The sequence below is a fragment of the Giraffa tippelskirchi genome, chromosome 8, assembly GCF_054371585.1.
Source record: "Giraffa tippelskirchi isolate mGirTip1 chromosome 8, T2T-mGirTip1v1.2.pri, whole genome shotgun sequence".
NCBI lineage: Eukaryota > Metazoa > Chordata > Mammalia > Artiodactyla > Giraffidae > Giraffa > Giraffa tippelskirchi.
This window is the reverse complement of record NC_137282.1, coordinates 88,101,695-88,245,873: the sequence shown is the minus strand read 5'-3', so window position 1 is coordinate 88,245,873 and position 144,179 is coordinate 88,101,695. Positions and strand designations below refer to the sequence as shown.

At 39.4% G+C, this 144,179-nt stretch overlaps 1 protein-coding gene across 31 annotated transcripts; it reads right to left on the bottom strand.

Annotated features, from left to right (window-relative positions):
* Window positions 1-44,837: 44,837 nt before the first annotated feature.
* On the bottom strand, window positions 44,838-136,068 carry NNT (nicotinamide nucleotide transhydrogenase). 31 transcript variants are annotated; one of them, XM_081517670.1, is made up of 23 exons: window positions 135,503-135,777; window positions 132,550-132,752; window positions 131,369-131,573; window positions 125,421-125,650; window positions 122,326-122,543; window positions 118,262-118,349; window positions 113,705-113,793; window positions 110,821-111,008; window positions 93,474-93,607; window positions 93,010-93,201; window positions 92,100-92,253; window positions 88,887-89,048; window positions 87,339-87,449; window positions 85,982-86,127; window positions 84,549-84,747; window positions 80,792-81,025; window positions 79,378-79,538; window positions 77,631-77,810; window positions 69,506-69,665; window positions 67,138-67,219; window positions 49,648-49,766; window positions 47,784-47,899; window positions 44,838-46,059 (listed from the first exon to the last, which is right to left on the bottom strand). In XM_081517670.1, the coding sequence occupies exons 3-23, from the start codon at window positions 131,517-131,519 to the stop codon at window positions 45,910-45,912; spliced, it is 3,264 nt and encodes a 1,087-aa protein (XP_081373796.1). In that variant the 5' UTR covers window positions 131,520-131,573; window positions 132,550-132,752; window positions 135,503-135,777; the 3' UTR covers window positions 44,838-45,909. The 31 variants fall into 31 exon arrangements, 29 of the variants coding, with proteins under 29 accessions (XP_081373796.1, XP_081373803.1, XP_081373816.1 ...); XM_081517677.1 differs by having other exon boundaries at window positions 84,549-84,744; XM_081517690.1 differs by having other exon boundaries at window positions 77,634-77,810; window positions 84,549-84,744.
* Window positions 136,069-144,179: the final 8,111 nt, after the last annotated feature.

The following is a 144,179-nucleotide window of genomic DNA, read 5'->3' as shown; positions in this document are numbered from 1 at the left end:
TTCTTTGTCCCTGTTAACCCCATATCACCACATAAACTGTGCAGTAGTTCCAGCTGGTGTCTCTGTTTCCACTCTTGTGCTTATACATTCCAGTCTTCACACAGCAGTGGATGAACTGTGAAAATAACAAATTATCTCCTTGCTCAGGACCTTCCATTCACACAAAGACCGGAATCCACAGCCAACCAAGTCCTATGTGGTCTGGTCCTTGGCCACCCTCCCCACTTCATCACTTGACACCCTCTCCACACTCACCCCACTAACCAAATTTCCTTTCTTGTTGTTCTTTAACTGCACCAAGAACCTTCTAACTACCCATCTTTGCACCTGCTGTTCAATATGCCTGAAACCTCTTCCCCAGAAACCCTTCACTTTATTCATCCTCTGCTTAAATATCCTCTTGTCATAGAAGCCTTCCCTAATTACCTTATTTTAAATAACCACTTACTTTGCTATTTTTGTCTTTGAATCTCTGATCACTTCCTGACATTACATGCCGTAATTCTATAATTATTTCTTTTTTCTCCATTAGAATGTAAGTTCCATGCCTTGTCCTCTACAGTATCCCCAAACCTTAAAACACTGCACAGCATGTAGTGGGTGCAAAGTTATTTCTGTTACATAAATGAATGAACATATCAGTGAATGAAAAGAGCTAAAAAGCTAACAGAAAGTGATAGATACAACACATGTAGACTTGAGTCTTTTAGGAGAGTCATACTTGGAGGAACTTTGCCTGAATTGGCTCCAGCATATGCTTCATCTTGCATTAGTACTTTATGTTACTAAATCTTTTCCACAAACCTAGACAGTTAAAATTTTCTGTGAAAGTAGGCAATTATGTAATGGCCCTAAGGATTCATTATGTCATTTGTACTATTGCACACAGTTGCCTGAGTTTCCATTTAATTTCATTCTTTGTGGTCTCCCTAAGCATGAATGAATTGCGGAGTTCTTTGTGGAAACAAATGACAACGCTGGAGAGAAAATATCCCTACACATGAGGGGTGTTCTGTTTCACTTTGGGGAGTTATATGTTAAGGAATAATGGGAAATGCTGTACTGTATTATTCCTTATTTTCCTTTGAGTCCAATATAATTCAAAAGACAGGCATTCTCATTATCTCCTATTTCAAACATTCATAATTCAAGTCATTGTATATGGATTTGAATTTCAGTAAAAAGAGCACCTTAACTAGTATGGGACAAGCATCCTGTGAAAGTGGAAGAGATTGAGGATTTTATTAAGCAGAATATGAGTAGACAGGGTTTAGTTCTATTTTTAATGGAACGGTCTATCTGCTGACTTGTCATGATTTTACCATTGTTTCTGCTCCCAGGGCTTTCCTTCAGAGGCAGCAAATTTAGCTGATTGCCTCCACCACAAACTTTGTGAGATCCTATTTCTTAAACTGGACAGACTAAGGAAAATTTCCCAATGGATGGAAGGAGGTAGATTTACCAGATGGTGGAGAGACACAGAATTCACACAAAAACAATCAGTCTGTGAATTCCTCCACCATTATTATCATGGCAAGTGGAGCAGAGTCATGCCTTTCCTGGTTTAGGCTTTCTCATTTTGTCCATACCCCTACTTGAAGGCATCTTTGATGCTGATTTTGACTTCACCTGAAACAAAATTTCCCCGGTGTCTCAGTGGTAAAGAATCTGCCTGCAGTGCAGGAGACCTGAGTTTGATCCTTGGGTTGGGAATATCCCCTGGAGAAGGGACAGCAACCCACTCCAGTATTCTTGCCTAGAGTATTCTATGGACAGAGGAGCCTGGTGGGCTGCAGTCCCTGGGGTCGCAAAGAGTCAAACACGACCAAGCGACTAATACTCACCCGAGTACCATACAAATGTTAATTTTGAGCTTTCCCGGTGGCTCAGCTAGTAAAGAATCTGCCTGCAATGTGGGAGACCTGGGTTCAATCTCTGGATTGGGAAAATCCCCTGGAGAAGGAAACGACTACCCACTCCAGTATTCTGGCCTGGAGAATTCCATGGACTGTATAGCCCATGGGGTCGCAGAGTCAGACATGACTCCCTTTGGGGAGACACAAATTCAGTTATTCAGCTGAAACAAGATGCTAAAAAGACAGTGGAGTGGAGTACATTCTTTTCGGTTTTAATTCTTCGAAGAGTTATATAGCTTACTATCTGTCAGACATTGCTCTAAGAGTTTAAACTATTTTCTGATTTCATCTTCAAGTCAACACTGTTAGGTCAGAGCTACTTAATGATTAATTTGTTAATTGATTTGTCCATGTCACATAGCCAGAGACCAGCTGACCCAGGATTTGACCCTTTCAGAGTGACTCCAAAGTCCACGCTTATAACCACAAAGTATGCTGCCCTTATGCCGCTTCCCTCTGACAGTGTGGGGAGAGCAAAATCTTATCACAACCTTTCTTTTTAATTAAAAAAGTTATTTGTAAACTGTCCATTTAAAATAGAACAGCAACAAAATGGAACTACTATTTCTGTTTTAAAGCATATCTACTGCTTTAGCAAAACCTAGCTTGAGGGGGAACCTTTTTACTTGAAGAAAAAACAAGTAAAATATGCTTAATGTCCTGGATTTAGGTTACACCACAACTACTTGCCAATAATAATTGCACTTGAATTGATAATTTAAAAACCTGTTCCAGAAAGCGGTTCTCTTTCACAGGAACATCCATTTATAAGTCTTGTCATCTGTGGTTAATTCCTATAGGATTTCATTTATCCCAATTTGTACAAACAAAATTAGGCTAGGTTTGTGTTGTATATATACTTGATTGTATGTAATTAAGAATATATGAGCTCAGTAGTCCTACTATATCTAATATTATTTTATAGCAAATTTTCAGAGTGTTCTGTACTGTGGGGAATTTGTCTCATGCAATATAAGACGAGGGAGTAATTGAAAATGAGATTATGTGCTTTGAGAGAGGAAAATGTTAAGGAGAAACTGATTATAAAATAGATAAACTAACAATGATGAGTTAAAGAATATCTTACCATTAGCTTGCATTTTATAGTTCCTCTCATCCCACAATCTGAGATCTCAAATAAGGCCTGCTCCATTTATTACAAAAAAGAAAATTTGGTTACAGATTAATTGGTGGATGGTTTAGAGTGTCGTAGCTAATTTAGTAAGGAATAAGGACTCAGATTTTCCACTGATATAAAAAATCAATAGGAAGTAGTTTCTGTCTTATCAAAACAGCAATAATCCAAAGCATACTTATTAGAAGAATTATTCAAAATCTATTGGAGAAAAATTATAAAATTCTTTGAAACAAAAGCAGAACAAATGGAAAGATATATCATGTTCTTGATATTCTTTATATATCATATAAATATCATCTCTCCTTACATTTAAAGTGTGTGTTAGTCACTCAGTCATGTCTGACTGTTGTGACCCCATGGACTATAGCCTGCCAGGCTCCTCTGTCCATGGAATTCTCCAGGTAAGAATACTGGAGTGGGTAGCCATTCCCTTCTCCAGGGCATCTTCCTGACTCAGGGATAGAACCTGGGTCTCCTGCATTGCAGGCAGATTCTTCACCATCTGAGCCACCAGGGAAGCCTCATTTATAAGTTAACAAAATCTAAATAAAAATAGCTCTCGGAATTTTTTTCAAAAACTAGACATTTTGGTTATAAAGTCTGGAAAAAGAGATAAGCAATAAGAGTAAGCAAAAGTCTTAAACAGAGAAATGTGAAGGAGTGGTCTTACAGATATTTAATATATTTTAAAGCCTCTATAATTAAAATTGTATGATACTGACTCATTAATAGACAAATCAATGAAACAGAAAATCTAGAAATAAACCAAAGTACATACAGAAACTTAATATGTGATAAACACAGCACCACAAACAATTAGGGGAAATGAGTTCTTAACAAGTGGTTTTGAGACAACTAGAGAGTCGTATGGTGGAAAGGGAGGAGAAAAAAAACATACCCAGCTTTCATACCAAGTGAATTAGTGATCTAAATGTAAAAAACACACAAAGCTACTAGACACAAGCATCACCAAATTTCTGAATGACCTATGAGTAAGAAAAACTTTCCTAACCAGGACTCAAAACTCAAAAACTTTGTAAATCAAAGCTACAATACACCATTTACCACTCATAAGATTGGATAAAGTCTAAAAGTTCACCAACATCACCTCTTTGCAAAGATACACGGGAAATCTCAAAATGCTTTAAATGGAAAATACAAGGTACAAAAAATTGTTTAGAGTATGCCACTTTTTACCCATTATTAACCACTGTTAATCATTATAAAAGAAGGGAATACAAGTGTCTATTTGTATTTATTAAATTTTTGAAAAGAAACTACAAAGAACAAACTAGACTAAAAATATGTTTACCTATAGGTGAAGGGAGGAAACGGGACAAGGGAACAGGCATGAAAGCCAGACAACTAAACATTCCTTGTTTTGCAGTTTTGATTTTGTACATATTGTGCATAACCTATAAAAAAATTTAAGCAATTTCCCAAATTTAAAAATAAATAAGTGTAATAATATAAAGTTGATGGCATAATCACATAGAGAAGAATTATTTCAAATATTTTAAAGCATAGCATGTGTATGTCAATAATGAATTGTATTCTAAGTCACAAAGAATCCCAAGAAAATCTTAAGTTACATTTAAATGTCTTATTGTTAGTAGTGATAATATCACTGTTATTTTGAAATTGTGTATAACTCCAATATTATATCTATTTGGATAAAGAAAATAAATAATATCATTAGAAATCAAGATTCAAAATGTAAAAGGAAAGTGGTTTAAAATCAAAATGATGAACTCATGGTTTACTTTTCTTTTCTAAAAAAATACATATTTAATAGGTAGCTCTGACTATGGAAAGAGTCTGGGAACAATGACAGCTCAGTAGGAATAAGCACACCTAACAACCACTTTTTTCAGTCATCTCTAAACACCATTTTCTAGCTGGGCAGGTAATATATTGTGTTGGCCAAAAAATTCATTCGGGTTTTTCATACCATCTCATGGAAAAATCCAAACAAACTTTTTGGCCAACTCAATGTAAAATGAGCCTGAGAACTTGTTATGCCAGAAATCAACAAAGCTGTCAGAGACCACCAGAGCCATGCCATGAGGATATAGAAACTGACGTGAATGAGCCCACTGGCTAAAAAGGGCTGTTACAGAGCCAAGAAAACTTTAGCATCAAAGAAAGTAAAACATCAAATTTATAAAAATCTATTAATTTATCAATACTGGAAAAAATAAACCTATAACAACCACCTCCTTGGTCACCATTGACCTAGGATATCAACTTGTTATTCTGAAATAATAAACTGGTAGTAAAGGGAAATAATTATTTCCCTGTCTGTTCTGCACACTCTTCTTGAAGGCAACCAAATTATTGATGAGGGAAAGAATTCAACCCTAATGTGGAAGGAATAACAGAGCTGTGCAATCATTGTTAATGGCTTCTAGAACCGTGAGGTTGTTGGAAACCTTTCAAATAGGAATCAGGCTGAAAACACCTGGACTGACTAACCAGGTTTAACACCATTAAGTGTGAGACAACTTACTTTATATGCCTCCTGATATAAGGCACAGCACCTCCTTTGAAATACTCTCAAAAAAAATTTAATGGAATATAATTGCCTCTAAATGTAACAACAAATTTACAGGCAGTATGTGAGATAAACGAACAAACTGATATCACAAAGATGCAATCAGTCAAGTTCAGAGTGAGAGACATTCCACAGCACCAATGATGGTTTCTTTAACAAATTAATGACATTAAGGAAAAGGGGGATGGAGGGACAGAGAACCTATTACAGACAGAAGTTTTAAGAACTATTTCAACTAAATATAAATGTAGGCTTTATTTAAGTCTTGCTTCCTAAGCCAACCAGAAAAGGCACTTCTGAAAAAAAAAGCACTTCTAAAAAAAATTTTTTAATGGCCTTAACCTTTAGGTTACACAAAAGAATCGGTGTTATTTTTTATTAGGTATAACAATAGTATTGTAATTACATCTTTAAGCCCTTATCTTTTAGCAATACCTACTGAAGTATTTATAGATAAAATAATATAAAGTCTGGGATTTACTTCCTGTCGATGATTAAAAAAAAAAAGGAAAGCAAGTCATGGCATGGGGACAAAGATAAAACTGGTAAATGGTTGACAATTGATGAACCTAGGTGATAGATCTATTGGAGTTCAATATACTAATTATCTTTGCTTTTAAGAATGTTTGAAAAGTTCCATAATAGAGAGATTTTTAAAGCTCTTGGAAAGTGCGGGTGTGACTCTGTCAACCATTGACAGCTCTACCCAGAACCTAACTGATCTTCCCTGATACAGCTATGGAGCATAGATCTCATGTACTTGACAATACACACACCATATTTTGTTTATCTTCCAGCCTCCTTACTCATTGCATATCCCAATTCTACATGACCCCAGGACAAGGAAATAAGGGATTGAACATAGCCCAGAAAAATAATAGACAATGTGCGTCAGCTGGTTTCACATCATAAAAACATTTGATTGAGGGTCAGCTTGATTTAGGGTACTACTGGACTTACTTATGCTGGATGAGAAGTGTCTTTATCAGGACCCCTGATGTGGACTCTGCACAACAGTGACAATATTTAGATATCAAAGCTCAATGAAAAATGACACATTCCCAAAATTCATAAATGTGCCCCTTTCTGGCACCACTTGTTTCTCTACAGACCACAACACAGAAGGAGCTCATTAGAAATGAAATACACAGGGTATGTGACAACTTTACAACCCACTGAAGCTTCAGGGCTAGTGGGCTAGACATGCAAACAACAACACAATAAAATCATCCCAAACAGCATTGTATTCCTTTATGAAATATTTGTTGCTATTGAAAAAAAGGAAATTGTGACACAGAGATCAGCTGGAAGAACAGTTATGCCACTGTATTACTTAAAGCCAGTAGACTTCTGTTCATTTATTTATATGTTTGTTTATTTGTTTGTTTATTGCCACACCTCGCAGCATGTAGATCTCGATTCCCTGACCAAGGGTTGAACCTGTGCCCCCTGCAGTGGAAGCACGAGGTCTTAACTACCGGACCCCCAGAAAGGACCCCAGTTATGCCATTTTAAATGATAAAAATTAGACTTTTGAAAAAATTACTTCTGAGTCACAGGAAGCACACAGGTTTTAGAGTCAGTCAAGTCTATGTTCAAATCCTACTTTCCTATTACTTACCCAAGTGTTATTTCACGTGCAGGCTGTTCAACATCTCTAAGCCTCATTTGGTTTGTCAAGTAGATATGAAAATACTTGTTTAACAAGGCATAAGGTTTAAAGAAAATCTTACACACACACACAAGTGCTTAGTAGAACATGTGTGTGTTTGTGTGTCTGCACATGCATGCACTCAGTTATGTCCGACTCTGCGACCCCCAGACTGTAGCCCACAAGGCTCCCTTGTCCATGGAATTTTCCAGGCAAGAACACTAGAGTGGGTTGCCATTTTCTTCTCCAGGGGATCTTCCCAACCCAGGGACTGAACTTGTGTCTCTTGCAACTCTTACATTGGTAGGTGGGTTCTTTACCAGCTAAACCACCAAGGAGGCCCATAATGAGAATTAAATAAATAGTAGTTATTACAGTTACATAAGCTAAACTGATGAAATTTTCTAGCCATTTAAGATGGGAGATTCTGAAATGATTTTGCTGCAAAACCAGAAAAAAGGAATTCAACAAACCATTTTAAAGACTATTTCCAATGCATAACAAAACATGAACACTTTATGGATCACTTATCAGTGTTGAATACAAGTCTCCTCTGATGCGGTAGGAACAGATATCTAATTCTACATATAGAAGCCAAAGTTACATTACTGAGAATGCCTTGGGTGAAGAAAATTGCTGGTCAGTGGAAATTTCAGTACAGTTTCCTACTACCAAGCATGAAATTTCCATCAGTCCATTTACCACATCACTTTAATTGCTTCTTATTGATTCCTGCCCAGTCTTATGTGCAGTTCCCACGGCTATGCCCACTTTGTATGCTTATCCATTATCTCGCCTCTAATGCTTTTACCTTTTTCACTGTCCTGTCAATAGAGTCTTTCTTCAGGGTCAAAAGGGTACTGGGTCAGGACCCTCGTGGATGCCAAAACTCCAAGGATGCTCAAGTGCTTTATATAAAATGGTACAGTGTTGGCATATAACCTTTGCACATCCTTCCATGTACTTTAAAGCATACATAGATTACTTATAGTATCTAATATAATGTAAATACTTTGTAAATAGTTTCCAGCATGAGGCAAATTCAAGTTTTGCTTTTTGGAACTTTCTGGAGTTTTTTTCCAAATATTTTTAGAAAAAAAATATTTTCCCAAATATTTTTGGAGACATGGAGAACTGGCTGTACTTGATTATCCACTTCTTATAGCCTAACTTCATAAATTTATTAGGAAGGTCATTTCTAGTGTATGATAATTTAGGTAGACTAACTCTTACCTATTGCTTTGCAAACACCATTTATAGAACAAAGTATTAGTGCAAACAAACATGCCTTAGTCAGCTGCTCATTCTTTGGCATTTGCAAAACACTTTGTATATGTTTGTGTTAATAATAATAATATTATTGACCACTCATCATGTATCTGAAATGTACTGAATAGCGTAATCCTAATAACAATCCAGCAAAGAAGGTACTATTGTTATCTCCATTGTAAAACATAGAAACTTGAGCTTAGAAAAGTTAATTAGTTTCTGAAATTCACACAGCAAGTCCATAGAAGAATCAGAATAAGAGCTCAGTATATCAGATTCTAGAACTCTTCCCTTTGTTCCTATCATCTATTATTATTTAAGATTCTGTTTTGTAATTATAATATAATATCTCAATATTATTTATCAAATAATAAAAATATAAGCTCCAAGCCAATAAACACTATGTGTCATTCATCTGTGTGTCCCCCCTGCTTTAAACTGGACCCTGGTACATACACAGTCTTTGATGAATGAATAACCCAACTGATATCAAACAAAACTGTAAAATCTTCAGTAAAGTTGTTAGATTTTGCTTATTTTGTTTAACCAGCTGAAGAATTTAGTATGGCCCATTAACCAACAGACTAACAGTAATTTTTAAAAACATTTTCATTTATTAATTTAACACAAAACACCTGAGAACTTTACATGAGCAAAAAAAAAAATACTAAAGTAATCTAGTATTTTTGAGGTACTTCAAAGTAAACTCCCTTGCCCTGTTCATAAATTCCTACATGTACTAAAATCCAATTCTCTGCCAACTCTGTACATAGCCTGAGAAACTCAATGTGGCTACTAGTCACTCGGTCATGTCTGACTCTTTGATACTCCATGGACTGTAGTCCACCAGGCTCCTCTGTCCATGGAATTCTCCAGCAAGAATACTGGAGTGGGTTGCCATTCTCTTCTCCAGGGGATCTCCTGACCCAGGGATCAAAACCAGATCTCCCACAATGTGACTAGAGAAAAGCAAACCACCACACAATGGATGTCACTCTACACTTATTTCCAGCTATTAGGAGATGCAGAAGACATGAGTTCAATCCCTGGGTCAGGAAAAACCCCTGGAGGAGGAAATCGCAACCCACTCCAGTATGCTTGCCTGGAAAATTCTATGGACAGAGGAGCCTGGCAGGCTACAGTCCATGGTGTTGCAAAGAGTCAGACACGACTGAACACACATGCACACCAGTTATGTCAAAAGGGCTCTAGATACATCCTGGCAATTCTCACTTCCCTGGTCCATTCACTGTCCTACTTGCCCAGAAATCTATTTTACACTTCTCTTTTCAAACTGCAAATGCCTCCTCTGCCTCCTACCCCAGGTGAAGCCATCAGAAGAATAACTTCCACGTGTTCCCTCATCACACCTAATACACTGTATACCCTGCCTCACTGGCAGTTAGACGTGGTGAACTGTCCATTCTCCTAGCAAGCACCAGCTTGCCCAAGTTTCCATGGTTCTCTGTGGAAGAAGTGGAAGTGAAAGTTGCTCAGTCGTGTCTGACTCTGCAACTCCATAGACTATACAGTCCATGGAATTCTCCAGGCCAGAATGCTGGAGTGGGTAGCTGTTCCCTTCTCCGGGGGATCTTCCCAACCAGGGATTGAACCCAGGTCTCCAGCATTGCAGGTGGATTCTTTACCAGCTGAGCCACCAGGAAAGCCCAAGTTCCTAGCAAGGAACAGCTTACCCACGTTTCAATGGTTCTTGTCTGCTCTCACTTAATCAAGGTCATGGCTTCTGCAGTTGATCTTCCTCTCCTCTGCATCACCAGTTTTCCTCTCTGCTGGATCAGCAGTGTTATTTTATTCTTTTGAAACACTTCTTTCTCTTGGCTTGAGACATCACTCCCTCTTGGATCTTTTTCTACTTGGACAACTGCTCTTACTCAGTCCCTTTTGCTGCTTTTTCCTCATCTTCAAAAACTTTAAATGTTAGAGTACCAAGACCTCTTCTGTTCTCTATACTCACTTGTAGGTGAGCTCAGGTCTATAAATTCCATCTACACACTATGACCCACAATCTCAATTTCTCCCAAAACTCCTGCCTCTTATATACAGCATTTCCATTTAGATGATTAAAGGCATCCAAAACTGAACTTTAGGTTTCCAACCCCAAACCTTACTCCTCTCCAAATTTTTCCCATTCCAATAAATGGCAACAACATCCTTTTTCTTGTTCAGGCCAAAAGCTTTACAGTAATCATTAACTCTTTCCAGTCTATCAGCAAATGTTGGTGGCGCTATCTTAAGAATAAGTATAGAATCTAACCACTGCTCACTGCCCCTGTTAACATACTAACTGAAATCATCAGAGAGACAATTAGCCTCCCAACTGGGACCCCTGCTTCTATCCTTGCCCCCTGCAGTCTGCTGAAGAAGATGAGAGTGATCGTCTTAAAAACACAAGTCAGCTCATCCTGTTTCCCTTTTCTTTCCTTCTTTATCTTCCCATCCCTAGAAACTGAGTCTTAAGGCCATTAGGAAAAGCAAAGCAAGGTAAGCTCCCTCCGGTTGGTGGCTCAGGATAGTGTCATAGCCTGAGTGGAGTAAGTAGTGTCCACATAGGAGGGCTTCCTGCGGTGGGAAGTCAAAGCTTTGCTGAGGGGAGGACTGAAGTCAGAAGAGCCTCCATAGACAGGGATGACCCGGGACAGGGAATCACAGGCCAAGCAGAGTAAAGAGAGGGTCAGTGTGCGAGAGCAGAGTGACCTCAAACAGAGTAAGAAGGACATCCATGCAAGAGTGTGGTCTGATGTCCAACAGAGAGGTGGTCCTATGCAAGAGGAGGAAGGCGTCCACATGGGTGGGGAGGGAATGGCCAGGGATAAGACATTAGGTTCGAGAGCCCAACCAGGGAGAGGAAGACCTTCACAAGAGAATGTGGCCAGGGAGTATCAGAGCCCCTGAGGCAAGAAGGATATCCGTACTACTTCTACTACCACCTAGATGCCACAGTGTGTCCATACAGGTGAGTGACGAACGGCAGAGGTCAAGACCTAAGCAAGGTGGGGAGGAGGTCCACACAAAGGGGCAGCCCAGCAGGGGGAAACAAGAATCTGAACATAAGAGGGTTTACACAGGCAGGCAGCTAGTTGTGCCTGTTAAAGCCCAAGCAGGGCAAGGAGAGCACCCACATAAGAGGAGCAGGCACACATGACCTCTTAGAGCACCAGTGTGGTAACAACAGCATCCCTTGGAAGGTGACCAACAACATTAAGAATCCGTATACCTACAAAGGGATTGGTCAGATCAGTAAATACATTTAGGACAAAGTGAGCAAGTTTCTCACTGTTGAGTTACACCTATGGAAAGAGAGAAAAAATAGAATTCCACGAGAATGTGGATGGAATATTTGTGTGACCTCATAGTTTTAAATTTATAGAGAAAGGGAAATAAATATCAACATGTATGTGATTGTGTGTATGTAAATGGCTGAATTTTTAACAATTAAATCAAGCTACAAACTAAGAAAACTAAGATCATGGCATCTGGTCCCACCAGTTCGGTTCAGTTCAGTTCAGTCGCTCAGTCATGTCCGACTCTTTGCAACCCCATGGACTGCAGCATGCCAGGCCTCCCTCTCCAACACCAACTCCCAGAGTTTACTCAAACTCATGTCCATTGAGTCAGTGATGCCATCCAACCATCGCATCCTCTGTCGTCCCCTTCTCCTCCTGCCTTCATTCTTTCCCAGCATCAGGGTCTTTCCAAATGAGTCAGCTCTTTGCATCAGGTGGCCAAAGTATTGGAGTCTCAGCTTCAACATCAGTCTTTCCAATGAACACTCAATGATCTCCTTTAGGATGGACTGGTTGGATCTCCTTGCAGACCTAGGGACTCTCAAGAGTCTTCTCCAACACCACAGTTCAAAAGCATCAATTCTTCAGCCCTCAACTTTCTTTATACTCCAACTCTCATATCCATACGTGACTACAGGAAAACCATAGCCTTGACTACATGGACCTTTGATGGCAAAGCAATGTCTCTGCTCTTTAACATGCTGTCTAGGTTGGTCATAACTTTTCTTCCAAGAAGTAAGCATCTTTTAATTTCAAGGCTGCAGTCACCATCTGCAGTGATTTTGGAGACCCCAAAATAAAGTCTGACACTGTTTCCACTATTTCCCCATCTATTTGCCATGAAGTGATGGGACCGGATGCCATACACTTGGTTTGCTGAATGTTGAGCTTGAAGTCAACTTTTTCACTCTACTCTTTCACTTTCACCAAGAGGCTCTTTAGTTCTTCTTCACTTTCTGCCATAAGGGTGGTGTCATCTGCATATATGAGGTTATTGATATTTCTCCCACCAATCTTGATTCTAGCTTGTGTTTCATGCAGCCCAGCGTTTTTCATGATGTACTCTGCATTTAAGTTAAATAAGCAGGGTGACAATATACAGCCTTGACGTACTCTTTTTTCTATTTGGAACCAGTCTGTTGTTCCATGTCCAGTTCTAACTGTTACTTCTTGACCTGCATACAGATTTCTCAAGAGGCAGGTCAGGTGGTCTGGAATTCCCATCTCTTTTACAATTTTCCACAGTTTATTGTGATCCACACAGTCAAAGGCTTTGGCATAGTCAATAAAGCAGAAATAGATGTTTTTCTGGAACTCTCTTTTTTGATGATCCAGCAGATGTTGGCAATTTGAACTCTGGTTCCTCTGCCTTTTCTAAAACCAGCTTTAACAGCTGGAAGTTCATGGTTCACATATTTCTGAAGCCTGGCTTGGAGAACTTTGAGCATTTTTCACTAGCAATGTGCTGCTACTGCTGCTGCTAAGTTGCTTCAGTCGTGTCCAACTCTGTGTGACCCCATAGATGGCAGCCCACCAGGCTCCGCCATCCCTGGGATTCTCTAGGCAAGAATACGGGAGTGGGTTGCCATTTCCTTCTCCAGTGCACGAAAGTGAAAAGTGAAAGTGAAGTTGCTCAGTCGTGTCCGACTCTTAGCGACCTCATGGACTGTAGCCTACCAGGCTCCTCCATCCATGGGATTTTCCAGGCAAGAGTACTGGAGTGGGGTGCCATTGCCTTCTCCGCTAGCAATGTGAGATGAGTGCAATTGTGCGGTAATTTGAGCATTCTTTGGCATTGCTTTTCTTAGGTATTGGAATGAAAACTGACCTTTTCCAGTCCTGTGGCCACTGCTGAGTTTTCCAAATTTGCTGGCATATCGAGTGCAGCACTTTCACAGCATCATCTCTTAGGATTTGAAATAGCTCAACTGGAATTCCATCACTTCCACTAGCTTTGTTCATAGTGATGCTTTCTAAGACCCACTTGACTTCACATTCCAAGATGTCTGGTTCTAGGTGAGTGACCACACCATCGTGATTATCTGGGTCATGAAGATCTTTATCGCACAATTCTTCTGTGTATTCTTGCCACCTCTTCTTAATATCTTCTGCTTCTGTTAGGTTCATACCATTTCTTTCCTTTATTGAGCCCATCTTTGCATGAAATGTTCCCTTTGTATCTCTAATTCTCTTGAAGAGCTCTCTAGTCTTTCCCATTCTATTGTTTTCCTCTATTTCTTTGCACTGATCACTGAGGAAGACTTTATTATCTCCCCTTGCTATTCTTTGGAACTCTGCATTCAAATGGGTATATCTTTCCTTTTCTCCTTTGCTTTTCACTTCTCTTCTTTTCACAGCTCTTTGTAAGGCCTCCTCAGACAGCCATTTTGCTTTTTTGCATTCCTTTTCCTTGAGGATGGTCTTGATCTCCGTCTCCTGTATGATGTCACAAACCTCAGTCTATAGTTCATCAGGCACATTGCCTATCAGATCTAGTCCCTTAAATCTATTTCTCACTTCCACTGTATAATCAGAAGGGATTTGATTTAGGTCATACCTGAATAGTCTAGTGGTTTTCCCTACTTTTTCAATTTAAGTCTGAATTTGGCAATAAGGAGTTCATGATCTGAGCCACAATCAGCTCCCAGTCTTGTTTTTGCTGACTGTATAGAGCTTCTCCATCTTTGACTGCAAAGAATATAATCAATCTGATTTCAGTGTTGACCATCTGGTGATGTCCATGTGTAGAGTCTTCTCTTGTGTTGTTGGAGGAGGGTGTTTGCTATGACCAGTGTGTTCCCTTGGCAAAACTCTATTAGCCTTTGCCCTGCTTCATTCTGTACTCCAAGGCCAAATTTGCCTGTTATGCTAGGTGTTTCTTGACTTCCTACTTTTGCATTCCAGCCCCTATAATGAAAAGGACATCTTTTTTGGGTGTTAGTTCTAAAAGGTCTTGTAGGTCTTCAAAGACTCATTCAACTTCAGCCTCTTCAGCATTAGTGGTTGGGGCATAGACTTGGAATACTGTGATATTGAATGGTCTGCCTTAGAAACGAACAGAAATCATTCTGCCATTTTTGAGATGGCATCCAAGTACTGTATTTTGGACTCTTTTGTTGACTATGATGGCTACTCCATTTCTTCTAAGCGATTCTTGCCCTCAGTAGCAGATATAATGGTCATCTGAGTTAAATTCACCCATCCCAGTCCATTTTAGTTCGCTGATTCCTAAAATGTCAGTGTTCACTCTTGCCATCTCGGGTTTGACCACTTCCAATTTGCTTTGATTCGTGGACCTAACATTCCAGGTTTCTATGCAATATTGCTCTTTACAGTGTCGGGCCTTGCTTCCATCACCAGTCACATTCACAACTAGGTGTTGTTTTTGCTGTGCCTCCATCCTTTCATTTGTTCTGGAGTTATTTCTCCACTGATCTCCAGTAGCATACTGGGCACCTACCGACCTGGGGAGTTCATCTTTCAGTGTCCTATCTTTTTGCCTTTTCATACTGTTCATGAGGTTCTCAAGGCAAGAATACTGAAGTGGTTTGCCATTCCCTTCTCCAGTGGACCACATTTTGTCAGAACTCTCCACCATGACCCGTCTGTCTTGGGTGGCCCTACACAGCATGGCTCATAGTTTCATTGAGTTAGACAAAGCTGTGGTCCATGTGATTAGATTGGTTAGTTTTCTGTGACTGTGGTTTTCAATCTGTCTTCCCTCTGAAGGAGAATGATAAGAGGCTTATGGAAGCTTCCTGATGGGAGAGACTGACTGAGGGAAAACTGGGTCTTGTTCTGATGGGTCAGGCCATGCTCAGTAAATCTTTAATCCAAATTTCTGTTGATGGGTGGAGCTATGTTCCCTCCCTGCTATTTACCTGGGGCCAAACTATGGTGGAGGTAATGAAGATAATGGTGACCTCCTTCAAAAGATCCCTTGCATGTACTGCTACACTCAGTGCCCCCAACCCTGCAGCAGGCCAACACCAACCCTCGCCTCCCCTGGAGACTCCTGGACACTCACGGACAAGTCTGGGTAAGTCTCTTGGGGAGGGAGGGGATCACTGCTTCTTTCTCCTGGGTCCTGGTGTACAGGGTTCTGTTGTGCCCTCCAAGAGTCTATTTTCCAGTCCTATGTAAGTTCTGGCAGCTCTATGTGGGGTTAATGGCAACATCCTCTAAGAGAACTTATGCCATACCAAGTCTGCTGCCCCCAGAGACCCTGTCCCTGTGGCAGTTCACTGCTGACCTATACCTCCACAGGAGACGCTCAAACACACAGCTCTGTCTCGGTCTCTGTGGGGTCCCTGGCTCCTATGCACACAAAGTTTGTTTGAGCCCTCTTAGCGTCTCTGGTGGGAATGGGGTTTGATTCTAAACGCAAATTTGTCCCTCCTACCATCTTGCTGGGGCTTCTCCTTTGCCCTTGGACGTGGGGTATCTCCTCACAGCCGCTCAAGCGCCTACCGTGTTACTGGGGTTTCTCTGACCTTGGACTTGGGGTATCTCCGACCTTGGACGTGGGGTATCTCCTCTCAGCCACTGGCCGCTCCAGTGCAGTGCAGCTGCCACATGCCGCTCCCATCTCTTGCCCATCATTTCATAGCAAATAGATGGGGAGACAGTAGAAACAGTGACAGACTTTACTTTGGGGGGCTCCAAAATCACTGTGTATGGTGACTGCAGCCATGAAATAAAAGACACTTGCTCTTGGAAGAAAACCTAGACAGCATATTAAAAAGCAGAGACATTACTTTGCCAACAAAGGTCTGTCTAGTCAAAGCTATAGTTTTTCCAATAGTCATGTATGGATGTTTGAGTTGGAGTATAAAGAAAGTTGAGCACTGAAGAATTGATGCTTTTTGAACTGTGGTGAGAGAAGAATCTTGAGGGTCCCTTGGACTGCAAGGAGATCCAACCAGTCCATCCTAAAGGAAATCAGTCCTGAATATTCATTGGAAGGATTGATGCTGAAGCTGAAACTTCAATACTTTGGCCACCTGGTGCGAAGAACTGACTCCTTGGAAAAGACCCTGATGCTGGGAAAAATTGAAGGCAGGAAAAGGGAACGACAGAGGATGAGATGGTTGGATGGCATAACTGACTCAATGGACGTGAGCTTGAATAAGCTCCGGGAGTTGGTGATGGACAGGGAAGCCTGTTGTGCTGCAGTCCATGGGGTTGCAAAGAGTCAGACATGACTGAGCAACTGAACCGAACTGAACAAACTGTTTACAAGTAACATATTGAAAACTGAAAGGCATAGAAAAGTTGAAAGTAAAATGGTGAAAAAAGATACACTATGCAAAAACTAAAGAGGAAATCAAGGGCCAAATTTCAAAGAACTTTACATGACACACTAAGGACTCTGGATTTAACCACTGTGATGGGTTGGTAGTAAGCGGTACAGTCTAGTTCTTGAGCAAGCAGTTGATGGGTGAGAAGTGCAGTCAGGGTGACTGCTGGATAACAAAGAGTACTCAAATTGAGATAATAACTGAAAAAATTAATGAAAGGAATACAGCCCATTCAACTGTGAGGTGGCTGGAGTTTATTTTTTTCTGTTCGAGTGAAGCTCATTGATCACTCACACAACCTAGCTAACACAAGGCGGTATTGTATTAATTCACTTGGCGGCAATCCACCAAGTCCAGGATCTTTTTGTTTGTCCAGAACACTCTCCCAACAGTATTCCAGAGTTTATCAGACTCAGTGAAATTTACTCTGACAAAGCGTACCAAATCTTGCTTTATAAAACCAACATGCTGATTCATTAATATTTAATGAAGGAAAAAAAAACTTATGGGTCAGGCTGACCAGCCTATTCTCTTCCTGTATTTACATCAGAAGCTGTACCAGAAGATGACCTCATGAACATGAAATTTATATGGTTTTTCTCTGCTCCCTTTCCTCACTCCAGATCCATTTTCTGCCCTTCTGTCCTTGGCACTATATCCAGAGAGGCTAGCCTCTATAGCCTGCCACACACACCCCTACCCTCCTAGACAGAAGCTTGCATTTGGATTCTGCTATTTAAGCACCTTAAAACTCAACATTCAAAAAACTAAGATCATGGCATCTGATTCCATCACTTCATGGCAAATATATGGGGAAACAATGGAAACAGTGACAGACTTTATTTTCTTGGGCTCCGAAATCACTGCAAATGGTGACTGCAGCCATGAAATTAAAAGAGAGTTGCTCCTTGGAAAAAAAGCCATGACCAAGCTAGGCAGCATATTAAAAAGCAGAGACATTATTTTGCTGACAAAGGTCCATCTAGTCAAAGCTATGGTTTTTCCAGTAGTCATGTATAGATGTGAGTTGGACTGTAAAGAAAGCTGAGCGTCAAAGAATTGATGGTTTTGAACTGTGGCATTGGAGAAGACTCTTGAGAGTCCCTTGGACTGCAAGGAGATCAAACCAGTCAATCCTAAAGGAAATCAGTCCTGAATATCCATTTGAAGGACTGAAGCTGAAGCTCCAATACGTTGGCCACCTGATGCAAAGAACTGACTCACTGGAAAAGACTCTGATTCTGGGAAAGATTTAAGGCAGGAGGAGAAGGGGATAACAGAGAATGAGATCGTTGGATGGCATCACTGACTTGATGGACATGAGTTTGAGCAAGCTTCGGGAGTTGGTGATGGACAGGGAAGTCTGGCGTGCTGCACTCCAGGGGTTGCAAAGAGTCAGACACAACTGAGTGACTGAACTGAACTGATTAAAGCACCAGCAGGAAATTCAAGAGAGAGAAAAGAGACAGTTAGGATGTTTTTTCCTCACTCCCTCCTTGCCCGGTTCCATTTCTCTGGCAGGAGCCTCATCCCTTGAGACCACAGCTGCCACTGGGAATCTCATCATCTGTGCTCCAGCTCTACTCTCACCAGGCTCTGACCTGAAAACACCACCTCCTCCACCAGGAAGATAATAATTTCCAGTTGTTCGAGTCTCTGTGGGCCACCTCAGTATCCAAGGTCTGTTCTCTCAAACTGCCCACACCTCTGTAAGTGTCTTCATCAGAATTATCTGGGCTGAATTGCACTTCCTGTCATTGGAATGATTATTTCAGATGGAATAGTGTTTCAGAAACACCAAGCATTTTCATATTCTACTTGGGGTGGCCTATGATCTCAATTTAAGCAGAACTGAGGTGGGATTCAGAACTTTCTGTTTTCTGGTCAGAGTGAGAAACCCTAATCCTACCCGACTTCACTATTTCTGCTTACCTATATGATGATTTATTTAATGTTTTCTTGAAATAGGTTCATTTTGTTTTCTTGTTACTTTTAAAAGAAATTTTCAATCTCTGCCTAAAATGGAAAACTAACATCATTTGCCTTTGATTAATTCAAGAAAATATAGAAATAAAAGTAAATGGAAACTAAGCGGTAATATTAAATTTAACTAGAACCTATTACTACTTGCGAAGGGATCTGAGCCTGAGGCCTGCTCTGTCTAGACTTAAAAGGAAGATTAGTGAGTATCAGGCATTAAAGACATACTAGCCCCAAAATTAAACTTTCTGCTTGCTGTATCAGAACATCTGGTAGGAATTTTAAGTGGATAACATTCTCACTACAGAAGTCTATGTTGTTTATGAACGTGAACGCATTACCTACACCATCTTGATTGTGCCTGGTAGTAGGCACTCTATCCTTGGGAGACAATAGCTTAAAAGATGGTCAGAAGCTTAATAAAATCAGGACTTCCGGGTGGTCTAGTGGTTAAGACTCTGCGCCTCTAATGTAGGGGGTAAAGGTTTGATATCTGGTCAGGAACCAAGTAGCTAACAGAATCCAGCTCTACTATTCTGACATCCCAATCTTCACTGTAGATATATAATCAGCAGGCTAACTGGATGCTACATTGGCCTGAAAGGACTCATTTTACCCATCAGCAGTTGGGTATTTCTATCAATCTCTTTCTGTGATTCCAAGCCCTATTCTAATGGACAAAGTTTTTTCTTTAAGTAAAGTAATCCTTTTACAGGAAGTAGTCAAATCTTTTAAACCACAGAACAATAACTTTGCAAATCTCTATTAGAGTATGTGTTTGTTACACATTTTAACACTTTCAATATAATCTTATTTCTTTCCTTTTCATATTTTTAAAAGGTCACATGCTGTTGTATTCATGTTATATATATATATATAGGTATTATATTCATCTATAATTACAAAATATTCTGGCACCTTGTTGGAGGGGGTGTACATACATATGTGTGCACAGTCATGTCCGACTCTTTGCGGCCCCATAAACTATATCCCATCAGGCTCCTCTGTCCATGGAATTTTCCAGACAAGAAATACTGGAGTAGGTTGCCATTTCCTTCTCCAGGGGGAGTGGTAGATATATGAGCAGTGGCCAGTCCTAATGTCATAGAAGAAAGGACATTAGAGTTTACCTTATCAAGATGAAGATACTTTCTCTAGATGAAGAGTGGAAGCAAAGTTAATCTAGGCAGGAGGAAGGGCATGGGAAATAATAAGTAATTCTACCTATTTCATAGAGTTGTTATGATGATTTAATTAGATCATATCCTTAGACTGAGTGAAGTCGCTCAGTCGTGTCCGACTCTTTGCGACCCTATGGACTGTAGCCTACCAGGCTCCTCTGTCCATGGGATTTTCCAGGCAAGAATACTGGAGTGGGATGCCATTTCCTTCTCCAGGAGATCTTCCCTACCCAGGGATCAAATCCGGGTCTCCCACATTGTAGACAGACGCTTTACAATCTGAGCCACCAGGAAACATCCTTAGACCAGAGATTCCCAACTCATAATTTTGCCCCTCTAAGTCTTCCCCCGAGGCTCAGATAATAAAGAATCTGCCCACAGTGCTGGAGATCTGGGTTCAATTCCTGGGTCAGGAAGATCCCCTGGAGAAAAGAATGACTACCCATTCCACTATTCTTGCCTGGAAAATCCCACGGACACAGGAGCCTGGTGGGCCATAGTCCACAGCATCACAAAGAATCAGACATGACCGAGCGACTTTCACTTCAGGGACATCTAATAATGTCTGGAGATATTTTTTATTGTCATGACTAGGGGCGGCTGCTACTGGCATCTAGTAGGTAAAGATCAGGGATGCTGCTTAATATTAATATCATACAATGCACAGGACCCACCACCACCACAAAGGCTTATTTGGACCAAAATATGAAAGATGTGGAAGTTGACAAATCCTGACTTATCCTAATGTCTGGCTTACAGTATGCGTTCAATTAATGTTTTCCAGAAGAGAAGGAAGAGCAAGAAGAGGGATGATGCTGTACAAGGAGACGAGTTTACTGCAGCTGCTTTCTGTGACAGTGACCAAGGCATCATGACCTGCTGTCATCAAGGGTACTCTGTAATCCCAGCCACCAGCTGTCTATCTACATGGACAACTGGTCATAGGTGACAAGATAAGAAGTACAGACCTGGTGGGCCCTGGAAGAGCAGTTAAGCACCAGATCACATGAAGTTTTATAAAAACAGAGAGAGTAATCAAACCTCCCTTTAAGCTCTAACACATGGCTACCATCTCCTGTCTTGTGAACAAGTGTCTCCGGCCTGAGAACAATAAATGGCAAGACCCAGTAACGAAGGTTGGCAGTTCATTTGGCCCACTAGCCTTGAAATAGTGAATCATTACAACTCAGACCTAGCGGATCAGACATGTTTTGAAAAGGGACCATAGGGCACTATTTAAACAAGTCTTGCATATAAAATCTGGTGGGCCTAAAGACTTCTGTGTATGCATGCTCATTTTCTCAATCATGTCCAACTCTCTGCAACCCCATGGACTGTAGCCTGACATTTTCCTCTGGTCCAAGGGATTTTCCCAGCAAGAATCCTGGAGTGGGTTGCCATTTCCTCCTCCAGGGAATCTTCCCAACCCAGGGAAAGAATCCACCTCTCCTGCACCTCCTGCACTGCAGGCAGATTCTTTATCACTGAGCCACCTGCGATCCAAAGTATGCTGTGGCAAAGGTAAAAATGGCTGAGGACAAAAAAAAGAGGATGCTCTGATGAATATACAGCATCAGTGATAGTGTAGTGCTTTTCAAACTAAGCTTCAGCTAACCACACTTTGGCAGAACAAAACACAGAAGTGAGACTCTGCCAACAGAGCCTGAGCCACAAACCAAAAAGCAATCTGCATGTATACATGATGTGGAAAGAGCTGCTTGTCAGATGTTGGTTTTTCTCAGCCACAGCCTCACATGCGGTGGTATCAGCTTCAAATGATGAAGGACGGTTTGATTCTTTAACTGCTCAGGCATGTGGGGAACTAATGAAGGATAATGCCCAGTGTTGACAAGTTAATGTCTCATCAGGGACAACCAATTAGGAAATGTGTCATTTAGGGTGCTTCCTATACTTCCAGAATCAACTCAAACAATGTTTTTGTCTGAACTGGCATCTCAGCTAAATCCTGAGGCTCTGGAGTCAGAAGGAATTGGGTTTGAATACTAGCACCACTGTTCACTGACTGTGTAACCTAGGAAAAGCTATTCAACATCTCCAAACACCACTTTCATCAGCTCCAGAATAGAGATGATAATAACAACTACTTCGTGGAACTGCAGTGAGAATTCAATGTAATATTGATACTTCAAGTAGAATTCTTACCACCACACCCAGTACAGAATAACTCTTTGGTAAATACTGGATGCTGTGGCTATTACCTTAAGTTCATATATCATCTCCTACATTTGAGAGCAAAGGACACAGATCCTATCAATCATATCATGTTAATAACTGTGAATTGGGGCATAGGGGTCGACATAGACTAAAAATAGAACTGTAAACAAAAACTCTAACCCATGAATTTGTTCTTGATTCTTTCCAAAAGTGGACACAGCCTTTCTTCGCTTATCTATTTGAATGCTCGTCTTTCCATGGTTTTTCTCACATCTGTATTGCCATTACTTTGAATATATATATATATATTTCTTTTGAATAATTTCTTCCTTGTGTATTTTTCTGTCTTTTCTGTGATAGTGGCCAACCATTGTGGCAAACTTCAGATACGTGTCAGCATCAGAGCCTCTACGGGGGCAAGTTTGCTATTAGCCACAGCAATCATCCAGTCTTCGAAAGTATAATAAGGAAGTAAAACCATCTTTTCCTAAAATTCAGAAGTTAAGCTATCCCGCACACCACACATTAGAATATAAATGCCTCTGTTGAACTTTAAGCAACAGTTTGCTCCCTAAATAAGTAATTTGATAAAATATAAGGCAGTTTCAGAAACACAGGCTTAGAGAATGAACTTATGGTTGCCTGGGGAGGTGGGGGAGGAATTGGGAAAGAAATAGTTAGGGAGTTTGGGATGGTCGTGCACACACTGCTGTTTAAAATGGATGACCAACAAGGACCTACTGTACAGCACAGGGAACTCTGCTCAATGTTATGTGGCAGCCTGGATGGGAAGGGAGTTTAGGGGAGAATGGATACATGTATAGGTATGGCTGAGTCCCTTTGCTCTTCACCTGAAACTATCACAACATTGCTAAGTGGCTATACTCCAATACAAAATAAAAAGTTAAAAAAATAAAATATATACATATGCCAGTTTCAAGGATACAGGCAGAGTAGGAATAGGTTATAACACTGGAATGAAAGGAAGGAAAGAGTGTTAACTTAATTAAATTGGTATTTCCTTGGATTGTTTTGTGACTGGGAACTTATCAGTCTTCATTAGTAGGTGAAAAAATGATAAGAAACATCATGAAAGTTAACATTTTTTTGAGGGCTTACTATGTCCCAGGTGCTGTTCTAAGATTTTTACATATATCAAGGCATAGCAATCTTATGAAATGGAAACCATGGCAACCTAGTTTTGCAGGATGAAGGAAAGGAAAGTTAGAGAGGTAAAATACCAAGATCACACAAGTATTAAGTGGCAGATCTGGGGTTTAAACTCAAGCAGAATGAATCAAGAGCCTTCCCTTTTAACTTTTACACTTCTAACTTCTAATACCTCTAAATGAAAGTAAAGGAATATTACCTATCAGACACCATTTAAAATCTAGTCAACAATCCATTTCACAAAATAATGTTATGAAATCAAATGATGCTCCCATAATATAACAATTTATGTGGCTTTGCTTCCTGCCAAAGATTAAAGTTGTATTTTAAAGACAGTAGGAGAATTTTTTTAGTTGCCTAGACTTGGACAGTTAGCCCACAAAATGTTCAGAATTGGTGATTGTAATGATCTTAATGGGTATTTTTTTTTTCTCCCAAGAACTTAACATTTTTACCAGAAACGAAGAGGAGATTTTCTGCAAGCAGTCTAACAAATATAAAGGGCGGTCTTAAATTTTTTCCAATTTTTTTATTTCCTTATTCTATTTAATTCACAAATGTCCCTGTTTTCCCTTAAATGAATAAAGTAGGAACTCAATCTTTTTTTCTCGTTAGCTCATAAGCACCATCTAGTGAAGGAACAGAATAATTACAGAACGATTCTTGGTGATGAAGATTTAATCTGGACTATGGATAACCAACAAGGACCTGCTATGTAACACATGGAACTCTGTGCAATGTTACGTGGCAGGCTGGATGGGAGAGGAGTTTGAGGGAGAATGGATACATGTATATGTATGGCTGAGGCCCTTCGCTGTTCACCTGAAACTACCACAACATTGTTAATCTGCCTTACCCCAATACAAAATTAAAAGTTTGGGGAAAAAAAAGATTTAATCTGTACTAATAAAGCTTAAACCAGCACAATTTTATATCATTGTTCTCAAATAGAAGGAGACTAGTTACATGCAAACATTATGGCTAAGATTTAAAATATGTATTTCAAGCTTTGTTACTGCTTTCAATTTTTAGAAATAAGAATTAGCTTGCTTTGTATTTCCAGCTCCATTGGCCTTTCTACTTCTATTGACTATATGTCCTCAGACTGCATTTTAAGTGTCACATTTTACTGTATCAATAACCCAAGTTTGTTTTTGGAATATATTTTTCCATATCATGTTCCAAAGCATGTTCTGCTTTTTTCTCCTTCGTTTCATATCTCACACTGGAGTTTTTTAATACATTCACCCCAAAATTTATCAAAGACATCTCTGTCCTCACGAGTTCATAAGACCAGTAGGTACAGACTTCAGGGAGACAAAGTATTATAGGTGTTATGATGGAATATAATATAATGTAAAATCACAACACTATGATTAATCAATTCTAATCAGAAGGGTCAGAAAAAAACTGGCTACCATTTTGCAATTTCCTCAGAGGGCAAGAAGCACATGTTATTCTACAGCAGAAGTTCTTTTAATCAACCTCCATTTAACCAACTCATCACATTAACCAAAGCTCTCCATTACAGCTATAAAATATATTGACTCACACCCACTCAACAGTGAATGCTTAGGGCTAGAAGGCTATCTAAACACTCATGAACATCTGTTTCTACCAGCTGAGTTGGACGCCTAACAAGAGGCAGTTGGATTTTGTTCCCAAATATGTTTATGCCAGTTTTAGTTGTAATTACACAATATTAATTATACAACTTGAATAATTACTACATCAATCAAGTGTAAATTCAAAAACTGGCGTCAAATTAGGTAGGAATGAAACAAGTATAGAAGATTGAAGAGCAACAACAATCTAGAAGAATTCTGCATTCAAACTGATTTGAAGATGTTTGTAGATTCTTGCCCTAATTTTTAAAAAATACTGGTAACCTTAATCGATGGCTGTTTTAAACAAGAAAGACAATGCACAGCATTCCTAGAATCTCACACTCTAAAAGGAGGTAAGGATTCATAATCAAGAATAGTATTTCAAAACTGGCACAGAGGTATAAGCTTGGTGTCAAAGAAGGCAAAATATGACATGAGCTCAAGACTATGGAACAATAAACCAATAAACTAGTTCTTTAAGTTATATTTAGAGGAAAATGAAGCACGAGAGGCGAAAGTCTTTGAATCATGGTAGCTGATGCCATAATAACAAGGAGCAGAGACAAAACTGATCTCCTCAAATGCTATTCTCCTTTCTTCTGTGTAAAGTATATTTAAATTTATCTGGAAAAGGTAAAAGAGAGGACTTTATAAAGAACCTCCTAACTTCTCTAAAATGTGCCCAGATGGGACTTGTTCATACTATTTCCAGGCATAAATGTAGAACACACCTTGAGATTGCTGACTGTTTTCAGGCATCTTTGAGGAATCAAGACAAGCACGAACAATGCTACAGGACAGATAATGGGCAAGTGTATTCCTGACCTTCCAAAAATGGCAAAAAGTCAATATTGAAAATGGACTGGAAATACACTAATCATCCTCAACGACATTCTAGAACAAATTATTAAAATCTCAGACTATGAGCATCTAAAACAGGAACAGTGTTGCATGTGAATCATGATTAGTTCATAGGAAACAAACCCTACCAGAACTAACCCGTTACTGTTTTTATATGTTTATTAGGTTAGTCAGCTTCCTATTTCTGTGTATTTTGGGAAAACATTTGACAAAGCTATTAAAGATACACTTCTGGACAAAAATGAAGAAATGTGAGTTTAGTAGATTTATTTCTGTTTGTATCTGAAATGTCCTAATTAACAGATCAAAATCAGTGTTGGAGAAGAGTGTATAGGATGTGTTGTCCAGTTTCATCTTAAGCCCTACAAAAGGAGGAAAATGGTTTTTTTCTCAATGACCTCAGTACGAAAATTGATGCCATACTTTCAGGTGACACAAAGTTAGAAGGAACAATCAACCCTTTGAAAGGCACATTCAAATTCCTGATTCCCAAGGATAGAAAGTAGGCCCAAATAAGTCAAATTTAAAAAAAAGAAACTATAGAGTATAAGTGGAAGAGAAATTAATCATCAACTGCCCTTATGAGAAAAGAGCTAAGAATTTTAGTTAAGTTCAATATAATAAAAATAAGTGTCGAAGAGGTAATATGCTCATGTTAGTTGTGGTTTAGTCACTAAGTCATGTCTCACTCTTGCCATCCCATCAACCATAGCTCACCAGGCTCCTCTACCCATGGAATTTTCCGGGCAAGAATGCTGGAGCGGGTTACCATTTTCTTCTCCAGGGGATCTTCCCCACCCAGGGATTGAACTCACGTCTCTTGCATCTCCTACACTGCAGGCAGATTCTTTACCACTGAGCCACCACATGACTGAAGTGACTTAGCATGCAGGCACTCTAAAAAGGAGTGGTTGATCAATGGTGTCAAACATTAGAGATGTCCAAGAAAACGAATTGTCAGATTTATGTTTGATGATAAGGACTCATTGTTGACTTTTGAGATAAGACTGTCATTGTTCTCTAGTCGCTAAGTCATGTCTGACTCTTTTGCGACCCCATAGACAGGAGCCCACCAGGCTCTTCTATCAGTTAGGATAGGAACCAACAGCAAAACTTTTTGAGGCCTGAAGAGAGCATGAGCTAAAGTAAACTATCCACTGGAGAGTCTGATCAGTAAAGGAAAGAAAATAGCATTTAAATCAGGAGATAAACCAGTATTGGATTAATTTAAGTTCTCTTGCTTTAGAGAACTTTGTTAATTTTATGCAATTTCAAGCGAAAGCCAAAACTATAATTAAAACTAAGAAGCAATATGATTAGTATCCTTAGATTATTATACAACTTCAGTTATGCTCTGACAGCTTTATATTTTAAATCTATTATATAAACAAGTATATCAGAAAGACTAGCTCTGAAGTAATATAAAAGAACTAGAATATAGTTTAGCAGATTTATGGGCTAGTATAAAGAAAGAAGTTTAAACTATGGATGGAAAGACAATTTTTTGAAAAAATTGATCAGCTCTACTGTAAAGAATCACCTCTGCAGGGAATCTGGACTATTCTCCAGGCAAGAATAGTAGAGTGGGTTGCCATTCTCTTCTCCAGGAGATCTTTCTGACGCAGGGAATGAACCTAGGTCTCCTGCACTGCAGGCAGATTCTTTACCAACTGAGCCACCAGGAAAGCCCCAGCATGGGATAAAGAAGGTCAAAAGATGATGGAGAACCCAGATAATAACAAAAAGGAGGACCAGAAAGAAAGGACAGAGAATCTGCCCCCAACCAAACTGGATTACAGGCTTCATAACTTTCCAGTAAAGAAGGTATGGTAGTTAACACCGGAATCATGATGTGCTTTGGTAATCAAATTATTTGTGACCTGTTGTATGGATATGTATGCTTAAGTACACAATAAGATCTACAGCTATACTATTTAAAAAGAAAGAAAGGGAAAACCCAAGAGCAGCCTGCACTTAAAAACAAGCAAGTTCATACTGTAGGAGTGAAGCACATGATCCTTCTCATGGCACCACATCAAAATGACAGATTCTGTATTTCTAAAAGGTGAAGAAATCTTTTGGAAAAATTGACTCTGCCAAACACATGCATGAAGTTAAGCAAATGTCAAACTGGTACATTAAACTGTACTTCTTGCCTCTTTGTTTAGCACCCCAAGGAGTTCACAAATTACAAGTAGTTCCCAACTTACCAAGAAGTTGTTTTCTAAAAGTTAGTTGGCAAGTCAGTTCTATGACAGCATAGTACTGTGGTTCAGAGTGAAGCCAGATGGCTCAGGTTCAAATCCTGACTCCACTTAATTAATTGGACTCTGAGGTCCCATATCTGTACAATGGGATGCCTACTGAAACGATTGCTCTGTTGTGATTAATGAATTATTTCATTGAAAAGCTTTAGAATTATGTCTGGCACGTAGTCAGTATTCAATGAATGTAAGTATTCTTGCCTGGAGAATCCCAGGGACAGAGGAGACTGGTGGCTGCCGTCTATGGGGTGGCACAGGGTTGGACACGACTGAAGCAACTTAGCAGCAGCAGCAGCAGCAAGCTATTATTATAATTAGCACAGTTTTAGGAACAGGAACAGAGTTATGTAGTTCCTAGAACAGGAGGCTCACAGGGCTGTGGTTAAGGGAAAGGACAGGAGAGAAATACATCACCAGGGATTTGGTAAATGCCTATACCTCTCCTATACCTACGCGTAAGAGGATACTTCTCTCTGGGCTACATCTCCCAAAGTGTTGGTGTGCTTGGTCACTCAGTCGTGTCTGACTTTTTGCAACCCCATGGACTGTAGCCCACCAGGCTCCTCTGTCCATGGGATTCTCCAGGCAAGAGTACTAGAGTGGGTTGCCATGCCCTCCTCCAAGGAATCTTCCCAATCCAGGGATCGAACCCAGGTCTCTCACACTGCAGGCAGATTCTTTACCATCTGAGCAATGAGGGAAGCCCAAAGTGTTTAGTAGAACACATTTAAATTCCATAGAACATGCAACACAAAAAATAAAGTGTTTAATTAAATTTAAAAATTCAGTGATCAGATGATAATGGGAAATGCTGTATATTATATACCTTCTTTTTGGAATTTACAGTGCATGTTACTAATAGCAGCCCTGTGATTAAAAAGAGAAAAATATCACTGAATTTTGTTTAATCCAGCATTTCCTAAACTTTTGTAACCACGGAACCTATTTTTCTTTTACCTGTCATTACCATCACATTTTGGGAAATGTTTCTCCAGGTCAATTACTTCCCGAATATCCTAAACTGAAGAACAAAGAGCAGTTACTCCTAAGGAAATAAAACTGGAGGCTTTTGGCTCACAACTCTCAGAGAATTATAAAAATGCTATTCCTAAGTGGAATATTGGTTAAATCATGATTGTGATTCTTGCTCAACCCATTCAAAGTCAGAATAGCCATGTTAAAATAAAATGTAATGCTTCAACACTTCCTTTTTCTGCTCAAATTAGTAAACCCACATTAAGCATTCTTTCTGTTTAATTCTTACAGATTTTAATGAAGATAAATCTGAGAACTGCAAAGTGTATTAAACCATTATAATTCTGACACTGTCATGATCATTTCACAGTGCATACAAATAGAACCATTGTGTGCTACACCTGAAAATAATACAATGTTATATGGAAATTATACCTCAATTTTAAAAAAGCATTAGAATTCTCCCTTCATAAATCTAAAATCATTTAATTATAAAAGCAAAGGAAGCTTTTAACTATTATTGCATGGAAAAATAGGAGTAATTTTTATGGCAGCCTAGTGATGTTTCTACGATTCATGCTAGTACTCATGCTAGCCTTAGTTTTCTTGCTTCTGAGAATGTTTTTATCCATGAGTTAGAATTTGACTAAGGGAGCCTACATTGCTCTAAGTCTTAGTTTCAGCATTGCACTCTTAGCTTTTCTTTCCCATCTTGAAATACCACATAGAGCTTTTAGAATGCCGTATGCCTGCCTCTTTACCCACAACAGTAATAAAACACCCAGTCCAGGCACAAAAATTTCTCAACTACAAAAGTAAGAGAAAATTTCATTGTTCAGAATCTCTCGGTTCATTCATTCATTCATTTAACAAATATGTATTGAGTATGTTCCAGAAGTCAGAATATATGCTAAATATTGTGGGGAAAAAGAGACAAAACTTCTTTTGGAGCTTACAGTTCTAGGCAATATAAACATAACTACATATAAGAAAGTTGAATTGAAATTTCTTTGGAGATGAGATGTTTGGTTCTATTCAGTTCAATTCAGTTCAATTCATTTCAGTCACTCAGTCATGCCCAACTCTTTGCGATCCCATGACCTGCAGCACACCTGGCCTCCTTGTCCATCACCAACTCCAGGAGTTCAACCAAACTCATGTCCATTGAGTCAGTGATGCCATCCAACCATCTCATCCTCTGTCATCCCCTTCTCCTTCTGCCCTCAATCTTTCCCAGCATCAGGGTCTTTTCAAATGAGTCAGCTCTTCACATTAGGTGGCCAAAGTATTGGAGTTTCAGCCTCAAAATCAGTCCTTCCAATGAACAGCCAGGACTGATCTCCTTTGGATGGACTGGTTGGATTTCCTTACAGTCCAAGGGACTCCCAAGAGTCTTCTCCAACACCACAGTTCAAAAGCATCAATTCTTCGGCACTCAGCTTTCTTTACGTTCCAACTCTCACATCCATACATGACTATTGGAAAAACCATAGCCTTGACTAGACAGACCTTTGTTGACAAAATAATGTCTCTGCTTTTTAATATGCTGTCTAGGTTGGTCATTACTTTCCTTCCAAGGAGTAAGCATCTTTTAATTTGATGGCTGCAGTCACCATCTGTAGTGATTTTGGAGCCCAGAAAAATAAAGTCAGCCACTGTTTCCCCATCTATTTGCCATGAAGTGACAGGACCGGATGTCATGATCTTAGTTTTCTGAATGTTAAGCTTTAAGCCAACATTTTCACTCTCCTCTTTCACTTTCATCAAGAGGCTCTTTAGTTCTTCTTCACTTTCTGCCATAAGGGTGATATCATCTGCATATCGGAGGTTACTGATATTTCTCCCACCAATCTTGATTCCAGCTTGTGCTTCTTCCGCCCATGATGTACTCTGCATATAAGTTTCTCATGATGTACTCTGCATATAAGTCAAATAAGCAGGCTGACAATATACAGGCTTGACGTACTCCTTTTCCTATTTAGAACCAGTCTGTTGTTCCATGTCCAGTTCTAACTGTTGCTTCCTGACCTGCATACAGGTTTCTCAAGAGGCAGGTTAGGTGGTCTGGTATTCCCATCTCTTTCAGAATTTTCCAGTTTATTGTGATCCACACAGTCAAAGGCTTTGGCGTAGTCAGAAAAGCAGAAATCGATGTTTTTCTGGAACTCTCTTGCTTTTGCGATGATCCAACAGATGTTGGCAATTTGATCTCTGGTTCCTCTGCCTTTTCTAAAACCAGCCTGAACATCTGGAAGTTCACAGTTCACATATTGTTGAAGCCTGGCTTGGAGAATTTTGAGCATTACTTTACTAGAGTGTGAGATGAGTGCAATTGTGTGGTAGTTTGAGCATTCTTTGGCATTGCCTTTCTTTGGGAATGGACTGAAAACTGACCTTTTCCAGTCCTGTGACCACTGCTGAGTTTTCCAAATTTGCTGGCATATTGAGTGTAGCACTTTCACAGCATCATCTTTTAGGATTTGAAATAGCTCAACTGGAATACCATCACCTCCACTAGCTTTGTTCATAGTGATGCTTCCTAAGGCCCACTTGACTTCACATTCCAGGATGTCTGGCTCTAGATGAGTGATCACACCATCGTGATTATCTGGGTCGTGAAGATATTTTTTGTACAGTTCTTCTGTCTATTCTTGCCACTGCTTCTTAAAATCTACTGCTTCTGATAGATCCATACCATTTCTGTCCTTTATCGAGCCCATCTTTGCATGAAATGTTCCCTTGGTATCTCTAATTCTCTTGAAGAGCTCTCTAGTCTTTCCCATTCTATTGTTTTCTTGTATTTCTTTGCATTGATCACTGAGGAAGGCTTTCTTATTCTCCTTGCTATTCTTTGGAACTCTAGTTTCAAATGGGTATATCTTTCTTTTTCTCCTTTGCTTTTCACTTCTCTTCTTTTCACAGCTATTTGTAAGGCCTCCTCAGACAGCCATTTTGCCTTTTTGCATTTCTTTTTCTTGGGGATAGTTTTGATCCCTGTCTCCTGTACAGGGTCACAAACCTCCATCCATAGTTCCTCAGGCACTCTATCAGATCTAGTCCCTTAAATCTATTTCTCACTTCCACTGTATAATCAGAAGGGATTTAAGGTCATACCTGAATGGTCAAGTGGTTTTCCACACTTTCTTCAATTTAAGTCTGAACTTGGCAATAAGGAGTTCATGATCTGAGCCACAATCAGCTCCCAGTCTTGTTTTTGCTGACGGTATAGAGCTTCTCCATCTTTGACTGCAAAGAATATAATCAATCTGATTTCAGTGTTGACCATCTGGTGAAGTCCGTGTGTAGAGTCTTCTCTTGTGTTGTTGGAAGAGGGTGTTTGCTATGACCAGTGTGTTCTCTTGGCAAAACTCTATTAGCCTTTGCCCTGCCTCATTCTGTACCCTAAGGCCAAATTTGCCTGTTACTCCAGGTGTTTCCTGACTTCCTACTTTTGCATTCCAGTCCCCTATAATGAAAAGGACATCATTTTTGGGTGTTAGTTCTTAAAGGTCTTGTAGGTCTTCATAGAACCGTTCAACTTCAGCTTCTTCAGTGTTACTGGTCAGGGCATAGACTTGGATTACTGTGATATTGAATGGTTTGCCTTGGAAATGATCAGAGATCATTCTGTTGTTTTTGAGATTGCATCCAAGTACTGCATTTCGGACTCTTTTGTTGACTATGATGGCTACTCCATTTCTTCTAAAGGATTCCTGCCCACAGTAGTAGATATAATGGTCATCTGAGTTAAATTCCCCCATTCCAGTCCATCTTAGTTCACTGATTCCTAGAATGTCGATGCTCACTATTGCCATCTCCTGTTTGACCACTTCCAATTTGCCTTGATTCATGGACCTCACATTCCAGGTTCCTATGCAATATTGCTCTTTACAGCATCAGACCTTGCTTCCATCACCAGTCACATCCACAACTGGGTGTTGTTTTTGCTTTGCCTCCATCCTTTCATTTGTTCTGGAGTTATTTCTCCACTGATCTCCAGTAGCATACTGGGCACCTACCGACCTGGGGAGTTCATCTTTCAGTGTCCTATCTTTTTGCCTTTTCATACTGTTCATGGGGTTCTCAAGGCAAGAATACTGAAATGGTTTGCCACTCCCTTCTCCAGTGGACCACATTCTGTCAGATCTCTCCACCTTGACCCATCCATTTTGGGTGGCCCCACATGGCATGGCCTCAACACTTTCATTGAATTAGACAAGTCTGTGGTCCGTGTGATCAGATTAGCTACTTGTCTGTGATTGTGGTTTCAGTCTGTTTGCCCTCTGATGCCCTCTCAGCACCTACTGTCTTACTTGGGTTTCTCTTACCTTGGACGTGGGGTATCTCTTCCAGGCTGCTCCAGCAAAGCACCACTGCTCCTTACCTTGGACGTGGGGTATCTCCTCTCAGCCGCAGCTCCTGACCTTAGATGTGGGGTAGCTCCTCTCGGCCACTCCTGCAATCGGGGGTTCTGGGACACTTCCCTAAGGAGGTATTAATGGAGTCAAGAGCCGGAATAAGAGTCATAGTTAACTGGATGGCAAAACAGGGGAGGAACAAAACAGGAGTAAGCAAAAGTAAGCATGTGGGCAAGGTCCTCTGGCAAGCCAGGGCCAGCAAGCAGTCCCTCTCAGCCATTTCCTTGGAGAGCAAACAAACTAATCTTGACCTCAATGGTGAATGACAAAGAATAAATGCTATGTGTCCAGGGGTAGCTGCATGTTCATCATTGGAGATGGAAATTCTTAGCTTAAGGGAAGAAAACATTATTTAAATAATGTTAAAGATTCAAGTACCAGGACAGACTGATAAGGAAGATATTCTGGGATAAGCAGGGGTTCCAAGTGTCTCCCAGCTTTTGCTGCCTAGAAAAATGACCATCCATGCTTCCACAGGAAAAGGGGAAGTGGATATAGCAGAAAGAAATAAGAAGGAATCTAAGAATGGACAGAGGGAAAACTATGTGAAGATTCAGGGAAAGACAATCATATACATGCCAAGAAGAGAGACCTGTGAAGGAAACATTTCTGACACCTTGCTTGATCTTGGACTTCTAGTCTTCAGAACTTTGAGTAAATAGATTTTTATGATTTAAGTCATCTACTCTGTGGTACTTTGTTATGGCAGCCCAAGCAAACTTATATAGAAGTGCATGGCTGCCTTAGAAGGCATTGGTGTTTCATGCAACAAAGCATATTCATATAAAAAAGACACGAAAGAAAAAAGAAGAAGGAATCTAAGGAAGGGATAAAAAAAAAAATAGAACCAAGTTAATGCATAGTTTAAGGGGGAAAAAAGGAGTCAAGTTTGCTATTAATACTTTGTCATAGCTTGTTTCAGTCGTCCATTGCTGTGTAACAACCACTCCAAACAATAACCTGTTACTTCACAAAAATCTGTTTGTTAGGCATGCTGGCAAGGTCCATCTCTTAAGCTGCCCTTCATGACTCAGCCCAGCTTCTTTATAACATGGCAACAGGCTCCCAAGTAGGAACTTTCCAAAAGATGAAACCCCAGTGCATAGGCATTTATCAAGACTCTGTCTGCATGTCACTTGTAATGCCCACTGCCCAAAGTGGAGTCAAAGAGCCAAAGAAGGATTGATCCCCACATGCAAAAATGAGTGCTCTTTGAATTTCTTAAAGTGGAGGATATGAGCATATACTATCACCAAAGTATCACTAAAAATACCTTTCATCAAATGTTCAAACATCATCCCACACATCTGCACTGAGACACAAAGAAGATAGATGTTACAAGTGTTTTAAATCTCCCTTGGTGGTGTATCATGTCCTCTAGAAAAAGGAATCATTTATTAGAAGAATCATTGAATCTATCACTCATTCTGTTTGTTAAAGGTGGTGAAATGTGTCACCTAATGTTAATATGTTAGGAGAAATGGTTGAAGTCATTAAATGAGATGTTTTGATCATCATATCTTCAATGATTTATGTAAGGAACATATTGTGAAAAATCCTAGGAATATTATTTTTATTTTACTTTTGCTTGACAGCAGCATAAGGAAAGGGAGACAAGTCAGTATCAAAATTGACAAATGACTACTGAAAAGGAGTAAAAAAAAAAAAAAAAGACAATGACTGTTTCAAATCATGAAATCTTCCTCACAGTAACCTGGAAGATAGCAGTCCTCTAGCACAAGTTTTATATAAAACATTGATAGCTATTAATTAAAAAGCTATATTGTGTTACACACTTGAAGAGAATTACTTCCTTTGAATTTTCTTGATCCAGTTAATTTTCATATGCTTTCTCCTCCATTTAAATATCTGCTCCTTCCTGTGTGCCTAGTCATCTCTGATTTATCTTCCAGAACAAATGCTCCCCGGAATTTCCCACTCTTCCTCAGGCAACAATAGTCATTCTCTTCTCTAAGCTCCCTTCATAACTTGCAAATCCTTTCAATTTTACATTTACACCACACTATGTTCCTCTATGCATCTCATACTACACTGCAAGGGACCATATCATGTGTATCTGTTACCTGGCACAGCACAAAGTGCACAATAAATAATAAATGGTTAGGCTTTCCACTGCCACATGATCACCTATTTTACAGACAAAAGAGACCAAACTAAGTCAATGGTAGAGGGAACAGAATTCAGGACATTTCAAATATAAGCAATTTCTCACATCATCTTATAATCTAGAAAATGTCATTACTCCTATCATTAGCCCTTTTTATGGTTTCTTTTCTTACTCCACCATCCCTTCCAAAAACCTCACGCCAATGAGCTCTCTGATTCTTCTCTCCTTTGACATCCCCTGCCTCCATATTTGGAATCTACAAGAACCACTGTTAGTTGACTTTCTCTCATCTCATGAAATGCTCCTTGGGTCTCTCTCTTTCCAGGGGGGTTTCCTCCCTCTATCATGTGAGTGAGTGGGCTCCCATGCTCAGCAGTGGCCACTGCACTCTTCTCAGCCTCTGTTCCACTTTGGCAAGCTCCTCTCATTCCACAGGCTCAGGTACTTCAGGAACATCTTTTATGCTAAGCACTTCCCTATTGCCCCATGTTCTATCTTGTAGTCTACTGCAAGTCATAGCATGAAAATACTAAATCAAGGCAGTTTTGATAGCCATGATTTAATATCTTATGATTTAATGTCTTCTTTGTTTTGTTCAATTTCCTACAATTCCATGGGAGTAAAATATTATTCCAGAGGAGCAAAAAGCTTATGCATAAAATAGGAACCATGACATTTATTCAAACAACCAGGCACTCATGATTTAAGAAGAAATACAGCTAAATGGCAGAAGATAAGGTTCTTGCTGTTCCATCTGCCACAGAGTAATTATGGGAAGATTGTGATGCCCTATTCTCCAATTTCTCCAGCTGAAAATTACAATTAATAGCATACACAGAAACTACTATTAAAAAATATTTCGTTGGTAGAAAAAACTAGTTGGGCTAGAAACACTAATTTGTGTCCTTAAAAAAGACAGTAATTATCAAAGGAGGTGTGATTTGACCTTGCTTTGTTTCAGATGTGCTCCAACTATGAATGAATGTTTCTATTAAACTTTTGACTATAGATTTAACACCAAAGCACTGTTAATAAACTAACAGAAATTAGAGATAGTGCACTTTATATTCCACATAGGGAAGGGAGGAAAAAAACCTTCCCCAAAACAACTCCATCTGTAAATTTTTAATAATACAGATTTCTGAAGCAATTCAGGTATTCACAGGAGAAGAATTAAATGACTCCTTAAAACTTTTTTGCTGGAAGCATTTGGATCAATTCCATTTCAAATTATTTAAACAATAGAGCACCTACTACATTCTTTGTAAGAATAACACTAATATTCCATTTTCACACAAAGGAGAAAAAGTTTATCCCCAAATATCAATTGTATTTTGTTTTCAGAGCTTCACCCCAAATATAAATTGTAGGAATAGGAGACATTTGCCAAGATATATTGAGATTATCTTATCTTTCACTTGTGTATTTCTTCCTCCCCATTCCATATTGCTTTAAACAATCATAACTTTTTATTTCATTTAGTAGATGATGTCAATAGGCCAAGATGTTAGAAACCAGGACTAGGTAGAACAATATGTATTTCAGAGCATTCCAGACTGGACAGATGAAGACCAAGGATCTGACTCATCCCTCTCCAACTTTGAGGTTACATAACTCACCCTGCCTCCAACTCACCTTGCCTGAGAAGGAAAGAGTGCCCCCAGCGGTAGGAGGAGGAAATGCCCTGAATTAAAGGTCAAGTTTCCAATTCCAGCGAAAATGGGAGGTCTGAGGAATTGAGTTCATTCATGGAAAAATAGTCATATTTTGGCACATCTTGAGTTTTCGACCTAGGAGACAAAAATTCACAGCAAAAAGCTTTGGCCTGACTGGTTGTCAGATGGGAAGGTGTCAGAGGCCAAAGTAGGCAAGGAGTTTCAGCAGATGTGATCCTAGAAAGCAAAGCCCAGAAAACTAAAGCACCTGCTCCAACAGTTCCTTTATCCTGCTCCTGAGTAGGAAGCATCCTTAGGATTTAGGTGCTTGCGTATGGGGCAAAAAGAGAATGAGTGGAAGGACAAACCCTGACTGGATAACCAGCAACTTTTGTAATGCCATTTAGACAGCAGGCACTTGTTTCACATTTCTTCCTGTAAGAAGTTGGCTGCTTCTGGCTGAGATTTTAACTGTATTTTTAGTAACTAAATAGTGTATAAGATAAACTTCCCTCCTTCTCTCCTGCCCAGTAAAATATTTATTAAAATGGCTTTGTGCTTAATTTACTGAAAAGCGATACACTCCAAAAACGAAGCACGACTGAAAGTGATTCATTACGTAGAAAACAGCAACATCTTTTATAGTGACACCACTAAAAACTATTTAACCTGGGTTCATCACTAAAATCCACCTTTGGTGCTACTTACACAAACAGTATGTGGGGTGAGATGTACTCTGTGTATGTGTTTGTGTGCATGAGTGCATGCGTGCACGTGCTCGGTCGTGTCCACCTCTTTGCGACCCCATGGACTATAGCACTCCAGGTTCCTCGTCAATAGAATTTTCCAGGCAAGAATACTGGAGCAGGTTGCCATTTCCAACTCCAGGGACTCTTCCCAACCCAGGGATAGAACCCATGTCTCCTGCATCTCCTGCATTGGCAGGAGGTTTCTTTACCACTAGTACCACCTGGGAAGACCTAGAGGCACGAGAGCAAAGACCAAAGCCAGTATAGGTACCCAAATTCTCATGCATACAGTAAGCTCATAAGATTTTTGGCTATGGTCTCATTTACAATAATGATTCCAATCTTTCTGAGACCATGTTTCCAAGTTACTAGAATTACACCCAACACTAATGAAGCAGTTATCCCCAATCTGACACAAGGGTATGGACCTGAAGTATGCCTAAGCCGTCATGCCCATATATATCCCAGTGGGACAAAACCACAGAGCTAACTATAATTTTCAAGAACAAAATTTTCCATGAATCAGTAAAGCCCTGAAAGTTTTAAAAGGCCTAGAAGGCGTGACTTCTGAAGCATAATGTTCCAGTAAACTTGGGAGAGTGGTGACAAAACATTCTGAAGTCATGACACTGTCTTATCCCTCTGGGGAAAAAAAACATCTCCCCTGCAGACATAATACAAAGGAGTTATTTAATTAGTCACACTTTCTCCCATTTCTCTGGAGAGATTTAGATGCGACCTTTCAGTTCTAACCGTGTGTGGGCAGGCGAGGACTGGAATCGCATGGTCTGAATAGAATTAACCAGCACAAGACACTGGTTTAGCCACTGTATTGTACTTCTTCAGAAAGGGCACTCCCTAACTGGGGGCGAGAAGGAAGAAAAGAACCAAGGCTGGCTGAAAGCAACCCACTGGCATTTGGAAAATCAGTTCCAGGAAAGGACTGGCTTAGATCAAAGCCCACAGGCTAAATCTAGTCCTACACCTTGTTGTAGAAGTTTCCCGGTGCTGCTTTCTTCTACTGTAAACCAAAAACAAAGTAGTAGGGTGGGGGAAAATGGCCTTATTTCAGTTCATAAATGATTCATTCCATGGGTTTTTACTATCCCCGACATCAGATCACATTGCTGCTGTTTTTCATTATCCCAAATGCCACAGGAAGAATGAGAAAAACTTATTAGATCCTCCTATTTCATCTTTACAACAGAGGAAATAGGAGCACCCTTGATCCCTTGGTCAACAATGGTCAACACTGAAATCAGATTGATTATATTCTTTGCAGCCAAAGATGGAGAAGCTCTATACCGTCAGCAAAAACAAGACCGGGAGCTGACTGTGGCTCAGATCATGAACTGCTTATTGCCAAATTCAGACTTAAATTGAAGAAAGTAGGGAAAACCACTAGACCATTCAGGTATGACCTATATCAAATCCCTTACGATTATACAGTGGAAGTGAGAAATAGATTTAAGGGATTGATTTGATAGACAGTGTGCCTGATGAACTATGGACGGAGATTCGTGATATTGTACAGGAGACAGGGATCAAGACCATCCCCAAGAAAAAGAAATGCAAGAAAGCAAAATGGCCATCTGAGGAGGCCTTACAAATAGCTGTGAAAAGAAGAGAAGCGAAAGGCAAAGGAGAAAAGGAAAGATATATCCATTTGAATGCAGAGTTCCAAAGAATAGCAAGGAGAGATAAGAAAGCCTTCCTCAGTGATCAGTGCAAAGAAATAGAGGAAAACAATAGAATGGGAAAGACTAGAGAGCTCTTCAAGAGAATTAGAGATACCAAGGGAACATTTCATGCACAGATGGGCTCAATAAAGGACAAAAATGGTATAGACCTAACAAAAGCAGAAGACATTAAGAAGACATGGCAAGAATACACAGAAGAACTGTACAAAAAATATCTTCACAATGCAGATAATCACGATGGTGTGATCACTCAACTAGAGCCATACATCCTGGAATGTGAAGTCAAGTGGGCCTTAGGAAGCATCACTATGAACAATGCTAGTGGAGGTGATGGAATTCCAGTTGAGCTATTTCAAATCCTAAAAGATGATGCTGTGAAAGTGCTGCACTCAATATGCCAACAAATTTGGAAAACTCAGCAGTGGCCACAGGACTGGAAAAGGTCAGTTTTCATTCCAATACCTAAGAAGGGCAATGTCAAAGAATGCTTAAACTACCGCACAATTGCACTCATCTCACACACTAGTAATGTTCAAAATTCTCCAAGCCAGGCTTCAGCAATACGTGAACCGTGAACTTCCAGATGTTCAAGCTGGTTTTAGAAAAGGCAGAGGAACCAGAAATCAAATTGCCAACATCTGCTGGATCAGCGAAAAAGCAAGCGAGTTCCAGAAAAACATCTATTTCTGTTTTATTGACTGTGCCAAAGCCTTTGACTGTGTGGATCACAATAAACTGTGGAAAATTCTGAAAGAGACGAGAATACCAGACCACCTGATCTGCCTCTTGAGAAATCTCTATGCAGGTCAAGAAGCAACAGTTAGAACTGGACATAGAACAGACTGGTTCCAAATAGGAAAAGGAGTACATCAAGGCTGTATATTGTCACCCTGCTTATTTAACTTATATGCAGAGTACATCATGAGAAACGCTGGGCTGGAGGAAGCACAAGCTGGAATCAAGATTGGTGGGAGAAATATCAGTAACCTCAGATATGCAGATGACACCACCCTTATGGCAGAAAGTGAAGAAAAACTAAAGAGCCTCTTGATGAAAGTGAAAGAGGAGCGTGAAAATGTTGGCTTAAAGCTCAACATTCAGAAACTAAGATCATGGCATCCAGCCCCATCACTTCATGCAAACAGTGGGGAAACAGTGGAAACAATGGTAGACTTTATTTTGGAGGGCCCCAAAATCACTGCAGATGGTGACTGCAGTCATCAAATTAAAAGACACTTACTCCTTGGCAGGAAAGTTATGACCAACCTAGATAGTGTATTAAAAAGCAGAGACATTACTTTGCTGACAAAGGTCCGTCTAGTCAAGGCTATGGTTTATCCAGTAGTCATGTATGGATGTGAGAGTTGGACTATAACAAAAACTGAGTACTGAAGAATTGATGCTTTTGAACTGTGGTGTTGAAGAAGACTCTTGAGAGTCCCATGGACTGTAAGGAGATCCAATCAGTCCATCTTAAAGGAGATCAGTCCTGAATATTCATTGAAGGGCTGATGTTGAAGCTGAAACTCCAATACTTTGGCCACCTCATGCGAAGAGCTGACTTATTGGAAAAGACCCTGATGCTGGGAAAGATTGAGGGCAAGAGGAGAAGGGGACGACAGAGGATGAGATGGTTGGATGGCATCATCGACTCGATCGACACGGGTTTGGGTGGACTCCGGGAGTCGGTGATGGACAGGGAGGCCTGGCATGCTGCGATTCATGGGGTCGCAAAGAGTCAGACATGACTGAGCAAATGAACTGAAATGAACTTGATCCCTTGGCTGAGTTCTCACTTCCCTTTTCCCTCTATCCATTGTGGTTGGAAGGAACTAGCCACCATCACTCCAGGTGTTACCTGCATACCCCAAATCCACAGCCCCTTCTCAATTCTTCTCAAAATCTGTGATAATCACTTCTAGCCCCTGCCATTCCACTGCTGCCACATGGACTCCCCCACACACATCACTCCATCTCATGGGCACCGTCTCCATTCCAGCATCTTCATGATTTTGTTACTCACAATAACCCAGACAATGCAGCCCAAGCACTGAGTTCTCAGAAGGTCTGCTTTGGTCTTTGAAATTTGAAATATCAAAGGGGCAAACTGGACTCCACTCCACATTCTTTAAGCAATCTTTCCATTAGTATTATTCTTCACAAATAGGCTCTTGGAAAGAACTGAAAAGCAGAGTTCAAGGTTATAATCTTTGGCAAGAATATGAAGTAAAAATATTTCATATTGAATAAGGCAGTCTTATGCTTTGACAATCAACATGACTGAGATGTAATACATCTCACTTTTAAAGTTCTCCATAATCATAAACTGACCTTTCTCTATCTATCTAATATGGCTTTCCACTGTTTCCCCAAATGAATTATCTACTATGATCTATCTATTTTTTTCTACCACTATCTTAATCATTGTATGTAACAGCCTCAAATATTGGTCATTCTAATTACTGTATCATCTGTATCGCTATTTTACCAGCATCCAGAAGATTTCCATCCAAAATTACAGTATATACCATGTTAAATATCTGTAATTACTTAAGTATTATAGTAAAGGAAATAGTTCAGTTCCTCAGCCCACTACATAAAACGTCTAAGAGATAAGAGTTTAAGAACAGCAATCTTGAGTGTTTTGAAATTCAAATGTTACTATTTCTGCTGCCTTAGTAAATCAAAACTTTAAAAAGTTTCACTTAGAAAAGTTTTTTTCTTTTTTTCTCTTTGTTAATTAACCTAATTCTTCTTTCCCTTGAGAAGCTAAAGAGCAACGGGGTTATGCAAGTTACCACCACTGGAATGAAGTTTGAGTTTTTTTTCTTTTTAACCATTCTGCCCCAGTAATATTTGTTGGCAAAGACTCTCAAACACTGGCAAGAGCTATAAATTAGCTATCTGAACTATTCTCCCCTATCTACACAAAAGAGCTGTCCAACTTTCCAGTGCTAAAATGCTTTAATTCACAAGACTGATGCCTTCAGGGACTAGAAAATTTGCCTCTAAGTCAGAAAACATATGGGTTATAAGTTATTATACAAACTAAGGCTTTGGGACCAGATAAATTGAACTAAACCCTAAAGCTGACTGATACATAATATATCCCATATTTATTTCGGAATAAGAAAAGAGTAAAATCTAAAAATCAGGGTCATGACTTAAGTGGACTCAGAAAGACCAAGGCCCACCTTCCAGATTCATTATCAAATACTTAACTGATATCCACTGGCTCAGAAAAACTGAAAGTCTACTGAAGAGATCAGTCCCCTCTCTTAATTTCTCTATTCCAACCATAGAAAGAAGAGTATATAAAATGATAAAAAGATTTATGCACTAGAAAACTGTTCAAAGTTAGATAAATAGATATACAGATAGATAGAATATATAAAAATTTTATACATTTACTTATATACTATGCTTTAGCTAAATTAGTAACTTAAACACAAACTCCCAAATTGAGACAAACATAAGAAAATAAAGGATGGTTAATAAGACTAAAAACACAAATTAACATTACCACTTCACTGCTTCTTTTTTTTTTTTGGTAACAGATTGTAGGATATAATGGATTTTTAAAAATTATTTCTAGTTGAATATCAAAAAGACATACTGAACAATAGATCAATACAGAAAAAAATAAGCCATATTTACCAGGTGTATGACTTATCAGAAAGGGAGAAATAGTAAAATAAGAGGAATGAAAATCATTTTGTTGATCTTAGACCTCACCATAATAATAATCCAAGATCAATAATCCTTTAGAGTATTACTTTAAGAAATTATATATATATATATATTCAAAAGCCCCTTAAACAATAAAGTAAAATAAAATCAACCAGAACATGAATTTTCAATTAACACAACTGAATAATTAGCAAGTATCAAAGAAATGAGATCATCCTAAATCTTAAAAATATAGAAAAATATTTGCTATAAATGATGGAAATAATAAATCCAAGTATAATTATTGTAGTTTAAATAGAATGAAGGAATTATCTTCCCCCCACAAAAAAACCCAGATATACCTACAATTACTTTGAAAAAAGGAAAGGGAATGAATCAAGATACTGTTTACTTTCTTCCAATAGAACTTTCATGATATAAATCACTTGTGAAGTTACAAATCATCTGACATCCATTAACAAATTGCATTTACCACTTAAAAATCAAAAAGGAGTCTTTCCTGATTTAAACACATGCACACACATGCAGATCTTAATCTCAGGCACAGCAAAACAGAAACTGATGACCAAACCAACAAACACTATGAGTTGTAAACTCAATAAACATGAGCATTACAGTAAAAAATTTCACACTAGTTATTTCTTTTTATGATTTACAGATAGTGTTTACACGTTAATAACTGTCTCAAGAAACAATGCTGGGACTTCCCTAGTGGCTCAGTGGTAAAAATGCAGGAGACACGGGTTTGATCCCTGGTCCGGGAAGATCCCACATGCTGTGGAGTAACTAAGCCCATGTGGTATAACTGTTGAGCCTGTGCTCTAGAGCCTAGGAGCCGCAACTACTGAGCCCACATGATGCAGAAGCCTGCTGAAGCCTGCGTGTCCTAGAGCCCATGCTCAACGCAACAAGAGAAGCCACCACAACGGGAAGGCTGCACAATGCAACTAGAGAGCAGCCACCACTCTCCACAACTGGAGTAAAGCCCGTGCAGCAATGAAGACCCAGCACAGCCACAAACAAATACATAAAAGGAAAGAAACTTAATGCCAAATTAATTATACAGAGACACAGGTATTCCAAATACTCACCACACATTCAAACTATACAGAACTTATGGCACACTAACAAAGACACAAAGAAAATTACACTTTTACTGTAAAAGGACAATCTTTACTCGTGCTAAAAAGGCAGAATCTTTACTGGTGCTTAAACAAAGAGGTAGCTAGAAAAGTGCCACCATTTCTCTCAAACGTTATCATTTACATAACACCTTAAAATACACAATGATTTAGGAAAAAAGTCATTCTTCCAAACAGGTAAGACAAGTGAATCTCATCTATTTCATGATAGCAAATCCTTCCTCAGATGTTAACAACAGGCAGAATTATTTGATTTTAGTCTTTTGTCACCAGAGACAACTGCTACATCACTATGTGAACATGATGAACTCATTTTATTAGGCAAATAGTAGAATTTCATTCAAGTGCACTTAATACAGTACTACACATATAAATTGAAATTAAAAGAGATCTCCAATTGGAAATGGGGTTTAAAAAATACAGCTAATACTGATTTCAAGTTACATGTTTCACTGGTGTTCTAATGAAACATACAAAGCAAATGATTTGCTTCCAGCATCTCTGAAAGATTATCTAGTCCTTTAATGTATTAAAATAGAAGTGAGAAAATATACCCTTGAAATACAGAATTTAAAGTACAGTTTGAAAAACTGAAACCAATTTGATATGCTTAATTCATATTATGGTTAAATGGTAAGAAGACAGCTTAAGAGTTGATAAAAGTTTCAAATTAGTCACATTTGGTGAAAAAAACATAAATGCAGGTGGCTGTAATGTTTATACTGTGTCAGATTTTTTCAATATAAGTCCCAAAAATCATAGACTTAATTTCTTAAAACGCTGCTGACTATTGAGGAAAATCCAAATGGATTATACCTAAAATGAGACTTTTTTTCCTCCTTTTGTAAAATACTTTTGGAATTCATAACAAAAAAAATATGCACAGAAAGACATTTAGAATTATCAATCCTTTTTTAAAATCGAGGGATCTCAGCTCCTGAAAGTTTTCCCTTTATTTGCTTTGTTTCTTCAGAGTCTTCCTTTTCCTCCAAGAGTTTTGCTACAGATGTGTATCAGCTGTAGACGTTAATAATTTATTTGCCTGTTCCCACAAGTGAAGAGGTGGTTTGATCTTTATGTTCTACTTCTGGTAGGATTCTCTAATTTTCGCCTGCAGGGCATCACAGGTCTTCTTGGCATCGCCTAGAAGCATGGCTGTGTTAGGTTTGTAGAAGATTGGATTGTCCACTGCAGCATAGCCAACACCTAAGGACCTCTTCATAACAATGACCTAAGAACCAAAGATCAGGTGAGAGAGTATATTTAACAGACCTGGCCAGGATGTGTCAGACACACAAACTTTGTCCTGCCCTAACTTTGAACAACGCAGGTACCACTACTGATTCTTTACTACAAAGACTTTTAAAATACACAAGGAGTATTTTTGAATGCATGTTTACTTTGTATTAACTTGAATTCTTCAAATGTGCACATATTCTTATATCCACTAGAGAAAAGGTTCTGTTAACAGTGTATCTCTGAGTGATAAGTGCTTTTACCCCCCAGTGCTTTTGTCTATAAAGACAATGTATAACATTTTCCAATAAAAAAACAATAATAACCATCTTTCTCTGAATGGGCTAAAGACAAATTTAGCGCATAAATTTCTACTACCAATCCTAAGATAAAAGTAGTTGAGAGGGAAAATGGTATGATTCTTAGCCCATTGATTTAAAGTAAAGAATATCAGACAAGAAGGATGTAAGACAAGAGCCCAAAGAGCAATCCAGTGTGCCCCGGAACAGAGCTAGTGACTAACAGAATGCTTCCACAAAGAAAACTGAAGAGGTGAGTCTAACACTGATGTGTTCTAGACGTTTACAATTACACAGGTTGTAGATGTTGCTATCCTGTTGAATATCATGTTAATTCTTCAAGAAATAAAAAGCCTTTCTACGTTCTTCTGGGACACAGAGTCTATTCAAAAATGGAAGCAGAGCAAATTTATTCATGTCCCCTATACCATTAATACAGTAAGGCACTGTGCAAACTCTCAAATACTGATGATTGATGCAGTAATTGTTTAAATACATATGAACAAGTGCCTGTCACATCTACTCACTCACCACAAATACTATGTTTAAAACTCCACATTTTTACAATAAAGAGAGACAAAATACATATGTTATAATGATTCTTAAAATCCAGATATGAGTTGAGAGTGGTGAAAAGAGTTGCCCACAGTTGGGACAGAGGAAAATTAGCAGGACTAGATTTCTCTACAATCTAGCAGTTAGCCTTTTCAGAAGTAATGTGCTGTGAGCAGGGCTTGCTTCCTTATGCCATGTTACTGTTTGGATTTCTAAATCACCTTTCTTCTGGACACTCCATAACGTACAAGTGAAGTGAAAGTCACTCAGTCGTGTCCGACTCTTTGTAACCCCATAGACTATACAGTCCATGGAATTCTCCAGGCCAGAATTCTGGAGTGGGTAGCCTTTCCCTTCTCCTGGGGATCTTCCTAACCTAGGGATCAAACCCAGGTCTCCTGCATTACAGGCAGATTCTTTACCAGCTGAGTCACAAGGGAAGCCCAACCCTTTCAAAAAAATTAAATTAAAAACATGTGCTCATCTTCATATGTGAAGGTGATGATATTGACTCACTGTCCCAGAGGGAAGCCATCTGCTTCACTGGACTCAGCCTGGAATTCAGCCAGCCTCATCCCCAAAGCTCACAGCTCCTTTTTCAGTTGTGGTTACAGATTGCGTTAATCCACCCAGATAATCTCCTCTAGTTCTAACTGAGGAGGCATTCAGGGCATTCACTCAGTTTCTCTGGTGACCACAGACAGACAGAAGCTGGATCTAGAGAGTTGGACCCTAAATCTCCTCTTAACTCCTGAGCCTCCTAAAAGGTATCATCATTTTTCATCAAGTGACCAACGAAAAGTTCTGTGTGCGTATCATAAGAGACCTTTAATTCTTAGAATGAAATGCAAGTCTGAAACTTTACCTGCTTTGATTTCCAGACTTCAAGGACTGGCATGCCTGCAATGATGGAGTTGGGGTCTTCTTGAGCCGCTGAATTAACAGTGTCATTAGCTCCAATTACAAGGACCAAATCAGTGTCTATAAAAGAAAATAAAAATATCACAGTGGTCACTTCAGGCAAATAATGGTGATCTGACTTTTTAAAAACAATATAATAGTTGTTATAATAAGCTAATAGTTATAGGACGAACACTTGTGCCAGGCACTGTACAAAGAGCTTTATCAGAGAGGTTCAGTAACTTAGCCAGCATCACACAGCTTAAAAGCAATAGGTCCTGCATCTGAACCTGAGCACCCTGACTTCAGCTTGTATTATTATGCTTTCCCTCCCCTGCATGGATCTACCCAATCTGACTTTTGTTGTTGCTTTTGTACAGTTGCTAAGTCATGTCTGACTCTGTGACCCCATGGACTATAGCCCACCAGGCTCCTCTGTCCATGGGTTTTCCAGCCAAGAATACTGGAGTGAGATGCCACTTCCTTCTCCAGGGCATCTTCCTGACACAGGGATCGAACCTGCATCTCCTGCATTGCCGCTGGACTCCTTACCACTGAGCCACCAGGAAAGCCCAATCTGACTTTACAGCTATTTTATTATCTCAAAATGATCTTGCCAGTAACATTAAAGATATGCATTACATTTTCAACTTTCAAAATGACCACTTGAATATGCAATCTGACATCTAAAAGAACATGGTCTGAGAGTCTGTACTATATTAAAGCTGTGTCCATAATTCCTGGAACTGCCAAGTTTCACACATAATTTAGCAACAGTGAAATCTAAAACGGGGACATAAAATTAAAATGGCCTAAACTCCCTCTGTAAGGACCGTAATTTAAATTACCTTAGAACTTTGCCAAAAATGCCATGTGAATCTAGACATACACACAATTTCATTATTTTTCTCTAATAAACAGTATTTTTTTAAGTTTACAGTGGATACTTGCCAGAGGGAACTGGTTTAACAAACATGATTTTGGGTCAAATGTCGTTAGCATTCAACATCTAGCCAGTGAAAGCCACCAAGTCCAGCCCTTTATTAGTGAAGTCCCAGTACTTACAAGAAAACAGGAAAGTACTGACTGTCAATGAATTGGTGCAACTGAAAACCAGTAAAACCTCAAGACACTGGCAAGAATCAGATACTAAGTCATCAATGGAAGCGATTTTATAAATGAGAAGCCTGAAGTTGAACACCAAGTTCAAGGGCACGAGCAAACCAGAGTCAGGACCTGGATTCCAAAACCAGGTCTGTTCCTAAAGCCTCTGCAAGGAACTCCACTCCACCGCACTGTCCCCCAAGACTTCCACCGTCCTTCAGACCTCCTCACAGCGAGATGACTACTCATGGTGCTCACAGATCCTGTCTCACTATTTTTCAGTATCGTCTTTCGTTGATTTAATTTCAACTGCTTACCTACTGCTGCTGCTGCTAAGTCGCTTCAGTCGTGTCCAACTCTGTGCGACCCCATAGACGGCAGCCCACCAGGCTCCGCCGTCCCTGGGATTCTCCAGGCAAGAACACTGGAGTGGGTTGCCATTTCCTTCTCCAATGCATGAAAGTGAAAAGTGAAAGTGAAGTCGCTCAGTCGTGTCCGACTCAGCGACCCCATGTATCGCAGCCTACCAGGCTTCTCCATCCATGAGATTTTCCAGGAAAGAGTACTGGAGTGGGGTGCCGTTGCCGTCTCCGGCTTACTTACTAGGAGCAGGTTACTCTTCCTCTGGGAGCAGGTCTGCAGTAATCCCACAATTTACGTCCTCAGCTGGCATTGCTCTATTCATATTAAGAACACTTGAATTTCACCAGTACCCCATCACTTACCTGGGAAATCATGGTTGATCTCATCCATTTCCAACACAATATCATATGGCACCCCAGCCTCAGCCAGCAGCACATTAAGCTGACCAGGCATCCGGCCTGCAACTGGGTGAATTCCAAACCTAGACAGGAAACAAATGAACAGCTGGCCTTACTTGATGGGCCAAAATGTACAGGGACCCCAGTATTACCTCCAGACCTGCACACTCTGTTCTTGGCACCTCTGCTTCTCCTCGTACTATCTGATCTCTGCAAGAAGGAATAGAATCAGTCCAGATATACCATCAATCTACAAATAGTAAGGTTGGAGATTCAAGATCTCAGTATATACAAACTATAACTGCTCTCAAGAAAATAAGTGTAGCTTTAGAACCTGACTCTTTCATATATGTTTTAAGTCCAATGAACTCCCAACAACATTAATAAATAATACCACCTTACATTTAATAAGTATTATGTTCTCTCATGATACTTTCTGATATTTTTTTAATCTTTCTGAAGTCAGCCTGGAATTAAACATTTGCCATGAAAAACACTGCCGTGCACATAAGTTAAAGGCCTACTTTCAAAAAGAAAGTTATCCAACTATGTTATCCAAATTTTCTATGAGAAAGAACAGCTTTACAGTGGAAAAAATTAACTTCATTTAAGAGAAATTAACACTTCATGTTTTTATATTGTGATACAATTTATCAATTTCTTATATATTATTTCATTCTATCCCTAAATCATCTTTAATAATCTTCATCAAAAATTAGAATTCAGATTTAGGATTTAGTTAAATAAACTGAGCTTTAGAGCTACATTCCTATATCTAAAAAAAGAGTGAAAAAGCAAGAATGCAAATAACAGGGGTTGCTTGCATATATTTTGGCATAATGGCTAATGCTGACTCTTCAAGATGTGCTATGCAACCTGACAACTATTTTAGTAAACAGGTAACCTGAGATTCAAACTCAGGTCCCCTTCAAAAGTCTGTACTTTTCACTACTACACAACACAGTCAGTATGGTCAGGCAATTTAAGAGGTATTTTTGTTATTAGCTCAAGATAACTAGTTATATGATGTTTGGTAAGTTACTAATCAGCTCTCTCAATTTTCCAATAGAGTACTAACCTGCTGTTATTACAAGCCCACCTCATGCCGAGGGTTATATAAAACCTGTAGAAAAGGCTTGAGAAATACCAATCTCTGCTTAAATGGGTGAAATAAGGAATTCTAAGAATCCAAATTACAGTATTCTCTGAGAAAAACTGAGAACACAGAAAGTTTCAAATAATATTATAATTTTTTAAAAATTTTTAAATGTTTGCATGGACATAGGAGAAAAAAAAATGCTTCAGTACAGAAAGTACCTGCAATAGTGCAAAACATTTACCAGCACCTCTACATGCTGGGAAGTAGGTTCTGAATAACTACTATGGGTGGGAGGTAGAATGAACTGTATAGAATGGACTATTAATAACCTAAGACTCGAGAAAGAAGGTCAGGAGCCAGTAACTTCGGGAACGACCAAGCTGTGTTGAGGCCGATTTTGGGACTTTGGAACTTTGTATGGTGGCATACACAACTGTTCAGCTATAATTGTTTTTGTCACAGGAATGGAAAGATTGGAAATTCTCTCCACTCCACTCTAGGCTTACTCCCTTGGGGGAACTGAGCCACTCTGGGTGCCCTGAGTGCCAGCCCTGTGTCGGCTCTCAATCTACAAGGAAGCCTCTCTCTGGAAGCAGAAGTGGAATCTTCGGGCTATACTTTGACCTTCTGTTTGTGGGACAATGTTTTATTATTTGTATGTATGCGTGATGGTACTTACTTTGACTGGCTGCACCATATTTAATTGACTTAAAGACAAGTGCTTACAAATTAAATCTAAATATATAGAAAAAATAATCCAAGACTTGGTTTTTTTTAATTTTTACTGGAGTATAGTTGATTTACAATCTGTGTTAGCAAAGTGAATCAGTTATACATATATGCATCTGTTTCAGATTCTTTTCCCATATTGACCATTACAGAGTATTCAGTAGAGTTCCCTATACTATAAAGTAAGTCCTTATTAGTTACCTATTTTATATGATAATATTTTATATACAGTAGTGTGTATATTGAAGACTCTGTTAAAAGGCATTTATCATTTCTTTCCTCAGTGAGTTATTTAGTTTTATTTTAGTGAGAATAAAATGAAGGCAGTCATTAGTTTACTCCAGACTGTGGTCACCCAAACTCACCACCTCATAAAGCTTAAATTCTTCAACCACAAGTTCTATCATTTTTGGAAATGTAACAGTTCAATACTTGAGTAAAATTTTTAAATGTTCTCTAAAAACAAGATTGTTAAGATTGTTCTTTTTTTTTTTTTTTGGCTAGACACTGCTATCCTAGCATCATTGTCTGTTTCAAATGAGAGTTTTTAATCACCCTGAAAACAAAAGAAATGAGGCAAAATACTGAAAATTCATGTTCACACTCTTCATGTAGTAACACAAACTATATTCAGCACTTCCAAAATATCACACAGACTCGGGTTGAGATGTCTACTCTAAAATTTTAACATTTTCACAACGGCAATAGGATAAGATATTTGAAAAAAATTTCTCCGGGCACCATAGTATATGTTCATTAAGTGGGAGTTAATATCACAAATCCTCAAATCTGAAGATAAATGTTGTTTTGATACTCTAACAATAATATTCTAAGCATTAATATAAAAAATGGGAGAAAACGTAGTATACTGAAACAACCAAAATATACTCCTAAGCCTGCTGATTGCATGAATGTAGGAAAAGACAAGACATGATGAATGAAGTTTCGCAGGTGACTGATTTTGTAAACAAGCATCACAGTCTTCAATTTAGGACTTCTAAACCTTTCTTCTAAACATGAGAAGGGATGAATAATCCCTTAGGTTCACAATAACAGAAGCAGAACGAAAAAAAGATAGTAACAGACTCAGAAAAGGTAAAGCTCACTTATATGGAATAAAGAATTTAAATTTCGTAAAAGAGGAAAGATTCAATTTGTGTAATCCTCAAAAAAACTGAGAAAGGCAGAGCACAAAGCAAAATAAACGCACATAAGAGACAGACATGGATGTGCCATGCATGACATTAAGGTGTATAAAAAAAAGAAAGTAATTTGAACATCAAAATAAATAAGGTTAGTAATGGACTGTAACCCACTGACGGAAAAGGCAATTCAGGAGTCAAGACTGATAACAGGGATCTCCCTGGTCGTCCAGTGGTCAAGACTCTGCACTTCCACTGCAGAGGGCACGGGCTCAATCCCTGGTTGGGAACCAAGATCCCACATGCCTCTCAGCATGGCTAAAAAAATAGTAAAATAAAGCTATTAGAAACTTATTTTTTTTAAAAAAGACTGGTAACAGATTAGGTCAATAATGAAAGGAAGAAATGAAAGGAGGGAATACTCTCCCCTATAATGGTAGACCACCAACTGATAAATGTAGTGGGTTACAAAACCACCATTTTGCATCAAGATTGGTTCAGATAAAAAATCATCAGCACACACTCAATCTAAGGAGTAAAGCTTAAATGAGAAGCAGGATTTTGCTAGGTCTTAAAGAGAGCTCAATGGAAAAAAAAAATCAATAAAGACTTTCAGCACATTCTCTGAGAGCTACTTCATTGAAATTGATCAGTAATAACTAGTTCTTAGACACAGAACATCTGGATACTCTGCTGAATGGCCATCTAGTTAGGTGGGCAGAGTCCATATTTCTTTTTCTCCCCAGCTAACAACAGTTCCTTATAATAGCTAAAAAAATATATTACCAAGGTTATGAAACCAAATCTCAGCCAAGAACAACTTAAATTGAAATTGTAGTTTATGATGGTTTTAATGCACTGATATGCACAGATACTGATAGAATATTACAACTTGATGTTCTTCTAAATATCATATAAAAGTCAAAGTCGCTCAGTCGTGTCTGACTCTTTGTGACCCCATGGACTGTACAATCCATGGAAGTCTCCAGGCTGGAATACTGGAGTGGGTAGCCATTTCCTTCTCCAGGGGATCTTCCCAACCCAGAGATCAAACCCAGGTCTCCTGCATAGCAGATGGATTCTTTACCATCTGAGCCAACAAGGAAGCCCAAGAATACTGGAGTGAGTAGCCTATCCCTTCTCTAGGGGATCTTCCAGACCCAGGAATAGAACTGGGGTCTCTTGCATTGTGGGTGGATTCTTTACCAGCTGAGCTACCAGGGAAGCCCAAACAGCATGTGGAAGAACTAAAAGCACAAAGAATGTGCCTACCAAGGCAGAGATTCTGTAATTAAATTTGGGGACCCTAATGTGTCATTATTTTTGAGTAATGATAGAACAAAATAATTTCCAAAAGAACACATCCTAAACTCAAAAATTTTAGTTTGGAAAGGTCATTTCACTTCACAGAGGCTCTTAGTAATACAGCTGACATATCAAATTATATTGTTAATCGGCTGATTTTTATTCAAAGTCAATGCCAATTTGTATTTCAACTGTGGTGATTTCAAGTCGACACTCAAAATTAATGCAGGGTTGTTTTCAAATATCAGTAAAAGGTACTCTATCTTCCACCAATGACTAGATCCCATAATAAAACTAAATAACTAGATTTAGTTAGGGAGTTGCAGCTTAAAAGGATCACAGGGCACTTGGATAAGGTTCAAGAGAAACATAAAATACCTAACAACTTAGAAAATAACCCACACTAAGTGAAAAAAGATCAACTGGCTAGAAAAAAAGGCAAAACTGATTTTCAAGCAGACCAAATAAAACAGAAGTTGACCAAATATTCCTCATTTTCATCTTTTTTTAATAAATTTATTTATTTTAGTTGGGGGCTAATTACTTTACAATATTGTAGTGGTTTTTGCCATACATTGACATGAATCAGCCTTGGGTGTACATGTGTTCCCCATCCTGAACCCCCCTCCCTCCTCCCTCCCCATCCCATCCCTCTGGGTCATCCCATTGCCCCAGCCCTGAGCATTTGTCTCATGCACCTCCTCATTTTCATTTAACAGAAAGAAGGAAAATGGTCTTCAAATGCAAAAGAAAGAACTGGAATTAAATTTTTAAAAAATACTTTCTGTCAAAAACTTAGGACATGCAAGTCACTCAGTTGTGTCTGACTCTTTGCAACTCCATGGACTGTCCATGGAACTCTCTAGGCCAGAATACTGGAGTGAGTAGCCTTTCCTTTCTCCAGGGGATCTTCCCAACCCAGGGATCAAACCCAGGTCTCCCGCATTGCAGGTGGATTCTTTACCAGCTGAGTCACAAGAGAATAAACTCCCTAGTTACGGGAAGTTTCAGGTCTCTTTTCTGTGGATCAGGAAGAGACAGTTTCATTCATCTGAGCTGATGTTCAAACCACCAATTCAGTACAAAATGGATTCAAAAGGACTTCACAAATAAATGCTAAGGATGGTTGGCCAGCAGTGGACACAGTCAAGGCAGTTATGGCAGCTGAGACAGCTCTTTATTTAATGGGGGGGTGGGGAGAGGGTCAAAACCACTAGGAAGAGAGAACAGCAGCTTTGGTAAAACTTAGGATTCCCAGAATAACTGCAAGACACTGCTCTACCTCCATCCTATGCCACTAACTACAACAAATTTGAGCTCTTTTGAGAACCTCATAGCAAATTTTGGACACCAAAAATTTCTCCTAATCTCCCAATCCTTCTGAGCTTCAACAAGTGCTTCCTGTTGCACCCCAGTCTGTTCCTCTCCCCAAAAGCTGATTGGTGAGGCTTGTACTTAGTCATGTCCAACTCTTTGTGACCCCATGGACTGCAGCCCACCAGGCTCCTCTGTCCATGAAGATTCTCCAGGTAAGAATACTGGAGTAGGTAGCCATGCCCTCCTCCAGGGAATCTTTCCAGCTCAGGTCTCCTGCATTGCAGGTGGATTCTTTACCATCTGAGCCACCAGGGAAGCCCAAGAATACTGGCATGGGTAGCCTATCCCTTCTCCAAGGGAACTTCCCAACCCAGAAATCAAACTGGGGTCTCCTGCATTGCAGGCAGATTCTTTACCAGCTGAGCTTGCAGGGAAGTCCTGGTGAGGCTCAAGAAAGACTAAGAGTCACTGTGCTATATGACATATAAGGTCTATATTAGTGTCCTATTACTGATATAACAAATTACCACAAATTTAGTAGCTTACAACAATACACATTGATTACAGAGGCCTGACATCCAAAATCAGCACCTCTGTGCTAAAACCAAGGTGTTGGCACCACTGTGTTTCTCTCAGAACCTCAAGGAGAAAATCCACCCATCCCTTGCCCTTTTCCCGGCTTCTGGAAGCTGCCTCCTTCCCCTGACTTGAGGCTGCATCACTGACTGCTACTTCCATTGTCACATCCCCTCTTCTGACACTGACCCTTTTCCTCTCTTTCATAAGGACCCTAGTGATTACATGGGCTCACACAAATAATTCAGAATCATCTCTCCATCTCAAAATCATCACTGAATCTACAAAGTTCCTTTTGGCATATAAGGAAACATATTCACAAGTGTGGGTTATTCAGAAGTAGGTTTCTTTGGGGGTCATTATTCAGCTTACCCCAAACTCCCTTTCCAGTCCTAAAATTTCACAAACTAGGAATTCCATTTTAGCTGAATAAGTCAATATACACTTTGTGATTTACCTTTCTATTTTGTGATTTACTTCTGCATCCCTCCCTGATTCCAGTGATTTTGTAAAATTTTAATTTACTTGTTTGCTTTTAATACTGCCTTTGCTTATCTTTAATCCATCTGGCTATCATCTTCATGTTTTAACTGAGGTGTCTTGGACCAAATTAGAAGTTAAAGACCTCCAAATGTATTTGTTATTTATTGTAATATTTGATTAGCTGCAGACTGCATAAAGACAATGTTTCTGCTGAGCTAGCTGTGAGCGGTAAATAGCTAACCAGCATGTTATGCTGAATATCCCAAAGGACAGCTCACTTTATATCTGTTTGTATAACAATTTATTATACTAAATTTTAAGACTCTAAAGCTGGAGAGAAACACATGCAAGGCTATTACAAGAGAATGCCAATGTTTTGAGAGAAATGACAGAACACACTAAATTTGTAGGAATATATACGAGCACGTTGATGAGTCAATGTGAATTTATAATAATTCTGGCCCATGCAACTGGCTAATCTTCAAAGTATGGATTAAAGCTAATTATATCAGACATTGGTTGCCCATGACCAGCAATTTCCAGGAACTGATGGCTAAAGTTCATCAAAGTTCCATCATCACATGAAGAACATCCAGAATTCAGAAATGCAAAGCCTACCAGCCTTTTGGTTCTTCCCTTTAAACTGCAAAAATCATCCTGACTGTATACTTGCTTAATAACAAAACAGGATCAGCTGTCCCTGTCCACAATCTAATTTTACAGAAGAGGAATAACCACTGAAATGAGATCACAGGAAAATCTTCCAGGCTCTCAGAACTCACTCTTCATGCTCCTTCTCCTTACAAAGCACTGCATTATAGGAACTGGCTGATGACTGTGCTTTTCAAACTGGGAGCAACTTGAGAAGGGACTGTGTCTTATTTTTCAGTTCCCAAAGTACCTGGCACTCTAGTAGAGCAACTCAAACAAAGAGAGGGAAGTAAGGATGGGAGGGATGTAGAGAGGGGAGGAAAGGGTTTTAAGGAACATAGTGTGCCCAATAAAGTACACTGATTCAATAAAGTGCAAACTTGCTGTATCTCTTTTGAGAAAAAGATTTCAGAGAAGTAGTAAAGAGTAGCAGCTAAAAGCTCTAGGGTGCCACTGCCTGGGTTCAAAACATTCAGACAATTTATCTCTGTGTGCCTCTCTTTCCTCCTGTGTACAACAGGAGTGATAATAAAGCCTTTTCAGAGGATTACTGTGACATTTAAGGGAGATAATTCATGTAAAGAGCGTTTTATACAAAATACTTTAGACCAATGCCTGGCACACATAAGCCCTTAATGAATGTAACCTGCAGTTATAATATTCCATTGAAACATATTTTTGTGATATACATGCTCATCTGTATTGTTCATATAAATGCACATTTTTAATGATCATTTATATAAAAAAGAAAGGCATATTTTCACATTAAAACAAATGTTGATTTGTTGTCAGCATTTTCTAAACTGATTTTCTAATTTTTACCTTGAAATCCCAATAAATATCAATATGGTCCAATAACAGCCAGAAATTCTTTGCACTTGCAACTACATGCAAAAGCTAGAGAAATTATATAATCAATACAGACTGAGGTCAATAATTGTGACCACTGGACTCATTGGTCACTTGGTCGTAGCTAATATTCAAGTACACAGTTATTGTAATAGTGTCAAACTTCAAAAGGCCACATTTAACTCTTCTATAGATACTATTAAGGCAAAAAAGTACTGTTTCCTTAACTGAATGATACGACAAATGTCACTGACAAGTCAAGGTAATCTTCTCAATTATCTTGAAGATAATTTAAGAAAAAGTTAAACACTTTTTTCTATTTTCCTCTCTCACGCATAAAAACAATAAAGTCTTTTGTGTAACATTATATAATAAAAACTAAGGCCTCTGTCACCAGTTAAAAACAGACCCTGCCTGGCACACTTCCAAAAAGGTAGAACAATACACTCAAATCAAACAACTGATCTTCCAAGCCTTTTAATCAACCAAGAAAGAACAAAAACAAATAAAAGTGCATACAGAAGCTATTCATTAATTCCATGTGATATGGGTAAATTTAGTAAAAGAGCAATTTAAAAAAACTATGAATTTTAAGCCTCTTTTATAACTGTTGCTATTGTTCAGTCACCAGGCTTTCTTGTCCTTCACTATCTCCCAGAGTTTGCTCAAATTCTTCTCCATTGAGTTGGTGATGCTATCTAACCATTTCATCCTTTGCAGGCCCCTTCTCCTTTCACCTTCAATCTTTCCCAGCATCAGAGTCTTTTCCAAAGAGTGAGTTCTCTGCATCAGGTGGCCAAAGTAACACACGATGATATAAGTCCCATTCTTACAGTTTTTCTGCAACTTCAAATTAGATTTCAGACATCACATGTGCTAAAGGGAACAACATGAGTTCCCATATCAAGAGTCATGGGGACAATATGTCCTGACCACAGTGTATCACAACAGTTGTTGACTTTTACAGAGCAATAAACCATTTACTACATGGATCCTACCACAACATTCAAATAAACTACATTTCCCTGCTTGCCTTATGGAAATATCCAGATTTAGTTTAGCAATAAAACATGATGAGGAGCCAAGTATCCCAACTCAGTACTAAGACAAAGAAACTACAGAGACAATTGGGCCCCGTTCTAAAGTATTTAGTGTGTCTTCTCCATTTTGCAGCCTCTTATTATAAATAGTGAAAAGGATCTCCAGATTTTAAAAAAATCTTTTTACAACCTTCAACTATTTGCTTATATGTTTTGTGAGACAATATGCAAAATTTATTCTCATACCCAAGATGTTCAAAGGGTTAATATCCTTTCTTTTATTGTTTCATATTTTAAAATTGACCTTTACACAGAACAACGTACGCTGATAGCATTTTGAAATTCTGCCTTCCCAATAACATCATTGCACAATTTTCCTAAACATACCATTCTCAGCTCCTAGGTGGCTGACAAATTAACTCCAGAAAAGATATAACAAAGGGAAAATAAAAAGTCTACTTATTCTTCCTGTTTTTAACCATAAATATCTATAAATCCATAAAACTTTGAGTTAAAATAGACTTTAAAGATTCTCTAATACAACGCTTCCTAAGGCAGAACGCTTTTATTTAGAGTAACACCAATTACATGTACACTGTGTTCTGTCACAAAACAGACTGGGAATTTCACTACAGATGTAACAGAATCCCTGCTAGGAGGTACACCCGAAGAATCTTTATATTTGATGTTTGCATGTGCAATGCTCCATTCTGAGGAAGGTTCATGGAGGTAATAAAAAGATTTGTTACTATTTTCAAATTTTTTTTAATTAAATGTGCGCCGCACCTTTGAAAAATATGACAGGATCTGAAAAGACAGGGTTGTTTGGTTTATCACATTCTGATCAGAACTTCTGATTGACAGCTACAGGTCAGTTACTAAAAATACAAGGAAAACTTGTTTTTTTAAAAAGAAATAATTTTAGTAAATGCATTTTAAAGTAAAATCTTATAAAATACGAAGCAGACTAAATGTCACACACAGTATCCTTCCTAGTGAAAAGGCTGCGACCAACTGTGTGGGGTTAGTTTATCCATCAGAAGAGAAGCATAAAACAAAGTGGAAAAAAATAATCTGCCCGGCAATGCAGCTGTCATCCACAAAGGCTGGTTAGCAAGAAAGGTTGTGGAATCAATGTTTTGGCAAGTCTCCTTAGGCAAAACGGTAGAAACCCTACTTTTTAAAACTGTGAGTCCTTTTCAGAAGCAATGGTTCAGACAAACCCACTCACACAATTCTGAATGAAAAAGAAAATTCTAATTTCCTCGAACTTAGAGGAATTGGAGAACTGCCAGAATTGGAGAACATTAAGTACTTTTCTTTTTTTTTTGAAAGTGAATAAAGGCTGAACTCTGATCTGAATCTGGTATTCATCCACGGCCTCCCCTTCTTCAGGAAAAAATAATGAATGTTAAAGGGCTTACAAGAATGTCTCAGGGGCAGTTTTTCTAATACAGAACAACAGAACCTGTTCTATGAGTGAGGAGATGTTTGACAGGACTCTATGCTCACATGTTCCATGTGTATAGGTGGCCTGTGACTCTGGGGCCATCCCCCAAAAAACGAGAAGTCATCTAAACAGGACCAGGTCAGATGACTGGTGCGAATGCCAGTGCAGAACCCTGTTCAAACACTTCCTTTTCCACTCCAAGGAGATTATTATAAATTGTGCCCAAATCTGCCTTTTCCTTCACTGAACCAAATCCAGTGCAGTCAAGAACAGCAGCTGTATGACTACTGACATGATTTTTATTTCAAAATAACTACTAAGACTATGAAGAATGATATCAGGGGAAAAACTGAAATTCTATTTGCAGCTAAAGTTCTAGAATATATATGCTTGCACATTGGAGAGATGTAGTGAAAATTATACATAATTTCTTCTTCCTGACTGAATAATTTTAATGATGCTGAATGACTCTTGAAATGCAATGGCTAGTAAGTAGCATGAAATGGAAATTATTAGCAAGATACTCAAGAATTTGAACATGAAATGACAAGAGGGCTTCTTTTTACTTCTCCTCTGCCATGTTTACATGAACTTCATTGACGAAAATCAGCTCAAAGAGTTTATAATAATTAATAGTAGACCTAGAAGCCAAACATCACTCTGATGGTCAGAGGCACTGGTTTCCATCAATAGTGAGAGTTTCTCCCCTTGACCATTGGAATGTCTGTGATCATCATTTCCAAGGAATGTCCTAGAACAGCATGGCTGGGAGAGGCTTTATAAAGCACCTAAATCACAACCTTTAACATAGTCTTCTGTTCTTTCCACTATATCAATATGCTGTGGACAGCACACAGTCAGAGGCAATCTGATCAACAGGCAGAGTCTGGAAGGATGATGGCCCTTTTCTAGGAGCACAACAGACACCTTTGATCTGAGGGATTCCTGGAAATTTTATACAACAGGTTGACCAGAGATGTAAGTGAATGCACACACACTGGTTTTCCTCTCTTCTACCAAAAGTTTCACTCATTTGACTAATTACACAAATAATTCCCATCACCCATCCTCTGTCACCATGTTTTATAAGAAGGCAGGCTCAGTGCAAAGAAACACAGCATATTCTTTCAGAAAACCAGAAGCACAGGCTAATTCATCACCAAAGTGGAAACTCTGATGTCATGATCGATGCTCCTGCCGTTCTTCATCATTTCAACCAGTGACTGAACCGAAAACACAATAGGGTCATAAGTGTCAATTCAGAATATCTTAACACCTGTTAACTAAGCTCTCTCTGAATGTCAACTCCACATGGGTCAGGAATTTTGATCTTTGTATTCGCTGATGTATTCTCAGGACCTACAACAGTGCCTGGCACCAAGTACTATGTAATCATTCATACAGTGAAATGGTCACTGACATGAATAGTCATGACTAACAAGAAAGCAATGCAAAGCTGGCAAGAAACTCATAAAAAATATCTATTTCCTTCCTCAACTGCTACACTGGATCTTTTTATCTGGCCTAACCTCTATTCTCTTCAGAAGCACATACCTTTATTACTTAACAAATCTGCATGTCCTAGATTTTCCTGCACCCCAAAATATAACAAATCCAAGAGATTTGTTTATTTGGATTATATTTAATCCGTGAAAAATGGGAAAATCCAGTTAGATCAACAAAATATTTCATCTTCAAGTATCTTCAGAGAATAGATTTCCTAGCAAAAATAACATACATTTAAACTAATAGTCATGTCACAAGACTGTAAAACACTATTAAACTGCAAATACCATTGGCAGCTAGATATGTTTAGACAGAAGATGAAAAAAATAATATTTATTTTTTTAAACCTGCAAAAAAGTTTCATGTTATGAGTAGAATAAAAGGTTTAAAATATTCCCTTGACAGTTATCTACTCTTGTCCTTTGCCTTCCTACCCTCCTCCTACTCCACTCTTCTTAGCATATTAGTACATTAAATGGAATTCATTCACTTGTTCATCTGTTATTCGATTTGTTCCCTATCTATAAACTTTTGAGAGTGGGAACTGAGCTTCTACATTCTTGTATTTTCAGTACCTAGAAATAAATTTCTATCAGCAAATTATTAATAGAAAGACAGAGTTGAACATTAATAGGAAAGCCATATATAAAATCAGTTAGCCAATCAAAGAAGCTGACAAATTTTAAAGCAATAATGCTTTATACAAAGAAAATCAAGCAGTGATTAATTAATTGCAAAAAGAAAAAAAGATATGTCTTTCTAAGGATTATTCGTTGGAAACACTACCTCAGCTCTATACTGAAAAGCTTGTATAGACCCAAAGATTGGGAAACAAAGGGAAAAAAATGTCTGTGCTCTTGTATCATAAGATGTTTATAATAAAATGCTTTCAGAGATCAAGCATAAGTTAGGTATTCTGGGTGCCCAGGAAGCAACAATATCCTGGCCAGTAAAGATGGCTAAGTCAGTGAACTTTCAGGACATTCTGAAATGAGCTCTTTTCATTAAATGTCATGTGCTTTATTATATAACCTCAGCTCTCTGTGAGCATGTTATGACTATGGCCAAAGTAAAGGAAAACAGGAGTGTCTCTAAATCAATCATGGGCCATGAAGCCAGACAGACTGTATGACAGATGCAATTTTTCTTGGCACCACTTGGGCATAACTAATTGATGACAATCGTATGTCCACACTGGCATATTTCCATGGGGAATGTGTGAGAATATGTCACCACATCTGGATGTGTGGCATGCTGGGGTCCTGAGGCACAAAGATCTACTAACAGCAGAGGCCCAGCAGCTGTGCTCAATGAACACCATGGGAGCTCCACAGAGTGATGAAAGGACCAAATTACCGCAAACTGTAAATACAGATTTATTTCATTAAAATACGAGGTAACTGCTGCAGCCATCTCTTGTTCAAACAGACATGTGCCTCTTAAGAAAAAGCCAGCACCTAACTTCGTAAAGAAAATCTGCATTTCTGCTACAGAAAGATGATGATGCACATAAAGCAGAATCAACAAAGTTGCTATGATTCCCTTTAAAATTAAAAAAAAAAAAACTCCCATGGAAGCTAGAAAGGAAAAATATGATAATCTACTGTCATGTTAGCAAGAATAGCTCTCTTCCATTTAATACAAATGTGAGACTTATATAACTTACTACAAAGCCCATGTTGAAAATTCATTATAGTAAAAAAAAAAAAAAAAACCTGAACATATTAATATATAATTTCATCTTTAATTATGAAACAGAGTAATCAGTGTAAGTGGCTAACTCTTCCTTACTCACAAGTAGAAATTAGGCTGACAAGTAATATCATTCACATAATAAATTATTAGCATTTACTATTAGCAAATTATTTTAAAAATCGATGATTTATACAAAAACGATTAAAAGCTCTCATGAAAAGCCTGATGTTCTGCTCACAAAATTACTTCTTCCTGGGGGGGCCATGTCACGTAGCTTGCAGGATTAGCTCCCCAACCAAGGATCAAATCCGGGGCCCCTGTGGTGGAAGTACGGATTCCTAACCACTGGACTGCCAGGCAAGTTCCAAAATTACTTCAATAAAAAACAAATTATGACTGAGAAATTATTCATACATGTTTAATTAAATACCTGCCAGAAATCTTAAGTCAAATAGTTACTTTTCAATGCACTGTGACAGAAATCCTCCTAAAACAGCACTTTATATTATGTCCTCATGGATAAAATTCAAATATTAATGAGGTCAGAAGCTAAAATATCCTTTGTCTTATCCATTTTCTTTTCCAATGATTTTTTTCCCATCTCTCTTAATTCCTTCCCTTTCATATCCTGCCTTCTGTCAAGCTTCCCATCCCTGCACCCACAACCTGGGCTGACCAGTGGGTAATAAGAGAGGTTATGTCAAATAAATCATTCCTTTCCCTAAGAATAACTAATACATGAAAGCCATCTTTCTGTTTTATTATGATTGCCACTCATCTCCTAAACATTTATGTGGTGATAGAAGGCATCACTAATACATTATACTTTTTCACATGTAAATCAAATAAAGAGAAAAAATTTCTTTTTAGGAAAATCATAAAAGATTCTGTAACACATCCTTTCCACTTGTAGGTCTGCAAATGCTTTAAGTGGCAAAGACTACAACTAAGAGGGAAGCCCCATTTAATACCCTCTATGAAAAGAATTCTTTTCTAAAACCAAGCTGGTTTTAGAAAAGGCAGAGGAACCAGAGATCAAATTGCCAATATCCGCTGGATCATCGAAAAAGCAAGAGAGTTCCAGAAAAACATCTATTTCTGCTTTATTGACTATGCCCAAAGCCTTTGACTGTGTGGATCACAATAAACTGTGGAAAATTCTGAAAGAGATGGGAATACCAGACCATGTGACCTGTCTCTTGAGAAACCTGTATGCAGGTCAGGAAGCAACAGTTAGAACTGGACATGGAACAACACACTGGTTCCAAATAGGAAAAGGAGTACGTCAAGGCTGTATATTGTCACCCTGCTTATTTAACTTATATGCAGAGTACATCATGAGAAACGCTGGGCTGGAGAAAACACAAGCTGGAATCAAGATTGCCGGGAGAAATATCAATAACCTCAGATATGCAGATGACACCACCCTTATGGCAGAAAGTGAAGAAGAACTAAAGAGCCTCTTGATGAAGGTGAAAGAGGAGAGTGAAAAAGTTGGCTTAAAGCTCAACGTTCAGAAAACTAAGATCATGGCATCTGGTCCCATCACTCCATGGGAAATAGATGGGGAAACAGTGGAAACAGTGTCAGACATTATTTTTTTGGGCTCCAAAATCACTGCTGATGGTGATTGCAGCCATAAAATTAAAAGACGCTTACTCCTTGGAAGGAAGGTTATGGCCAACCTAGATAGCATATTTAAAAGCAGAGACATTACTTTGCCAACAAAAGTACGTCTAGTCAAGGCTATGGTTTTTCCAGTGGTCATGTATGGATGTGAGAGTTGGACGATGAAGAAAGCTGAGCGCCGAAGAATTGATGCTTTTGAACTGTGGTGTTGGAGAAGACTCTTGAGAGTCCCTTGGACTGCAAGGAGATCCAATCAATCCATCCTAAAAGAGATCAATCCTGGGTGTTCATTGGAAGGACTGATGTTGAAGCTGAAACTCCAATACTTTGGCCACCTCATGCGAAGGGTTGACTCATTGGAAAAGACCCTAATGCTGGGTAGGATTGGGGGCGGGAGGAGAAGGGGACGACAGAGGATGAGATGGTTGGATGGCATCACCGACTCGATGGACATGGATTTGGGTAGACTCTGGGAGTTGGTGATGGACAGAGAGGCCTGGCGTGCTGCAATTCATGGGGTCGCAAAGAGTAGGACATGACTGAGCGACTGAACTGAACTGATGAAAAGAATAAGCTACCAAAATGAGACCTCTCATGTGAAAATTAGAAAACAAAGACGATGCCTTTTTTCATCTTCTATCAATTCATCTTAGACTTTATTAAACATGGAAGCCATCTACATGACAGAAATGCTGGAACTATCATAAAATAGTATTTTGATACTGTGTATTTAAAAAGCACAGGCTCACTATAGATCACAGGAAGGTGGAGAGTGAGAAAAAGATTGAAAGAAGGAAAAAAGGGTGGGAAGAAAGAAAGAAAATGCAGCTGACATTAAAACTTTTTAGGTAACCCTTTGATTTCACCACCTAAGTCTCTTCTACTGCTACTAATAGCGGTGACATTCGAGCTAAAGATTCGGACTCTGCATCCAGTCTGCACAGATAGTCTAATTCTAGGCACTCTGTTTGGCTTATTTTCTTATCATCTTCCTCCAGGCAAAAGTGTAAGATTGACATCTCAAAGGAATTTTATTAACAGACATAAATAGTTTTGTCAATATGCAATGACATCTTGGTAAACGAACCAATCTTATTTAACAATAGAGTTATCCTGTTGCTCTGACTTCCATGTCAGTGAAACTGCTCGTGAACCAGTCTCCCCCACACGACACGCAGCAGCTATGCTCCCATGGACAACTCCAGCCAGCCCCTTCACTGCCTCCCGATAGCAGAGTTCCAGAATGCAGACCCAAAGGTACACAGGACAGACATAAAGTACTGCAAGGGCTCACCACCCTGACCCTATTTTCACATATCACAAACCCTTCATCCAAGGTCAGGGGGAATAATCTAGAAATGCAGAGTCCTTGACTTCACATTTTGCTTAACAACCATCCAACCAAGAGCAGAGTCCAGTGCCCAAGTAGCACATGGCAGCAACAGGAGCTGTTCTAATTCACAGTTCAAAAAGTGTATGGCTCTATTATCTATCTTATACACAGAAAAAGAAAGTTTTCTGCAGTCTTTTCTAGCCCGAGTGTGAGAGCTAAATCCATCAACTATTAACCAGTCACAGGTTCACCACTCGGCCTCACACCCTTCGGAGACCCCCTGTTTGAGGTGTTTTCCTTCTGTGTGAACAGAAACCCAAAAGACACAGCTTGATGTGACTCAGATGCCTTGATGATCTCCTTCCCCAAGTCAAACCACAGAGAAACCAGGTTTCCATTTTTCCCTATTGATAAATATCCTGGAATGTAGTACCATAAAATTTCCTTTTCTAAAATGAGACTATATTGAAGGTGGATGCTATTAGAGACAGTGAAAACTAGGAAGTAAGACTAAGGCTAGAACAGGGGCTTTCACAACTTTCTCTACCTAGTATCACAGGTAAAACCCCACTTGAAGAAACAAACGGTCACCTGAAAGGAAGTCATCTCTCTTCCCTTCCTTTCACACATGCATGGCATCACACACTTACCTGACTTTTTTGCCTTGTTCAGAGAGCATCTTCACCAAATCAGCAATGGGGTACTGAGCTTTGGCTGCACAGAGACCGTAGCCTACAGGAGCATTGAGAATACAGAAGAATGCGGTTTTATTTCAAATTGTATGAATTACAATTTCTCTCTTGACTGAAACATATTTTTATGCCAAAAAGGGCAATCAGTTAACAGAACTAGAAGTGAAAACAAAAAACTGACAATATGGACTTTAAAAAATATTAGCCTAAATTTCAAATTCAAAATCTCGTGGTCCCTCCTCAGCCCCCTACAGTGCCTAACAGTGCTGGGCACTCCCTCCCACATCACACACACACATGCACGCATGCACACACACACACGCATGGTGTACACGCTCTCGCCCGCTCTCACATAAATGTTTTCAAACTGTCACCCTACTTGGCTTTGAGATCACTGCCGTCCCTTAGTAACCCTCCAAACTTTGCCACTATTCTTCCTCGATTTCCTTGAACAGATTGTTTCCTTCTGTACTCCCGCTCTTAAATCCTGACTCTCCCCAGGGCTTTAACTTTGCACCTCACTCTCTCCCTGGAAAATCTCAGCCCATCCCACAGCTTCAACAACCTCCTGAAAGTAAAAAAGTATTAGTCGCTCAGTCACGTCCAACTGTTTGCGACCCCATGGACTGTAGCCCGCCAGGTTCCTCTGATCATGGAATTCTCCAGCCAAGAATACTGTAGCGGGTAGACATGCCCTTCTCCAGGGGATCTTCTCGACCCAGGGATCGAACCCGGGTCTTCTACATTGCAGGCAGATTCTTTATCGTCTGAGACACCAAGGAAGCCCCAACTGCCTGACAGCTCCCAATCTGCCTCCAGGCTCTGCCTAACACTGAGCTCCAGTTCAGCCTGTCCACTGTCCAGCTCCACTGCAAACTTAGTGTTTCCAAATAAGAACGTAAGATTTTCCGCCTCTGCCAAAAAAAAAAGTGCTCCGTAGTTCTGATGTCCTTTCAAGTATGACCAAAAACATCAATCATTTCCCTTCTCCTTCAACCCCTGTGTTCTGTCCCTCCACCCTTTCCAGTGAATCTCATATCTATCCCCACTTTCCTACCCTCGTTTTTTCAAAGACCGATCTCTGCTGAAGGTATTCTCCCTACCTCCCCCACCCCAGTACCATTCACCCTCTGGGGTCCAACACAAATCCTGACTTCCCAACAATCCTTAGGTTCCCTGTGATAGAAAACGTGCCTACATTGTCCAATGCAGCCCTTATCATAACCCATCTTGCGTTATTTACTAATCTGACTTTTCCACTAAATGGAAAATGCCTAAAGGGAAGACAGTATGTCCTTTACTCTCCACTTTCACACCCCAGGACAGTGTTTCTCAACAGGTAACACCAATGCACTCTGGCTGGGACAACCCGTGCTGCAGGAAAGTCCGAGGCTTATAGTATATTTGCTTTACCTGTTCCCATACACACTAGCTGACAGTAGCAGCCCCATCTTTGAGAAGCCAAATCCCCAAATCCATGTGTTTCAAATGCCCAGAGAAAAATAATGCTGCCCCTACTTGAGAAGACTGTCACCTGAAGTTTCAATTCTGCTAATGTGTGTTGTTTACATCTTAGTATAGTCAACCAACAAACTACCACATGACAAAATCAATTGATTTTCTTTACAGAAAACTTCTATGATAGCATGATAGAGTTAAAAGCCTAATCTGAAATCAATGTATTGCCTGTAATAAATGCCATGGCATTCTTTGATGAGTAAAGAAGTACTGGGCCAAGCCTCAGGAAATTGGGAAACTGAAGCTTGGGGAGATGAACTGACTTGGGCCACATGTCAATTATTAGAGGCAAAATGAAAAACGTAAGTAAGGTGTTATGACTTCTAGACCAAGTCCTTTCTACTGGACTTGTTACCTCATCTTGTTGGAAATCACATGATTGTCAATGATTTTTTTTAAATATTTACTTTTAGAAAGAAAGATATTTACATTTACCAACCTTTACTGAGTGAGTCTAACGAATGAATTGAACACTTTCATATACTATCTAATCCTGACATAGGCCCAAAATTCATCAATGAGAAAAAAAACAACCAAGACTCAAAGATGATTTAAACATTTTGTACTGAATCACAGAAAAACACAGGTAGAATCTACTACCTCAATTTATAAAATCTCTATAGATAGATTCCCAAACTATTGACCTAAGCCAAGAATTCTCAGTACTATTCACTTAGTAATCACAGGATTGTTTCTAAATTTCCATTATACTTTCAAAAATGAGTAAATTCCAATTTGATTTTTCCTATTACAAGAAATTACTTTTAAGTGATTATAGGTTGTTTGCTTTCGGGTTTTGGTTTTTTACCTGGAGTAATAATAATGCTATTAGCTTCTCGAATCATGTCAATTGCATTGTCAAGGTTGATTTCTGTATGTGTGCCAGAAATTTCCATGGGTTTTCCACCAGCTGTTGAAGTGGTACCATAGCCTCCAAGAATCACATTAGCCAGGGAGCGATTCATTGCCTGAAGAGCAAAATTACCAGCTGTGAAAATTTAATCCACATAAATTTTCTGTGAATACAATAGTCAAAGTCAATTAAAGAGGTTTACTTGATCACCTAAAACATTTTAACCAAATAAATTTGATCGAGTGTCTGAAAATTATTTCAAAAATTTAAATGATAAAAAGATGTCTGGGAAATCACATCATTGTTTTCTACAAAATCAACTTCACACTGATATATTTTCCATCAAAATAAATTTTAGAAAAGCATTTAATGGAAAATTACCAGTGACTTTAACATATATATTAAAAAAGTGCTAGTTGCTCAGTCGTGTCCGACTCTTAGCGACCACATGGACTGTGGCCCACCAGGCTCCTCTGCCCATGGAATTCTCCAGGCAAGAATACTGGAGTGGGTAGCCATTCCCTTCTCTATGGCATCTTCCTGACCCAGGTATCAAACCTGGGTCTCCGTCATTGTAAGCAGATTCTTTACCATTTGAGCCACCAGAGAAGGCCTAAAAACTCTGATCTAGTCATTCTTATCTGTGTACTGACTAAGCAAGTTCTATCTCCATATTGGCATGTATTTCACCTGAGTAAAAGAGAATGAAGGCTATAGAAATTTTACAAGGTGACTCTACCTATCGATATCTTAGGTGAACTCTGCTACAAGTTCAAGCTGTCAGGAGGCAACAGGAAGAATCAAAGGATAGAGACCCCTATCATTTAGAAGTCTGCTGCCCTCTGCCGTCAAGAAAAAAAAGTGAAGGAGTTGACACTTTTCAAAGCACCTACAGCTCCAAGAAGCAAGAACAGAAGTGACTGGATTCATCATTAGCCTTTTTAAATAGGTCACTTCCAAAAAGGTAAATGAGTAAGTTTATACCCTGCTTCACTAAAATTTACACCCACCTTTTAACTAGAAAGATCATCTAAGGAAAAAGTAAGCGGGAGGCATTTATTGGATGCTCATTTACAATCATCCAACCTGGTGTGCTGTGGTTCATGGGGTTGCAAAGAGTCGGACACAACTGAGTGACTGAACTGAACAAGGTACCATACAAACACGACTGGACCATGTGACAATAACGGATTTGAAAATTGTCTGCAGATCTCCAGAAGCGTGGTGGTAAAAAAAAAAAAAAAAAAAAGATAGAAATAAAAGACCAGAAGCTGGATGTTTTCAGTAATCAACAGCATTTTCAGAACACTATACATAATCAAAGTAGTCATCTAAATGATCATAACTGATATCATTTCATAAAAAAATTCCAAACAATTAAATCTTATTTTATGGGTTTTAATAAACATATCATTGATCCATCATTTATACTATTTTAAACCTATACAAGTGTCAAAGTATACTTTTTTAAAAAAGACAACCCTTTATTATTAAAGAGCAAAAAGCATCTGGAGACTTTCAGTGATAAGTAACACATCAGAGGAAAAAAAGAAAACTCATCCAAAGATAGGCCAGCCTACTACCACCCTAGGAGAGAGATTTACATAAACTGCTGAAGTGGACAGATCGAAGGCAAGAAAAGAGAAGAGAAAATGAGAGCCTCACTTATGTTTCAAAGATGTGGATCAAAATGTCAGAATTTTTAAGTTGTTCCTTTGACCTAACCTCATTTATCAGACATTCACATTTACAGAGCCCAGAGTCTGGTAAATTTGTCCAAGATTATTACATATAAAATAAAGCTCAGAATATCCTTATGCATATTACTAACAGATAAGAGGATCAGAGAAAAATTAAAGTGATGCTTTTAAGTTCTTCATCCTAATCCAACATGAAGTTTCAAATTCTTAACACAACCTCCTTTACTTAAATCCAAGGTTGAATGAAAATCCAAACAGCCATATCTGAGACTTCCCAAACATTCAACATCTGCTGATTTTTATAAATCCTTTCCAGTTTTGAATCACACGATTTTGAAACTAAATTACTAGAAATACGTTCTATCAATTTTTGTCCTTAAAAATGGTTTCAAAGAACACTTTCAAACACTAAAATATTTCTGCAATAATTTTCTTTTAGTCAAACATACAAAAAGGCTCCATCACTTGCATCACACAGCCCTATAAACAGAGAGATGACAGAGGAACAAGATGTAGAAGAATATGACCAATTTACTCTCACTTGGCTTAAAAGGAACCCTTCTTTTCTTCCTATAAAGCTGAATGGAGGAGAAGGAAACAATTTCTGAGAATATTTAATTAGTGTCTACCCACTTTTGATGGTATCTTACAAGAAAAAATAGGGAATCACACAGTAATTTAACAATCAAAGTCAACTTGTTAAACACATATCCTCAATTATATCACCATTACATTAATTCCATGTGGTCTCTTAAAAACTAAATCAATCTTCATCTCTGAGTTTACCATTGCAACATCATATTTCCAACAAATGTTTAGGGTTTAGGGCTTTGTTTTGTTTCCTTTTTTTATTTTTATTTATTTATTTGTTTGTTTTTGCTTGCTTGCTTAAGTGACCGATGAGACTACCCTGTGACCACTGATCCACAGCCTGAAGAGCTCCCAAGTTTCAAGACAAAGCATTTGCAACACTGTCCAGGACTGTTCCTTTTAAGTTATTAAGCCCCATAATGAAAATTGTATGCTACATTAAAGAGATCCTTAATTCACATAATTCCAAGCAAACTAAGAAATAAATATGAAAACAAAGGAAGATCATAAAATAAACAAAACCAAAGCAATAATAACGTGTATACCATTGACAAGCATCCCCTCGTTTCAGTGCTTTGTAGGTGCTAATTAGTTGATCAGAAGGCAAAAAAAAATTATTTTTGGTTTGGCTTTCATTTACTTCATTCTGCTTTATTTTCATTTGGAAACAAGCAGCAAAGTACAAAAATCAGAGAATTTAGTCTGAGAATGCTATTGCATTTTTGCAAGCCCTCTATATTCCAAGCCCTAATTTGGACACTATCTCAAGTAAATGAACTGTAAAATCATAAAGAGGTTAATGTCTCTATGATCCTGGATATAAAGCAAATCATTCATTTGAGCTGGCTATTTGGACACTTTCGATATTTTCTAGTTTTTATAATATTGGGTGTCGTATAACCAAGCATTACACTCAGAGGATACCCAAGAGACTTCTTTGTCAGGACAAAAATTCAATTTTCAGGATGATACTTACACTTAGGGTCCATTCCATCCCCTCTCACATAATAAAACCACTCTGCTGTGATTTGGATTTGGATTATTTCCTTCAATAAATGATAAAATTATGAAGGTAAACGTACTAGTAATATTAACAGATATTTATAAGAGGTCAATCACAATAAACTGTGGAAAATTCTGAAAGAGATCGGCATACCAGGCCACCTGACCTGCCTCTTGAGAAACCTGCATGCAGGTCAGGAAGCAACAGTTAGAACTGGACATGGAACAACAGACTGGTTCCAAATAGGAAAAGGAGTATGTCAAGGCTGTATATTGTCACCCTGCTTATTTAACTTATATGCAGAGTACATCATGAGAAACGCTGGGCTGGAGGAAGCACAAGCTGGAATCAAGATTGCTGGGAGAAATATCAATAACCTCAGATATGCAGATGACACCACCCTTAGGGCAGAAAGTGAAGAGGAACTAAAAAGCCTCTTGATGAAACTGAGAGAGGAGAGTGACAAAGTTGGCTTAAAGCTCAACATACAGAAAACTAAGATCATGGCATCTGGTCCCATCACTTCATGGGAAATAGGGAAACAGTGGCTGACTTTATTTTTCTGGGCTCCAAAATCACTACAGATAGTGATTGCAGCCATGAAATTAAAATAGGCTTACTCCTTGGGAGCAAAGTTATGACCAACCTAGACAGCATATTGAAAAGCAGAGACATTACTTTGTCAACAAAGGTCGGGCTAGTCAAGGCTATGGTTTTTCCAGTGGTCATGTATGGATGTGAGAGTTGGACTATAAAGAAAGCTGAGCACCTAAGAATTGATGCTTTTGAACTGTGGTGTTGGAGAAGACTCTTGAGAGTCTCCTGGACTGCAAGGAGATCTAAGCAGTCCATCCTAAAGGAGATCAGTCCTGGGTGTTCATTGGAAGGACTGATGCTGAAGCTGAAACTCCAATACTTTGGCCACCTGATGCGAAGAGCTGACTCATTTGAAAAGACCCTGACGCTGGGAAAGATTGAGGGCAGGAGGAGAAGGGGACGACAGAGGATGAGATGGCTGGATGGCATCACCGGCTCGATGGACATGGGTTTGGGTGGACTCTGGGAGTTGGTGATGGACAGGGAGGCCTGGCGTGCTGCAGTTCATGGGGTCGCAAAGAGTCGGACACGACTGAGCGACTGAACTGAACTGATAAGAGGTAGTATTTCTGCTACTATAACTTCTCAAAGAGGATTCCAAACTGGGAAATGAGCTAATAAAACATTCATTTTAAAACTGCTATATTCACTTGAATGTGCCAGGTGCAAGGGCAGGCTCCACAAACACAAAGGCAAATAATAAATAGTGTCTTAAAATATCTTCCTTGTAAAATGAGAATATTTCCTACCTCCAGAATTAGTTTGAGAATTAGAAGTCAATATTTGTAAAGCACTCAACATAGTATACTACATCCAATTACAAGTAGCTATTTCACTTTTATTATTATTATGAACCACTCTAAGCTGTTAAGTACAAGCCATGGAGAAACCATTTCTTATAATAAACTAATTGCTTATTATAAGAAATAAGCAATTTCTTATAATAAAGCTAAGAATCAATGAAGACTAATGTGAAAAGTCAGAGAGCAGGAAAATTGAGAAGGAAAGGAAATTTGTACTTTTGAAATATAAAACATGGCAGGCGTGTTTTTGTTGTTTGTTTTGCAAGAAGTCATAGGAACGGACAGTGAGCAGTAAAACAAGCACCCTACACATCACTGGTGGGAGCTTTGACTGGAATGCCCTTTGAAGATCAACTTATCAATATCTACAGTGAACAAAAAAATCTTACTCCCTTTGGTCAAGTAATTGTACTCACAGAAATTTGATCTAAGAAAATAATCCATGATGCCTAAGGAGGAATACTACAGCAAAAAAATAGTTAAAAACAACTAATATCATGGACTTGGATAAATAAATTATGATATATCTTTGTGATATAATAATATGTAGACACTAAAATTTATTGGTAAGAAAATTAAAAGTTAACATAGAATGTATTTAAACATTTAGACATGAAAAAAGAACTAAGACTAGTGTTAACAGGTAAGTGGTAATGTGATTGTAGGTTATTTTATATCCTTATTTATCCTTTTCTATTTTCTTAATGAAAGATGTTTCATTTATTTTTGTAATTGAATAATAATTTTTAAAAATTAAAGCTTCAACTGTTCTTGCTTCCAAATTACTACAATTTGCTATTATAGAGTAGCAATCTGACCCAGTGTGATTTCTATGGTCACAGACCTTGTTAGCCTTACATACAATATAGGTATTAAAAAATATCTGAGGTATGCTGACAGTAAATGACATGCCTGAGGCAATGAAAATAGAAAAGAACAGCAGAAACAGGTCAATAAATATGAAAGAACAGATAAAAATTTAGAGAAAGATGACATAGTTGCAAAAGTACATTGGAAGGGCTGACGCTGAAGCTGAAGCTCCAATACTTTGGCCACCTGACGCGACTGAAAAACAACAAAGAGAAAGACGATGTAATTGCAGAAACACATGTAGAAAAGAGTACTTTCAACAAGTGCCTTTTATACCTTATTCTAGTAAAAGCTATAGAAATGCTACTTCAAAAGTTATTATAGTTACTATAACAACAGAAGAAACTAAGTGAACAAGGGAAAAGAGAGGAAATAAAAGACACAGAAATTTGGGGAATACTACTGATAAATTTAAGAACCTAACTGTGGTGCTGGAGAAGACTCCTGAAAGTCCCTGGGACAGCAAGGAGATCACAGCAGTCAATCTTAAGGGAAATTAACCCTGAATAGTCACTGGAAGGACTGATGCTGAAGCTAACACTCCAGTATTTTGGTCATCTGATGCAAACAGCTGACTCATTGGAAAAGTCCCTGATGCTGGGAAAGATTGAGGACAGAAGGAGAAAGGGGCGTCAAAGGATGAGATGGCTGGATGGCATCACCGATGCAATGCACATGAACTTGGGCAAACTTCAGGAGATGGTGAGGGACAGAGAGGCCTGGTGTACTGCTGTCCATGGAGTCACAAAGAGGTGGACCTGACTGGGCGACTGAACAACAACAAGGAAAATCATTTAAGAGGAAAAGAATAAATATTAGAAGGTATCCATGCTGACTTTTCAAGAACTATATACAAGTCCGCCCTTCCTCTCCCCACTGGCCTTGTAAAAATTCAAATCCTCCCATTTAATTTTAAAATTAGTATTTAACATCAACCATTAAGTTTAAGTGGGACTTCCCAGGTGGTGTTAGGGGTAAAGAATCTGCCTGCCAATGCAAGAGATGCAAGAAATGCAGGTTCAATCCCTGGGTCAGGAAGATTCCCTGTAGTAGGAAGCGGCAACCACTTCAGTATTCTTGCCTGGAAAAATCAGACAGAGAAGCCTGGTGTGCTAGAGTCTCTGGGGCAGCAAAGAGGACACAACTGGACACACACACATAAGTTTTAAGTATTAGTGACAATCTGCTGCCCCCCGCTGGCCATTTAGATTTACCAAATGAAGCAAGAAAACTCTTTCTACTACAACTGAATAAATTTCTCTTCTTTATAAACATTTGCTTCAAAAAAAATACTCCAAAGCCTGACACTCTTCCAATAGGAAACACCTTTCCAAACTCCTTGAAAAACTTGAAGGATTTTATTTTGAAACCTCACAGCTGGTTTGGAACTTAGGCTTTCAAATTTTTATGTCCAAAGAAAACTAACTTTTTATTATGAAAAGAAATTTTTTATTATGAAATTCAATTTTAAATTAAAACATAAGAGAAATTCTGAGCTGTAAAATTAGGGCTTTTAAAATTCTAATAAAAGAATGAAGGTGGAGTCATTTTTCTGCCTGAGTGATCAATCAGTATAAAGGCAATTCTGACTTTACCCAGTTTCATGCTTGTACTTTCACAGCTATTCAAAACTATTATTTAGAGACTATCTATCATTTGAAAAAGTGCTTTAGTCAAAACTTTATATTTGTAGGTTATCTTCTTGCCATTAAGAAGAGAATTAGAAACAAAAAAGAAGCTAGGAAGTATTTGTCTTGTTAATTTTTTTTTACAAACCATGCTGACCACAAAACTTCAAGATAGCACTCTCACAGATGACCAGTGGGAGTGTAAATTGCAGCAAGCTTTCTGGAAACCACAGGACAAAAAGAAGACAAAGCCCCAAAAATGAGCACTCCCTTTCACTTCTAGGAATCATCCTAAGACAAAAATCAGAAATGTCAAAAATGTACTTACGTACAAGAAAGAAACATCAAACAACATTAAAGGTAAAGCATCAGGGAAAAATTAAATCTTGAATATCCATACGATAGATTCGTATGAAACCCTAAAAACAGTATTTAAACAGCATTTTTAATATAGGCAGCAAGACTATCACATGGAAGATTAAAAAAATTAAACAGAAATCCTATGGACAGAGGAACCTGGTGGGTTAGTCCATGGGGTCGCAAAGAGTCAGACACAACTGAGCAACTAACACACAGCATACAATATGATCAGACAAGTAAACACAGAGATCTGTAATACACAAAGAAAAAATTAAAAAATAAAATCTTAAGTGTTTTAATCACCAGATGAAGTTAGAAAATTTTTGTCTTTATATTTAATTTTATAAATTATCTACACTCAGGTACTTTACAAGCAGTCTGGCAAATTCATTCAAACGAACACTCCAATATTTCTGCTAGAGAGAAAAAGGACTGGCATGGTCATTTCTACTGCAAATAAAAGAAATAACAGACAGGTCCTGATTTTCACAATAGTATCTCCTTCTCCTTCACTGGCTGCTTCCTTACCACACACATGATGTAGGACAGGATCGCGCCCGAGGAGCCAATAAGCGCACCCACGATGGTCAGCAGATTGTTGTTGAGCAGGAAACCCTCTGCACACAGAGCCCAGCCTGAGTAGCTGTTCAGCACAGTGATGACCACGGGCATGTCAGCACCCCCAATGGCAGCCGTCAAAGTCACACCCTAGTACGAAAACCAGAGTGGAATTCAAAATTCACGCATTGGGAAGGAACCTCTGACACTGAGCACTCTGGTTCATAATCATTCCAGTTTTCCAATTAATATATCTACATGTAAATTCCATGCCTGGGAATGATCCCTATCAGATAGACTCTCCTAGAGATATAACAAGTGAAAACACTGAACCACGTTTTCCACCTGCAAAAAAAATCCCCACATACCTAAAAGGCACTAACTATGAACAGGCAGAAATTGGAGAGGGGTCTACACTTGGAAAAAAGTAATAGCACTGAGTTGATGTTATAGTTTTTATGACTTTAGCTGATGAGCAAAGAGGGTCCTGTTGGTGCCAAGAGAAGCAGCTAAAACTCAAATACAAGCCCAGTGTTATTGGTTTGAAAATCTGAGGGTAAAGTTTTGGGTGACTAAGCAATTACTCACTCCTGTCCAAACTGTCACGTGACACCTTTATTGCTCTGGGGTCTTCTCACTGGATCAGTGTTTCGGTCAATAGGAATTTAAAGAGACAAGGGTTTCAGTTCTGTTCACTGGTGCCTGCTGCATGACAAGCCCTCTAAAATAAAACAAGTGTCAAACAGACCTTGTCCATTAGTTGCTCTCACACTTGATAGCTCTGATATCAAGCAAAACAATCATATAAAATGAAGGGATGACAGAAGATGAGATGGTTGGATGGTATCATCAACTCGCTGGACATGAGTTTGAGCAAGCTCTGGGAGCTGGTGATAGTCAGGGAAGCCTGGCATGCTGCAGTCCATGGGGTCGCAAAGAGTCACACAACTGAGCGACTGAATTAAACTGAAGCAATTACAATATGTCTAACTTTGTGCTATGCACCATAGATGATTTTTAAAATTTTTAACATAAACTTCTTCAATGAAGTATACACTAAGAGTATACTAGACAAACATGAAGTAATCCGTGAACGACACACAGCTAATATAGCAGCACTATACACTGCTATAATAGAATGCTAAACTGTGACATACAGACACACAGAATACTGTATGTATCCACATACTAAATGCAATAACCAGAGAGGAAAAGGAAGACCAACCTATCCTAGAAGGTTTCTCTGAACCCCCCCACTGAACACACAGGGTTTAATAAATGCATTTCATTTTATACGACTATTTGGCTTGATATCAGAGCTTCCGGCAAATGTGAGAGCAACCAATGGGCAGGGTCTCTCCGACACTTGTTTTATTTTAGAGGGCTTGTCACACAGCAGGTACCTAATGAACAGAACTGAAACTCTTGGCTCTTTAAATTCCTACTGACTGACACATTGATCCAGTAAAGAGACCCCAGAGCAATCAAGGTGTCCTGTCCTGTAGTCGGGACAGGAGTGAGTAAGTGAAGAGAAGGGGGATTTTATTCTTACACTCTTCTATATTGTTCAAACTCTACGAAGATGAACACATAACAACATATTAAAACAATTTTATTCCATCAGGGGTCTTGATGAGACAGAAATCAGGTTAGACTATAAACTAATAAAATACTTAGTTCCTCACTAAGAACGTGCTTTCCATCTCTGACCTCTTACCATGATAGCAGAGAGGGCTGACACAGAGCCCAGACAGGTGATGCCAGTGGTGAAGCTGGGGTCCATCATGAAGGGGATGATCCCACCCACGCTAGCAGCCAGCAGGCCCGCATTGAGGAGGTGCCTCCCAGGGAGCAGGAGAGGGGCGGACTTCAGGATTCCTAGGGTGGAGGATGAGGCCATCAGAGCCCAAGACGTGTCCAGAGAAATCCCCTCAAACACTCTAAGTCATTTAATCATAAGCTACAAAATGTAATATTAGGATAAAAACATGCTACTTAAAATAGCACTTTATATCACCAGCTACTGAAACATGAAAGCATAAATTAGAGTTCTTACACATAAACATTAATGGAAGTGGGAAAAGTATGGCTCAGCTTAACTGTCCTTTGATCACACAAGTTCATTACTCTTTGTCATGGAATCATGAAAAGTGATTTTTCTTCCCCATATGACCAATACAAAAGTTAAGTGTGGTCTTATTTATTCAAAACTTCAAAACTGAGTCCTAGACCATTCGTTTTTCTGATTCTATCGACTGAGCCCAAGGGAGAAGGGTCCTTGTTTACTAGCTGCTTTTAAAGACAGAGCATATCATAGGCATTAAGCTCTTCTGTGATTTTTAAGTTTCACAATGTTCCCCACTTAATTCTAATGACTTGATTACTGAGATGCTAGACCAGGTTTTTAAATCACAAACTTGTTTTTCCAGAGACTCGCGTTTTCATGAAAACACTGAAAGCAGCTATGCTGCTGCTGCTGCTAAGTCGCTTCACTCGCGTCCGACTCTGTGCGACCCCATAGACGGCAGCCCACCAGGCTCCGCCGTCCCTGGGATTCTCCAGGCAAGAATACTGGAGTGGGTTGCCATTTCCTTCTCCAGAAAGCAGCTATGAGAGTTTTTTTTTCCCCCTCCACTTCTATTTTCATGATTGGCTTTAATGGTAGCCAAAGCTGCCACACTAGACCCCTAAAATGTGTATTTGTTTTCAAAGTAAGTACCGTATACTAATCACACAAATTTATTCAATAAGCCTCTCTCTATTCTGGGAAATGTATAAAGTTTATTTCTGTGAATGCTATACAGGCATCTCTAACCAACGATTATGAAAATGTCATTTTGTTCATATGTATCATCAGATGTCAGCTAGTCCCTCTAGGCAAATTTTTGTGCACTAGTGTCCTCCATGAGCTGTCTGCAGAAGCCCTGGCTTCAAAGCTTTGTGAGATTTGTAAAGACCAATAAAGAGAAGCCATCTTTATTTAGAAAAAAACTTTCATAGTGTTTCCCAGAGTCATACAAATACTCTTCACCTAATAGGTTCTACTACTAAGCCATTTTCTGAAATTGAAATGGACCCCTGAACACCCTAAACAATAGATATTCACCTCCATGTTACACTGGGTCACTTACCCTGCAATTTTCCATAGGCAACAAGAGACCCACTGAAGGTGACCCCACCGATGTAAGTACCGAGGTAGGCCACTATCTTGGTAAGGTTGGCTGCCGCATCCGTAGCGAAATGAGGATATTCTATGATGTACTCAGCTATGCAAGTAAGCACAGCTGCCAATCCCACTAAACTGTGGAAAGCAGCAACTAACTGAGGTAAATCAGAAATCTGGATGCGTTTTGCAATTGTCAATCCTGTCAGGAAATGAAAGTCAAAGAAAAATTAAAGCATGACAGACCTTTGAGAAATAATCCAATAAAGCCCACAATTAAATATTACTTGGAAGGAAATCTTGTCACTGGAACAACATGAATGGACCTTCAGGGCATTATACTAAGTGAAATAAGCCAGACAGAGAAAGACAAATACCATATGATCTCACTTACATGTGGAATCTAAACAAACAAACAAGCTCATAGATACAGAGAACAAATTGGTGACTGCCAGAGGCAGGAGGTAAGGGGTGGGCAGAATGGGTGAATGGGATCAAAAGGTACAAACTTCCCATTATAAAATGAGTAAGTCCTGGGGATGGAATGTATAGCATGGTGACTATAGTTAATAATAAAGCTGTATTGCAGATTTGAAAGGTGCTAAGAGAGTAGAACTTAAAAGTCCTCATCACAAGAAAAAAAATTTTACGTATGGTGACAAGTGTTAAATAGACTTATTGCAGCGATCATTTTGCAATATATATATGTATATATCAAATCATTATGTTGTATATCTGAAACTAGTATAATATTATATGTCAATTATTCTTCAATTAAAAAAAAACACTAAGGTTATCCATCATTGTCATTAATAACTATTTATCTACTTCCTAGCAAAATATTCTCTTACAGGACTATCCAGGCAAGAACATTGGCTTAAATACCCTTTCATACAGCAGGTTCTTTCAACCACCTCACCAATACCAACTCCAAAGAACCCAAACACATAGCATCAACTTCTCCTTACAACCTCTGAACATTCCCCTGGACTAATGCTTCTTCAGGTTACTTAAAGTTCCAACTAAACCCCTTTAATTCTCCCCACTGCATGAACAACCCAGGCTCCCTTCCCTATTAGCCATCACTTGCCCCTAGCACACAAGGAATAGCTGGAATGAAGGCAGACCAGGTTTTCAGGGGGGCAGAAGGAAGCCAAGTCCAAAGGCAATGAAATGCAAGTATCTGAATAGAAAACAACCAAACCAAGAGACTCTGAAGGAGTTACCTGGCTACAGGTAGATGGTCCAGAGGACTGGGGCTCCTAATATTTGCAAAGACCACATCTAAAGGTTTTCCTGCCATTCACCTACAGCACAAGCATTTTCCTTCAAGCGCCTTTCCAGGGACTGTAAGAAAGGATGCACAGCTTCCCAGGGAAATAGAACAGGCGACGTGCAGCCACAGCTGTGCTGGTAAGCATTTAACCACCAGCCTCCCAGGATGGAAACAGGCGTGTGTGCCCGGGTGGGCGGGGAGGTGGGGGGGGGGGTGGAAACGTGTGTATATATGGCCTTCACCGTTCACCTAACACTATCACAGCATTGTTAATCGATTATACCACAATACAAAATAAGTTTAAAAAAATGAATAGATTACAGAATGCTCCTTTTTCCTATTCTCAAAAAAGATTCATGTAAAAGTGGTTTCATTTTTCCCTTAACTGTTTAGAAAAATTCACTGGTAAAACTGTATGAACTTAACTTTTCTGAAAGAATGCTTTTTTGTTTCAATTTCAGTAGACGTAAATCTTTACTAGAAATTTTTAAATATCAGCCTGTATCATTCTTGGGGATATACAGTTACAAAATTATGCATAACACTATTTTATTACCTTTAATATAGTTTATTATCTTTTTATTACCTTTTTAATAGCTGTAGGTCTAAGTCATTACTTTCTTATCCACTGAAATGATATATATAATTATATACATAATTATACATATATTTTTATTACTCTTCCCAATCTTAGAATATTGTTGATTTTATACTTAAATAAACTAACTCTAAGTTTTTTAAAAAAAGTCTGTGTGTGTAAATACAGGAGTTTTTACTCATAAAAAGATATGTAGTACACAAGTTTCAAAAAATAAAAATATATACAATATTCTTTATTGTAAGCTTCATCTAGCCAGCTGACTTTCACAGAATGCTTTTGTTGATTTTTGCCAAACTCTGGTATCTGCAGCCAACCTAGTGTTTGCAACTGATGAATGAATATAGTTCCCACATGAATGCTGGTTGAGATTTTTGTTTACTTTAACAAATGAAATGACAGTGAAACAACGAGATGCATATAAGAACTTCATTCATTGTCAACCATGTGAGTGGGAATTCTGCTGAATTCGAAAATAGTTTCCAAATACTACAAGAATATTCAATTTTTTTGTGCAATTCACAATATAATGGCTACAGACAAAACACACATTTAAGTTTAAACTGCATTAACATTTTCTCCATCATTTTCTAAGATCTGGACAATCAACAAAACAGTAAACGGATCCCAGATTTGTAGCATTTGTTGACTTATATGGTATAAATACAACTGCCATGGCTGATCTGAAGCTACAATGTGATGGCATTAAATATGGATTTAGGAAGAGATGCATAGAAGCCCATAATTACACAGTATTTCTACCACACAGACATAAGACACATGGATAATCTCAAAAGTGAAGATAATAAAAGCTAGTTAATTCATTAGAAAGTCATGAGTGTTCAGGATTATTACCTTTGTTTCTAATTTATTTAGTTTTAAGTTTATATAATTTAATTTTTTATAATGGCTGTGTTAACAACCAGCTCAAAAAATTCCTGAAAATTTAACAATCAACCCCAACACACCACTGAATAAAACTAAAACAGTGGTTTTTCTGCTGGCACATGTTTTCTGTGTTTTTAACAGGTCTGAAGCCGGATCATCTGCTGTTATTTAAACAAAGCAGAATAAAACATGAGCCTACAGACAGTACACACATACAATTATTCTAATCTCCGTTCTATTATCAGCTAAATGGACAGTTAGTAAAGGAAAACAAGAAATGAGTAAAGGCACTTCTTAGCCCACTTTTGTGACACAGTTCATATTACTCAATGTTTTTAAATGTTTATTTCCGAATGACAATTATAATACCAACTGGGATGACTTCTGCCAAAATATTTACTGAAGCAACTTCATTAAGGCAATTTAATTCCTTTATCAATATGGGCTTCACCTTTGTCTCTGAGAGCCATCCTTGCATCCTGACCATTTTATAGGGTGTGACCATGTGCATCTTGGACAGTTATTCTACCATTTTACCATTTTGCATCTTCACACCTTCTCGTGGAGCACTCAGCCTCTCCAGAAATCATGTTGCATGAATTTTGTTAATTTCAGCAATTGTGTTGGAGTCAGACTGCTTGGGTCACAGAGACCCAATCCTATTATGTAACAGATTGCATCTAGTTCTTCAGACCCCACAGGCCCCCACACATCCATGTTCTAGGGAGAAATGTTTCACTAACTCAGGTTGTGAATTTTCACCAGCTGAATAAAATACATATTTAACCAGGAAAAAAAAAATATATATATATGGGCTTCAAACAGATACATATATATTCAGAAACTGAACTGCAACTAAAAGTTCTTACTCCTAACAATATATTCCTAAATCTCTGAGCCTAACTGCCTTCAGGTGTTCAAAGGGCATGGGTTTATATAAAGGCAGAACCCACAAATGCTTACCAATTGTACCGCCCAAAGCCATTGCTCCAGACATCTGAGCTAACAATTCTGGACACGGTTTTAGGCCTCCGAGGGTGGCTGCCAGGCCTCCGGCCACCCCAATCATGCCCAAGGCATTGCCAAGACGTGCAGTCCCCTGGGTGGAAAGCCCGGCCAGGGCACCAACACAGCAAAGGCCAGAGCCCAGGTACATAATCTTCTCAAAGGAAAAGGAAGAAACAGAGAGAGAGGTTATCAAGAACTTTCAGTACCTCAGCTTAAAGAGAACTCCCTTTGATAAAACATGATTCTCTAAAGACATGTCTAAGGACAATTTTAAAATCAGACAATTTTAAAGTTAAAAGAGCCAATATGATCTCTTCTTTTAATATTTCAATATATATTCCTATCCACTGGGGATATTAACATACTAAATACTTTAAACTGTACTTGCAATTAAATAATTTACATACACTGATTTCTTCTGGACTTGATAACATACAAATGCATATAAAAGTACCTAAATTTAAATGGAGTTATTACGGGATCTAGACCTGACCCAATGTTATAAGGGAGCCAACCCCGTGAGATTGTAAGTGCCAGAGACCATGCTATATACGTTGCATAAGTTATAACCAGTCTCATGAGAGTCACAGGAGGAAAGAATCATCATCCTCATTTTATAAAAAGAAAATCAATGCTTAAAGAGGCTGCATAATTTTTCTAAGGGCAAATGATCAGTAAATAGCAAATCTGGGATGCTGACATAAATCTCCCTGACTCACTGCTCTAACTCTTCTCAAAGACTGTATTCATTCAACAAATACATGTTAGAAACGCAGAAACTAAGGCCGACATGATTTTTCAGCTGTCAGAGAGGCTGCACTCTACAATAGTCATTGAAAAGAAAGGTATGACTGAGTTCAGAACAAAGCTGAATCTCTATTATAAATTATATTTAGACACAGAACTTTCAAAGTTCAACTTGATTATTTCTGTTTTCCTATGCAGCATTCATTTTTAAATTTTCTTTTTTAAATGCACTGGCATAACATCTGCCAGATCCATAGAGGAAGAAAATAAATAGGAAAAGGACTAACAGTATTTTAATAAAAAATTTTCAAATTCTTAACTGATTATTTCATTATGTCCCCACAACAATCCAGCTAGGTACATAGAAAGGACACTTATAACCTTCTTGACTCTTTCTACATGTAGCAAAATGCAGGGACAAACAGGTAAAGCCATATTTGCAGAGATGGCGGGCAAAGCTGCCTCTAGAATCCAAGGTCCTGATTCCTAGAGGATGAGAATGTTCTATTTGATTGAGATGCTTCAAGAGTCACTGTTGTATTTGATTAGAGGAATTAGAATTTTGGTAATGGTAATGGTAATCTCACTGGGACGAAGACACAGTACCAAAAAAAAAAAAAGTTTTCAGAAGAGATTCTCACCTGTTCAATGTTATAACCACTGTAGAGGGAGGCTAAATATCCTCCAACAAAGGTACCAGCAGGGAGCAGATACAGGTAATTATACTCCGGAGGGTCAGTGGGACGCTTGAACATGTCCAGCATTCTCTGAGTCACCAGAAAGCCACCTTATCAAAGTAAATATAAAACAAAAAGAGGTATTTTAAGCAACATAATTTTTAAAGCGCTATAATTTTTCTATGTTAAGCATACCTTTATCATCTAGGAATAACTACCATTTTAAGTTAATATTTTAAAACCTCAAAATTAGAAGTTATCATTCAAGCCAGTTACATTGAAGGGGGAACCCCAGAGACATTCAGGAAGAAAATCTGCTATCAGAGCACAGAACCAACTATTTCTGCATGGCTAAAAACAAACACCAGTCCATCCTAAAGGAGATCAGTCCTGGGTGTTCACTGGAAGGACTGATGTTGAAGCTGAAACTCCAATACTTTGGCCACTTCATGTGAAGAGCTGACTAATTTGAAAAGACCACGATGCTGGGAAAGATTGCGGGCAGGAGGAGAAGGGGACAACAGAGAATGAGATGGCTGGATGGCATCCCCGACTCAATGGACATGGGTTTGGGTAGACTCCGGCAGTTGGTGATGGACAGGGAGGCCTGGCGTGCTGCGGTTAATGGGGTCTCAAAGAGTCGGACATGACTGAATGACTGAACTGAAAAACAAACAAGCTATTCAAACAGCTCAGGAAAGTAAAAGATCAAAAGGCCAGTATTTTTTTTCTTATAGGTTATTCTATTTGTTAAACCCTAGAATAAGTGATTTAAAAAAATACCATATCAGCAGGCACTAGGTCTGCTGGACACATTAAAGAATTTTTAGCTACAAAACAGCATCAAATGATTTTCATACACAAGTCATGTGCTAGGCTTTCAGTTTTCAGGAACATGGGACAGGATAAGGCAAAAGACTAAAGTTTTATCTAAAATTATACTCATTTAAAGATGCTATCATGATACATCTAAGTCAGCTTAATTCAAAACTATGCATGCAATAACCTTCCAGTTAACCTGAAGCAAGACGTCATTTTGTTTGTTTTGGGGCACTCAGGGGTAGGGGTGCTCTTTTATCAAATAGTTGCTAAAATTACCAATAGGCAAAAATAACCAATTCCCCTTCACCCAGAGCATTTATAATCTGAGTGAAACATTTTTTAAAAGGCACGATTAAATTCTTAAAATTAGAATGCTTATTTTACACTTAACCATTTTATATATTTAATATATATATTTTAACAAATATATATCATTTTATATTTGCTTCTCATGTTGCCACCAAAAACAGCACTCTGGGTTCTCTCCCCATCCTCGTACCTGCAATGTTGACTGAGGATATGAACGTAGCAAGAGCAGCAAGGCCCTGAGAAGTTGTGGAAGGATACAAGTGTCCTCCCATCAGCACCAACCCACCGACTGCGGTCAACCCTGGGAAGAAAGCACGAATGTGGTAAATAGAAACAATCACACTGCCAAAGCAAATGTCATCGGTGAAAAACCTCACAAGCACACGCACCATAAAGGAGAAAGTTCCCACACACATTCTCACTGAAGTACTTTTGCGGGCAAAGAGTTGACAAAACATTTTCTCTTTTTGCATAAGAATTTTAACCTTGAACTTTCTAGCTCTGTTCCCCTGATAAAGATATAAAGCAATAATGTTATTAGATGACATCGCTTGTGGTGAAAAGAGACCTCTGCTGGATACGAAGCATCCAAACTGGAAAATGCTATACATGAGCTAAAAATACATGATGGCGAGAGCCACAGCTTTGGGCTTTCCTGAGCAGAGTACTTGTTGGAATTGGACTTGTTCCCGGTGGAGATTTCCTGATGGCTCAGACAGTAAAGAATCCGCCTGAAATGTGGGAAACCTGGGTTCGATCCCTAGGTTGGGAAGATCCCCTGGAGAAGAGGCAACACACTCCAGTATTCTTGCCTGGAGAATTCCATGGACAGAGGAGCCTGGAGAGCTACAGTCCATGGAGTTGCAAAGAGTCAGACACATCTGAGTAACCTTCCCCTCACTGGTGGAGATCCTGAAAGCTATGCCTGTGGCATAGCAAGAGTAGCCCACCAGGGCCATGAGGTTTCCGAGCCAGGGCGGCTCCCATATCTGTCCAACGTGGGTCTCATTCCTCAGATCTGAGCCATCGCTAGGGACCACAGAGGACAGTCTTGGGAAGAGCCGTGTGCACTACTGCATGAACCATCATGCTCCCGTGAAACACTGCTTCCAAAATTCTTTGGAGGAATTGTTTCTTTTTTCTCTCTTTTATCATTATTTTTTTTAATTTATTTATCTATTTTTTACTTTACAATATTGTATTGGTTTTGCCATACATTGACATGAATCCACCATAGGTGTACATGTTTTCCCTTTCCAGAACACCCTTCCCACCTCCCTCCCCATCCCATCCCTCCAGGTCATCCTGGTGCACCAGCCCCAAGCACCCTGTATCATGCATCGAACCTGGACTGGCGATTCATTTCACATATGATAATTTACATGCTTCAATGCCATTCTCCCATATCATCCTGCCCTCGTCCTCTCCCATAGAGTCCAAAATACAGTTCTATACATCTGTGTGAATCGTTTCTTTAAAGGAAAACATAACTGAAAGAAGAAACAGTAGCTCTGCCCTGCTTGAAAGGGGGGCAGCCCAAAGGCTTGACACATCTCCCTGGCCTCTTACTTCCAACCCCACCCCTCCACCTCTGGGAGCCCAAGTCACCACAACCACCACCACAATGCCAAGCCCTACAATTTGGAAACACAGACTTTATAAACCTCATGGAAAGCACTCTGTGAGTTGAACAAGCCCTTGAAGACCTAAGATGAGGGAAAACAAGAGGGGAACAAACCTGAGATTGCATTAGTCACAGACATCAGCGGTGAGTGGAGAGCGGGAGTCACTCCCCAGACAGTGTGGTAGCCCACGATGCCAGCCAAGCCGAAAGTGGTCACCATCTGGGAAAAGGCTAAATTGGGAGCCGCGATGCCCAAACCTAGTATCCCAGTGAGACCTGGAGAAAGAGGAAAGAGTGTGAGCTCACATCCAATTATCTCAGGAGGATTAAAAGCATACGCACACCCACACACAAACAAACATGTGGCATAGTCAAGGCTTTAAAATTCCACACCCTTGCAAATAATGAGGTTTTTTTTTTTTTAAGACATTTCATGATTGGGAAGGGAGGTGAAAGTGAGTGAAAGGTATTGTGAGCAAAACTCAACTTCCTGACCACCACCCCCTAAAATAAATTGTAAACATCTAGTAAAATATATGAGTCACCGTAATAATAATTTGCACATTTTCCTCTGCATAACTTGTCCTCTTCTCTGCTTTAACATTCATTGACAATGCCACATGTGTTTATACAAGTGTTTTTATTCCAGACTTACAGGCCTATAAAGGATCTACCAAAGCATTTTCTACTTGGGCAAGACACAACCTTTATAAGACAGACTTTGGGGAGGCCCATTTCATGTCACTCTCAGATTTGGCTGAGGAAGAGGGATTTTAAAAGAGTAGGAAGGGTTTCATTCACTCCAGCACCTCCCCAAAACATATGGCTTCCACCCATCTGGGACAGAAGTTTTGCAATTGCTCCTGAATCTGGACTGGACTGCTGGCCAGGGCAGTCAGCTCCAGCCTCAACACCAAGTCAGCAAACAGGATTTTACAAAGAAAAAGGGGAAAAAAATACAAATTAAATTAAGAATGTGCAGAATACAAACACTCAGCTCTCAACATACATCTTTAATTATCACCTTTCCTAACAGCAAACATGTGGATGGCTGTTCTGCAACAGAAGAAAGGGTTACCTAGCGGTCAGTGAAAACCAAATGATAATGGGTGACCAGGATGCTGGAATTTAACTTTCTTGAATAAGGTACTTTTTCCCCTTGATATGAACTATTTCTTTACAAGTGGCATAGCTGGAACATTAGCAACTGACAAGTTACTCTAAACTATTCAGTAAGACTGTGGTTTTAAGTTTTTTTACTTTGTTTATTGGACACCCCACGTGGCATAGCTCCCTGCGATCTTAGTTCCCCACCCAGGGATCGAACCGGTGTTCCTGTCAGTAGAAGTGTGGAGTCTTAACCACCGGACCACTAGGGAAGTTTATGCAGTTCTCTTTCCCCACCACATATAAGACTTCCAGGGCTCCCATGAATGGCCTGTTAACCATCTGGAGGGAGAGCTAGACAGAATATTGTTTTGAGCTTCAGTTAAACATCAGAGAATCTGTGCAGGGTTATATGTAAAGGGCATGTTTTCTTAAGCCAGGCTGCCTGGTTCAAATTCTGGCTCTACTGCTTGCTAGCTGTGTGATCTTAGGCAACTTACTTAACCTCTCTATGCGCCAGTATTCTCTGTAACATTATTAATCCTTTCAGTCTTCATCTAGAAAAAGAAAATAATAATATGCCCAACTCACTGAGTTCTTATAAGGAATAAATGAGCTAAGGCATGTGAAGTGTTTAGCATGATGCCACTCCAGTATTCTTGCCTGGAGAATCCCAGGGACGGGGGAGCCTGGTGGGCTGCCATCTATGGAGTCGCAAAGAGTCAGACACGACTAAAGCGACTTAGCAGCAGCAGCAGCAGCACTCACTAAATGCCCACATTAGTTATGAAGCACTAAGTTATCGTCACCTGCAATCAATTGTGTTGGCCATCTAAGATAGAAACTCCTCAGCTGAAGGTTTTCTTATTAACTGTTTAATAAACTAAAGTCTTTTCATTTGACATTCATTAATGTCGAATATGCTACATTCAGTCTCTATAATAAAGGAAAAAGAAAAGAAAAACGGAAAAAAAGGAAAAAAAGCAAATCACATTCTCTGAAGAAAGCTAGTTAAATAGATTCTAACATATGGTAGAAGTTTTCAAGAAAAACATTTGGCTTTATTATAAAGGAGGAACTTTTAGGGTACAGAAAAGTAAATAGAAGGCCATCCCTTTATTCACTGGGATATGCCACTGTCATATCTATTAAAACGCAATAAACTTTGACTCAATAAACATAAGAGAAACCTAGAAAAATAAATCATTGTTATATCTCACTACATTTCCTTATGAATCCCAAAGAGAAATGGAAATTTACAACCTGCTGACCATACTCTCCTTGTACAACACAATAATATGGTTTCTTCTTTTTAATAAGTAAGTGCAAATAGGGACACTGCTCCATCTATTCACAATGTTCACAACTAAAGGCTTTTTCAGTCATTTTGCTGAAACTTGCTCTTTATTCAAGGAGAGTTACATATTTAGCTTAAAACATCTGGCCTCACATGGGAATTTGGAGAATGCTGAGGCTACAAGAATTCCGTGTGCTTGGTACCGGTCCTTAATTCTTTATAGTTTGCTTTTGTTTGTATTTTGGCTCGCATAGATCTAAACATTTTTAATTCATTCTATAAGACAGAAACCGACTTAAAATCAAATCTCCATATTTCAAACTCTAACAATTCATAGCCAGAATGAATATTTATCACTATTCTATGACAATTCTTTAGTGTCTTCCTGAAGATTAATTAGAAAATGAAGAATCTACGTTAAACTGTAAAGAAAGAGATAAAAACTTAAAAACTGAATTTTTTTTACTAGGTGAAAAACTTACTGTTTATTCTTCAAAGCAAATATTTGGTCCCCCCGTCTTACCCGGAGATGCAGATAATCAATCACAAGTGATGTTTTATAAACCACAAAAAATAAATCAATAACCACATTTAGATGAACTTTATAACAACACAATCTGACATACATCACTACTCATTATATTTGGAGTATATATATAAAAACATTAACAATTATATTTTAAATGTTTTTTTATAAAAGAAAAGTATTAACCGCCTATATATTATTTCTCACTTGTTCACTACAGCATCTACCCCAGTGCCTGCATCTCTGAGAGTGGACAATGCAGTCTCCAAGTCCACAGAGGTGGGACAGGTGAAAACTGCAACTGCATCTCATTTACTAACTTTGACAGTTAATACATTACTCACATAATATAGTCATAATTCAAAGAAGTCTACATCTTCATAAAAGGAACCCTTACCTGCTGTATAGACAGAAGCCGATGTCATCGTCTTCCTGAAGGGTGTGATAGTAGCTGCTTTTTCAGCCTCCAGCTCTGCCACTGTCTTCTGTTTTACTGGGGCACCTTGAGGAATATTTTTTGGTGTGGGAGCAGGGAAAATCACTTGGCCATCCTAACAGAAATTAGAAAAACAGTACTCTTTAAACTATCCAGCATTCAGTCAATTCAGTGTTGTGGAAAAACTCTTCTTTGAAAAACAATTTTAAATAAATATAGAAATTCGTATAATTTATAACATCACTTTATATAAATATGTAACATGTGGGTGCATGTTAAGTCACTTCCATCAGTCATGTCCAACTCTTTGTGACCCTATGGACTGTAGCCACCAGGCTCCTCTGTCCATGGGATTCTCCAGCCAAGAATACTGGAGTGAGTTGCCATGCCCTCCTCCAGAGGATCTTCCCGACGCAGGGACTGAACCCACTTCTCTTACGTCTCCTGTACTGGCAGGCAGGTTCTTTACCATTAGCGTCACATACGTGTACATAAATATATAATGGCTGTGTCATGAATACAAACATAGATGTACAATTAGTATGTGCATAGAACATATAAGGAAGAAAATAGAACTTAAAAGCAGATAGGTGGGGGAATGTTTAATTTTTACTTTATTCAATTCTGGGGTTTTTATCTTTTTTTTTCTGTTTTTCAAAAGCAATACATATTTTAGGTGAGTCACATGTACATCTGCAATATTTTTCTTTAAGTTGTTCTGGATTTTTAAATAATTTTTATTGGCATAAACCCAACACATTGATAGTTTATTAGAGTATATCTCAATTCCAAGATAGGATTCTTCCATAAACAAAAATCCTAGTACAAATGCAGAATGAAAACACAGGAAGGAATAGATCTCTTTACTCACCTTCATCACTACAGTTCCTCTAATGACGTGACCCATTGTACCAAAGTCAAAGTCATCTTTCACTTCAAAGTAAAAATTATCTTTATCTGGGCTGATGGCCTTCAGAAGCTTGGTGATGTTGTTGGAATATAGGGTGCTGGCCTGAGTGGCCATTCGGCTGGGAAGGTCTGTGTAGCCTATGTGAGTAATTCCCTAGATGAGTAAAAATACAGTCAGAAAGATCTACTACTAAATGCTCACATTCTTTCCAGGACAATTCTCAGCCAAGGCTAAGTTTTGAAATTATACATCTTTATATACATACAAATAACATATTTCAAAAAGAGCTTTAAATGTGACAATTTTTAAATTTTAGAAAATTTCTGGCCTCAGTTTCTCTAAATATTTAAAGCAACAAACACCCTCTCACAAATCACTAAATATGAAGGATCAGGATCATAGCAAGAGGAAGCTCTGAGCTATACCTTATGAACATAAAGTTCTCCTGGCTTGGTGGTTTCAAAGTTTCCGCCAGCCTCAGCAGCTAAATCCACAACAACTGAACCTTCCTTCATGGACTCGATCATTTCTTTATTAAACAAAATGGGAGCTTTTTTACCTAGTAAAACCAAAGAAAACAGAAAGTATAAAGCACATGGTGAGTTTTTAAAACTCTATATTCTAATTATTATGGTAGTCTCTGAGTACTCACAAATTGAACCCTTTCAAGAAACCCCTTAAAGTTCATAACAAAGGTAAGGTTGGTCACCTAAGGAAGAAATGCGATGAGCATGAGCCACAAAGCCAGTGGGCAGGAAGGAGCCACTGAACTAGCAAACAACTCTTGCCATCTGCTAGCCACAGAAACCTCAACTAGCACGGCTCTTGCCAGCTGGTTTACACCCAGCTTCACTGGTGAAAAAAAAAAAAAAAATCAACATTTTGCCTGTTTTTTGTAAATGCATAATAAATAAGCTAGTAAGGAAACTGTGTGCATGCAAATTGGACAATTCATAAACATCACAAATGTCAAGGGAATATTCAGTAGTAATCTATGAATTCCAACATAGTATTTCCAGTCATCTTAACCAATGTCACCGGATTTTCCCACATACTATATTGTGCTGCACGTGCCAAGTCGCCTCAGTCGTGTCCATCTCTTTGTGAGCATGGACTGTAGCCCGCCAGGCTCCTCTGTCCATGGGGTTTCTCCAGGCAAGTATATTGGACTGGGTTGCCATGCCCTCCTCTAGGTGATCTTGCCAACCCAAGGACTGAACCCCACGTCTCTTATGTCTCCTGCATTGGCAGACGGGTTCTTTACTACTAGCACCACTTGGGAACCTTAATTTAATACAGGATAACTTCAAGGAGAGACAGGGGAGTACCATGATATGGAAATGATAGAATACCGGAACTCCAAAAAAATCTTAGAAATCACCCATACATTTTTATTCCCACTCAACAACTATTTATTCTGTACCTCTGTTGAGTCAAGTTCCGTGCCTGGTGCTGGGAATTTACTGGTAGATAAACAGAAAAGATCCCTGTTCTCATGGAGCATACTCTTCACGAGATATTTCACATTTTAAATCATATACTAATTCTTACATAGAGGATAAAGCACCGAACACAAGGATTTTTCAAGCTAACATACATCAATCAGTATGTTCAACAGGGGCCCACGTGGTGGGTATAATATCTTGTTCAAGTTTCACAAAACAATGTAAATACCTAAGCCAAAAGAAAAAGGGCATGAACTTGTGAGATCGACTATCAGAAAGCAGAGAGCTAACAGGCTAATTATTTCTTCTTCTGAAAGTTTTCAACTCTGAGTGAATTTTAGTAAAAACACTGTCAATTTTATAAATGGAAATCAACTAAAAGTAAAATTTGCCTTATAATAATCTGTTTTTCAAACTATTTGACTGGAATACACAGGATTTGAAAAAGAAAAATAACCTTTCTTTGTAGCACATGTGAAAAAAAAAGTTGTAAAGATACAAGTGGGTGTACCTCCTTTCTCAATGCAAACTTAATACTTCCAAGATCAAGCCCAACTCCTACATCTCCTATGACTGAAGGCCTTTCTCCCCTAGATGAAGCACTCTGCCTAGCATTCCTTCTCATTACTGCTCCACTGGACTGTCTGCTCCAACCATACTGGTCTGTTAGGGAAGATCTGGGGCTCTCTTCTGAGTCCCCTTGGAAAGGAGCAAGAATGAGGAGGTCTTTGCTTCCCTGATAGCTCAGTTGGTAAAGAATCCGCGTGCAATGCAGAAGACCCCTGTTCGGTTCCTGGGTTGGGATGATCCCCTGGAGAAGGGATAGGCTACCCATTCCAGTATTTTGGCCTGGAGAAGTCCATGGGGTCGCAAAGAGTCGGGCACGACTGAGCGAATTTCACTTCACTTTCCCAAAGACAACTCCCAGAAGTCCTGGTAGCTTCACTACTTCTCAAAATTCTCTGGAATTATGCATTCCTTTCCTCTAGCCTCCCACGCTACAGTCCAACAAAGGCACCCTCAATATTTTAACCTTTACTCGAGCATGGGAATTTGGGGATGCAAACCACACACATCTGAGGACTCCCCAAAATACAGGTCATGCTGCTCAGGTCTGCACTTATTTAAAGCTATGGGTGATAGAGTTGCTTCCACATAAAGGAGCAAATTTAAAGGGCTAAATTTGACTGTCATCACTACCCACCTCTGGTGCCTCATCTCTACTAAGTCTCATCTAATAGAACTTCACCTCTATTAACCAGACTCATGTTTGCCACAGTTCTTCCTCCCACCTCTCTTGTGCCCTCTGGTCTTAGGTTGACATGCCTTAAACTACTCTTTTGGCTAGAACCAATTTAGATACAGGTCTACCCCCTTTGACTTCTAACTGCACCAACTTTACAACCATTGACCTCACAAACTTGATTTGGCATCTAACTAATGTCTCCTGCCCCCAAAATTCTGAATTTCTTCTTCCTTCTGAGATAACTATAGCTACAGCTCAGACCCTGCATCTGTAATGCTGCCCACTTTACAAGATGTCAAGTGGCCAAAGCCATTAAGGTTCCCTAGAAAACATCTAATGTACCACCTATTTCTCTTCTTCAATTTTACTTATTCAACCTACACAAAGCAATTCTGCAGTGACTCACACACAAATGTATTTGCATTGCAACAGAGATAACAGGTGTTCTGGCTGTATTATCACTCTGAAATTCAATCTCTTTGAAAGAGCAGCATTTTCTTTCACATAAAATACCTTATTTAGTATATAGCCAAATAATGGGAAGGTAAGTCAAAAAAATATATTTAAAGTCATAGAGGAATGTTTAAAAAACATGCAATTATTACAAGTAAAAAGTACACAACAAAACAGTATGTATAGGATGCTCCCATTTAGTAAAAAATAAAATTAAACACATATATATGAATGTTTCAAGCATATACACACACACACACAAAATACTACAAACACTATATAGTTTCTGGGCTTCCCTGGTAGCTCAGCTAGTAAAGAATTCGCCTGCAATGCAGGAGACCCCAGTTTGATTCCTGGGTCAGGAAGATTGCCTGGAGAAGGGATAGGCTACCCACTCCAGTATTCTTGGGCTTCCCTGGTGGCTCAGACGTGGGCTGCAATGTGGGAGACCTGGGTTCGATCCATGGGTTGGGAAGATCCCCTGAAGGAGGGCATGGCAACCCACTCTAGTATTGCCTGGAGAATTCCGCGGGCAGAGTAGCCCGGCGGGCTGTAGCCCATGGGGTCACAAGGAGTCAGACACGACTGAGTGACTTAAGTACACATGCATATAGTTCCTAGCAAATTTTACAGAGTATGTTTAACAGTATCAGGATGTCTTTGAGTGGTAAGACTAATTTATTTTCTTCTTTACGCTTTTTCTTATCTCCCAAGTTTTCTAGAAGAGCTTGTTTTAATATTATTGCTTTAAAAATTCAATAAGGGCCACAGGGAATACAACGATGAATGTAACAGTGCAGCTGCCTTGAAGAACTCACATGTGGACTAATTTTTTGAAAATTCTGAAAAGTGCAGAAATGCAAATTAAAAACAGAAGGGAAAAAAACAGAGCCAAAAGAGGAGCAGGGTAGTACATAAAAATTGCAAATGAGCAAATCCTCAAAAGATTAGGTCAAGAGAGGGAAAGACTGAAAAGGAAATTTCAAAATACTATCTTACCCTGATGGCCTTCTGTGACCAAAACGTAATAAATGCTAAGTGTGGCATTATAAAATGGAAAGAACAAAAAAATAATATGATTAGTTAGCTTTGCAGGAGGAAGTCTACCCAAACCTAACATTTATTTCAAATTCAACTCTGAACTCTATAGGTTAGAATTAATTATAAAAGAATCATCCCACAAAGAGAAGAAGAAAAGATAATCCTTGGTAAATCTCTCTCTTGTCTTTAGACTGAAAAATACTTCTTAAATTTCAGCAATGGGAAAAATTACAAAGGAAAACATCAAGAAATTTAAATATGAAAAGGTATATATTACTGTCCTCAGAAGAACATAAACATGACAAAAAATTAATACAATAAAAAGTTCACAGAAATTCAAATAGAAACAAAACACAACACTAAGATCCTAAGAGATAAATGAACAGCAAATGCAAATGGCTAATTCAAAGGGAAAGGTAATAACCAAATGAAAGCAGTCCACCCTCAGTAAGAACCAAAGAAATGTGAGAACAGACATATATATACATACTACCATGTGCAAAATAGATAGCTAGTTGGAAGCTCCTATATAGCACAGTCTCAGCTGGGTGTTCTTCGATGCCCTAAAGGGGTAGGATGGGGGTGGGGTGGGAGGAGGCTCAAGAGGGAAGGCATAAATGTACACGTATAATTGATTTATGTTGTTGCACAGCAGAAACTAACACAACATTGTAAAGCAATCATAATCCAATTTAAAAAATAAAAAAAGAAAGAAAAAAGAAATGTGAATACAAAGAATGAGATATATTTTTGCCCTCAAACTGAAAGAGTCAACAAAATCTTGAATACTGCTGAAATGAAACAATTAACTGGATGATCTACTGATGAGATTATGAACTAAATAATCTTTCAGGAAAGCATAGTTTATCAAGTGTTTACCAAATTGCCAAAAATACTAATATTCATCTACTAATTCTACTTCCAAGATTTGATTAATCCTGGGGAAATAACTGAAAATACAGATATAGGAGTAAAGCAGAAAAAAATGTTAGTATATCATTTTTAATTGACAAAAACTGGAAATACATAAAAAGCTTAACTTTGGGAAAACAGTTAAATAAAATACAGTACATTCAAACAAGAAAATTCTAACGAAACCATTAAAATATATTTATAGGGAGTTCTTAATGACTTATTATATTAACGGGGAAACTTAAAATAGTATTTAGTGGGGAAAATAAGAAAGCTATTTTATCTTCATCTAATATGATAAAAATGCATGGGAAAAAGGCTGAAAGGAAATGGTAAAATGTTAATAGTATTTTTCACAGAGTAGAAGGATCACAAATGATCTTTATTTTCTATTTTGTACTCCTACTGCATTTCCAGCAAAAGTCACACACTATTTTTGTAAAAATAAATAAACAAAGCATCATCACAACCAATTTCCCCTTTAAGTAAAGGACAGAGATTAAAGAGTTGTACTAGAAGAATTAAAATAATTAAGAAATACCCTTACCCAATCTGTTTACTTACCAACAGAAAACACTTCACTCAAAATCCTCTGCCCTCCCTGCTACAGCAAAGGAAGCTATACAGTTAGGAAAGCCTTTCAAAGAGTGAATCCAAATACTTACACAGGAAGACAGAATTATAACTAAGGATGGATAACAAACAGGAAGATGCGCACAGATTTTTTTTTTATATAACATATAACATAGAAAAGAATAAATCCAATGTTTAGAGATGTCCCATAATATCCCAGTGACAGCCCGGTACAGATCCTAGACACGTGGATAAAAGATCAAATGAGCATATCAGGTGTTTCAGGACAGGACTATATAAGGAGGCATAAAGATTAATAAAAGGAGGCAGGTACGAGGATTTGTTTTTTAGAGGCACACTTGGGCTTTCCCCTTTTGACTGCTCATTTCTGTTGATTTTATCATTTATTTGCAGAAGATGAGAAACACAAAAAGATCAAAACTTGTATCTCTTCAAACCCCCCCCCCAAAAAAAAGAATCACTATGACTGAAAAAACTCAACAAGGAGAAAAAAATATTAATATATTTCCTGGCACAAAACAAACTGTGGGTAAAAGGTTTGGAAAGATGTCCAAGTTCATGAACTATTTCTTGGTTCCTTTTGGTTCATGAACATTAAGTTCCTGGGAAGATTACTCAGTTTCCTCCCAGTTGGGAGTTTACTTCCATACTTTTGCCAAGACAATCGTAGAACATCATGCACTCATAGTCATCATTCAAGTATTCATCTATTCACTGACTCAAGTAATACCCATTCAGTGCCTACCATGTACAGGCTAAATGGGGAAGGAAAGCTGTACTTACAGCTCTGAGGTCTAACAGTTTAGGACTGAAGGAGGTTGCATTCAAAGATTACGGAACATTTTTATTAGGAGAATAACTGATATATTTATAACACTCATCTAAAAATTTTAATTACAGAGATTCCCAATTGGATGGCCATTATTTGGGGTAAGTAGAGGTGCCATGGGCTTCCCTGGTAGCTCAGTGGTAAAGAACCTGCCTGCCAATGCAGCAGACAGGGGTTCAATCCCTGGATCAGGAAGATCCCCTGGAAAAGGAAATGACAACCCACCCCAGTATTCTTGCCTGGGAAATTCCATGGACAGAGAAGCCTGGTGGGCTACGGTCCATGGGGTCACAAAAGAGTCAGAACGACTTAGTGACTATACAATAACAACAGACGAGAGGTGCAATAGATTAATATAAGGTATTCTTGAATCTCTATGTGCATACAGAGCTGACTGCAGGCTGAAAAACGCCTCACACATGTGCACTGTTTCTTGATGTGTGCCTATGGCAGTGCGTCACACATATTTATTCTGAAATGTGACTGAATTAATAGTAGCTTTCCATACTCTTGTGTTTTCTTATTAAACGAATACTAAGATGCAGTTGTTAAAGTGGCAAATTCAAAAACTTCTAGAAAAGATTGCATGCTAAGTCGCTTGTGTCCAATTCTTTGCAACCTTATGGACTATAGCCCTCCAGGCTCCTCTGTCCATGGATTCTCCAGGCAAGAATACTGGAGTGGGTAGCCATGCCCTCCTCCAGGGGATCTTCCTAACCCAGGGATCAAACCCATATCTCTTAAGTGTCCTGCACTGGCGCCACCTGGGTTTCTAAAAATAGCTTTAACAACTTACTGCTATGTGGCAAAAGAATATATCATTGGCCTCTACAACACTAAATTCAAATAGAGGGATTTAGCTTAAACTAAACACCAACAGCTAAAGCTTTACTGGAAAGTTCTACAAAATATTATTTATACCTCTCTGAGTAAATCAGGTCTAACATAATCATCTGAAATAATGAATTTTCAGATTCTGTCTTAGCAGAAAAAGAATCAAGCCCTCACAGACAACTTTAATGACACCAAAAAAAAAAAAAAAGCAAAATTCAGAGGAAACCACTAAAAATATTAAGAACAACAAGACACCAAGATGAAAAAGGTTTACCACAATGTTTTATAATAATTCCAAAGAACATTTAGGATTACTTACTGGAATTATTCAATGGCATTTAATCAGATGGGGAAATTCCTAACTTCCTGGCCTGTAAGGCATCAAATTAAGCAGGCTCAAGAAAAACTTCTGCTTTAACAAGAACATAGTATATTTAACAATACAGTAACAAAGACATTAATAATATAACTTATTAAATATATTTATCTAAACCAAAATAGATTTCTTGTAAACAAGTACTATAAACACAAGGATAATTTTAATGTAACACACTACTGTATTGACTACATGCAAAATAGAGCATGTAAAGATGTTCTGAACTGTAGTATTTATGCATTAAGGAATATCATTCAAGAACACAATTTTACATTGAGCACTGGTGTTTATCCAGCATCCTCTTGTCACTACCCTGACTTTCATTTTCTTGACATAGTCCATGAGCTTTAAGGAGAAATGACCTGAAACTACTCCAAAGGCAGGCCCCCCAGAGCACACCTCTCCAGTTATAACTGGACTTTTTTCCATTCCAAGTGACAAGTGAAAGCCACTCAGTCATGTCCAACTCTTTGTGACCCCATGGGCTATAGTCAATGGAATTCTCCAGGCCAGAATACTGGAGTGGGTAGCCTTTCCCTTCTCCAGGGGATGTTCCCAACCCAGGAATCGAACTGAGATCTCCTGCATTGCAGGCAGATTCTTTACCAGCTGAGCCACTAAGGAAGTCCAGTTTTTTCTGTTACAAGACCCAACAAATCTCCTTTCTGGTTTAAGGCAGATTGTGCTGGAATGTCTGCTTCTGGCTGCCAAAGGCATTCTAACTTATACACACCAAAGGTTCTTTTGGAATTTCAAAATCACAGATGGGGTTCAAATATTGAGTCTTAAAATGTAAAAATGTCACAGATCAGGACAAAAGGCTTTTTACACATATATATGTATACATAAGGAAAAAAGAGATCATTGGTTATGTAATAGAATGGATGTGGCAAAAAACTGCTGAACATTTTGATCCACTGATCTAACGAGCCTCTGATTCTGCCAAGTATGGTAGACAGGGCAACACACAGATCCAACCCCCCCCAGCTGTGTTATCACTGGAGAGGCTACAGATAGCTGTGTTTGTGAACAGAAAGAGATCCTGAGAGTGAAAGTGCTAGTCGCTCAGTCCTATCCAACTCTTTGCAACCCCATGGACTGTAGCCCTCCAGGCTCCTCTACCAGGGGATTCTCCAGGCAAGAACACTGGAGTGGGTTGCCATGCCCTCCTCCAGGGGATCTTCCTGACCCATCGGAGTCTCCCACATTGCAGGCAGAGTCTTTACCATCTGAGCCACCAGGGAGTATGGAATGATCCTGACCTAAGCTTAAATAGTCAAGTAGAGTATGTTACCTGTGAATGCTATCCTTGGAACTAGACAAAAATTTTCTCTGCCTAATTAATTATTTGTATAAGGAACCAGAGAGAAAGTCAGGCTGGCAAAAATTTGACTTTCACAAATTGGATGCCTCAAGATATTTCTAAATGTAATACCTAGCAAAAATGATAAGTCAACTGCATGTTTTAGCAGATTAGAGAAATCCCTAAAGATTTATTTAAAGAAGAAACCTAAAAACAAGCCTTTACCCAATAATGAGAACACATTTATAAAAATTTGTCCAAGATTATCTTAATAATTCACCTGTTATAGGTATAAAATTCTGTATAGATAAAAATTAAAATTAGTCAAGGCTTTACCATGGAATCATAATCTATGGGAATTCTCAAAAACAGGAAAACAACCTACTAAACTTAAATGGTAACATAAAAAGGAAACATATGTAACATATATGTAAATATATATTAAATTAAGCAATAGTTAGTCACACAGTCGTGTTCGACTCCTTGCAATCCCATGAACTGTAGCCTGCCTGGCTCCTCTGTCCATGGAATTCTCCAGGCAGAAGTACCAGAGTGGGTTGCCATTCCCTTCTCCAGGGGATCTTCCCCACCCAGGGATGGATGTCTCCTGCACCGGCAGGCAGGTTCTTAACCACTAGCACCACCTGGGAAGCCCCTTTAGGTGTCCATTAGCTACCAAAATCCCTAAAAAGATTGATGAATATTTATTATACGCTTATTTATAAAACAATTAGGAAGTTATTTTTTAATAGAAATAATACTGTTTATTTTCTTTTCCATGTCAGAAAACTTAGAATGAGATTGACGAAAAAGCCTTAGTGAAACGGATTATCTTCAGAAAAGTCAGATGAAAAGCAAGTTAAGTCACGGTTTTCCACAGTGAAATCCATGCTAGATTGCCATCTAATGGCAATGGTTTTGTAACTTCATGAGTTATGTCCATAAGCTTGAAGATTTCAGAGACTATCTCTGACATAGCACAAAAGGCTCAAGAACGTCCAGACTTTCTACTGCAAAATTCAATGAGCTGTTCAGTCTGGGAACCATCTGCAAGACAGGCATCAGCAGTGGAAGAAAGGAGGTTATGCTAATCCTCCACACGCCGGGCCCTACACTGCGCTTTTTCCCTTAACAAGTCCTCACAACAGCTCCGTACGATGAAAATGTTTATCTCCTTTTCAGAGATGAGGTACCTGAAGTTAAGAGAGACACATCAGCTGTTAAGTAGTGGAACTAGAATTCAAATCTACTCTGTCTGGTTCTAAATTCATGATCTGATCGCCAATGAATGGATTAAACATAAGCAGTTATAAGGGACGTCCCCAGTGGCTCAGTGGTAAAGAATCTGCCTGCAATGCAGGAGATGCAGGTTCGATCTCTGGGTTAGGAAGATCCCCTGGAGAAGGAAATGGCAACCCACTTCAGTACTCTTGCCTGGAAAATTCCACGGGCAGAGGAGTCTGGTGGGCTACAGTCCACAGGGTCGCAAAGAGTTGGACACAACTGAAGTGACTGAGCATACACACAGCATAGCGGAAGAGGAAAGCAGCTTTTAGCTCCTCACCAAAATCCACATTTGTTATGGGCTGAATTGTGTCCCCAGAAAAATTCATATGTTGAAGCCCTAACCCACAGTAACTCAGAATATGACTATATTTGGAGGTAGAATCTTTAAAGAGATGATTACATTAAATGAGGCCACCAGAGGGGGCTCCAGTCCAGTATGACTGCCATCCTTAAAACAAGAGAAAATGAGGACACACACACACACACAAAAGACACCAGGACTATATGAGGACACAGTAGAACAGGCCCTCTGCACTCTGCAAGCCCAGGAAAGAAGCCTCAGAAGAAACCAAAGCTGCCAACACCTTGATCTTGGACTTCCAGGCTCCAGACAGTAAGAAAACAAATTTCTATCATTTAAGCAACAACCCCTCCCCGCCCCCAGTCTGTGAGATTTTGTTATGGCAACCTTAGCAAACTACCACAATGTTCTCTTATTTCTGAGGGCACTGGTAGACTACAATTCCCAGCTTCCTTCACAGTTAGGTCTGACCACGTGACTAGGTCTTTAGCAAGAGAAATGTTAGCAGAGGTGGTACGTGCCACTCTGGGCATCCCGTGCACACTCCTCCATTGCCTTTTGCTACTAATCAGTGGAACAGAGACAGTATCCTGAGTGACTTTCAGAGCCTCCTCACCATGATGGTGATACTGTTGTACTTGAATCCCAGAGGACTGCAAGGAGAGCTGCCCTCCAACACGTCAACCACCCTATTACTGTTAACTGAGCAGGAGATAAATGTCTATAATGTCTGAGCTCTGGGGTGAATTTGTTAGGCAGCTAGACCACTCTAACCAATACCAAGACACAGGAAAGAAGGAAGAACAGCAATGCACATGGGGGAAGGTGCTGGTTGTAGCTGTAACTCTACCGGGTCCTCACCAGAGCAGCATCAGTCTCCCAATTCTTTTCATCCCAAGGACTGCCAGGGAGCGGAACACGATGCCTCCCAATCTTGCAACACACTTTGGGAGAAACAACAGAAACCAGAAGATTCCAAGCCATAAATCTTCCTAACGGGATCTCTGTTAAATTCGGCCCAGTCTCTCACTAAATGTGCTCAAACATACTCTAAACAGTCATGACTGACACATTGGTGATGGAAAACTTCACAACTTTGGCATCTGCTCCTTGAAGACAAGTTGTCCTACTGTGTCGAAAGTTACAAAGAGGTGTGTAGACAGCCTGTGGTTACCAATCCTTGATGTTGCAACATTTAAGTGTTTCTCTCTGTCCTTCAAAATCCTCAAAACAAATGAAACTTCATACAAGTAATATTACAAAATTCCATACAATCATACAATGCATTTATTGGCGGGGAGGCTGATACATGAGTCAGATTAGTCAATAAAAGAAAGTTAAACCATTCTTCAAAGAAAGTTGGAAATACTGATCTGTACAGTTCTGTCCTACTGGACCACAATGCTTACAGAATGAAAAGAATAAATCTGAAAAATAAAGCTTTACTTTAGAGAATAACCTTGAGTAGTCATCGAAACAATAATATCTTTGTGGAATTTCATAAATGAAGAGTATATTGCCTAATCAATTATTCTCCTCCCTAAAAGAACAAGTTTGAAAATTACTGGGGAAAGTTACTCTTTGTACTATATTTCTACTCTATATGAAAGATGGACTCCAAGAGACAGATGGAGATCTGATGGAGAACCAGTGTTGATTTTCCAGGAGACTGTGAAAGCCCTCAGGTTTGGTCTCGTATGTGTAAGGTCCTTGCATATCAAGGGAGAACATCCCTTCCCAATTCCCCAGAGTCATGCAAAACTACCACCAAGGTCCTTTGCAAGCAGATTCTTTACCACTGAGCCCCTGGGGAAGCCCAAAAATAAAAAGTACTGTTACCCTAATCTTCATTGTGCCTAAAAAAGATCCAAGCATAAATGGCCTAAGCCATTATAATTTATAATCAAGCAATGAATAGACTCCCTCCTGGCTGACAGGACACTTCTAATTCCTGAACAGACCGTCCCACGACTTCCTAAGTCTATCTTCTGAGAGGCCTAGCTAATCACCTCAAATTGCAAATATGCAAGAGTCCTAGTTTCGAAAATTTAAGAAAGCTAGCTTCCTTTCTTAGTTTAAGACTAGCCTCTGCAGTATTCCTACCCAAGAGTATTCTATCTTTCCTTGGATAGCACTGGTAAAATGAGAAAGGGATTGTACCAACTGAGAATAAAGAAGGAACCCACATTAGCTCAGGAACATCTGCTGAGCTACTGTTGTATATAAGGCTCCGTGGTAAGCACCGTCCATGGCAGAGATAAGCCAGGCGCTCTGGCGGCACAGAGAGATGGGACAATGACAGGGCAGTGAGCTGAGCACTGCTGGCATTCGAGCCACAGGCAAATGCTACAAATGCAGGGGGAAAAAAAAGAGTGTTTACTCCAGGGTAGGGGACAGCAGAAACTATGGAGTAACTACTGAGCTCAGTAGGATTTCAAAAGGCAGAGAAGAGCAGGGACAGCATTCCCAAGAGAAGGAACAATATGTTCAAACCCTGAAAGTCCTTGGCCTCTTGGTGCAGATCACAGCAGCCAGCATGACTGAAATCAGGCCCAGGGAGCATGAAATTAGTTTAACATGAAGCCCCAAAGCTAAACCGGGACTAGAAACTGAAAGGCAACAAACACTTTACCAAGGGGTGCAAAATTTAGAGCACAGATAAGGGTAGGGGTGGGGAGGGAGGGGATGTGCTCCAGTCCTGACGACTTTAGATGCCTTTATCTAACAATGCTGGGAACACGAGCAGTCCAAGTTACTGTCCCGACTAAACAAAATCCCAGGCTTTCCAGGGCCGTTACAAAATGAGGGCAGGACCTGAGGTGGGGAAGGGGGGAGTGGGAATGTCAGGTGAGCCTACGATGCTCATGCTTTGTAAGCGGGTGGCCATCAGGAAAGGTCCTAAATGGAGAAGGCTGTTTCCATCAGGGTGGATTTACTGTGTGCCCCACGGCACTCCTAAGTGTCTCAGGAACTTAGGCAAAATCTGCTTAAACACACAGGTCAGTGCTAAACCACTGCAATTCCTCCTCACCTGGCCCCTATAAGTCCTAAGTTACCAATCCGATTTTCGGTCTGATTCAGTCTCTTCCTGATTAAACATTCCAAGTCTATGAAGAGTCTCTCTAGGTACTTTTTAATGATGACCCTAAAGGTCACAAGAATGTTGGGAGCGCTCCCTGGTGGGCATGCAACCACAAACTGACACTCTCCACTAGGCCCTCTCTTAAAGTTACCTGCTGTTAAGGTAAATGCTAGCTCTCATCCATCGCCCAACTCAACTGAGAGGATCTAGAGGATGATATAAGATACCAGACAGCATAAACCAGATGTCCATTGACAGACGAACAGATAAAGAAGCCGTGGTACATAAATACAATGGAATACTACTTCGCCATAAAAAGGAATGCATTTGAGTCAGTTCCAATGAGATGGATGAACCTCAAAGTGAAGTCAGAAATAGAAAAACAAATATCATATATTAACACATATATATGGAACCTAGGGGCTTCCCTGGAAGCTCAGCTGATAAAGAATCCGCCTGCAATGCAAGAGACTGAGATTGATTCCTGAGCCGGGAAGTTCACATGGAGAAGGGATTGGCTACCCACTCCAGTATTCTTGGGCTTCCCTGGTAGCTCAGACGGTAAAGAATCCACCTGCAATGCAGGAGACCTGGGTTCAATCTCTGGGTTGGGAAGATCTCCTAGAGGAGGGCATGACAACCCACTCCAGTATTCTTGCCTGGAGAATCCTCATGGACAGAGGAGCCTGGCAGGATACAGTCAGTCCGTGGGGTCTCAAAGAGCTGGACACGACTGAGCAACTAAGCACAGCACAGCTTGGAATCCAGAAAGATGGTACTGATCATCTATTCATAGGGCAGTAGCAGAGATGCAGACACAGAGAACAGACTATGGACATGGGAGGAGGGGAGGAAGGAGAGGGTGAGACGAATGGAGAAAGTAGCATGGAAGCATATACACTACCATATGTAAAATAGACAGCCAATGGAAAGTTGCTGTATGAATCAGGGAACTCAAACCGAGGCTCTCTAACAACCTAGAGGGGTGGGAAAGGGCGAGGGGTGGGAGGGAGATTCAAGAGGGACGGGACATATGTGTACCTGTGGCTAATTCATGTTGATGTATGCCAGAAATGAAACCTATATTGTAAAGCAATTATCCTTCAATTAAAAATAAACTAAAAAAATAAAAGCAGGCAGCATAGAAACATCTCATTCTACCTACGATCCCCCTAAGTACAATGCTATTGTGTGTCCAAGCCCACTGACTAATGTGTGCCTAGAAGGAATGAAAATTTACCCACTCTACATGATAGCTGCCTGAAGCAAGCTAACTGCCCATGTTCCTCTCTTAATGTTCTTATCCTGGCCAGGTCTTCAGCACAGCCGCGAGGATCTCTGTCTAAGGAATTGCTACTTGGGGAACTTCTGACATTTGACTTAATCCCCTTTGGATCCACTCAAGGAAAACTTCAGAACAACTTACGCTCCAGCAGTCTTTCAGGAGTGAGACACACACCATCAGGTGACCCATGCAAAGGCTCAGGACAAACATCAATAAGGGTATAATGCCAAGGACACTATTTTTCAAAGGCCACGTGGACTTTTATATAACCTCTTCAATGTTTTTTTTCTTTAATGCTCATACTTTCAAGTTTCAGTCCGCTAGGGATGTGAAAGAGCTTTAGAAAGACCATCTTCCTTATAATATTTGAATCAGCTTTTCTCTTTTGGAGGGCTTACCAAAAAAAAGTAACAGAAAAGTCCTTTTCACATCAGTCTTATGAGTGCAAGCTCAGGTCAATGGCACTGGTCAAGGACACTGTACAGGTTTAAAGTGCTCTGAGCAGGTTGCTTCAGAAAAGACTGAAAACAGGGAAAGCTCAGCAAAACAGACTCATAAAACTTCCTCAACAACTTCTTTTTGTCTAGTATAATGTATATTATATTACACTACACGTAATTTGACTTGTTGCTAAAGTATACTTACTATTAACTACTGCTATTTATTAAAAAAGAAGAAAATGAGAGGTTAAAGTCAAGTCACCTCTTCACATGCCCCTTTTTTAGGTTAAAAAAAAAAAACCCATGGGGGGTAGGCCCGGAAAGTCCAAATGTGTTTTATACAAGAAGTCGAGTTCTATCACTTACTTCAAGCTTTACAATCAATAACAATTCTATGCTGTGCGGCAGAAACTAACACACTGTAAAGCAACCATACTCCAACAAAAATTTTTTAAAATAATAATGATAATTCTATACACTATGCCCAAATTATCCTCAGTTCTTTATAAAGAATATGGCTTCACTAAAACTACCAGCTTCAAAGCTGCTTCATCTTACTGCTTGAGTAAGTGCTTTAGCACCCTCTACTGGCCACTTGTTATACCTAGCTCCTAACTTCTTGGCCAGTAGGCTGCTAACTTTTCAAAGGTCAGATGGTGGCTACAGCAAAGGCTACCTCACCTCCTTCAAAACCAACTGTGTGACAGCTGAGCCAGCAGCCACCGCCACAGAAGGAAAGGATGAACCCTAAAGTGCTCTCCTGCCATGGCTTGTCCATGAGTCCTACTGTTGCTAGCAGATTTCACAAATAGCAGCCGGAGCTCCTGTCTGGTCTGGTCTGCACCAACCCCAGTCTCATTTCCACACACAGGTTCTTCCAGGCGCGGAGCCCAGATCACCTTCCCGCTGTCTGCTTCATCTAGCCAGCTCCAGGGGGATGGAGGTACCTGGAGAGAGTAGCTCACCTGTCAGGTACCACGTGGGTTAACAGAGGACATAATGGAGAGCCCGGGAGGCACAATTTCCCCCACAAGCTCACAGATATGACGCCAACCAATCTCCTGCTGTTAGGTGTATATTGGCCAGATTTGGCAGGGGCAGGGGGAAGAGTGCCAGAAGAGAACTTCCCATTCCCCATAACCTCATGACAAAGCAGCTTCCCCTATTCCTCCACAGTCCCCTAGAGAAAGCGAGGCTCCTTTAGTAGGTTCAAACACAAGTAACCTGAACCTGTAAGCTCTCGTTATCTGGCCCACTTTCTTTTGGAAAGGGAAAAAAATTAGAGTCAGCTTGGTATTCACTACTCAATAACAGAAGGAAAGGACAGGAGAGGAAGTAGGAATAAAAAAGGAGCCTCTTCACTCCCAAACCTTGCTAGATCAAGCTACTGTGTACTATTTACTATTGATAAATGCTGGCTGCTTTGATATCAATCATCTATTGAGTGAAAAACATTCTTTAGAAGAAGATACTGTAAAGGACTTAAGTGATTCCTACCATCAAAGAGCTCACAATTTGGGTGCAAAGACCAAACACTTCAAAGGAAGTAATTCAGTTCAGTTCAGTTCAGTCGCTCAGTCGTGTCCAACTCTTTGCGACCCCATGAACTGCAGCATGCCAGGCCTCTCTGTCCATCACCAACTCCCGGAGTCTACCCAAACCCATGTCCATCGAGTCGGTGATGCCATCCAACCATCTCATCCTCTGTCATCCCCTTCTCCTCCCGCCCCCAATCCTACCCAGCATTAGGGTCTTTTCCAATGAGTCAACCCTTCGAATGAGGTGGCCAAAGTATGGAAGTAATTAGAAAGTGACAAAGTATATCCTTTAGTAAAAAATATATACTGGAAATTCCACAAATACATACACACAAAGCCCCCTCTCTTTTTCTCTCATGTATAGAAAAACAATCATCAAGATATTAATAATGGTCATCTCTGGTGGAACTTTCAATCTATGCTTTTTTCCTTCATATTTTTTAGTACTGTTTGGATTTCCTATAATAGGAATGTAGTATCTTAACAAAGACAACAGAAGTAAATTAAAAACCAATTTTTCAAAGGTATATACAGAGGAAACTGCTTATAAATCTAATATTGTACATAATCTGTGAACACAGATAAAAATATACAGGAAAAAAAAAAACTGGAGAAAGGATATCACATCATGAATGACCATTTTTCCCCAGGGGCCACAGTGATTTTGTCTTTTCTGCCTTTCATGTGCTTTCTTATTTTCTAGAAGTAAATCAATCTTTACTTGAATACTGATGTTAAACTCACTCTCATTTAAAAATACCATCCACAAAGGTGCTTTACCAATAGCCCCTGATGTAATGGCACACCTGGAATAAGGGCCGTGCTGATGAGGATGTCCACCTCCTTACACTGCTGAGCAAAGAGCTTCATTTCAGCCTCAATGAACTCTTTGGACATCTCCTTTGCGTATCCTCCTTGTCCCTCACCAGATTCCTTCAAATCCACCTCCAAGGGCTCAGCACCCAGAGACTTAAACTGCTCCAAAGCTGCGGCCCTGGTGATTATTGAAGGGGAAGCAGCAGTTATTTCAGGTCCTTAATACAGAAATTAAGATCATTATTTACAGAACTTATTTACAAAACAGAAACAGACTCAAGAGAACAAACTTACGGTTGTGAGGGGGGGAAGGATGGGGGAAAGGGGTAGTTAGGGAGTTTGGGATGGACACGTACACACTGCTATATCTAAAATGGACAGCCAGCAAGGTCCTACTGTAGAGCACAGGGAGCTCTGCTCAATGTTATATGGCATCCTGGATGGGAGGGGAGTTTGGGGAGAATGGATACACGTATACCTGTGGCTGAGTCCCTTTGCTGTCCACCTGATACTAACACGTTGTTAATAGACTATACTCCAATAAAAAATAAAATGTTAAGACAAAAAGATCATTTATATATACATTGTTTAGAAAATCATAAATTCAAAAGTGGACACCCCTTCTTTTGAGATCTCTGACCAGACTGTTTCTATTTTTTTCTAAAGACACGCAACACTTTTATGATTTTTCCTAGGGGAAAAAAAAAAAACTATAGGAAATTCTACTAACTTAGTCAACTAAATTACTTAGCTAAGTCACAAAAGGAATTTCACTACTGCCAACTCCAGTCATCAATTTTGTTTCTTGACAGAGGTCCCACTGTCAATGATGAAGTGAGATCTGACCAACATTCAGATTTGACATCAGTCAAATCACTTGTAAACGTTCTGACTTACGGGGACTTTGACCACATAAAGGACTCTTTTACTTAGAAATATTGTTACAAAGTGATTTTTGCCCCTAGTCCTCACTAAATTGTGTTTGAGAAAAGCAATCTATAAATGGCATAAATGGTAACATGTGAAGAACCAACACAATTGATTTATGTAAAAATACATTCAGGTTAAAAATAAATAAACATTAGCCAAGTTCTATGTACTAGCAGGAAAACCAGAGCCAATAAAGCTCTCAGTTCTGCGGTGGACAGATGTGTTTAACTCATCACATCCAGCCCACTTCAGTGAATCCCAACCTCCCTAATGACAACAATCACTCCAAGTACTTGTTAAAAATTCAAATTGCCAAGCGCCTCTCCAGACCCACTGAAATTACAATCTCCAGCAAAGGGACTAGAAGCTCTATTTTTAGCAAGAGCTGCAGGTCATTCTTATCATCAGGGAGTTTGGGAAACAGTAGCGGTCTAAGTCCATCAGCCCCATGGCAACAGCCATGGTCAGGGAAAGGACATAAAGGTAGGATGTAGAAGGCAGGGTAGAAAAGGTAAGGCATGGGTGAACAGAGCTTCTCTCCATTTCTGTCAACTTGAACAAGGACGCTAGTACCCCAGCCAAAGCTGAGGACGGCAGAGAGGAGAGACAGAAAGACCCTGGTCCTGGATGGCACTGATGACTGATGAGCTGCTGCCTCTTGTGTTAAAAGGGAATCCTTCCCCTGGATTTTCACTTCAGAGTGAAAATATCTTTTAAATTATTTTTGGCCGAGCAGCATGCAGGATCTTAATTCCCCAACAGGGGATCAAACCCAAGCCCCCTGCAGTGGAAGCGTGGAGTCTTAACCACTGGACCACAGGGAAGTCCCAATAATCCATTTTCTTACACTTTAAGAAAGTGACAGGGCTTCCCAGGTGGCTCAGTGAATCCACCTGCCAAGCAGGAGATGAGGGTTCAATCCCTGGTCCAAGATCCTCTGGAGGAGATGAGGGCAACCCACTCCAGTATTGCCTGGAAAATTCCATGGACAGAAGGAGCCCGGCAGGCTACAGTCCATAGGATTGCAAAAGAGTCGAACATAACTTAGTGACTAAACAACAACAAAAAAGTGTGTTCTGAAATGAATGTTTTTTTCATGTATTTTTTTTATTGGAGTATAACTGCTTTACAATGTTGTGTCAGTTTCTGCTGTACAGTGAAGTGAACCAGCTATATGTATACATGTATTCCCTCCCTCTTGGACCTCCCTCCCCACTCCCCCACATCCCACCCTTCTAGGTCATCACAGAGTTCCCAGCTGAGCTCCCTGTGCTATACAGCAGCCTGAAATGAAGAACAATTTTAATCAAACTTCTCTTTTAAAGAAATTCTAGGAAAGTGGTGATGTGTCCGCTTTAAAGAAATATGCAATGGACATAATCAAGTACTTTCATCTGGGGGCTCTACTGCTACCCAGTCAACTTCATCTGCTTCCATCCTTCAATGCAGAGCATGCCCCGCAACCCCCTCACCCTTCACTCCCGCTACTGCTCTCCAAGATGTTGCCCATACTACTCCCCTTCTTCAAACTCACAACACCTTTTTTCAAGCCCTACACACATTTCAAGCTTAAACACATTTCAAGCAGAAATAAAACACAGTGGAGAAACACGTTAGAAAGTCAGGGGAGAGATTAGCAAACCCTGCTAATCTGGTCCCATTGCTAATCTACGTGAAAATACAAGTCTGAGTGTGAGTTGTTTTCTGGTTTTTTTTTTTCAAATAATCTCTGCTGTACTGGGTCCGGGTCCTTAAATTTTTTCCCCACTAAGTAATACATTTTCACTTTGAGTAAACTGTGAAAAAGTGGAAATATTTTTAAATTGAAAGAACTCATACAACAGTTTCAATGTACTACTTCAGTTTGTAATTCTAAGGAAAACATAATATTCACCTGAAGCAAAATGTTTTTACCTTAACAGCAATCACTGGTACAGCACTCACCTTGTGTCAAATCCCCGAACAATGGCACCCATTGACTTAGCTGCACCTGCAGAAGCCAGCCCAGCAACGCCACCACCAACTATCAGAATCTAGGAGAGAAAATAGAACCCGCATGTTTTAAATAAAGTTCATGATCAACTGATTATGTAAAATCATCAGCTAGTGACTCTTAGGACCAGGTGTCACACTTAACATTCACTGTTACAACCAGTGGTGCTGGTGGGGATATTCAGTCCTCAAAAAATGTACTGAGTGGATAAACTACACTTTAACTGGACCACCAGTTTTTAAAAAGTTTAAAATAGGGCTTCCCTGGTGTCTAGTGGTTAAGAATCCACCTGCCAATGCAGGAGACATGGGTTTGATCCCTAGTCCAGGAAGATTCCATATGCCAGGGAACAACCAAGCCCTTGAGCCACAACTACTGAAGCCCACGAGCCCTAGAGTCCATGCTCCTCAACAAGAGAAGCCACTGCAATGAGAAGCCCACACACTGCAATGAGAAACAGCCCCAGCTCATAACTAAAGAAAGCCCATGCAGAGCAACAAAGACTCAGAACAGTCAAAATTAAATAAATCTTTAAAAAAAAGTAAAGTTTAAAACAACTTCACTAAAATAATGTGACACCCAGCATCTCACTGTAAAAGCTATATTCAGCATCAGCAGTGTTAGGTGTTAAAGACTGACAGGTTCTTTCCCACCATATCTATTTCTAATGGAATCCCCAGTGTGGTATTTCTTTATGCTCATAAAACACCAAAATAAGTTTCAGAGATGAGTACAACTTTGTGAAGCATCTAATCCTATTTTGAACTCAAATGCTTCTACAGGGAAGAGAGGGGACCAAGTGCCTAACTTTGATCCACTGTGAATGAACTGTACCTGAAATCCAAACCAATGTAACTAATTCCCCTAACCAAGGCAGGACTGGAGCCAAGAAAATCAAAGAATTTCTCAGAAACAAGAGTCTCCTCGGTCTAAGAAACAAGCTAAGAACAATGTTGTCTCTAGCCTGGAATGGGCCTTCCAGAGAAAAGTCCCTATTATATTTCTCAGTCAATTGAAGGCAACTCCTTGTTCCTGCTAAAAAAAAAAAAAAAAGAAGAGACACCCACAGATACAGTGAAGTTTATAAATTCCCACCCACCCATCATACCCACTTCTTGCGCCTCTTCAAGAAGACTAGGCTAGTAGAACTGTGCTCCAGTGACCTCTGGGCAGTGTTTTAGAGATCTCGTCTATCAGTCTCAATGGGAATGCTTTGTTTAAGGAGCAGAGGGGATTTACAGGAAGGGAGACAAAGAGGGACCAGAGGGAATAAGACGCTACTGGGCCCCAAGGCACTTTCCCACTCCACACACGAAAGCCCAATCACTGGAAAGGAAGGAAAAGAGAAACAAAGAAGGAAGGAGGAAGGAAGGGAGAGAGAGAGAAAGAAAGAAAAAAGAAAGAAAAGAGGACTGGGCCAAGTTATCCTGAATCAAGAAATAACAAAAGATCCCATAATTTAAAAGACGGAATCCATTCTCCAGAGACGGAACAGAGGCTGGAAATGGAGTTAATGACCAATCATACCTACTTATGAAGCCTCCATAAAAATCCCCAAAATACAGGGTTCTGGGAGCTTACAGGAGTGGGGTCCAAAGGGGGCACTGAAGCCCCACACCCTTTCCCACCTGCCTGCTCATCTCTCCCAACAGGATTTTCATTGCATCCTTTATCATATCCTTTCATAGTAAACTGGTTAACAGGAAGTAAATTGTTTTCCTGAGTTCTGTGAGCAGCTCTAGCAAATTAATCAAACCCAAGGAGGGGGGTTGGGAACTTCTGATTTACAGCCCATCTGTCAGAAGCATAGGTAGTAACAACCTAGACTTGCGACTGGCATCTGAGAGGTGAGGGCAGTCCTATGGGCCTGAGCCCTTAACCTGTGAGATGTGATGCTACCTCCAAGTAGACAGTGTGAAACTGTAGGGTGCCCAGTTGGTGCCGGAGAATTGCTTGGGGTGGGGAAAATCCCCACAAATTTGGTAACGGGAAGTATCAGAAACACGAACAAGAGTGGAGTTTTTCCAAACAGTCCTAAATCAGACTTCCCTTCATCTGCAAGACAATCTGAATTCTGTAACAAGACCAAGAAGAGAGGATCCACATCATCCAGCCCTGACCTACCTTTCCAACATCATCTCAGATCACGCTCCACCTCACTCACCACACCCCAAGACCACAGGCCTCCTTCATTCTCCTCAAGCACACTGAACTCCATCCCATCACAGTGTCTTTATACGTGCTGCTCCCTTGGCCCAAAATCCTTAAACCCCCTTTCTTTCTTTCCATCCTTGAGGTCCCAACTCAAATGCTACAGGCACCTTCCCCATCACCCTAACTACAGTAGCCTGCTCCCATTACCCACCCACCATACCATCCTGCTCATTTCCTCTCTATATAAAATGATCTCCTATATTTGTTTGATGGTTTATTTATCTCCTCTCTGTGGACCCTACCAGAATGTAAGTTTCATATTTTGTTTGTCTTGTTCATGACATATTCCCAGCTCCTGCAACGGTGTCTGGCATGTCATAGCCATCAACCGATTGATTTTAGCTCATACTAGACAAGTAAGAACACTTCATGTTTGAAGGAAACTCAAATAAAATATGCATTCTACCCTGAAAAGGCCATCTATTAGCTAATTCTTCAATATTAGGAAAGTGTTTATGACATGTAACTAAAATCTCTTAAGCTGCAGTTTAAATTCTCAGTAAAGACAGTCACTTTTCCACCTTTTAAAAGCTGACTGATCCTCCTTCCTTTACTCCTCATCTTCTGTTTTACTTTTTAATCTCTTATAATCACAGCTTTCCTCTCAGCTTCCACATACTTCCAGAAAGGTTCTAACCAGAATTGAGTAGTGGATTGTGCATCAAAGCATTCAGCCAGTTTAAGAACAGCAGCCAACTTGTGACCACCATGAGGGCTAGACCTTTACTTATGATCCTAAGAAGTAAGTCCGGATATAATCACTTTACATATCAGACCTCTGTGTTGTCTCCTTGTACCTATTTGTTAAGTATTCTGGCCTCTACTTGGACCACTTGCCATCATCTTCACCTGCTTCACCTGGTCTGTTTTTGGGGATTTTTTTTTGAGGGGGGGATGGTTTTTTTGGCTGCACCACAAGGCATGAGGGATCTTAGTTCCCTGACCAATGATCAAACCCTGCAGTGGAAGCATGAAGCTTTAACCACTGGACCGCCAGGGAAGTCCCACCTGGTCTGTTTTTAAAGTAATATACTATACACTAGATTATATACTATATAATACATATACTACATAGTTATATACTAGATTTCTAGTGTGTATACACACACACTAGATATATATATTATATACTAGATATGTGTGTGTGCTAAGTCACTTCAGTCATGTCTGACTCTGTGTGACCCTATGGACTGCAGCCTGCGAGGCTCCTCTGTCCATGGGATTCTTCAGGTAAGAATACTAGAGTGGGTTGCCGTGCCTTCCTCCAGAGGATCTTCCCAACCCAGGGGTTGAACCTGCATCTCTTAAGTCTACCTACATTGGCAGGTGGGTTCTTTACCACTTGCGCCATCTGGGAAGCTATATACTAAGTATACTATACTATATACTAGATATGTATATCTACTAGTATATATACTAGAAACCTAGCATATAACTATACAGTGTATATATATATAATGTAGTATATAATCCAGTATATAATTTACATAATATACTAGATAGATATAGAGAGAGAATACATACACACTAGCTTATATACTAGAGTTCTCAAAGCTGCTGTCTTTTTTCATTTTTTCCAGATTTCTTTTGTGTGAGAGCTCTGAACTGATATTACAAAGTACTTAAGAGCAGGAAGCACCAAGTAGACCTATACCTCACACAGTGTACTCTGCAGATAGATGACAATGTTTAAGGACCTGTTTCCTATACTTTGCAAAAGTGCTTATACTGTCATTTAGGATATGTGGCCTTGAAGGGTCACAGCATAATCTATTCTTTCACTTAGCCATCCTGACCTCTTATCTCCTGCTCCTCTCTGCTCTCAATATAGATTTAAAAAACTTCAGTCTTTCCCCCTGCCAAATACCCTGACTACACCACCTACTATTTCCTGTCCTCTTGACCCAAAATTTGGCAAAAAATGAGGAAACTAAGTCTTTCCCAAGCCAAAATGTCACAATCACTGGGAAGTTAAGAGTTTGCTAAATGGTATCATGAAGTTTTAAAAAAAACTAGTAATAAGTCACCCAAATCTCTTTAAGAATTCAAGTTAGAAAGTAAAAAACAGAAAGGAAAAATAAAACTTAGAACTTCCAGAAATGTCAAAAATTATTTTTTTCCCAAGTAATCTTAAGCAACTCTGAGGCACCACCGTATAGTTACATGTGACACAAAAGTCATCACTGTGACATTAACAGAGAACAAAAATTTTTAAATAACTGTATTTTAAAACCGTATATATCCGTGCCTTTAATTAATTCATAGTATGAAGAAACATTAAAAGTTTAACCTACCTTAGCTGGAGGAACTTTTCCAGCCGCTGTGATCTGACCAGTAAAAAAACGTCCAAAATGGTTTGCTGCTAGTACAACAGCCTTGTAACTTAGGAAAACAGACAAATAAATGGGTAAATAATTCTATTAAAATTAAAGAACTTAGGCTTATATATCAAAATTATTAGAGAATAAGAACTAAAATTTATATAGTAAGTACTATCTGTCAAAAACAGACCTAGGTACTGCATATATACTTACTTCTTTAATCTTCACAACAACCCTGTGGATAAATATAACTACAATCTTCATTTTATAGGTGAGAAAATTGAGGCATGGAGAGACAAACAGACTTGATCGAGGTCCCTCAGCTACTAAATGGCAGAGCCAGACGTCTGACCCTAGCATCCTGCCTGCAGAGACACACTCTTACCCACGATGCTCTCTGACTTCTTCCTGATGAGCACTACAGAAAATCAGCTAGGATAAAAAGAGAAGTGAAGGGAAGACAAGAAAATGCTAACAACAGTTTGCTTTGGCAGCTAGGACTACAGGTACTTTAAACTTTGTTTTACTTTATCGTCCAAATTTTCTTTGATGACTGTGTAGTATTTATATAATATGGGGGAAAAAATCTTTAAAATTAAAAAATTAGATTGGCTATCTGCTCATACATAACAAAATTCCAACCTCATAACCAAATACACTTCCCCTGATCGCTAATGGTTGGGACTGTCGTATTTTGAGACAGCATGATCTTATTTTGAATCGGAGTTCTATCACTAACTAGTTTTGTGACCTTGGGCAAATTTCTTTAATTCTCTAATCCTTGGTTTCCTCATCTCTAAACTGGGGACAATAAGGGTCTCTTAGAGTTGTTTTAAGGACTAAATAAGATAATCCAGGTAAAGCCCTTACCATAAAACTTGTCACAATAAGTGCTTGGCAAGTATGTTTTTAGCTAAAGAAACACTCGATACATCAAAAACTAGCAATTTATACCAAGTTTTCTTTAATAGGGTATCTTTATTACACTAAATTACCTATTATATTAATTTCACTTTCGTATTATTTTATACTTAAAAGACACTTTTGTATATTCAGTAGCAAACACTCTACCTTAACATTATAATGCAAAGATTATAATCATAATGCAAGCATTATGATGATAAGATCCACTTACTAGCTGACAAAAAAATCTTTACCTGATATTTTTGTAAAAAAATTATATAATAATAAATGCAAAAGTATATAATAGTTACTACTATTACTTATAGCAAGAAAAAATATTTTTATGATTATATTATTTGTTAGTTCTGAATCCAAGTGATAAAAAATTTCAGAGAGCAAAGATGATAAAGACTCAAAGGCCATTGGAAGAAATTAATTTTGAAATTAAAATTTTAAAAGATTCAGTTGCTGTACTGGAAAAAAAATAACAAAAACGAGATAGATTACACAGGAAATGTATAAAAAAACGTTGGTAGTGGGAAAAAGTGATAAAAAGTGGGCCTTTTTTGAGGAGAGCAGAAAGGCTCAGATGAACACAGTGAACTAGAAGGAGCATGTCGTCACAGTAACACGCCTATGTGTGTGAGTTAGATAATGATTTATCACATATTGTACGGGTAAGTATACTAGATGCTTCATCTCTTTTTTTTTGCATATATCAGCTCAGGACATAAGACAGTGATTCTTTAAAACTGTGTCCCTGGATCTCCAAAAGCTCACAATTCAGCCAATTCTTAGAGCATCGTGAGTGGGAAGGAAAACAGAGACAGTGTTTCTGGACACCCTTCTGTCCCTTAATTCAACTGAAGTGAAGTGTTAGTTGCTCAGTTGTGTCCAGGTCTTTGCGACCCCATAGACTATAGCCCTCCAGGCTCCTCTGTCCATGGGAGTCACCAATTAAGAATACTGGAGTGGGTTGCCATTTTCCTCTCCAGGAGAATCTTCCTGACCCAGGGATCAACACCAGGTCTCCTGCATTGCAGGCAGATTCTTTTACTGTCTGAGCCACCAAGAAAGCATTAATTCAATTAAGGCCCCTTGAATTATTGGATTTGTTTATATTTCCTCATGTTTCATTTGCTCAAAAGACTCTGCAGCTGAAAACCACTGATCTAGAGCTACTGACTGGGATAACCTTTCACACATGTGCAAAGCAACACCATCCTTAAAACTTCACATTGTGTATTTCCTACATAAAGGTTTCCCTGATGGCTCAGATAGTAAAGAATCTGACTGCAATGCAGGAGACTGGGGTTCGATCCCTGGGTCAGGAAGATTCCCTGGAGAAGGGAATGTCTACCCACTCCAGTATTCTTGCCCAGAAAATTCCATGGACAGAGGAACCTGGCAGACTACAGGCCAATCAGACACAACTGAGTGACACTTTCTTTCCTATATAAAATTTTAAGTCACATACTGCATAACCTAACTCTTTCAGAAACTAAATAAATATGACAAAAGTTTACTTTGTCCTTCTGCATTAATTCACATCACAAGAAAAGCTTCAAAAAAACCATTTGTCATTATTACATAAGGACAAAAAATGTGTTCTATTTGTCATTTTTGTTTACTGCATCTCTTTTACATCAAAAATGAATAGTTGGAATCCAGAGTAGAATCTGGGGCACATTTGATATGCTACATCTAAGATATGAAACCTAAGAAAACTCTCAGCTCCTGGGTCAGCTATAAAAGTCTTTATTCAGGTTATCTTGCTTCCTGCACCATTTTTAAAATTGTTTCATTTGTTGGTGCCTCATTCATATTAGCAAGTTGTCACTATAAGAGTTTTCTGCTTAAAATCTAATTCAATTCATTTCTTAGATAAGCTGATTTCATAAACATCATCTGATTTCCAGATTTTTCCCACTCTCCAGGCAGAGGCAGCAATACACTGCATTTACATAGTTATGCCTATCCATGCTCTGTGGCAGGCATGGTTACTCAGTCAAGAGACAAAATCCTCTGAGCTGAATGGGTCCTAGAATTCTTCTCAACACAGCAGTCCAGGTGATGGATGGGGAATGCATTCAGGCCAGCAGGCAAATGAAGCTTATTGCCATCTCGGCCATAGTTAGCCTTCAGTTACCATGGGTTTTTACCTAAGATGAAACTTTCTCAAGTGCAGACATTTTTCCTATTCATTAAATAATTTATAAATCTCCCTAGGCAAAATCTAATTAAAGTGATAAATCTATCAATATGTATATATTAGATGGGACCATATGAAACTGCTAATGTTCTACCATTTTTGACCCTATGACAATAGTAATCTATGTCAACTAAAGTTAGTCTGGTAATAATTTCATAATATATACATATATCAAATCATTGTATAAATTTTAAGGTGGAAACAATGTTCTATATCAACTATACTGCAATAAAACTGTAATTTCAACTTATACATAGATACACACATACACACATATGAAATACAGTATATCACCATTAAAGTACAAATAAGTTCCAAAGGAAAAAAATTGGAACATTATGTATTCAGAAATCAGAAGTACTTTTTAAGCATAGATTCAGAAGCCTTATAATTAGTCAACTAAAATAAGACTTTCTACATTGCACCCTTTCTCATTCTATATAAATAACAGTCTTAAAAACAGTACCAGACTTATGTGAATTTTAAACCATTTGTCCTAAATTGTTATCACTACCCTTGCTATTGACTTAGTAAAATATGAGTTATTACATTAAAGCTTTTGGATAATTATAAATTGCTAAGACTATGGTTTACTTACCATGCAGTTTTTCATGAAAACAGATATTAAGAAAAGTAAGCATATATTTCAAAAAAAAGTCATTCCCTTTGGTAGAAAGAAATACTACTTCCCTTCTGCCCATGAAGATTAAAAAGTTATGTACAATAGCATGCAAAGTGAATAGCCATTTCGTACTGATGACTGTGGAACAATATGAACCTTAAAAATAACTGAAGTACACTCTCGGAAGGCTGCAATCTGCTAGCCACTACAAGTAAAATCATTCTAAGAGAGAAGAGCTATAGTGAGTATGTTTCTGTAGCACCATTGTGCTTTTGTTCAACTGGAAAAGAATCAACCTACCCAGCAATGTTGGCCATGGAGCTTAGCGCATCATATCCCTGAGCAATTGTGACTCTTGGAACCTGGTCCATCGCCAGAACTGTCGTATTCCTTTTGGACAGTTTATTTAGCAAGTCTGGATTTTGGGCTGGGTAAATAAAACTGATCAGTGTTCCCGATGTCTTTAAAAGATCAGCTTCATGAATACCTAATGTTGGGTTAAGCATTGGGGCTCGCACCTGAAAAATAAAAGTCAAGTCCCTGATTAAAAGTGTAAATATCTTTATCTTATTTTCAAGTAAATATGACAACTAAAATAATATGCCATTATTGAAATAACACTCCAGAAATAATCTCTCACGAAAAAATTTCTTACTCAATTCCTAACAAAATAAGGCACATAGAAATCTATGCCACTGATTATCTGACTGAACTTATGACCTAGTCTTGAGTAACAAGCACACATACCTGGAAAAAGTGTCAGGACAGGTTTGACAATGACAGGTAGAGGAGTTAAAAAAAAAAAACCTGTTTTTTTGGGAAAACGGGTTCTACAACAAATCTGTTCTCCCAAAATCCACTACTCTGGTAAAATTAAGAAACATGAGAATAAACAGACAGTAAGCTTTTGTTGAATGTTCAAAGATTCAATTCTTGTCAATTTGCAAGCACAAACACTTGGAGTGGTGAGAAGTTAAGAACATCATACACTAAACTCTCCATGTCATGTGTATAGATTTATGTCACCTTAAAGTTCCAGAAAAATCTACAGAGTAACACAACTCAAACCAGTAGTAGCCTTGCTGAGTCGGGTTTAAGCAAAAAGCTACAATATACTCTGTTATGTTGAATCAAGTCAATGAACAAACACTGTACATGCCTGAAAGTTTCAACTGTGCACTTTTTCAAGCCAAATTTTTAAAACTTCCAATTAAAAAGGTGTTTTAAAAGTGTGTTTTGTTTTACATCCCTGTTCAAAGTCAACCTTCAATTAAAGTGTATCATTTCATTAGCTCCCAATTTGCAGCAGCAGTGCTCTTGGGCTAGAAAGCACGGAACAAAAACAGCTCTGGGACTTCTGTTTTAAAACAGAAATGCAAACACTGGGTCAATACTTTCACTTAACAGCATTTCATCTCAATTCACCTATGAAACACCTTTATCTGTCATTCCCATTTCAGTTGTTGATGTGGTGATGCGTGTGATTTTAGGCTCTGGACTTTAATTAAGACTCTCTGACAAGGTCTATTTTTTTCCTCAGTGAGAATCTATAATATAGATTTAATAAACATTAGAGGACAACTTTGAATTCTCCTGGCCCCTATCAAATGCTTAGCTGAAACTGTTGACATCTGAGTGAGTGAACACAACAGAATGTCTCCCTGAAGATGCTTTTTGGGGTCACAAATTCCTCAGAATATTAACAGGCTTGACTCAAAAGAGAGACCCTAAGGTCAAGTAGTTTTTACCACAAATATAAAATTATTTAAGTTTTTGTATTACAGGATTCCTCAGTGTCTTTAACATGGCTCATACACACTGTGAATCTACAAGAAACACATAGCATTTCTAAAGCTTATGTGCACCCTAGTAACCCATTTTTGTGGGGTATCTCAAAAGGTTTTTGATCCCTAAAACATACACTAGAATGGATTATACTTATTTATCGATTTTTCCCTAAGCTTTTATTATACTGTTATCTCAAGTTATCAGTATACCTAAACGCTTAAACACTTAAATTACTGTTTATTTCCATATCATAAATTTGTTATTAATTTTCTATAGAAAAAGTTTTGTGTCTCCTGCAAAAAACACTATGTAAGATCCTATCAAGTTATTCAGTTGACTATAAGCAAAAAAGCCTATGTATTGATTCCCCTTTAGAAAGTAATGTAGGAAAAAAGCTGGTCTATCCTAGAAAAGTGAGACTATTTTAACCTGATAAACATGCTTGTTTAATCCATACCTCACTACTTGCCTTGGTAGCATGTTAAGGCATTTCAGTCGTGTCTGACTCTTTGCGACCACGTAGACTATAGCCCAGCAGGCTCCTCTGTCCACAGGATTCTCCAGGCAAGAATACTGGAATGGGTTGCCATGCCCTCCTCCAAGGGATCTTCCTGATGCAGGGACTGAACCTGCATCTTCTGCGACTCCTGCATTGCAGGTGATTCTTTACCACTGAGCCACCCAGAAAGCCCCACCTGCCTTGGTTACAGAGGCTTAAGATTTAAGTTACTTTTCAGCTCATCTATGTTATACCCTTGATACCGTTTCCCTTTCTTTACATGGTTTTTTACTTCAGATTTTATTTGTAAAGTTCTTTAGCATATAGCTCTCTATTACACATTATCTAACCTTTTATTAAAAGTAGGTAAGTCTATTCTAAGTTCAAACTTACTTTTTCCAGAATAGTCCTGCCCTCTAGAAATAATACTTACATCAGTTAAATCACTGACCTATGATCCTTCAAGGTATCAGAATATTACTGTGCATTCAGTCCAAGGAGTTCTTTGCCTCTTTACCATCCTAGTAGGAGTTAAATTTTCACCCAGGGGTACTGTGGACATATAGGAACCATATGGTACAAATGTTTCCTAGCCAATAAGAAGGAAATTCCACACAGCAAATGTAAGAAAGAAGGTCATTTCTTCTTTTCTCATGCTTAAATATAGTAATATAGTTCACATTGCCTCATAAAAGTTCTGAGTTCCCTGGTGGCTCAGACAGTCAAGAATCTGCCTGCAATGTGGGAGACCCAGGTTTGATCCCTGGGTTGGGAAGATCCCCTGGAGGAGGGCATGACAACCCACTCCAGTATTCTTGTGTAGAGAATTCCAGGGACAGGGGAGCCTGGTAGGCTACAGTCCATGGGGTCACAAAAAGTCGGACATGACTGAGTGACCAACACTTTCACTTTCATAAAAGTTCTACTGAAACATGAAGAATAGTCACAACATGCAATCATTTCTTTGAGGAAACAAAGCATCATCTGAAAGTATGAAAACTATGACAAAAGAGAAGATACTTTAATCTTTGTACAAGAAATAATCTTTCTACAAGAAGATTTAGAAAAGTCAGCATGCCATAAATGGAAGGGGGAAAGGAATAATTACTTTGACCACCAAATCAGAAGCCAGCACTTCCTTCGCCCCTTGGATCTGGGCACCTGCTGCTCTGTAGTGATCATCTGAGAACTTGGAAGCTTCACCTGCGCCAGATTCCACAACAACATTAAATCCCTGCTTGACCAAGGCCTGAACGCCAGCAGGAGACAACGCCACTCGCTTCTCATTTTGGAAAATCTCTTTGGGGACACCAACAGTTAGTTGCTTATATGGAATTCCTACAACAAAGACAAAAAAAAATTTTTTTGGTAAGAAACAGCACCAAAAGTCAATGTTTTAATAATGCAGTTCAGAAAATGGAAATGGGAAATTTGTTCAAAATATACTACACATACAGGCTGCTGTTCAAAACGATGTTCCTGATTCATAATCATAATTTTTTAACTTTTTTTGATAGATGATGGGAAATTCTTATACCTACTCTCTTGAAAATCCTAAATATTTAACCAAATGGCTTTCTTCAAGGCATATAACTAGCTTAGCTTATTCTTAGGAAAAAAAATGGGTTGAAAGGCCACTCCACACACTAACTCCACTCATCAAACTAAACCTCTGTGGTTTATGGTCCCCTAGTCCTTATCTTTAAGGAAGATGGGAAGTAATTGTTGCTCAGTCGCTCAGTCGTGTCTTGACTCTTTACGACCCCATGGACTGCAGCACATCATACATCCCTATCCTTCAACATCTCCCAGAGTTTGCTCAAACTCATATCCATTGAGTCAGTGATGCCATCCAACCATCTCATCCTCTGTCATCCCCTTCTCCTCCTGCCTTCAATCTTTCTCAGAATCAGGGTCTTTTCCAATGAGTTGGCTCTTTGCGTCGGGTGGCCAAAGTATTGGGAGTTTCAGCTTCAGCATCAGTACTTCCAATGAATATTCAGGGTTGATTTGCTCCAGGACTGACTGGTTTGATCTCCTTGCTATCCAAGGGACTCTCAAGAGTCTTCTCCAGCACCACAGTTCGAAGGCAACAATTCTTCAGGGCTCAGCCTTTTTTACTGTCCAGCTCTCACATCTATATATGACTACTGGAAAAAACATAGCTTTGACTACATGGATCTTTGTAAGCAAAGTAATGCTTTTTACTACACTATCTGGGTTTGTCATTGCTTTTCTTCCAAGGAGCAAGTGTCTTTTAATTTCATGGTTGCAGTCACCATCCACAGTGATTTTGGAGCCCAAGAAAATAAAGTCTGTCACTGTTTCCATTGTTTCCCCATCTATTTGCCGTGAAGTGATGGGATCGGATGCCATGATCTTCGTTTTCTGAATGTTGAGTTTTAAGCCAGCTTTTCACTTTCGTCTCTCACTTTCATTAAGAGGCTCTTTAATTCCTCTTCACTTTCTGCCATAAGGGTGGTGTCACCTGCATATCTGAGGTTATTAACATTTCTCCCCACAATCTTGATTCCAGTTTGTACATCATCCATTCTTGGCCACAACTGATTAGACCAGGGGGTCAGCAGCTGGGTTAAAGATAACAGCCTACAGGCCAGACAGAAGGAAAACCAGTAGCACATGAGACAACTTATAGAGGAACTCTGCCCTGTGGATACTCCATGTCAGCCAATGACTATTCAACCCAATCAGGATCTCTCAGAGAGAACTGGGACATGAGACCCACCAAAAAGGACCAGGAGAGTAGAATGATGCAGCAACTATTTGTAAACAGAGCCACGAGGTAATCAAAGGGAGATGGTCAGCAGCCACCAGAGTAGAAACATTGGTAGTGGGCATGCAGATGGAAAAGAGGGGTGACAGCAATGAAATCCGGAACAACGCCCCACTTCTCCAAGGAGGAGAAGAACAGTTTCCTGTGCTCCATACCTCCCAAAAATCCATACAATAAAAATAAAACCTCATCACAAAATATAACCTGCTGTGATTCTGTTCCCTGCAACACAGAAGAACCCGTATAACACAGTTAAATTATTTATCCCTGAAGAAGGAAATAGCAACTCACTCCAGTATTCTTGCTTGGAAAATCTCACAGTCAGAGAAAACTGGCATGCCGCAGTCCATGTAGTTGCAAAGAGTCGGACATGACTTAGCAACTGAACAGCAACAAATTATTTATATACAGTTCAGACCAGCCTTAGCTAAAATACATTTTTTTCTGTTGTTTTACTCAATATATGGACATAAACATTATTTATAATGAAGAGCATCTGCTTCTATATGTCTTATTAAAGTTTAGAAAACTTACTCTAGCAATCTAAACTTTAAATATATATAATAAAAAGGTAAATGAAAATATCTCTACAGAGTAACTTATTAAGTGAAACTTTACAGAGACTAAATCAACCTAAAAATAGCTGCATTTGGACATGCTGTCTTAGATCTCATACTATTTAAGGAGTAATAATTGATAGTAAGCCAAAGGCAAACACATGCTGAATCTTCCTCTCTACTTAAAAGAGAGGAAAATAACTGAAAGATTGCAAATATTTTGGATTAAGGTGAAAAATTAATTATATAAACTTATCTAGAGTTCACTCATTGGATAACCTCAAATTCTCTAGGTCCTACGTATCATATGCCAAGGAAGTTACCAAAGACAGATGAAGTCACATCAAAAGGATTTAGGAACCAATCTGGAAGGGCTTCCACTGGCCAGATATGAGACAATTTGAGCATGGAAAAGGCAAATTATTAATTGCAAATGTCATGACATACGTATAAAGATGTTAAAATCCATGAGTTCATGATAACAAATATTTCAAAATTCAAAAATATTCAAAAAATAAATATTTGCTAAAAGCTTCTCAACTTTGGAGAAAGTAATGTGTGGTAAGATGAATAATAGTCTCCCAAATATATCCATGTCTTAATCCTCAGAATCAGTGACTATGTTCCAGTACATGACAAAGGAGAATTATGGTAAAAGATGGAATTAAGGTTGTTAATCAGCTGACCTTGAAACAGGGAGACTATTCTAAATTATGTGGGTGGGCTCAATATATCACATGGATTCTTAAATGTGTAAGAAAGGAGCAGAAAAGTCAGAGTCAAAGAAAAATTTGGAAATGCTACCCTGCTGGCTTTGAAGACGGAGAAACAGGCCATGAGCCAAGGAATGCAGACAGTCTCCAGAAACTAGAAAAGGCAAGGAGACAGATTCTCCCCTAGAGCCTCTGGAAGGAATGCGTCCTGCTGACACCAGTGAGAACCATCTCAGGCTTTGGTCTCCAGAAGTATAAGATAATAAATGTGTCATATGAAGCCAGTTTGTAATCACCTAATACAGCAGAAGTAGAAAATGAATACATAAGAGAACCAACTGATGAGCAAAACTAGTAAATACTGAACAATGATCAAACATCTACCCACCTTTCCCGTACAACCTCAGAGTAACTAAATACAGTTGGCCCTCTGTATCCATGGACTTCCCGGGTGGTGGGGAACCCACCTACCAATGCAGAAGAGTCAGACACGACTGAAGTGACTTAGCAGGCACGCACTCTGTATCCACAGATTCAACCAACCGCAGATCAAAAATATTAAAAATAAATTTCGAAAGTTCTGAAAAGCAAAACTTGGATTTTTTACATTGTATTGTGGCACTAGTGGTAAAGAACCCGCCTGCCAATGCAGGAGACATACGAGACACGGGTTCGATCCCTGGGTCAGGAAGATCACCTGGAGGAAGGCACGGCAACCCACTCAAGTATTCTTGCCTGGAGAATCCCATGGGCAGAGGAGCCTGGCGGCTACCGTCCACAAGGTCACACAGAGTCAGACACGACTGAAGTGACTTAACACACACAGGCATCATGAGTAACCTAAAGATGATTTAAAGTATACAAGAGGATCTGTGTAGGTTATATGCAAATACTACACCATTTTATACAAGGAACCTGAGCATCCGAAGATTCTGGTATTCACGGGAGGTCTGGAACCAATCCCCCATGGATACCAAGGGATGACTGTAACAGAAGGAAAGTTTTTTAATAGAAAAATTCTAGCTAATAAATGAAGATAAAATGATAGGATATTAAAGCTCCTGATAAAATCACACATTTAGTTAACGATCAATTAAACGGCTGCTAGCACCTCTGAGTAAAAAATCGATGGGAACTTCACAATAGATAGATCACACTGACATCTAAACTCACTGATCAATCTTCCTGATGTAATACAACAGCTAGTGCACAACATCACCTATGAAGTACACTAGCTGAAAAAGGCATATCTGAGTCTGATCAAGCCTCGAGATCTAGCTAAATATTACAGAAAATACAAGACACCTAGTTAAATAATACTAAGGAAATAATGCGGGAAATTCTACAGGACAACTAAATTCTTCAACAAATAAAAAGAAAAGAGAGAAGAGGAACATACAGACCTAAAGAGACCTAAGAGACAAGCAACTAAATACAACACATGGACTTTGTTTGGATCATAATGTGAACAAGGCAGCTGTTAAAAAAATTGGAGAAAATATTAAAACTGACTGAAATTACTTTTCAAGCTTTTCAATGTGTTAATGAAACTGTGGCTATATTAAGGAATAAACAGAATCCTCATCTTTTAGAGATTAAAAAAATAATTATCTAGGAAATAGTCAAGAATAGAAATTAAGCCAACAAAAAAAGCCTTACTCATAATTGATAAGAGATCTTGAAGTACACGCTTTCACTTACAAGGACAATTCCCATGTACTCAGTGTAGTTACTGACTTTTGCTTTATACACATTCTTATCACACTGGATAATCTGGTCTTCCAGAACACTTAATCTGAAGATAAGGCTGAGGGCTCTCAGAGGCAGGTACCCTGCCAATAGCGACTTGTCACGTGAGAATAAGAAAAGAAGCTATGAAATCTACTAAAGGCAGACATAAGAACCGAAAACACTTGGCAATTTAGGCATGCTTAATGCACAAACAGTCCTACAAACAAAAAGAGAATTATTCTATATGGCAAAAACTTCTGATTCCTCCCAAATATCCATGCTGTTCCTCCCCTAAAAATAACAAAATGCTATTTTTATTTAAGTATGTTGCCATCTAGAATAAAAGACTAAATGCCCAAGCCTCCCTTAGAGCAGCATATTGCCACCTGAGCTCTGCCCAGTGAGGTACAGACAGAGTGCTAGAAGGGTCTTTGGGCAAGATGCTTAAAGGGATCTAACATAGCTTAGAAGGTTCTCCTTTTAGCCTCTCCTCCTTCTGGCTTGTACCACGGAAGAGAAGCATGTGGGAGTCCTAGCAGAGAAACCCTGTAGGCCACTGGAAGATTTCAGCTATTACTCTGTGAGCTAGGAAGCTAGTGGCAAATTCTGAATAGAAGAATAACATGATCTTTCATTTTTAAAAGATTATCCTCATTGTCTTGTACAGAACAGACTGTTGGCAAGGACAGAGGTAAAGAGCACAGAGACCACTCAGAAGACTAATGCAATAGTCCAGGTGACAGATGATGGTGGCTTGGACCAGGATGATAAAAGTGGTGATGGTGAGAAAAGAACAGATTCAAGATACAATGTACAGCTTATACCGATCATGAGCATCTGGAATAACTCTAAGGTTTCTGCCCTGAGCAACTGAGATGAACCTGCCACTTACTAAATCAAGAAATGTTAATGCAGATCAATCAATATGCTTAGTACCTAATCCTTAAGCATCATTGAGCCATGTATGGTACGATTCCCCAATACCAACTAGGAAAGAGGAAGAGCTACTAGGAGAAATGGTTACTATGAGCAATGGTTTCCTGGGTATAAACTCAATTTAGTTAACATTTTTCTTTTTCTATTGTATTTTCTTCTCTGTTAGCACTAACAGCCAAGAACTTCCATACATGGAAAATGTAAGAAAGCACTCATTCGGTTTTTTACTCAAAATGACCACTCACAAGCACTAGGCTGTAAAACTGCGTGGTTTATCTATCATCATCACTTCTATTTGTTTCTATGACTCAGAGTGAGACTTTACCTGGTTTTACAGGAGCTTTACACCACAGTATCCGATGAGTATGAAATGTTCGTAAAAAATTCTTCTTCCCTGGTAGAACCTTACAGCACCCCAAATTGCTGAGGAAAGGGCATGAACAGCCAGTCACCACTGTTTTCAGTAGGTTCGCCATGTTCACAGGAAGTTCCCGATTTTCTGGATCCCCAATTTCCTTAAAGGTAAATCACTAAAGGAAAGAAAGAAAAAATGTATGTGCTGAGAATAACATACTTTGCCTTTTGGACATCAAAAACATTTTTTTAAAAAAAGCAAATTGAGAGAGGTTGGAAAATAACAGTTAAACATGAGCATCTACAAAGAACCTATTTGCCAAGTCTTTTACTTAAAGAAGATGCTTCAAAAGGTTGTTTCCAATTCAGGTATTTAAAACTTGGAATTCATTTTCCCACTTAAAATTGTAGTTATAAACTCACTATTCAATTCCAAGCTAGGTCACATAAGTCTAAGTGATCTTTAATGTAGCTGCAAAGTTAAGAAAAGTTGCTATAAAGTCCAGTCACATCATATATGAAAGTTATCGTCTCAGTTTGTCCAGCAAAAATTGCACAAAATCAAAATTCCCCTTAACTTTCCTTAGATTATCTAAACAGTACAGTAGTACTTGTTTGGCCACCATGCAATACAAAAACTACTACCATCCTTTTCAGTGCAGCAGGGTATACATCCTGTGAGACACACACACCCCCCCCAAACCCAGCTTGACTGAATGAACAAGAGATTCATGTTTGCCAGGTGTACATCTCAAGAAAACTTAACACGCACGAAATACAACTCCAATTTTTAAAAAAAAGAAAAAAAAAATTCCATAGCTAACTTTACCACATAGGTTTGTGCTTGCATGTGTGGGCGTAACTAGGAATTCTGTGAGTGGTTCTCACCAGAGACCTGTTTTTTTGCCAGCTCTAAATGAGCTAAGTGAAATGGCATTGACCTTGGCTGTTTTGGAGATTTCAATGGCTATTTTCTCCAACCTCCCTGGCAGATCCCGGGGGAGTACACAGAAGGCTCTCCCACCATCCCCCTGACGGAGCTCCTCTCAGGCAACCACAGCTAATTCCACTTACTATGCCTTTAGGCTCTGCCCCATGGTGCGGGCCCTTCTGGGACCCAGCACCCAAACCGAGCAGCCTCTAGAAACATACTTCCAACCTCCAGAGGAAGAAGGGTCTAACTCATTTTTCATGTCATAACTACTGCCACAAGTCCTTGAAGCCACTTCCTGCAAATACCAGAAAGCAACACTGGGAACAGAAATGCTCAATCCAGGTAGTGCTTATTCTTGATGCCCTTCAATTCAATCAACACAGGGAGGGCTGAGTCTCAGACGCACAGCCATCAGGAGCATCTGTAGAATTCAAATGGAATTGGTTATAGACTTGGAGATAAGAAAAGTCAACAAACAATAACAGAGAAAGCAGAGTAACACAAGTCCAAAGTTCTCTGAGGCATCAAAGAAGATCATATCCTCCTACAGGGCTAAGAAAAGGAAGGGAAAGGCACTTGAGAAGGAGAGAATACTATGAACAAAGCTAAGGAAAAGGGAGCATACAAGATGTGTCCAGGCACGCAACCAAAAATGTGAATAATTCTTTACATGCTGATGGAAGATTTTATATTTTCAGAGTAATTCCATACATGTCATTTCATCTCAGTCTTTCTAAAGCATTCCTGAATCAATAAATACCCTCCTCGTTCATTCAGAGGTCACTTCTAGAGTTATTCATGGCTGAGAATGGAGAACAAACAAGTTCAAAATTCAGCCACCCACTGAAAACATTCACTGAATCTACGCCAAGAACTGAGGGAGATACAAAGATATACAAAAGATAATTTCTGTAGTAAGGGAAATTTTTTTCCTACCACTACCAAGGACCTAGTCCTAGCCCAATCTCCTCATTTACCCTAGTTTCTCTTCCTGGATCATCCCAGCTCCCCAGCAACCACCGTTCTCATTGGTCAGGCTTACCCAGACCTCATCAGCAAAATAACAAAGCTAGTTATAATGCAGCCCGGGTATTGTCTAAACCTGCTACTCACTCGCTGTTTGGCTTGAATTTCTCTGCACCTCAGTCTGCTCATCTATAAAAGGAGTACAGGGAAGCTCCCTTGAAGAGCACAATCAGGCTCTAGAAGTTTTATCATTAGATGGAGATTTTACAGTGCTCTCAAGTCCTGTTTCATGGCCTGGAGTCTGCAAAATTTGCCCTGTCTACTTAAAAAATTGTAATTTGATGTTGAACAGAGCCCTGGCATCAGACATCAACATAGCCAAGGCCTTCAGAGACCAACTGCTCCCCCAAATTCCAGTTGATTCAAGTTATGAGCATATAAGACAGTTGATAAGGAAGTAGTTCGGTGGCAAGAAAATATCACTAAGCCTAAATCAAATAAAAATGACCCTGAAAGATAGAGACTATCTGAACCATATTATCACAGCCGAGTACTTGTTTACAGCAAAGACAGTAGAGGTGACCCTTGAACAACAGGGTTTGAACTTCATGGGTCCACTCCTAGGCATTTACTTTTCAATAGTAAATATCAATAGTACAATATACACAGTGTGCAGTTAGCTAAATCCTCAGATGGGGAGGAACTGCAGACACGGAGAGCCGTTATTCAAGAGCCGTTACCTAGCTTAATTGTCACATCTTCCCCTATCTTCACTTGAAAGCTTTCTGCCATTTTATTATCCATGTGCTTCCATGGCTATTAAGAAATGGACAACAACTTTACAGCTGAAAATTTGGGCATTCACACTGCCAGTTAATGTAAGTCATTTTGGTATCTCCCCTAATACATTAAAATCCTTGGAGGCAAGCACCTGAGAGGGGATAACATAGAGGCTAAAAGTGTGAACTCTTAGTTGGAAGCCCCACCTGCAACGCATTAGCTGTGTCACCTTGGCAAGTCACTGAATTTCTCTGTATCTGATTTCATCACCTTTAAAATGGGAAAAATAATAGCAGTACCTTGTAGGGTCACTGTGAGGATTAAAAGGACACGGTATCTTTACTGCTATCAGTATTCACTTTTAGTATTACCTCTGGCCCAGTGCCTTGCACAAAATAGAGGAAATGAATAAGTATTGTTTGAGTGAATGTGTAACTAGCGTTAGATAACCTGAAGCCTCGGGTTCTATGAATATATTCTCCAAGGAGTTTCAGGAAATTTCCTTTAAAAATTAAAGGCTATGTAGCTTTGTGGAAAAGTGATTCCATCAGCAGAGGTAAGAAGCCTGAGAACACTTGCTGATAAGAAAGCAATCCTAAACTGCCAATTCAATTTTTTTTTTTTTTTAATTTTTAAACAGCCACAGTTTGCAGAAGAAGAGGGAAACGTTTTAAATAAAAGCACACAAGCCTCACTGTTCCGAATACATCCTGTCCTACAAGACTCCTTACAGACTCCTTAAGCACTTCCCTGCACCAGAGGGCGAATAAAGGGCACCTGCTACTGTAATAAACAAGTCACGCTTTTAAAGCGAGACGCGCCAACCAAGGACACAATACCCTACCAAAGCTTAGACTAGCAGGCAGTGTGACCTCGCTCAAACCCACAAGTTCAAGCTCCTCCCTCGGCAACTAAACTGCCACCCCGGCTAGCATCTGCCGGGGACCGCTATTTATATCCTTCCTCTGAAGCCGATTGGTGGAGACCCGCGGCATAATAGTCGTTCCGCCTTCCCCACTACACGATCTTTCCCCCATCGCCAGCCCAGACCCCACTCTCAGCCCAACACAGACTCGCCCAGACCAACACCAGCCTGCCCCACCCCCCATACACTTACAACTTTCAACACCACCACCTGTGCCTCCAGCCGGTCACCCACCCCAAATTCTCTCCGGGTTCAAACACAATTTCGGGGCGTCCAGGTGCCACCTCTCTGGATGCACCACCTATCGAAAGTCCTCTATGACCTCCCCCCGTTCCCATCCTTTAAGCTGAAAGGACCCCGTAGAACTCCAGCCCCCTCCCCCCAAAGCTCCAAAATCTGCATCTGCACAGCTGACACCGCGTTCCCTGCCCTCTGCGGCGGAAACCCAGTTCTCGAATCCACCACCCCCGACTCGCTCCCACGTCGCCCCCGCTTGAGACCAGAAAGAGGGCCCTCGAGGCACGGCCCCAGGCTCCCGGGTGCACCCGGCGCCCTTGTCACTGCCGACCCCGCCCCCAGCGGCTCCTTGACAGGTCTCCTTCCCGCCTCGGGGACCTCGACCTTCCGTATTAGTCCCACGCCCCTTCCCCAGCTGCGCCCCAGGCGCGAGCCCGGGCTGCCCGCGCCTTGACGCTCACCTTGGCGGGGAGGCCAGGCGTCCGCGGGCCGCGAGGGGACGCCGCGCTGGCAGACCCGGGCTCCAGCCCCGCGGCGCGAGCAACCCGGAAGAACAGCCCCAACCCCATGGCTGCGGAGACCACGTGACCGCGGCGCAGCCCCCACCCCGGTTCACCGTCCCCCCCCTCGTCCTCTCCTCGCCAGGCCCTTCTTCCCGCCCGGCGCCCTCCACCAGCCCGCCCGGCCGCCCTCTCTTCAAATGAGAAAGCGACCCCACGAAATGCCCCTTAGAGCGCAAAGACCAGTTACCCCAAGGGACCCTTGCCTCTTCTCCCGGAGCTGCCAAAACCCTCTTTGTCTCGGGCTCGACCTGCAGCTCCTCGGCCCCGCCTCCGTGCGCTCCCTCCGCCCGTCCTTGTCAATCAAACCTGGAGCCCAGCGCGGGCGCTCAAGTTCCCGACGGCTACATTTGGCCTCTCCTGGAGAGCCAGGAACAAAGTGGGATTACCTCTAGTGTCTCACCAGAGCAAATAACGTAATAGAACTCCACTTTTGGTAGCTGACTTTCCTCTAGCTCTCTAGGAAAAATCAGAACTTATGAAACAGAAGACCAAAAAGAAAGTGAGAGGAAGCCAGGAGGTGGTGACGGGCGGGAATGGGAGCGTTGTTTTTAATTCCGGATGGAGAGGTGGAGTTAAATGCTTCCGAAACCATGTCAAGGCCAGAAAATTAACACACATCTGCGGACGGGTCTTCCAACGGCCCGCCCACGGAAAGCCGTGTGCTTCTGTGAGTATTAATAGCCAGGGGCTGGAGAGCACCCTTGGTGGACGCTAAGTGTCCTTACCAGGCCTGGGCTGGTTTCGGCAAAATTGCTGAACGACTTTGCAAGGCGATGACTCCTGTTACTTAGTCTGCAGGTGTCTTCTGATTGAAAATGGGAGGAATAAGATACACATTGGTTCACTTATCCAAAGCTGAATCATCATAAAGTGTCAAGATGGTCACTGCTTTTTTACTTTAATTGAAATATTTAAGATGAGTTAAAAAATTGTGAAACTCAAAGGCATGAGGCAGGACAGACATTCCATATCCTTAAAAAGAAATAAACTACAGGGAAGCCCTTACTTTGAGAACATTTCTTGTGTTTAAGCAATAAGAAGGTCATTCAACTTGAGGACTTCTACTGCATCCAGACAAAGTAAAAACACTGTTCTTGTCCTGGAGGAGTTCACAGACAGGAAAGGATACAGCCCCATGCTTTAACATAATAATGAACCACGATAAGTGCAACCCTGGAAACAGGTTCAAGATACTGCGAGTACAGTGAGGTAGGAGTATTTGATAAGGATTCAAAACTAAGCTCCTTTCCCAATAAATGTAAGTCACATCATTATGCCGTACTTCTTAAACATATGCAGTGCTGCTGCTAAGTCGCATCAGTCGTGTCCGACTCTGTGTGACCCCATAGACAGCAGCCTACCAGGGTCCCCTGTCCCTGGGATTGTCCAGGCAAGAACACTGGAGTGGGTTGCCATTTCCTTCTCCAGTGCATGAAAGTAAAAAGTGAAAGTGAAGTCGCTCAGTTGTGTCCGACTCTTCGCGACCCCATGGACTGCAGCCTACCAGGCTCCTCTGTCCATGGGATTCTCCAGGCAAGAGAACTGGAATGGGGTGCCATTGCCATGACACAACTGAGCAACTGAGCACACGTATGTCAATCATATCAATAAAACTTGGGAAAAACCTAAGGTTGGCTTAAAACACATATGTAGGTGGGGGAGTGGAGCAGAGGTTTACTTCTTTCTGTCTCAAGACTTACAACAGTGGTTGGTTCCCAGCTGGGGAAAATTATTCCCACAGTGTCTGTAAATCTTTGGTCATCATAACTGGAAAAGGGAGGCATCTAATGGATAGAGACCAGGGATGCTGCTAAACACCCTGTATTACACTAGGTAGCCCCTTACAGCAAAGAATTACCTTGCCCCAAACATCAATAGTCCTAAGACTGAAAGTGAAAAGTGTTAGTCACTCAGTTCTATCTGACTCTTTGCAACCCCATGGGCTCAGTTCTATATCACTCTTTGGACCCCATGGGCTGTAGCCCACGAGACTCCTCTGTCCATGGGATTTCCCAGGCAAGAATACTGTAGTAGGTTGCCATTTCCTACTCCAGGGGATCTTCCTGACCCAAGGATCGAACCCACATCTCCTGCTTCTATCTGAATTGGCAGGCAGATTCTTTACCACTGAGCTAACTGGGAAGCCACCAAAACACTGTATCTCGTTAAAACTTGGCCAGAGAATAGGTCAATTTAATGTTTTCGTTGTGGTTATTACCTCAAATAGTTATCAGTAGTTTGTTTTTTCAAACTTCCTTATTGTAAATAATTATTAGCAAAGTAAATAACTTCAATGAGCTAATATACTTCAATTATGGGGATTTTTAATAATGCAGACCCTTACCAGATTTCAAAGCGACCATCACTAACCTCAGTCTCAGCCCTCTTCTCTCAGGTAGACCAAGCAAGAGTGTGTTTGCAGACTTTCCTGGCAGTCCAGTGGTTAAGACTTCGTGCTTCCAATGCAGAGAGAGCAGGTTTATCCCTGTTCTGGGAACTAAGATCCATCATAGGGAGAAAATGTCCCATACCTCTCTCCGAGCATGTAGAGAAAGCTTCTGGTTATCAGCAGTCCCTGGTGTTCTTTGGCTTGTAGACACATTGCTCCAATCTCTTTCTTCCTCTTCACATTTCTCCCTCTTCTGTGTGTCTCTCTGTGCCCAAATCTCCCTCTCCTTTCTCCTATGAAGACATCAGCCAGTGGATTTAAGGTCCTCCCTAAATCCAGGATGAATTCATCTCAAGATCCTTAACTAAAATTAAATGCAAAGACTGTATTTTCAAATAAGCGTGATCACAAATTTTGGGGAGACACTGTTCAACCCACTACAGGAGCAGTCTGTATGTTTAAGGGTACTACAAAGTAAAGAGGGGTCTTATTGTTTTTAACATGGGTAGATTCACCAATTCTTGAGTTTAAGGTGAAAGTTCCAACTATTTGGGGGAAATCTGGGTGAAAGTTGTTTTGTATTAATAACTAGAAGAATTTTCCTATAAACTTGTTTACTTTTATAATACTCAACCTAATTGAATTTTTCCTTCACTTCATTAAAAAAATATATAACTATATATTACATGGCTACTATTATCCAACTACTTGATTGCAAAACTCCATAATAGCAGTTAACATGTTTCTACTTAACTTTTAAATATTGCATTTGATGAAAACTCTAGTTCACTTGCTTTTTAAGCAGTATTGTGAGCATCATCTCTTTGTAGATCTTTCTTTTTTTTTAATTCTAGATGATACCCATTACAGTAAAGCAAAAACCAGGTTCTGGTTTTCATCTCACCACTCTCCTATCTGCTCCTACTTCTTTAACCATTTGTTCTCAGTTCTTACACCATGTAAATGTACAAATGTTCTCTTGACCTTCTTTCCCTTCAACTCTAGTATTGTCTTCCCTCCAGTGTAATGTCAATTGTGCTATCACGACTCTCAAAGCTTAATGTCCTGCTCAAATCTCTCTCCTAACCTCCAGACACATGCAGCCAACTGCAAGCTGGCCATTTCCACTGAGATATCTATAGATGTCTTAAACTTGACCTGAGAAAATTCCCTCCTGCTCTACAAAGGACTTGTATCTAAAAAATATAAGAACTTCCAAAACTCAACAATTAAAAAATCCAAATAGAAAATAAGCAAAACGCATAAAAAGATATTTCACCAAAGAACAATATAAGTATATGAAAATATATTCAATGTCAATAGCCATTAAGGAAATGAAAATTAAAACCACAATGAGACATCACTACACATCTCTATGAATGTCTAATATAAAAAAATAGTGATAATACCCAATGCTGGCAATGAAGGGGCGAGGCTAGATCACTCACATATTACTAATGATGATGTAAAATTGTACCCGTCACTGGAAAAAGTTTGGTGATTTCTTTAAAAACTAAACTTGTGAACAAAAGAAGATGGCAGAGGAGTAAGATGAGGAGATCACCTGCCTCCCTACTAATACATCAAACACTCATTAGAATATGGAGCAGCTCCTACAGAGCAACTTCTAAACAACAACAGAGACCTCCAGAAAGAAACCAAAGCAATATTATAAAGCAATTATCCTTCAATTAAAAATAAATAAATTTTTTTTAAAACTAAACTTGCACTCCTGGACATCTATCCCAGAGAAATGAAAATTTATGTTTGGGCAAAAACCTCTACACTGGTAATCTCCTGGCAGTCCAGTGGTTCAAACTTGATGTTCTCACTGCCAAGGGCCCAGGTTCAATCTCTGATTGAGGACCTAAGATCCCATAAGCCACATAGTGTGGCAAAAAAATAAATAAAAACCTGTACACCAATGTTTATAGTAGCCTTATTCATAATAATCCAAAACTGGAAACAACCCAGATGGTTTTCAACAGGTGAATGGTTGAACAGACTGTTGTACATTCTTACAGTGGAATGCTTTTCAGCAATGAAAAAGAATAAAATATTGATACACACAGCAGCTTGGATGAATCAACAGAGAATTATGCTGAGAGAAAAAGGCCAGTCCCAAAAGATTATATTCTGAATGATGCCATACATTCTTGAAATAACAAAATTATGGAAATAGAGAACAGATTAGTAATTTCTAGAGTTAAGGAAGAGGTGAGAGTGGATGTGACTATACAAGGGCAACAGGAGGGAATCTTTAAGATGATGAAAATGTTCTGTATCTTGACTGTATCAACGTCAATATCCTGGTTGTGCCATTGGACTATATAGTTTTGCAAGATGTTACCACTGAGGAAAACTGGGTAAAGAACAAATATTCTCTTTGTAATATTCTTTACACTGCATGTGCATCAACAATTATCTCAAAATAAAATATTTAACCTAAAGAATTATCCTGGCAGGGGTAGTAAAATGTTAATGATAGAATCTATTAATAGGTGGTAGGTATGCAGGTGGGGGCTCCCCAGGTGGCGAAATGATAAAGAATCTGCCTGCCAGTGCAGGAGACACAGGGAAGCTGGGTTTGATCCCTGGGTTGGGAAGTTCCCCTGGTGTAGGAAATGGCAACCCACTCCAATATTCTTGCCTGGAAAATCCCATGAACAGAGGAACCTGGTGGGCTACAGTCCATGGGGTTGCAAAGAGTCGGACACAACTGAGTGACTAAGCACACAGCACACACAGGTGAGTGTGTAAAATTTTTTTCAAATTAGCTGTATGTATTTTTTTTTATTTTCTTAGTAAAATTAGGGAAAAAAATTAATATAAAAGTTGCCGAGATTCACTTGTTAGAAGTATTCCTAAGTGCCTCTACCCCTGTGGCATGAGTATGTCAAATGAATTTGCCCACCAAACAAGAAACCAATTCTATAAAATGATTTTTCATTAGAGGGGCTTTTCTGAAGTAGAGTGAAGCAGATGTTGATGGTTCAAGAGGCCATCCTAAATTTGGAGGTAAAGATCTTTTTCATCCTCCTGCCACACCATCTCACCTTTATTCTGCAATATTTATTAGGCCTGTTAATTTTCAGATTTTACTCTCTACTGATCTTTTTTATTATAGAATGGCCCATGTACTCTAAGGATGGCAGTGCTCACTCTACTGCTAGATGATACTTTAGCTGCCATATCTTCTCTGTGGTGGCTTTTGAGTAGAGGACCAATGACAATAATTTATGGCATTAACTCAAACATTTTAAGTAGCTTCAGAGAACAATTTATATCAGAGCTTAAACTTGGCAGACCTGAAAAGTACCAGTATCTGTAGCAATGATTCAGGACTTTTGGTTTCTTAATCCCCAAAATGAATACAAAAGCATAGGGCATGGCATCTTAGGACACTAAGAACAGTTAAGATCTATGTAACATTTAACAGTTTACATAGCGCTTTCACATGTATCACTTCATTTGATCATAATAACTCTGAAGTAGGTATTCTTATTCCTGTTTTAAGATGAAGAAACTGACTTGAGATTAGTTGACACATCTAAAGACACATAAATAAGAAATATTATTGACACTTAAATATAAATCTGCTGGTTCAATGATTCCTGGTAGAAGTATCCCCTAGGTATGGCGATGTTAAGATAATTGGCCTGTAAGAATGAAGATACCAAGAGATACAAGCAACCCAGAGGCTCCTTCAGAGACAGAGATGTCTCTGTGAACATTGAGTCCCTCTTATTTCCTCCTCCCCATTCATCTGCCTGGATTATACCTACTACTCCTTTATTTCATTTTAGATGACACCTTCTCACAGAAGCCTCTTTTGACTACTCAAGGTTGAGTTAGGTGGCCTCCCATTGACACCCAAGTTTTAACATAATCATAGTGTTTATCATTCTGCATTATTTTTGCCTATTGATTGCTGCATTTAAACTTCTTGAGGATGGATATTTCATCTTATTTGTTGATGAGTCATCAACACCTAACAGACTGTCTGGCTTTATTAGGCAGGCAACAAATATTGGTCAAAAGAAAAAAAACCTTGGGACTTTCCTGGTGGTCCAGTGGTTAAGAATCCCCCTCCCAATGCAGGGGATGTGGGTTTGATCCCTGGTTGGGGAACTAAGATGCCACATGTGATGGGGCAACTAAGTTCGCACACCACAACTACTGAGTCCACATGTTCCAACTACAGAGCCCTCACACTCTGGAGCCCAACTGCCCACAACAGAGTTCCCACCCGCTACAACCAAGACTTGACACAGCCATACATAAAAAGAAAACGATGTTAGCGTCCTCTAGGAGTTGTAACAGAAAGAACACACTGGCTTTTGAACTCGAGCCAACAGAGAGGGCAGTGAATACCAGGGAAGCAGAACATGCCTCTTACATGACATTTATAAACATTGGTGTTCCTTAAAAATACAAAAAACATTGATGTTCCTAATGGTCTTTCGAATGCCAAATTTCAACTCTGAAAATAGCACTTCCAGTTATTACATTACCTTGCTGCTGGCCAGCAAGCACTTCAGTTCAATTAGTTGAATCATGCAGTTAGTACAATATTATATGTTACAACTGTCTGCCAGAACTTGCTCTAAAATTTTTAACTCCTACATCTCATGCTAGGACAACCACTTTCTTTCTTTCCCACTCCTCTTATTTCTTTCTTTTGATCCCCCTTTCCCTTCCCATCTATCACCTGTCTCTTATCTTCAATCCTTTCTCTAGCTAGCTTAAACCATGAACAGCCCCTTCTGTCTTTACTCTTCTGCCTTAACTGCATCACGAAATTAGACTCCCACTAACAGGTTTCTCAGATCTCAGATTAGGTTGGGAAGAGTTGCTCGAGAAAAATCACAAAATTTTTCAGTATTGTCCTTACAAGTCCCTGGTCTCCAACTTCAGCTGGATTTTCTGAACCACCAGGCAGTCCTCCTGTGAGCATGCCCGGTTCCTCATCAGCTTCTTCTCCCACAGCAGCTTTTGCAACTATCGCCACCCTCCTCAAGCCCCTTCTTTTAAGTCTCCCATCCTCACAGTAAAGACATTTCCTCCTCTTTTACTGAGAACATAGAGATCATTTGAAGTTTCCAGCACCCACCTTTCCCTGTAATTCATCTGCACCTGGTTCCATTTTTTAGTGACATAGCTTTTCTCCCACCCCAAGTTATTAATATTCCTGTTGTCTGTACTTTGAGTTTGTGACCTGCTATCTCTTCTGGTCATTTAATCTCTCAATCTCCCCCCTTTCCTTAATGTGTTCCCTTACCTCATTATTTTTAGCTAACAAACTAATCTTTCTCCCATCTTTAAAGGAAAAATAAAAGCAACAAAAATGTGTTTAACACACTTGCCTTGCAAACTTCCCATATCTCTCTCGTTTATTTCACAGTCAGGCTTGGATCTCTCTATACTTCCTAATCTTGACAACTGCTTGCACCCAAATCACTCACAAATTTATATTATCCCCATTGCTAATATCATTGGAATGTCTATTTGTTAATTTACAGTGAGAAATACAGCCCAAGCAAAACTGAATGTTTGCATCAATGTCATCCACTTATTCTGGGGATAAAATATAGCCTACTGGCTCAGTACGTGGACTCTGGACTTAATAAAACTGAGTTACTCATTAACTATGTGATATTAGGTAAATTAACATCTCTGAATCTCAGTGTTTTTATCTATAAAGTGGGGTAAGTATCAATAATAGTACCTACCTCACAGGGTTGAGAAGATGAATAACTTAAATGAATAATACATGTAAAGTGTTTACCTGGAACAGAGCAGGTGCTAAATTTTAGTTATTATTGTTGCTATTCTTCTCAAAATGCAAATTTAGCTAGGAAGTCAAATTATAATCAGAAGATCTCTTAGGGAAGAAGGGCATGGTTCCCAGAGGCGGTTGTTCATTCAGCTGTGTAAATGACCTGATAAGCACACAGCCGCCTGTGAAGAGGTGCTCAAGCTCAGGGA

Excerpts from the sequence above, each read along its gene's own strand:
- NNT (XM_081517664.1), bottom strand. The coding sequence starts at position 131,519 with ATGGCGAACCTACTGAAAACAGTGGTGACTGGCTGTTCATGCCCTTTC. Across the intron at positions 87,450-88,886 it reads TGTGACTAATGCAATCTCAG|GGTTGACCGCAGTCGGTGGG; the intron begins GTTTGTTCCCCT and ends CTTTCTTCCCAG. Across the intron at positions 81,026-84,548 it reads GGCTTTGGGCGGTACAATTG|GATTGACAATTGCAAAACGC; the intron begins GTAAGCATTTGT and ends ATTTCCTGACAG.